The 122057-nt window shown below is 48.1% G+C and overlaps 8 protein-coding genes, 1 long non-coding RNA gene and 2 other non-coding genes across 13 annotated transcripts; 7 read left to right on the forward strand and 4 right to left on the reverse strand.

The window, feature by feature from the left end:
* The first annotated feature begins 2704 nt into the window (after window positions 1-2704).
* On the forward strand, window positions 2705-12960 carry LOC135815396 (uncharacterized). Its single transcript, XM_065328687.1, has 7 exons — window positions 2705-2871; window positions 3039-3096; window positions 5485-6342; window positions 6992-7433; window positions 8005-8834; window positions 9272-9852; window positions 11887-12960. The coding sequence occupies exons 3-7, from the start codon at window positions 5545-5547 to the stop codon at window positions 12011-12013; spliced, it is 2778 nt and encodes a 925-aa protein (XP_065184759.1). The 5' UTR covers window positions 2705-2871; window positions 3039-3096; window positions 5485-5544; the 3' UTR covers window positions 12014-12960.
* An 8456-nt stretch (window positions 12961-21416) lies between these two features.
* Window positions 21417-28883, forward strand: LOC135815397 (cytoplasmic polyadenylation element-binding protein 2-like). Of its 2 annotated transcripts, XM_065328689.1 has the most exons (10): window positions 21417-21531; window positions 22058-22228; window positions 22361-22411; window positions 23106-23211; window positions 24260-24388; window positions 24788-24877; window positions 25544-25662; window positions 26572-26773; window positions 27362-27456; window positions 27986-28883. In XM_065328689.1, exons 2-10 carry the CDS (start codon window positions 22094-22096, stop codon window positions 28085-28087), a joined length of 1029 nt encoding a protein of 342 aa, XP_065184761.1. In that variant the 5' UTR covers window positions 21417-21531; window positions 22058-22093; the 3' UTR covers window positions 28088-28883. The 2 variants fall into 2 exon arrangements, with proteins under 2 accessions (XP_065184761.1, XP_065184760.1); XM_065328688.1 differs by having other exon boundaries at window positions 22058-22411.
* Window positions 28884-31122: 2239 nt separating this feature from the next.
* On the forward strand, window positions 31123-43333 carry LOC135815399 (uncharacterized). The gene is made up of 6 exons (XM_065328690.1): window positions 31123-31795; window positions 34183-34306; window positions 36049-36299; window positions 36625-36855; window positions 37205-37380; window positions 42420-43333. The coding sequence occupies exons 1-6, from the start codon at window positions 31680-31682 to the stop codon at window positions 42668-42670; spliced, it is 1149 nt and encodes a 382-aa protein (XP_065184762.1). The 5' UTR covers window positions 31123-31679; the 3' UTR covers window positions 42671-43333.
* A 2618-nt stretch (window positions 43334-45951) lies between these two features.
* Window positions 45952-52722, forward strand: LOC135815400 (uncharacterized). The gene is made up of 5 exons (XM_065328691.1): window positions 45952-46530; window positions 48025-48148; window positions 49871-50127; window positions 51268-51674; window positions 52116-52722. Exons 1-5 carry the CDS (start codon window positions 46415-46417, stop codon window positions 52364-52366), a joined length of 1155 nt encoding a protein of 384 aa, XP_065184763.1. The 5' UTR covers window positions 45952-46414; the 3' UTR covers window positions 52367-52722.
* A 3661-nt stretch (window positions 52723-56383) lies between these two features.
* Window positions 56384-57975, forward strand: LOC135813682 (uncharacterized). Its single transcript, XR_010553082.1, has 2 exons — window positions 56384-56651; window positions 56735-57975. It is a non-coding gene; the product is annotated as an uncharacterized LOC135813682 (long non-coding RNA).
* A 2762-nt stretch (window positions 57976-60737) lies between these two features.
* Window positions 60738-89625, reverse strand: LOC135815401 (cytoplasmic dynein 2 intermediate chain 1-like). Of its 2 annotated transcripts, none has more exons than XM_065328693.1 (30): window positions 89292-89625; window positions 86749-86805; window positions 85417-86313; window positions 84697-84734; window positions 84451-84505; window positions 83336-83398; window positions 82687-82830; window positions 81998-82060; window positions 81744-81767; window positions 80921-80996; window positions 80524-80642; window positions 79063-79176; window positions 77193-77304; window positions 76578-76720; window positions 75917-76043; window positions 75488-75564; window positions 74963-75036; window positions 74530-74608; window positions 73342-73453; window positions 73023-73089; window positions 71735-71757; window positions 71444-71505; window positions 70978-71029; window positions 70242-70399; window positions 69406-69531; window positions 68675-68720; window positions 62906-63029; window positions 61989-62048; window positions 61213-61276; window positions 60738-60899 (listed from the first exon to the last, which is right to left on the reverse strand). In XM_065328693.1, exons 1-30 carry the CDS (start codon window positions 89307-89309, stop codon window positions 60786-60788), a joined length of 3288 nt encoding a protein of 1095 aa, XP_065184765.1. In that variant the 5' UTR covers window positions 89310-89625; the 3' UTR covers window positions 60738-60785. The 2 variants fall into 2 exon arrangements, with proteins under 2 accessions (XP_065184765.1, XP_065184764.1); XM_065328692.1 differs by having other exon boundaries at window positions 83336-83401.
* Window positions 77878-77951, reverse strand: Trnat-agu (transfer RNA threonine (anticodon AGU)). The gene has a single exon. It is a non-coding gene; the product is annotated as a tRNA-Thr (tRNA).
* Window positions 78387-78460, reverse strand: Trnat-agu (transfer RNA threonine (anticodon AGU)). The gene has a single exon. It is a non-coding gene; the product is annotated as a tRNA-Thr (tRNA).
* Window positions 89626-89893: 268 nt separating the features above from the next.
* Window positions 89894-96365, forward strand: LOC135815403 (exosome complex component RRP46-like). The gene is made up of 7 exons (XM_065328694.1): window positions 89894-90081; window positions 92901-93014; window positions 93269-93390; window positions 93919-94059; window positions 94593-94682; window positions 95505-95591; window positions 95738-96365. The coding sequence occupies exons 1-7, from the start codon at window positions 89979-89981 to the stop codon at window positions 95747-95749; spliced, it is 669 nt and encodes a 222-aa protein (XP_065184766.1). The 5' UTR covers window positions 89894-89978; the 3' UTR covers window positions 95750-96365.
* Window positions 96366-98477: 2112 nt separating this feature from the next.
* LOC135815404 (uncharacterized) lies at window positions 98478-105793 on the forward strand. Its single transcript, XM_065328695.1, has 4 exons — window positions 98478-99350; window positions 100774-101793; window positions 102083-102370; window positions 102800-105793. The coding sequence occupies exons 1-4, from the start codon at window positions 98672-98674 to the stop codon at window positions 105292-105294; spliced, it is 4482 nt and encodes a 1493-aa protein (XP_065184767.1). The 5' UTR covers window positions 98478-98671; the 3' UTR covers window positions 105295-105793.
* A 1103-nt stretch (window positions 105794-106896) lies between these two features.
* Window positions 106897-120252, reverse strand: LOC135815405 (macoilin-2-like). Its single transcript, XM_065328697.1, has 13 exons — window positions 119925-120252; window positions 119583-119724; window positions 116590-116716; window positions 116218-116335; window positions 114957-115023; window positions 114340-114451; window positions 113286-114007; window positions 111984-112069; window positions 111730-111769; window positions 110268-110407; window positions 109794-110085; window positions 108089-108280; window positions 106897-107850 (listed from the first exon to the last, which is right to left on the reverse strand). The coding sequence occupies exons 1-13, from the start codon at window positions 119999-120001 to the stop codon at window positions 107659-107661; spliced, it is 2307 nt and encodes a 768-aa protein (XP_065184769.1). The 5' UTR covers window positions 120002-120252; the 3' UTR covers window positions 106897-107658.
* Between the last annotated feature and the right edge of the window lie 1805 nt (window positions 120253-122057).

Consider the following 122057-nt stretch of genomic DNA (forward strand, 5'->3'; position numbering starts at 1 on the left):
TCGCAGCCTTTTCGGACCAAAACCAGTCGACTCAGCGTCCAAAAGACTACAACATATGGGCCAATCGCGGTCAGCCGTGCTTTTATAAGAACGAAATGGCGCTTTTAGTGACATTTTGCATACAAATCCCCATCTCGTAGGGCGCAGTCACCCAGTTTCGGTGGAAGTGCGCGAGTTCGATTGGGATTCAAGTAGGAAGGGAGCGTCTCAGCTTTCTCGGACCACGACCATTCGACTCAGCACCCCGAAGACTACAACTGGTGAAGTTTTAATTTTTGCCTTAACTTCCCCTTTAACTATCAGAGTGATCTGTTCACAAAAAGATCATCAAAAGGAAAGTGACATAGGGGAAGAGCGCTTCCTCCAAAAACTACTGTCACTCACACAGTTAATGAATGTACAACATATTACAAAGTCACCGTGGCTATCATTAGTCATCACTGCTGCTGGAGTCGTCATCGCTGCTCGAGCCATCACTGCTGCTGGAGACTTTTCACCACGCGGTACATGTGCTTTCACAGTTTTCAGCCTTTTTTTTGGAGTGCAAACTGCAATGAAAAGATCGCCGCACCCCGCCGGACGCGCGTTACGAACTCAACGAAAATTTGTCGCACTAGCCTGGTCGCGCGTTACGCCGCACCCCCCTGCGTTACGCGTTACGCGGCAACATATATTGCCAGTACGGTATTCAAAGTGGATTATGCGACTGTGACACTTTTGGCTGGTTTGCATGATTTGCGTGCTGCAGGCCATGCTGATGTCTACGCGAACATGTACAATAATAATAATAGAAGATAGCAGAGTACGATAATGAATTGTGTCACATGGTCCTCTGGAGCTGCTCCCGGCCTTGTGCTATGCTGTCATCATTATAGTTTATACCTTGTCACAGTAAAAATAATAATAATTGTGTACAATAGTCATGTAGATCCGAGTACATTATTCGATTGTACTGATGCGGATCCCGCAAATATTATACGACCTACTTCTTGCGTAGGGATGAATAATTATTAGGGCTGAAACAATTATACCGATAACTCGCATATCGATCGTTAAGAGTGCGATCGATAATCGTTAGTGTTCAAAACGAGTACTAACGATTTTTTATGCATGCATATCAGTGACAGTATTCTAGCCCTTGCACTCCATCCGATAGTGAATACGAGTACAATCATGTACTTTCAAGACTTTCAAGGGCAGTAAAATCGACTTGTGGCTTTGAAAGAGATTGGGAGAGAAAACTTTGTCTTTTTGGTTTATTTGTGCGAGAAGTTGGAGATGAGAGCAGTTGCCAGAGGGTGATGACAAGATTCTTCGCTCTAGAAACAACATGAAATTCTCTACTTGAGTAGTTCATGCTGATAAAACCAGCCAGATATCTACAGATGTCAACAAATTTCTAGCGTAGCAAAGGCATCATAAAATTTCTTTATCAACTGGTGTTTGATAGAGCCAACAAGAATCGATAAAAAATATATATCGATCGTTAATGATACTGGTTGATCGTTAGGAGTTATTGAATGATCGTTTTAGCCCTAATAGTTATCCTATCCACGATGGGAATTAACCGTATTGCGTGACTGATCCTTTCAATGTTCTTATCTTTCAAGTGACTTTTCCTTTTCTACCTGGACTTCTCCTTGGTTTCCCTTTTCTCTCTAGCTCTTCCAGTCTTGTACCTTCTTGCTATTATTCACCTAAATGTGGGGCTTTGAATAAAACAAGTGGAAATACATGATTGTAATGGTCTGTATAAGAGCACAACTAAAATATTTATAACTATAAAATATTGACTAGTTTGAGGGAAAGAAATAATACTAATACTTACTTTATACTGGTAAGTCTACAAGTACTTGTGCAGTGCTGTTTAGTTGTGATAGGTCTGCGTGGGTGGTTGTGTCGTGTTGTTGGCTCGAGGTGGCAGTAACTCAGTCGATCCGGGGCCCCTGCCCCAGGGTGACCATGGTCACTCTTGGAGTCTTGCTGCTGCCTGTGCTGCACTGGGTCGGCTGGTCTCATAATGCTAGCTGATGCTACCACGCTATCGCTGGTACTGTGGTAGTGCCAAGCAGGGTAGGGGGTATGGTGTCCCGCACCACATGTGACATGCCTGGTTGAATGTCACCAAAAAAACAAAGCGACGACGCCATCGACGTGTGGTAACACCAACTGACCAAGTTAGTGAAGAAGAGTAGACGGCCTGGGCATGGGGGGTTAGGGACGAGTCTTGGTAACACGGATATACTGTATACATGAATCATACGTACTACGGTAGTCTGTAGTACTCCAGACCAATATCATTCTACGTGGAGTATTTTACTTTTTAGAGTAAAAATGTGCACTGTTCTCGTCTTGTACTTGTGCGTGTCGCGTGAGGTCCTTACTGTTCCAAGATGATGAGTAAAGAGAAGAAGTGAGTGAGGGCTGATCCCAAGCAGTCAACATGATCCGTGCATGGCCGGTAGATCTGCGACGTAGTGCCTGGATCTGGACTGGATCGAGTGTCTGCTCCGTGTGTGTCTGTGTGCTGTACAGCCAAATCGCCAACACGACAAGAGCATCCACTGTCATCATTAGTGCACTGCATCGTCTGCATGCACGCACTGAGCTCATGAGTCAGTTGCGCGCTTGTGCTATCCATTTCACGGCATGACGCGCGCTAGCGTAGCTCGTGCATGCTAATATCAAGCGGCGTGCATGCATTTTCTTCCCTTCATTTCGGTGTCCCTCCATCCAGCGGGAGGGTGTTGTTGGCGAGATAGTTGATCTAGTTAGGCCAGAGACCGAGAGCGGCGCTTGCTGGCATACAGCGCTAGTTCTCTTAGGTCATGGCCGTCTTGTGATCAGTTGTCCAGACGCTGCTGGGTGTAGGTAAGTAGCGTGCTCCGAATCTTTGATCTCGCTGCCGAGCACTCCAACACCACCATGGAAGTTTCTGTATTTTTGAGAATACTAGTAGTACGCCCTGAATGACATAACCATGATCTGGTGGGTTGTTGTTATCGTCTGCAACGTTCTGTGTGTGTGTGTGTGTGCAGGATTGCTTGTAGTTTCTCAGTCGTCGTGAGCTGTGAACTGGGGCGTTCCGTCACTGTGGTAAGGCAATGTTCCTGACGATCGTGGCCGAGATCGATTGTGAAATCCTACTTGTTTGTTTGTTGGACGGGTGCGAACGTTGCGAAGTCGACCCTTTGATTGCGCGCTCAATCCATTGCTGTTGCTTTTCTGTTCTTTTTCTACTCTGATTGGGTGCGCTGTGGGTGTTAGTCGCAACGACGACCTATCACAAACCCTTCTGTCCTATTGACGGTTGTAGTATGCGTGCTCCAGCGATACAATAGCTATCACTATTCACTAGTATAACTGGCACGGACGAGTGGTTTGTTCTCGCAGCTCCAGGAATATTTCATGTGCAGAGTAATAGAGTGCTCCTTGCTGACGGGTATCTCGAAAGTAATCGTTCAAGTCCCACGCAAAATGTTGGATCAACCCCCCCCCCCCCCCCCCCCAAGGATAATTTGAGTGCTGTGCCCGTGGTGGAGAGTTCGTGCGCACCTGATATACAATCATGTAGAGGCTGCTGCAACGATTACGCTGCTGGGTATCCCAAACTCCTTACTACATGTAGACTCAGTCAGTCAGTATTCTCCCTCTTCACTCTTGTGTCGTTCTGCGCGCCCATAATATTTCGTGGGAAGATGTCATCAGCTAGCGGTATCTGCACAGGACTCCACCGCTGCTTTGGTTACTTCGATATCACTTCTGTAGTCAGCCAACTATGCTCTCTGCGTTTCGTGCTGTCTGTGTGCGTGCGTACGCACGTACATGTGTGTGCACATGCCTGTTGTTTTCCTCCACTGAAAGTTTTGCTATTGCCAGTATTCATTGCAATGGTATTGCCAGTATTCATTGCAATGGTATTGCGGGCGCAGGGCAGTACTTGTAAGCGCATGTGGAACATAGTGAATGTATGCCCAGTACATTATTATTAGGAGGAATTTATGCAGGGAGCGTTGTTCTGTTATTGCTGCTTGAGAAATTGCTCATTGTCACTGTATGTGTGTGTGTGTGTGTGTGTGTGTGTCTGTGTCTGTGTCTGTGTCTGAGGTGTGTGCGCGTACGTGTGTGTGTGTGTGTGTGTGTGTGTGGTACATGGTGTGTGGTACATGGTGTGTCTGTGTCTGAGGTGTGCGCGCATACGTGTGTGTGTGCGCGTGCGTACCTGTGTACATGTCGGTGTGTCTGTGTGTTGGGGGGGGGGGGGGGGCACTAATAATTGTAAATTCAGTGAACTGAACTGAATCCCTGGTTTTAGTATTCCCATTCCCCTATCTCCTGAATCCCTCATAATTTTCCTCTGTGAGGTAGCATGGCAGGTAACATAGCTGTTCAATGGTGACCATGGTAACATAGCTGTTCAATGGTGACCATGGTAACATAGCTGTTCAATGGTGACAGCACAAAGGACTTGACTGTATTGTACTTAAGGGTGTCAATGAGATTTCCCTTTGGATGTGAAGTATATGTATGTGGTAGGAGGTGGAAGTGTGAAACACACATCGGTTTGGGTACTGTGGCATAGTGTGGGATCTGCATAGGCTAGGTGCCAAGTCACTGCTTGGACTCCCTAGTACACTACACAAAAACCTTGCCATGAAGAATGAATGGCACTACACTGTTCTACTCTCTTTTATTTGTCACAGTGCCGAATTCAACAGTGCTGCCTCCTAGATAGTCATGTTGAGTTGTTGCCTGCGAAACATTGCCTTTCTTCCCAAATCTGTGCTCGGCATGCACGCATGCCCTCACTCCACTGCTCACACGGTATTGCAAGTTATCTGGACCTGAAGAACGCTTACAGTTGACTACCTCGGTAGTAGTGATGCAGCTGCATGGTGTTATGGAGTCCATCTACCCCTTAGTGGTAGCGGCTTGAAGCTTAGATTGTCGCGCAGTTGGCTCTTTCCCCTGCGCGGTGACAGGAAAGGAAAGAAACAAATATGGGAAAAGTACTCACCAACAATTGCATGCCACGAACATATTGAATCGGTGTGTTCCCTTCTGCTTTGGCATCGAAGTCTGTGAAATGATTGTTTTCATTCAGGCCAAATCAGCACTGCATTGTATACCATGTTATGACGTGTGTGTGTGTGGGGGGGGGGGGGGATTAATCTTACAGCCACTTGCACTAGTGGCCAACCCCTTTTGTCGCATCCATAACACTCTCCTGCGAGGTAGAGCTAGGCTTGATAGAAAACAGACTTTTCCTGGCTTGATCCATATTGATTATTGTGCGTGTATGGCCACGCCCGTGCGCAGCCTGTGGCTGCGCACGGGTTTGTACATGCATGTAAGTGATCTCCAGCCTTGCTTTTCAGCACCTTGTGTTTCTTATCTGTTTCCTTGGTAAATGGGTGTTGTCATCCTGTGTGTGTGTGCGTGTGTGCACGCGCGTTTGTGTGTTTGAATTGTTATCATCTGCAGGGCAGCTTGTCTATACATTGGCAGTGGCAGAACGGTGTTACTGTGTCATTGTTACCTACCATGTCGCTGCGGACGGCGCCGACAACACCAACCACTCCGAGCGGCAGCGATATCTCGCTGCAGACGCCCGCCAAGCGTCGATCACGCAAACAAGACATCAAGAACGAGGTAAACCCGGACTCGCACTTCCAGGTACAGCTGACAAGCAGCAGCGGAAGCAGTCCAACAGCGTCTGCAATGCCTTCATTTCCAACTCCAGCACACCCTCCACTCCAGCAGCAAACTCTGAATGAGGTTGGAAATTCTCGGCGAAAATCCACGGGTGGTAGCATCCCGAATTCTAAAGATCGCCCCAAAACCAAACGACAAGTGGCAAGCCGGAAACGCAAGAGTCTCCCTGCGGACTCTGACAATGATGGCTCGAGTATGAGCGCCTTGGAAGAATTGCAGAGCAAAGAGAATCAGGTGTACCTGGAAAAGTACATTCTTCATCGCTGCTCCCCATCAGATGAGCCGCTTAGATACCGTGCAGTGGAAATCCAGCCAAACCGGGAGCAGCTGCAGGAATTGTTTGCTGCAGCAACTGATGCAGCTGCAGTGCAGCACCACGCTGAACACGCGCGGTACGAATGGATTGCTGACCAGCCACCAGTCATAGACCAGTCATTGGTTGGCAAGAAGTTCCTGGCCAGGACCAAGCCTTGGCAAGAGGAAATTTATGGTGTAGCTGAGGTCATCAGCCTGACGGATTCCGGGTCGGCGAAGATACGCTTTCTGAATGAAGAAGGTGTCGGGACTCAGCAAAGCAGAGTTCCTGCGCACTGTCTCAGACTCTATGTTCCTATTCCCCTGATAGAGGTGAGTGTGTTAATGGAACACTTAGAGACCCCGTCGGAGTTGACTAGTATAATATACTGATTGCTATACTGATTACTGAGTGGAAAATAGGTACACTGTACTGTACATTGCATTCAGCGACGGCTTGTTACACCAGGGCTCGAGCGCTCTCGTATAAGAATAATAAGAGTGTAGACATACTCTCGTAATTATGCATTTGACTGCGTGTATGGGCGTATTCCGATGTTGCCTGGCATCGGTGCATAAGCGACTGTTTGCAGGTAGGATATAAGCCTAAAGCTGTCACGGTTCACAACTGGCGCGTGTACGCGTTTCGTGCGTGTTTTTGCTGGCTCTTGGGGATGTCATACGTATCGAAACGCTCCGAAAGGCCAACGTGTTGTAATTTTCAGTGCGTATCAGGCACGCACAGGCGTACATGTCAGTCACTTTGACTGACTCGCGGGGTCATAAATTAATACTCCAAGGCGTCGCACGCTCTAAATACGACAGCCTGAAATTGCTGTGTTTTGTGAAAGCCTGAACGCCCGTTTGGGCACACATGAACCCCAAGCGCACCGCACCTACACGCCAGTTGTGAGCACAGCTTTAAAAGGCCAAGTGCTTGTATATTGACGCTGGGTCTGTTTGGCTATTGTGCCCCTCACAGCTTCGTATGATACTGGAGGCCAAGTGCAATCAGCCTGATGTACGTCGTCAGAACGGTGATAGTGATGGCAATGACGATGAGGTTGCCGACATCACAGAACGCGCTCAACGTGCTAACATGCCTCTGAACAGCGTGGCCTCTCGCACACTTCCGAATGCCAGCAGCAGCGCCCAGGGGTTCAATCGAGACCGGGAAACGAGAACGCCGAATCGAATATTTCGCACGCCGAGCATCCGCACGCCGGGCCCCAGCTATCCAGATCGGAGTCAGCAGTTTGTCAAGGGCGACATTCTCTGCCTGGGCAACATGTCGCGCAAGCGTTACAACGGCTCCCAGTGGCGTTCACTGTGCCAGCACAGCGAAGGGTGTGACAGAGAGTCTCAGAGAGGCGGCAGCTGCTCTCTGCACAGCAAGGGCGATGCGTCCAGAAAGTCATCTACAGGTAATCAGTTGTAAACAGTACACTGAATAGCATACGCCCATCATCATATTTGAGCCATGATCAGCCAAAGCAGACCCACAGGCCAGAAACATTCAAAATTGACTTTACCTGAAAATTGTTTGTTTGCATTTGGTGGTCGTTCAAGGCAGATTGGACAAGGGTGGGTCAGCGTCAAATGTGGGGCTAATTTTGCTCCCCCGCCGTATCACGGATCGAATAATATGCATGAAAGGTCCCGGCAACATAAGTGCATGATTGTACTTCTGTGTGGGGAAAGTCGTGCCCCCCCCCCCCCCCCCCTTTGATCACTATCCTGGCTACGCCCCTGCACTGTACTCGGGTATCATAATATGGGAATCTTCCAATGGTGCCATCGTGCTCATGAGGTCCGCTGTTGCAGACATTTGTAATGTCATAGATACATTGTAGGTTTTTTGGAGATAGAAAAAGGAGTTGGCAGCCCCCTTTTCTTTCATAATGCAGTTGCGTGATGTCCACAACTTTCTTAGTATTTTTTGGAGATAGCTGCTGAAAATCGCTTCACTGCATTACTCCATCGTGTTTACTGTAGGAGAATATGCTCCATTCCCGACTCCAAGCACAGCGAATGGATCCTTCAGTCAACAGGTCACACCTTCAAAAGAGTTCAACGCCTTACGGCCGGAAAGCGCTCGTGAAGAAGCAGCCCATGGCCTGCTTGAGCTCTCCGCAGGCGGTAAGGACAAGCAGCAACGTTCGTTGGCATCCAGCTGTTCCACGCAGGACGCGTCGCCCATGACGAGCATCGCCAAGCCGCTGCTGTTCACCACCAACGTGTCTCCGCCAAGCGGCGCCGCACAGCCGGCGGTTACGATAGGTCACGCGGCGCCGTGCAGCCTGGTCAACAGCAGTGTGATCAACATGGTGCCGACAAGCGGGGTACAGGTGATGCCCATGATGCCCATGCAGTACGGACGCTACCAGCCGCCGCCGCAGTTCTTCATGCAGCCCGATGGTCCCGGCGTCATGGCGCGTCAGTCCCCACGTGTCATGCTGTACCCGGGAACTTCGCCAGCACTCGGTACCCTATCGACACCTGGTGGACTTCTACAAGTGCAACCTCAGCCACCGCCACCCCCGCCGGGTAGCTTCATGCAGTTCCCGGGAGTACACGCACCGGCAGCATTGCAGCCAGCGCCCGCAGGCCCAATGCCACCGCAGTACATGCATCCCGGCCTCATGCAGCACACCGGCAGCGGCGGAGAGTACTGCTTGCCCACGTCACTCATGTCCAGTACTGGTACGCCTACTCTCCCCGCGGTGGGCAAAGTGGATAGTCTTCCAACTCCCATGACCGCATCACTGTTCAACACGACTGGAGGTATTGGTGGTGTTTCAACTATAACGCCACAGCCGAATCAGGTAAGGGATCATCCGTAAATACAATCTTTTTTTCAAAACCAAATCTGTTATTGGCAGGGGGGGGGGTGAAGTGATATATTGTAAAAAGATTGACACGATGGTACATGTGTATCCTTTTTTGGTTATCAGGGGCTAGGAGAGACAGACAAACAGACAGGCAGACAGACAGAGACAGAGAGAGGGGGAAGGAAACAGAGAAAGAGAGACAGAGACAGAGAAAGAGAAAGAGAGAGAGAGAGAGAGAGAGAGAGAGAGAGAGAGAGAGAGGAGGGAGGGAGGGAGGGGGGGGGGGGGGGAGGGGAGGGGAGGGAGGGACAGAGAGAGAGAGAAAGAGTGCGTATCAGTCTGGACTTCACCTGCTACAGTGGTGCACGTTTTGTGTTGTGAATGGGCCCTGTGCTGTGCTGATGTCATCCTCATTATCTGGATTGTTTCAGCTGTACAACCAAGCAGTGGCTAGCAGTGGAGAGCCAACTAGCCAGGCTACCACCACCATCCCTCAGAGTAGTGAGAGTCGTGTGCCCTTCTATCGAGTGGGAATATCAACTTCAGCTCCACGTCAACCGGCCAAGTCCGATGGAGCTGGTACACAGACTGCTCTGGGAACGTGTTCTGCAAGCAGCTCCTCGCAGACACCACCAAAAACTCCTGAAAACTGTGAGGGAAACAAGCCTTCCGTGCTAGAAACAGTGAATGAGAACCAGGAACTGGGACCAGCCCCCAACACAATGCGTAGTGCTAGGCGCTCGCTCTTTCCTGACAACACTGGACAACCGGTCTTGCAAGCGCGCATCGCCAACCCATCACCGTCCTCTCAGCTTGGCGATGTGTGGTCGACTGTGCTGCCAGAAGCGAAAGGCCCTGGCTATGTCCATGCTGCCACTGTGGCCGCCCCGATTGCCAATGCTGTCCCCACGGCTATGGCAAGCAGTGCCGCACATGACACAGGAGTACATCGAGATGTAGCCGATGCTGCTGATGAATCCGGTGACCAATCTTCACAACTGTCGAATAGAAGGTAAGCTACTTGCCGAACAATGTGAATATCTGAGTGATTTTTCAAGCATTGTGAGGGCCTGAGTTTGGGACTGGTTTCCTTCCAGTAGCAATAGGTGCTAGGTAACGCAAGAATTGCACCTATGCATAAAACAAGGCTTCAGCCCTTTTGCAGAGCAGCTTGTCCCATATTTGGCAGGTACATCCAGCTTTAGTGCACTTGTGAGTATGACTGTATGCAGTTGATGACCTTTTTTGCTAGGGAATCTCTCGATTTTGATTGCATGTAGCAGTTTGGGAAGGGGACTTCCTGCCCAACATACACTAGACAAGTGTGCTGTACTATACCATGGAATGGCAAGCATTTATCATGCTCGCTTCAGGCATAGTGCACTGTATCATGGTGTGCACAATTGTGATATAAATGGCAGATGTACAGCTCAAGTTCCCACTGCTCCGCAATGGTTTCACTCTAGACGCCAAAGTTGAATAGCAATCTGTGCTAGGGGTGAAACGATTAAGGGATATTCCTTAACGGTTAATCCAAAACTTATCGATTATTATCCATTAACCCTTTGTGACCCCACTGAAAGTACGACAATTTACTCACCTTCAAATAACATGAACTTTCGCTTGTATCTCTGCCAAACATTCACTGATTTTTACAAACTTGCCACCGCTGGAAAGGTATTTCCAAGACGAAGCGACTAATACCACACTCAAGCCAGCTACCTGCACGGCTTCTGCTCTGCGTGGCCTAGAATGCCGCTCAAAACAGCAGCCGTGCGCGAACAGCTCCAGCAAAGTTCAAACAGCCGCCATTCAATTCTCCTTCATCAGATCGACTTCAAACAAACTACAGCGGAAAGCTCGTTTCAAGCGCAAAATTGTGGTGTGCTGCATGCTTGAGTATGACGTAGCACGCCGGGGAAAACCCCTGCCAAGTACAGTGTGAAATTTTGAATTTTTCGATCGGAGTGAATTTTTCAGTTTTCCTCTAACCTCGAGTCTCACCACGGCGGCATCGTACCTCGTAGAGACTTCGGATAACTTCGACGTGATAGCCAAGGTTCCTCTCGAAACGTAGATGCTTTGTGTATGAAAATCGGTGAAGGAACACCAGAGATATAATTTTTTAGTGCCACTGTATACCAATTGATCACATATCGATCGATGGGGTCACAAAGGGTTAAGCACCACTGACGACAAAACTCACCATTTTGCATCAACTACAATCAATTTTGCGGAAACTTCAAAGAGAACAAAAATAATGGAAACATCGACTGTCGCACAGGCACAAACTGATTCTGAAGGCTACTTGTCCAGAACAGTGAGTTCCGTGAAGCAACCGGAACGAAAGTTCGCGGATACGAATCAGTGCGCGGTGCAGAGAAAAGAGCCGCGTGTCATACAATAGATCTAGAGTACATCAGGTAGATCTACCGGGTACGCGTGTAGTGTGTATACAGAGCATGTGCAACTCATTGTGCGTGCTGCACGCGTTGATTGGCACCTCCGTGCACACGCGCATCGACTCGTACTCTGGTACATGTGTTGCACGCAGTAAAGTCATGTAGACACACTGCACCTGCCGGATATTTCGTCGTACCGTATAGTATGTCGTACGAAAATGCTGTAGCGAATAGAAAAATCGTAATCGACTAGATTTTTTCGACTAATTAATCGACTAAACCACATAATCCTTTCACCCCTAATCTGTGCTGATTGATTTGCAAACGGCAGTAAGATTGCAGACCACTAATTCCCTGCCATGGATGCAGTGCTGCAGTATATAGAGTGAGAATACTTGCATTGTCACGTATGGTATTTTCGTGGAACTGAGGCCAAGGGAATTCAAATTCGGAATGCCTGCGTGTTTAATCAACTTGTGTGTGTGTGTGTGTGTGTGTGTGCGCGTGGGTGTGCGTGGGTGTGTGTGTGGGTGTGTATGCGTGCGTGTGGGTGTGGGTGTGGGTGTGTATGAAATATTTCTACCAACCTGCTTACTTGTATTGTGAATTGGCTATGATTGTGTTATGCACTGCTGTTTATCCAGCTGCCGATCTCGATTCAACGATAAAGATGATTGGTGCGCCAACTGCGTCACAAAGAAAAATGGCTGTAGCCGATACAAACCTGAGCACAAATTGGCACGCGCCCGTAGCCGACGTGGCAAAGCCTGATATTCATGCGCATGGTTGCTTCCTTTTCTCTACCCTTCTGCTCATTTTGTTTTTAAAACTTGAGGACACTTTTGCATTAATATTTTTTTACAATGGCATGTGTGCTGCATCGTTGACGTGTTTTGTGTTTGTTTAGCACGTTGCACATCCTATCATCTTATTAACATTGACACACTATTAGAACAGTAGAGAATTGAGGACTATGGCTGTTCGCCGCATCCGTTTACTAACAAGCATCTCCTTGAGAAACACAGTGGTGGCTTGAGATACACGTCCATTTTTTATATCATTTATTGTGTGTTAACCGTTCACTGTGGAGATGCACGCGTCTTCTCTCTGCTTTTCAACTTGTGTGTGCTAGTCGGTGGAGTCCTTGTCCGCAACTCGGCTTTGGCACTGTTGTCATCATTGTCGTCAGTTTTGTTTTGTTGTTGCTACTGCTCAGTGCCTGCTGTCACATCCTTACCTTAGTTTGCTGTTTCAGTCACTGCACTGTAACATCATCAGGCTAGTTGTTGATGGTGGTGTCACGCGGCTTGGCGGTTGTTCTTACTGCTAGCTTCACAGCGCCATTCGATCCGTGTGCGTGTGTGTGTGTCCGCGCGCGTGCGTGTGTGTGTGTGCGTATGTGTGTGCGTATGAACGTGCGTATGTGTGTGTGTGTATGTGTGTGTGTATGTGCCCATGCACTGGATTGACTTGTGCACATACACCCACATACTGCACAGGTGTGCTTCAAGTCTGGCTGCTGGCTACTCCTCTGCTATTTTTCGTCTAGTGAAGATCTGGTTTCTGCTTTGCATGCATACAGTTTACTTTGTGTGATGGTGATGGTGATCACGGAAGAACTCTATTCTATCTAAAGTTATGATTTGTGGCTTGTCGCTTTTCCACGCTCTATTCTCCATTGTTACCTCTATTATCAGAGCCAAATGGGCTCATCATCAGTTTAGACGTTGGACTGCTGAGCACTGGTCTGTGGTTTGCGCGATCGAGACCTATTTGTGACGATGTAGGCTGGTGCGCAAAACGTCCTATTTCTTGGGCACTGGTAGGTCTACATGCAAGCGTACAATCATACTACTAGTACTGGAACCTGGGGTGACTCTTGCCGTCTTGGTGAGTGCGTTCGATTACGCACTTGAGTCGATTCATGAATCCATTCGCATGCATTCAAGTCGTTCGATTTCATGTCAGGAGCCCTGGATCATGGAATCGATTCGGAATCCATTCCCTCACATGTGGTGATGATGTGAATAGCGCGAATCGATTCGCGTGCATAATCGAACGCACTCACTGAGTGCGTTCGATTATGCACGCGAATCGGTTCACGAATCGATTCATGAATCGATTCGCGCTATTCACATCACCCCATGTGAATAGGGTGAACGGATTCCGAATCGATTCCAGGGCTCTTGACGTGAAATCGAACGACTTGAATGCATGCGAATGGATTCATGAATCGATTCAAAGTGCATAATCGAACGCAGCCACTGTTACATGATTGGACATGTATGTAGTAGAGTGTATGTAGATAGATGAACTCTCGGATCCCGTCTCATGAGCTCAGCCATTGACTAGCAGCTGCTGTTCAAATTCATGGCTTCTTGGACCACGCTGCCACGGTAGGGTCGAGCGAAATGCGCGTGGACAGCAAGACTCGAGGAGGAGTATAACAATTGTCGTTGTCTCTCCCGTTGCATGGTTACTGCATTGTTCGCCCCTTCAAGCTGATCACGCACAACGCTTCACTCAGGACAGCAGACGTAAATTGACGGTAAAAACTAAAAAAAAAAAAAAGGACCAAGGAACTACAATTAGTTACGCTATTGTCCACAACACCACCAGTTACTAACAAACAAAAAAAGTTACTTCTTACTTGTAAGTTGTCGGTTACTGATAGTAGTAGCCAGAGTAGGCAACCTGGGGATATGCACTATTGGTGGTAGCAGTAGATGATGGACCTGCTTCATACTTGTATTATTTTTGAAGGATTCTCGGCAAGTAAATGGGCGTTCGCTGGAGGGGTCAGTGCAATGGATGTGGGATGGAAGCGCAGAGCTGAGTACATGAGTGAGAAAGACTTGACCAGAAATGAGAAGAGTGTTTCGCGGACAGCAAAATAAGCCAAATATCGAAAGTTTACTCGATCATCGAATCGTTGCTGTCTAGAAAAAAAGCCGAAACTGTGTCACAACCCGTCCGCGATTATGTAGACTACCGCGGTGCCGGTAGATCTACACTGATGCATTTGGGCGCCTGACAGACACTGCGACAGACCGAGAGTGTAGTTCACCCACGGCTTTCACAGCAAAACCAGCTTGACCAGGTCTGAAGAGTAGGACGAATACCTCACAAGAAGTAAGTACAGTCATGTAGTTAGTTAGTTGTTACCAGGATCATCTTGGTAACACGGGTACGGAATCGCATGCCACTGTCACTGTGTCAGCGTCCTCGAAGAAAAACCGCGGCATTTATTTCAAGACCCTTGATACAGTCATGGCTACACTAGCCTACAGTCTGTACAAAGCTAGAAACTGACCCTAAGCCTAAGGGCTAGTAAGGCTTGGCGGCTTGGGCACGATGGGTTCAGGACTTGAGACACATTGATGGTAACCATGATAACAGACCATGTTTAGACAGCAACCCGCAAAACAATCAATTCGTGCTTACCCGACGCAATGCACAAGTCGGCATTTACTATTATATCTTATGCTTTCGACGAATATCAGTAACTGTTCAACGTGTTGAGTCGGTCTTCCGGGATCCCCCACATGCACAGGCTGCTGACGTGACGGCTGACGCAACATCTACAGCACTTGCGCGTTACATACTTGTTTAGCCTTTAATTAAGCTATAATATGCGCAGTTTGGGTAAGTCGAGTATGGCCAAGTATGGCCCCTAGACATGTGTTCGGTAAAATCTACGGACTGTTGAAATCAGGCCATTCCATTTCCGTAAAATACTACAAAAAAAACATGGCAAAAGACTAATCCTTACAATGTATGGTTAAACTTCACCTAGGGTTCCCAGTAAAAAGGCACTAGCCTGTTGGGACTAGGCCTTGACAGATTATGCTAATATTTTCGTGAAATTATGCTTTTCGCATTGCTGAAAAAATTGCAGAATTATGCTATTTTTATGCTAAAACTTATCAAATTATGCTCCATTATGCTCACATATGCTGCTAATGTACAGGTACAGTGTATATGATGGTTCTGTGCATGCAAAATGACAGGGGAATTTTTTTGTAGAGGGCGTTGTACTGTAGTAGCAAAAGTTCGTCGGGGTCAACGCACCGTCCGACCAAGCTACGACCGTCACTGATTGTAGTGGATGGGACATGTTATCAAAGGAGTCGTAAACCTACGACTTCCTGGTGCATCTAGTATGATCTACTTGTACCGGTACTTGTACCAAGAGTACATAACGTTATGTACTCTTGCTTGTACTTGTAGAACATGTACAACTGTATGGAATTTGATGCGAACAGGCGGATTATTCCAATTTATGCAATTTGCCTCGAATTATGCGATTATTCGATTTTGGTAGGAATTATGCGAAAAATTATGCTAGCATAATCTGTCAAGGCCTAGTTAGGACTCCCCTAGTAAAATAATAAAAACTACTACCAAGAGTTATCTACTCTTGCTACTACTACTAACTACTATCCTAGCCTAGAATAGCATGTACTCCCGTACCGTCTGGTTTGGTTTGGATGGGTTTGGTTTCTATTATTATTTTCAGTTCGTTGCCTCAACAGTATACAAAGTACAAATATCAAGAGGGACGTACATGTATGAAAAGAGAAAGTACAGTAGGTATCGGTTATAGCGTGGGTGTTTGAAAAACGACTTTCTATTCTTATTTCCGATATTTCTTACACACGATATACATGTACATCAAGTGTGACATATCATAATGCATGTGCGCAGGGGCGGGAAGATCATCGTGGACCTACATGTACATGTACATGACATGTACGTACATGTACATGCAACGTATTGTGCATGCGACTGGTCATAGTCCCACACGGGGCCATAGGCTTACCATTATGTGGCTATCCAACATAAGTTTAATAAAATACATGACCACAACAGTTGAACCTGCAGCACTACGACGCAACGCGAGTCAGATCAGAACTGCATGGGACAGATGTTATTACTACAGGCGATACACTTTGTACTAATCTGGCATGTTTTGCTACACAAAGTCCATTCTTGACCGATATACTAGTATTCTACTACGCGATAAAATTGCTTGTAAGAATAATTGCACTTGAAACCCGTGTTATGATTATGAAAACATGAGAGTTCATTCTTGTAGGCGGTATATTCTTTTACACGACCACGCTTTAATTAACCGATACGCACTGTACATGTACATGTAAACAAAGCAGAAAGGAAGATTCAACTGAAAGGAAAGAAAAACGTCTAGACCACGGATGATTGATGCCTGGATGCTAGACTGGGGACAGTGGGGTAGGCGCGCTAGCCGCTAGGCATGTAGCCATGCACAATAGGCCCAGACAGATCCTGCCGGCAATTCTTTCGGCAAAATATCGAAGAATTGAAAGAGCGGAAATTGCCGGCAAAATCGGAGCAAAATATCGAGATGTTGGGTAAAATCGATGCCTGAGGCTTGGATTTCCTTGTTTCTAACCCGTTCAGCTAGGATACACTGCCCAGGACGAGATTATGTCACCGAAATGTCTCTGGCCCAGTCTGGGATTAACTGTGGATCGACTTGATTTTGGAAGAACTCAGGGACACGTGCGTTGAAACTTGTGTTGAGAAACCGACCCTGCGATTTTTATGAAACGTTGTACGGGACTGTACGGGAAGTGGATATAATACACGTTTTTCCGGAGCAAAATGGAGTAAAATATCGAGTTTTTGTGCCAGGCTCGGCAAAATATCGAAGATTTCGCAGCAACATTTTGCCGCAAAATATCGAGGGGACCGGAGCAGAATCTGTCTGGGCCTAATGCACAATCACATGTCAGCTGACTGATGCCGAGTGATGGCATCGGCGCCGCGCGGTACATACATGTACATGAAATATGTTGACATGGGCGAATGCATCGAATGGGGGTACTTTAATAAAAGTCTTTGTAAATAAGTGTAGTGTCTACTGACTACTGTGATCTGATCTACATGATCTATTCGATCGTGCCGGTACTTGTACAGTGACCAAGGTGACTAAGGCCTTAGGGCGCGTTCGAATTGTCACTCTTTGACTTTTCGAGGAGTTTCCTTTTTCTGAAGAGGTGGCCTTATTGGCCTCTTCAGAAAAACGAAGCTCCTCGAAACTCCACAACCTCATCCGATGGGAGAGGTGGATTAGGGCACGTTCGAATTGTCTTCATCAACTGTTCTAACAAATTTTATAAAGAGATCAGTTGAAGACTTGAAGTGTCCCATTAGATCGATTTCTATCATTTTAGAGTTTTTCAGTGGAATTTTCATGGCGATGATGACGTCCGATCAGATCGACCATCTCCACGTACTACGTGACGTACATGTAGCTATTCCAAACTCTTCGAAACTAATCCACCTTCCCATCGGATGAGTTTCAAGGAGTTTCGAGGAGCTTCGTTTTTCTGAAGAGGCCAATAAGGCCACCTCTTCAGAAAAACGAAACTCCTCGAAAAGTCAAAGAGTGACAATTCGAACGCGCCCCTAGTTTCGAAGAGTTTGGATTAGCTACGTCACGTAGTGCGTGGAGATGGTCCATCTGATCGGACGTCATCAGGTTGAGCATCTATCTGTTTTTGTTTCGCTCTGTAAAGAGCACTTAGGGTTCCCTGTAACAAGACGGCAACGTCTGTAGCGCCTTCCCTATCAAAATAATAAATTCTACTACTACTACTACTATCATCGCCATGACAATTCCACTGAAAAACTCTAAAAATTAATGATAGAAACCGTGCTACCGGTAAGTAATGGGACGCTTGAACTAATCTCTTTATAAAAATTATTGTTTGAACAGTTGATGAAGACTAGGCATCGGCGGCTAATGCTCGTTTTTTCACAGTATAATGCTTTTGGCAGTGCTCGATATTTCACGGCATAATGCCTGTTATAATGCTCCATTTACACTATAATGCTAGAGTGATATGTACATTTTCGAGCTATCTTGGGCAAATATGCACATGGAAAAGAAATGTATCCACAATTGGCTCATACTGAGATAAGGCAGTGTATTTGTATATGCATGACCACACTAGACAGATACATCTTACATGTACCTGCTGCATGTCCAAAAAGAAGAATGTAGAACGCAAGAGCAGCATGGCAGCTGATAAGGAAGACAGTCCAATTGCCAGAAGTGCAGCAGCCATCATGAATGACCTAGCAAAGTACATGGTGGAGTAATATAGCCACTGCATACCAAAACCACTCACAGTTCCAAACTCATGCGACCGCGGTTGTACTGTAGCATCAGCTGTAGTTCAATATGATCCTCCAGGGTGCGCTCTTGCTGTGACGTCATGGCTGCTTGTAAAAGGGAGAAGACTCGTTCAGCCGAAGCGGAAGACGGTGGCACCGTCAAAAGAACTTTGGCAGCCTTGCTCCACTGCGAAAGTTCAGCGTGCTCTCTCCACCAGGCCAAATCGTCGTCATTAGCGATGTCAGCTTCTGCAGCAGCAACCTTGTAGGGCGCAAGCTCCAGCTTCAAGTCGTTGATGAGCTGATCGTCGTCTAACACCGGGAGTACACGTAGGGTATCGACCTCAGCTGGTGCAGGATTGGTCCTCGCAACGTACTTGGGGCATGCAAGGCGTGCTGCTTTGTACATTGCCACAACAGCATGAAGAGGAGACTCGACGTGGTTAAACTTGCGCAGGAAGTAGCATATGGCTGGCTGAACACAAGCTGTGGCATGAGCTGTCAGCTCCTTCTGTAGCTGTCGGTTGTCATGTGCGATCTTCTTCACCACAGCAGCAACATTGGGGTAGTAAGCATCTTGAGCTGCTGTAGCAACTTCTTGCAAGTGCTGGTAGGCATTGGTGCTGAGTGGTCCATCCCCCTCCAGGATGTATGTTTTCTTTACGAATGGCTCACCTGCATCAATTGTGACGGCAAGCTCAACTTGGAACAAATCGGCACTGTTTTCTGCAGTCTCGTTGTGCAGGATAGCTAGACAGTGCCTGCGTGCTGCTGGACTCCACTCACAGTTTGTCAAGAATGGCTCCACATCTCCAAAGTAGCGTAGGACCTGCGCCAGGACTTCATAAAGACTCCACCATCTGGTGTTACTGTGTGACTTCGGTGATACACCGGTTCTCGTTTTCCAGGCCAGTCGTGCCGCTGGGCTCTTTGCAAATAGGCTCACCCACCAGGTTGCGAACTCAGCCAGGACAGGTGTTGCAAAGCGGCGGCCAACATTGTCCAGGGCATGGGAGGCGCAAAGGACGTCCATAGCTCTGGGAAAGAAGAGGTTCTTCACCTGGTCCACAGCAACACCGTTCACTGCTGCTCCATCTCGAACAAATGCAACAAGTTTGCCATCTGCCAGTTGGAAAGTTGTGCTGAGGCAAGTTGCAAGCTCGCGTGCTAGCTCCAAACCAGTCATGGACTTAGCCAGCACATGCAAACGCACTAAACGTTGCTGCACTCGCCAGTCGTCATCCAGGAAACGCACTAGAATGGCAAAGGCCTCTCCAAGGTATGTTGTTCCGTCAAAAATGACAGCAATGTGCTGGGCCATCTTCACTTCTTCCTTCAGTTTAGCTTTCTCTGTTTCCAACAAGAAAGGTATAATTTGCGCCAGATGGGTGCTGAACGTCAACTTGGCGTTGTTGGCCTCTAGAAGGGGTCGAAGGTAGTCCACCTTCGCTAGTGCTATGCCAGCCTTCAACATCGCTTCCACAACGTTCGTGCGTCTCATGATGGTGGAGTCATCCATAGCCGTACTGAGGCCGGTGCCCTTCAACTTCTCCTCGTGCTTTTCCTGGTACTTCTTCCAGGAAGTTGTCAAAGTTGCCTGGTGAGCAGCCGCCTTTTTCCTTTGATCCTTGGCTCGACGATGGCGATCCGTTGAAATGTGGCCCTTTACGATGCTCTTCTTTGGCATCACAACAGTGTGACAAGCGTCACAGAACAGCTGTCCGGCTGATATACACAAGTGCTCCCCTGGGAACTCTTCAATCCGTTTGGCGGAGTTGACGCGAGACACCGTCGTAGATGCCCCTCCTCGCACTCTTGTTCTGTTTTTTTTTGGTTTGGAAGACCGTTCAAATGACCTGGGCCGGGATATTGCTGCATCCTTTGCTTTGGGCAGCTCACATTCCTCTTCCTCTGTTTCCTCATCAGAGTCATCACTTAACTCCATTGTATCTTCATAGTCACTGTCCATGGTCGCTGCAAAACAGCAGCAGCTAAAAATTAAAAAAAAGGTAAACATCCAACGCGACAACACGACACTCAACAGATGCAAGAGAGCCGTTTTCTTTTTAGCTTTGTAGTTTGTGCAGCTCTCTGCTCTGCGCCGAAAGAGCACATGCACACCGAGATCTCGAGAAACCTGTTTGCGCCAGGTCAAAGTGCATACGCGAGCACAAAACGGACACAGGATACCGATATACCCACACATACACGGTACTACTAGACTGTGTACAGTTCGAGTACACTACCGCTAGTCTGTACTAGACTGTAGTCAGTACTATACATCATTGTACAGTCCTGGCAGATGAAATCCGAAGCGTCACAGTCTGTACAGTCATGTACAAGCCTAGGGCTAGGGCTAGCTTTTGTCATGTGAAAAGACGTGTAAAAACTAAAAAGTCTTGTATTGTACCAAAATAGAACTGATAATGCTTTCTCCAGCCAAAAACATGCCACCTAATGCCGAGCACTGCTACTTCTTCAAAACACCCATATAATGCTAGTTATAATGCTAGCATTAGCCGCCGATGCCTAATGAAGACAATTCGAACGCGCCCTAAGAGTATGAGTCTGAATATCGAATGACTGAGCTGAGCTATGGTAGACTGAAGGGCGCAGGGCGCAGGAATGTCATGAACTGATGAAGGCAGGAGTCAAGCGCGAACCGGTCATATTATATCATCCATCCGGGTCGGGGACAACGTCTACCATGGTCTAGCGAGCAGCGCAGCGGACTGATATCAGCTAGAGATATCAGGTCAACCCATACTCGACTCGCATTTCCCAAATCATGGCAAATGTAGACGCGACGGTCGACGTTGACAGACAGACCCCCATGCCCCGCCCGCGCCCCGGGGGCCCCATACACTTGTTTTAGATCTTGGATATCATGGCCACATGGGAGGCGATAATGGGCATGAACGCAGCGGCTCCAACGATCCGTTGCAGCTGGTCCGAGTGCGCCTTTTGCTTGCACCTGACAGTAGGCATGGTAAGTGACATAGGTAGATGCCTCACCAATCACTTCATTCAACGTGCCGAGAAGTACGAATGCAGAAAGTTGAGCTCCGACCGCAGAACAAGAACTCTCTTCTCTTTCCTTTCCGCACCATCATCAGTCCTCTAAGGTAAGTTTTCCAAGATAAGTAAAGTTAGTTGTTGTTCCACCAACTGTCTTCTCCCGACATTATATTCATGAGGGTACCCTGTAAAAAGACCCTAGGCCTGTGGGACTGCCCTATTCAAAATTTTATAATAATGTGTTCAGTGGTAGACGAGGTATGCGCTGAAAGCAGATACATGTACATGTAGGCCCAACCCGTTTTGATACTGAAACTAGCAAGCGACAACTGGTGTTGCCCTGAGGCGATTCTTCCTATCAATACGCAAAAAAGCATACACTGACTTAGTAACCGCTACCTATTTTTCATCCCAACCTCAAACTGGAATGTTAGGTTTCGAAAGCAAGCCTCACATTGCACAGGTGTGATTCTAGCACGCTGCTGACACCTTGTTCTTTCCAAACAACTGGCTCCCAACGGTTCTACGATGACGTGTGGTGGCACCCTCCAGTGCAGCTCTTGCGTGACTTCATTGTTTGTAATACTCACTTGGCGATATTTCTATTCTGTGCTTGATATTGCATGCATGCAGGGGAAGAAACGTCTCTGCACTCTAGTGCAAATAACAATGTTCTCTCAAACAGCAGACATCTACGATCCCGTCAACCCGGACGCAGGATCTCAGCACAGCCGAGCAGCCAGCTTCCTGGCCGCACAGCAGTACAATACCAGCGCTGCGGAAGCTATGGATATGAGTGACCCAGTAAGAAGCACTGTCGGTTCTGCTTCGGCCAGTGACTACGCGGCCGCGCGCGCCTCGTTGCCTCCGGCCCGTCCGGGTATGATCTCTGTTCCTCCGTCGTTTTCTCTGCCATATTCTCCTGTCTGCCCGCAGCCAGTCTGTATGCGCGACTTCTCACCACTCAGTCGAGTACCCAGCTCTCAGGTAGGTTGTTTTAGTGTGTTGCCCCCCCCCCCCTCCCCATTTTAGACGACAGTTATAGTTTTCCCTTGTTTGGTTTACACGCGCTCAGTCTACGCGGGATGATCCTCCTCTCTCGACCCTTCTAACCGCGAAGAAGCAGTTTGCATTCAGTTCGATGGGGTTTTTTCAAACTCGACCTCGACTCCTCTCTGTCTCGTCTCCTCTTGTACTGAACTGAACATAGCAGACATTTCAGCTGTGTACGTGTGAGGTCATTATAGTCTACCAAGGACGAAATGGGGTCATTCAGTAAAGGTCTCGAGTGCCCATAACTGACACTTTCGCTCGTCCCGTAAACATGGTTATGGAATTCCTGGTAGTGGTACACGCATCGTGAAGTGTTGTAATTCTCATATTCCCGCGAAGTCCAGTCTACCACGTCTACAGTAGGTCAGTAGAAAACTCTCCCATAGACCAGGGAATCGTAGTAATTCGTACACCACCGCCCCGAGGTTGCTGTAGACTAAAAAAATTGAACTACTTGGTTTCAAACTCAGACTGCGTGAAGTCTACTACCCTTGCGGTGATGAGTGATCGCCGTTCGGTGATGGCTTTTCTTGTGTTTCTACTACTAGTAGATCTACATAATTGCTCACAATACCTGGGTGATCATGTACGGTATGCTGTTGGTCTATTCGCGTTTCTTTTTTCGTAGACTAGTGAACAAGACAGAGCAAGGGCGCTTTTTCTCAACAGCGCTAGCAAGTTGAACGACGTCCAGTTCCGAGCAACGCCAGTCCCTCTCAAAATGAAGCTACAAGGTGAGACATCTGTGGTGAAGTAACCAGTTTAGTTGGCCGTTTTGGTCACTTCAGGCGAGAAGCAGTTGACAAACATTCTCCGTCGAATAAACGTCATGCAATTCAAGGTCACACTCGTAGGTGAATCATCGGTTCCTACTTCCTTTCTTCGCTACCACACTGTAACATCCACATGTACAATGTACATATCAGTAGATCTACTCGTATGATGGTTCGTGACCCCATCATAGCAGGAACCATTCGCCATTCTCTATCGTGCAGTGGTCTGCCAGAGATCTTCGAAATGAGAAAGTAGTTTGGCAGCTTCGTGTTCGTTCGGGGCCAGGAAGTTAGTTGTCCGAACTGACCTGAGCAAAAAAATGTTACGTGTAGAGAGTAATGCCAAACACCAACACGGTCATAAAATACCTGCACGAGACATTTCTGACACAGCAACGCACTAACTGTTATCACTGGCTTTGTCCACAACAGGACATCGAGCACGATGCAGCTTGAGGAGTTTAGACACCCGAGCTGTGGAGATTACAGGAGACATTTAGATACTAATATGTAGTGTAGTGAATTATGTAGTGAATCATGGGTAGTAGATCTACAGTGTACAAATACCGGTAGGTAGATCTATAAAGTAGGGAGAGAGGGAACACTGTTGTTGTTGTTGTTGAGTGTTGCAACTCTGAGTTTCACGCTCTGGGCGACCTCCAGTCCAGTATACGCATGAGGCCGCTACAATAAGACTTCGTGTTGTGGTTGTTTCTGCGTGACCGCTTCTTCTGCGGCTAGTTCAAGTAAAGTTCATGGTTGGCGCGGTGTTATTTTTCTTCACCTGTTTGCCTAGGCCCTTGTTGCCGAGATCACACTGGCCTGTGATGTGGAGACGTTCTAGCATTATTGGGATACTACTGTAGTACACGATTATTCGACTCTTGAGACTGTCGATTTGAGTCCCAATCGTGAAATTTATCAAGGACAGTTTCAGCCCACGATTATAGTCACTATCATAGTTTGGAAAAGAGACTAGAGATGTCTTACTTTCTTGGCTGGCATACAGAATCTCTCGCACACAACAGAAGTGGACTGGTTGCAAGCTTCGGCAGTGCCTTCAGTAGGGTGGCTGAGGAATCGGGTCTCTTCTCGAAAAAGGTCTTCGTTGGTGGTCTTCCTCCGGACATCGATGAAGGTGAGTCTGTGACAGTGTACAGTAGAGTTGACCCCGTTATGTATGCGTGCGTGTGTGTGTGTGTGTGTGTGTGTGTGTGTGTGTGTGTGTGTGTGTGTGGTGCGTGTCCGTGTCTGTGCACAATCATGTTAATCTCTAATAGTAATCTGTAATACGTTCATACGTTCATCCATTTCATTTAGACATGACGTCAAACAGACACAATTCTCTAACAGACCCCTTCTGCAACAGCGAATAGAATGAGGCGAGGGGAGTGTGTGTCGTGTACGTATATGCGTGTGAACATCATGTATGGAAATGCGGATCGCAAAAACAGTGCTTGGTTTCGTTTCTAAAGCCTCCTATGGTATTGCCGCTCAACATTGCTTTGACTGGCTATGTTTGCTTGTTGATGTGCAGAGGAGATCAGCCGCTCCTTCTGGAGGTTTGGACCGCTGACAGTGGACTGGCCAACTAAAGGCCAAACCCGACACATCTTCCCACCAAAGGGTGAGTTGTGTGCTGCATGGTAAAGGGGCCAACGTTCTGATGTAACTTCAGTGATACTTCCATACTCCATCTCATACATTATTTTATTCAACCCGTGGTCTCAACACTGTCACTTCTCGACAGTACTGGCTGGTTCAAAAATGCCATTACACGCTACGTTCACATATCGAGCCTTTGCATGATGCTATCAGCTTCAGCCTAAGCGGCCGTCCGTAAACTTTCTTTTCCACTCAGCCCCTCCCTCCCCTCAGAACGAAAAAATGTTGGCCTAAACATGCAAAATTGCAAATACAATAAAAGTCGCGAGTGTGTGACTGCTCATACTTCCATGTACATGTACTAGTACATGTATCAATGTTTTCTGAAACGAAATTGGTCAAGCCCTCCCACCCATAACGAAATTATTTCGTTTTGTGGAAAAAAAGTTCGATATTTATGGACGACCCCTTTTCAGGCTGAACCTTCTTTGAAATGATGCTATCTGTGCCGCATGATGAAGAAATGTGTTCAGAGATCCAGTCCATGATGTAGCTGTGCAGTATAACTGTTACGTTGCCTTGATGAGGGTAAATGCCAGCCCAGCCCCGTGTCTCCAAGCTCATGCCCGGATTGCGGTAGCAATAACCGGTACAATATTCATTTGATGTTGCATCTGCCACTGTGCAGGTTACGTGTTCCTCATCTTCCACTACTCCAAGTCGGTGGAGAAGCTTGTTGACGAGTGCTACTGTGAGGGTGACGACTACTTCTACGTGTTGTCTAGCGCGTCGCAGAAGAACAAAATTGTAAGAAGCTGCTGCAGGTGCTTGACTTGGCATTGTTGACAGATGCGTCAACCCTGCGCCTGCCTGACAGGTTCAAGGAAGATGTGAACTGTGTGTATTACTATCAGGAATGCTCCTGTATGATGTAGTCGATTTCCTCTCCTAGATTGGATTTAGCCAAATTCTCTTATGAACTGGAACTGCTCCTGGCAGTTCTTTGCAGACTGCCCTACACCAGCAGACAGCATATCGTTATCTACAATCTTGTAATGGGGGGGGGGGGGGGGTCTTTGGAAGGGGACCCGTGTGGTTTGGGGGGGGGGGGGGGCGACGTGTGGCTACACTATGTCAATAGGGAGGTTTCGCTCTACGTAATTACGTATGAAAATCCGTATGTCGTACGCGCCGGGGAGCGAGGGCAACTTTCATACGTAAATCTCTCTACGGATTTCCGTAGGACTTTTTGAAATATGTTTTCGCATTTTCCGCATTTGTCCATGGCAACGTTCAAGCCGCGTGAAACACAAGGTACACACACCGTACACCACGTGCAAAATAAAATGGAAAATGCTGTTTCGGTTCACGGTGCATGCGGTGGGCGCATGCAGCCAACGCGTCTCCAAAGCAACAACGCATGTTTAGCAGTCGTGGAGAAATCACGTAGAGCGAAACCCAACAGCTCTGAGTTTTACGTATGAAAATGCCGTGCAGTTCCTACGTTATTTTCATACGGAATTCCGTAGAGCGAAACCTCCCAAATGACTCAGGCCGGTGTTGGAATCGTGCACCAGCCAATGGCAGCCATGCATTCCCTGCTTTTCCTCACTATCCTCTGTTCACCTGCCTGCAGTCTTCTCCAGCAGCTCTGCTCTGATGCGTATCCTTGCTGTTGTCTTGAAATTGGGATATGCTTTTGCTTACCTATTGCAGGTACAGGTCCGTGCATGGCGTATATCTGATGGCGAGTGCCATTTTGACAAGTCGAAGGAAGTCGATAGTCGGCTGACGGCATTTGTTGGTGGCGTACCAAGACCTCTCCGCGCTGACCAGCTAGCGAAGATCATGAACGACCATTTTGGCAATGTTTGCCATGCCGTTATCTCAGTTGACGAGACTATGGATTATCCAAGAGGTGAGTGCTGAGCCGTTGTATCTTCATAGCACCATTACTATTAGTGGTGCCGCTTAGGTGTGGTTTTCCATGCACTGTGCACAACCCTTCAATATGTCTCCGTACTGCTAACACCAAGAGTACATAACCCCCCAGAGTGTGCAACTCCACTATGGGTGCTGTCCCGACAGAATTTCAAGTTGACGTCATTTTGATGATGCAATGCGCGCACTGTACACGGATTATCAGACAAATCCAGAACCTGTGGTTGACCGAAGCCGATCGATCCTGTACAAATTATTGGAAAGAAAAACGTGTGATGCGTTGACACCCGTACACATGTTGTAAATCACTGGTGCAAGGAGCATTGCGTCATAAATAATGACGTCAACTTGAAATTCTGTCGGGACAGTAGGGTATGTAGGAGTTGCACACTCTGGGGGATTATGTACTATTGCTAACATTGATACCTTGCTTGGACCTTCTCTCACATTGCTGGCTAAGACATCCCAGTCGTCCTGAAAAGTTACTCGGTTACTATGGCAAGGACGATGTGAGTGTCAACCCCTTCTGATGGTATACTTTTTCTGCCATGCCGTTGTCCAACAGGTGCGGGCAAAGTAACGTTCAGTAGTCAAGACAGTTACATCAACGCCATACAAACACGCTACGTTGAAGTCAAGCTGGGCGAACTTCAGAAGAAAGTAAGTCAAGGCATTTGCAGGCACTTTCAGATCTAGGCAATAACTGCCAAGGCCTAGAATGCCTCTTCTTGAGGATCATATGGGGACTATGGTGATAGAGTGAAAAAGAACCCCAGCTAAAGGATAAACACACCACTGTATGACAACATGACATGAAGCACATTGGGAAATTGTTGAAATACAAGTCCTATGTGTTTGCACATGCGTGCATGCCATTTCATTTCCTTTTTACGATACATGCGGTACATGCTGCTAAGAGCATAGTTTTGCACTTGGACAATGGCGTGGCGCAAAGCCTCTTCTGCCTTGCGGATGCTTCTGTTGTATTGTTGAGGGATATGTGGGAGACTTCCGCGGTGGCTCTTTGTGACACTCGTGGACATGTCAGAACCTTACACCATTCAGGCTGCCGTCGGCACAAGCTGTTACTATGTGATTCAGTTGGGTACACGCCGAGCCTTTCTTGCACTGCTTCCAAGCATTTGATTTGATGTTTTTGTGTTGGTTCTGTTGTTGATGTGCATTATAGGTCGAGCTGAAACCGTACGAGGACACCGTGTACGAGCGCCAGCGACCGCGCGAGACCCACCGACAGAGCCACCGGAGGGCAACGTTCATGCCGCATATGTAAATGCCGCCTTTGCCGGCACTTGAGTTTCAGCCTGCTCCTGCATTTTGCCTGCATGCCATGGTTTGGCTTGCGAAAGTGTTGGGGGCATTCGTTCTGTTGTTTCTTTCTCTTTCGCAGCTTGCATTTACAAGTAGTACCATGTGTTTTTAGCATGCTATTTCACAGTTGTTCTTTACCATCTCCACCGTGTTTGGTGGTGGTTGACTTCTGTCACATTATAAGAGCTTGGTAGCCGGTTATCTGCTATCACCCAGTGCTTTTTTTTTGTTTCTCCGTTTCTGTTCCCCTTTGGTATCTTAGGTTGAAAACTAAGTAAATTTGGTCATGTTTAGACTAACTCGAAGGATTTCCTGCTCATCATAACTTTCCCCATGAATCTTATCTCTTTTAGGATGATAAATTTGGCTGCATGCACTCAGTTTTGACCTCGTGTGTTTTCGGCTTTTGGAGTGAGATTTAGCCTTTAGAGTATATTTGAGTTTTCGTATACTGATTTAGTCTTGCTTTGCCTTTTCACGTGATTTAGAGTTCTAGGCGATGGGGTGATGCACTCTTCTTCTGGAACTTCAGTTCTTTTCTCTTCCTTTTGTCCTTACTAGCTCCAACATAGTATTCTTTCTGCTGTGCTTCTAATAATGTTCACTGCCTTCTTTAACATTGACTCGAAATAGCCTTCATTCAGTTTGATATTATACCCAATTTCAGATTTTCTCTTCTTTCTTGACACTATGAAAAAGGATACAATAGTTACTTTTACCACTGAACGAATAAAACTGGCCCGGCTGGCGGAAAATTACCATTGGCTTCTATCATTATTACAGTATGCATACATCAGGGAATTTTCTAGAACCGCCCCAACCGGTTTTCGACCGGTTGAAATTGTTGGCGACCGTTTGAAAAGTTACAAATCAGTTCCAACCGCCCGTACTTTTCTGTGGGTGAATGGAGCTGCTTATATCTTTGCTACACTCCAGCACCAAAAAATCTGTTAAATTGCTGTCGAGTGCCATATTTGGGTTGTATTTTGAAAAAATTTTCCGGGGGGGACCCCTCGACCCCCGACTCTTCATTGGACCGTAACCGGTTGGAAATTCGTCCTAGTGTACATGTACGAACACCGGGGTAGAGTGCTTGGAGGTAGGACGGCCAAGAGGGCCACTACTATGCCACCGAGCTGGGTGTGAAACTGCCCGAGTGTCAGTAAACAAAGCTAGCTGGTTATTGCATGGTTTGTCTCGAGGCAATGCCGGTGAGTCCGGTCCACATTGCTCCTTTCTTCATGAGATTACCAAGATGACATAATGAACAAATAATTAATTTGCCAACTGGGGGAGGGGGAGGTTGGGTGAGATAGCATAGATCATTATTAATTTCAGAGCTACAGTACAGTCGACTCCATTTATTACACACTTGCATATACTTTGAAGTAGGGAATTTCGTGTATGAGAACCATTGTCCACATCTCTGAACCCATACACAATTGACCCTTTGCAGCGAACTGTTTTCGTAACAAAATGGACCCTTTTAAAAAAGCCAACTGTTTTCGAACCATATCTTGTAGGGCCGCATGTACATGTAAACCGAGTGCACTCATAGCAAGAGTACATAACCCCCCTGTACTCTTGCTCATAGGCATGCGCCGGATGCCGGTCACGACGTGTACGGGATGTTGCTTGTATAGTGTGAATGCATTTCTGTTATAAAGAACTAATTCTGCACAATGGCATACCTATCAAGTACTGAGAGTGCTTTTTCTGGACCACCAGGGCAAAATCCCGGGATTTGCCTTGATTTTTCGGGATATGCCATATAAAGTTCCTTTTTTAAACTTTCTTTAAAAGTTTAAATGATGACACCAATATTTTGTGACATTATTGATAGATGATCGGGTGATGATATACATAGCATTTTACACATGTTGAAGATTCAAGAGAGGTTTTTCGGGGACTATTCATGGAAGGAGTACTAGAAAATCCACTGGTACTACAGCTATGACGGTGCAGAATCAACAAGGACAGCTAGACAAGTCACTTGATGTGCTCCAACTCCAAGAACAATATCAAGACTTGTTTCTTGTGACAGTGATTTTTGGGAGAATCGACAGGAATTTCGGGGTCACGGGAGTTAATCCAAAAGTGAGGGATAATCCCCAAAAATCGGGATACTCGCCAATTATGCAATGGTGTTCGAGTTATCAGGAGTCGACTGTATTCAGTGTGATGCTGCTGTCTGTGATCTAGGAGATCCAGAACTACAGTACATTACGCAGAGGTGAATAATAACATGTTCCATACGAGTACTGGTACAATGTAGTATGTAACCAGTCATACAGCAGGGAGCCCTACACATACGTGTATGTGTAGGGCTCCCTGGTCATACAGTGTTTTTGATGGGCCACTCATTTGGCCAAGTGCACCAACCACCGTTTAGCAACTAGGCTACCACATGTTTACTCTTGCGGGAGTGAGTTGTGGCAGCTGGAGAGAGGAGACTCTGAGCGCTCCAGCAGGACACACATGGTGCACTTGGGACAGGCATGTTGCAGAGCCTTGGTACACGAAGCCATGCAGGGCAAAGGCGGCTTGAAACTGTCTTGCTAGCATGCTGTGACTCTGTGTTTCAAGCACAGACAGCTCAGTAGCGCATGTCTAAGTGCTCAATACACTGTACATGACAATAGTGTGCCACTCATCTCAGGCTCCAGCACATGACGTGCATGTTATCAGGTTATACATGTACTTAGTAACTTATCCAGCAATATTATTTTTACTGTACAGTGTATGTCTACAGTAATAATTATTATTATTGTTTACTTTATGCCATGCATGTACCATTGTGTACTGACTGTGCATGTGTAGCATGCATGCTGCCTTTGCTGCTGGGGCCAGATGACCTCGTGATGACAATCACGTGAGTTACATGCATGCACGTACATGAGACATACTGCAAGCTCTCGGACAAGACAGTGCAAGTGTCACTGTTCCCTCACCATCATACCACCGACACAGGTACCAGAGTCAGTGACTCAATGACTATTATGTTTGCTGCCAGAGTGTAGTCTAGAGCTAGACTCACCTAGACTAGAGCCGAGGTCGATTGGAGTATGGAGAACGACCAAAGATAGGGAGAAAGAGAGGTAGAGAAGCGCTTTCGCGATCGAATGAACTCGGCAAGGTTTCACACTGTGATTTACGTTAGCCGCCATAGCCACTGGTTCAAGGTGGATACTAAAAATAATACTGTTTCTCCACAAACTGTACATCTACTTGAACGTTTGCTTGCTATATCTAGCTCAGTAGTAGCTGTCTACATCAATCAGTCATAATGGTTACGAGTAATTATCCCTGGACTGGAACTAGCACGCTCTTCCTGCAAATATCACTACGCTTGTAGTACTGTACCTCAAATCGTCCCAATCCTTTTAATTTTCACAGTCGTCTGAGTGGGTCCAGCCCGCCAGCAACGCTTGCTGTAATCCTGGACGCCGAGCACTTATCTTTCCTACTCACCCAGTGTTACCTACCTACAGTACAACGGTGGTGCACTATCCTGACTGATTCCTGAGCAGTAGATCTAAGCGCCCGACCTGGCCATGGCTGACCTGCTGCTGTCATCTCTCCTGCAAACGTCCAGGGCCACGGCGTGTGGACTGGGAATTCACGCCGGGTCGTCCATCGTCTCTTCAATCCTCTCCGGAAAAATAACCAAGTGAGAAAGCAATGTTTAGAGTGTTCACAGCAAAGAGTAGAGTAAATCAACCACTCTCTGGGCTGGCTCACGCACGGTCTACAGTCCATTCAGAAAAAAATGAACTTCTAGCTTTTGGCCATAAATGGGTCAAACGTTGAGTTTTTTTAGAATTTTTTTCTGCAATCCCATATGGAATCCTCTTCCAATTATGTTTCTGAAGTTTTTTTGTCCAAAAAGCAAGCCATAGCAAGAATAGGATTTCGGCCAGGTTTTGCCCCAAAAGAACTGAATTGGGAAAAACCATCAAAATCCAGGCCGTTTGACCCCGCCTGCAACAGTGCATTCTGTGGTTCGAACCCCAGTTCAGGCACCCTTTTTGGACCCTTTTCAAATTTCAAAGTTCGCAGCACTGCACTGTGTACGATGAAATCACGAAAAATCGCCAAATACGGGAGCTCGCCAGAGCCAGGACCCATTTTTTTATGAATGGACTGTAGATTGCGCTCCGAAAATAGTAAACTCTGACAAAACTTTTTCAGAATGTTCCAGATTTGTTCATACCGCGTACCGGTAATCATGATAAACATTACCTACAAGTTGTAGTACTACATGGTTGTAGTACATCCACTGAGAAATTCAAATTTGGTGTGTGTGATTTCCTAGACTTCTCTGTTCTCTTCGGCTGGGACTTGGCTCGGGTACTTTCCCCAATTTTTCTAGGACATGGGAAATCGTCATTGAAGCTTCAATGCCGGCGGGAGCGTATCCTGGATATTAATGGGAAATCGTAGTACCCAATTATTTTCGTGGCACCTGATCAATTAGAACCGTCATAGCAGAAAAGAAAGAAAGCAATTGTATGCATACATCGAGTGTAGATAGTTGGCGGGAAATGTCGGACACCTCAAAGAAGGAGCCCTTGAAATGCATCTCAACAATAAACATGCTGAAGCAATGCAAAACAATATGAACGGTCGCTGCTAGGATGACGACTACACCATACAGGGGCGTCACACACGGTACGGTACGACCAGTACCACTTCTCGTCCGGGTTGGTCCGCCCAGAGCGCCTTTTGGGTGCTAAAATGTGCCCTGTTGGCCGAAAAATCCGATCCCCCCCCCCCCCCACAGGACCCCCACGGGACACCCCCCCCCCCCCCCCCCCCCACGGGGACACCCCCAACCCCCGGTCGGACCACTCCCCACTGCCTTATGACGCCCTGCTATAGTGGTAGAGCATTGTTGGCCATGAGCGATGGTCCCTGGTTCGAGTCTTGGTGGCGGCAGTCAATTTGTTTTCTTCAGACTTTTCCCATTAAACTTATGACTACACCGGTCATATGAATGGAATTACAGTCCAATACAAGAGAGAGAGAGAGAGAGAGAGAGAGAGAGAGAGAGAGAGAGAGAGAGAGAGAGAGAGAGAGAGAGAGAGAGAGAGAGAGAGAGAGAGAGAGAGAGAGAGAGAGAGAGAGAGAGAGAGAGAGAGAGAGAGAGAGAGAGAGAGAGAGAGAGAGAGAGAGAGAGAGAGAGAGAGAGAGAGAGACAAACGGGAAAAGTCTGAAGAAAAGTTGACTATCACCACCAAGACTCGAACCAGGCACCCTCGCTTATGGCCAGCGATGCTCTACGACTAAGTTGTATGGTGTACACTACTACTGTAGTAGTCGTCATCCAAGCAGCGACCGTTCAACATTTTCAGTCAAGCCCGTGAATAGCAACCTCAGTGGTATAACAAACTACGTGCGAATAGCTACACAATCTGCACAGACCTAGTGACCATTTGACTGCATACATTCAACAACTCACGAATAACAGCAACTCGTGAATAACAGCAACTCACGAATAACAGCAACTCGTGAATAATAACACTTTTCTCATGCACAATCACCAGTCGTTATTCGCAAGGTTGACTGGAAAACGATAATGGTGAAGATGAATGCGGCAATCAATTGGCGAAAAAAACGTTCCCAATGTCTCTACTAAAGCGAAATTGTGGTAGCGACCTCGGCGATAAATTTAATATAAGGAAGTCGGTTGCGCCCACACTGGAGCTCACGCTTTCCCCACCAACCGTCCTATTCTTCTCCTCTCATTTCACACCAAGGTGGTGTTAGTCTTCGCAGTGTTTGGATGTTGTCACGACACGTGTAGTTCCGTAAATACCTATGCACTGGACCTTTGCTGTTCCTATCTTCACCCTGACGATGGGCCAGGAAAAAAATTGTGGAAATGTAAAGGTATTCGCAGTGAAAAGACCGTTTTGGAGTTGGAGAAATGAAGAGTTATACATATCTGGTACTTCGAAGTACTATTTCTAATTTGAACTGAACACTAGGCCACGATGATTATTGACACAAACTTGGAACTTGCACTCAATTCCATTACGTTGTGCTCATCTGCAGGAGCTTCCGGGAATGGAACCCGGCCACCGTCAACTGCCTCAGGTTTGGCGCATTCCTGGGCGGCTTTGCTGGCATCTACCGCATAATACGTGAGCTGCTCCAGCAGCACGGAGAGAAGTTACTGGTCAGTGACCAATCTGATTAGATTGTTGTTAGTGTTGGTGGTGGTGGTGGTGGTGGTGGTGGTGGTGGTGGTGGTGGTGGTGGTGGTGGTGGTGGTGGTGGTGGTGGTGGTGGTGGTGGTGGTGGTGGTGGTGGTGGTGGTGGTGGTGGTGGTGGTGGTGGGTGGGTGGGTGGGTGGGTGGGTGGGTGGGTGGGTGGGTGGGTGGGTGGGTGGGTGGGTGGGTGGGTGGGTGGGTGGGTGGGTGGGTGGGTGGGTGGGTGGGTGGGTGGGTGGGTGGGTGGGTGGGTGGGTGGGTGGGTGGGTGGGTGGGTGGGTGGGTGGGTGGGTGGGTGGGTGGGTGGGTGGGTGGGTGGGTGGGTGGGTGGGTGGGTGGGTGGGTGGGTGGGTGGGTGGGTGGGTGGGTGGGTGGGTGGGTGGGTGGGTGGGTGGGTGGGTGGGTGGGTGGGTGGGTGGGTGGGTGGGTGGGTCAATCTTTTGAGAAGTATGATGCGTTTGACATTTGTCTCAGCAGCGCATCAGCAGTCGGCAGCTTAAGTCCTCGCTGCTCAATTGACTTGTTGACCTGACAGAGGGCAGTCGGCAGCTTAAGTCCTCGCTGCTCAATTGACTTGTTGACCTGACAGAGGTCCACACACCAGCGATAGGTGCGATCAGGCTTTGGGACCGCCACCAACAGGGACACAAACCGCCTTCATCCACCCGGTAGGCTGGCTCCACGATTCCCTGCTGTACCCAGACATCAATTTGAGCACGCAACTACGGCATGAGTGCAGGTATTACTCGGCGAGACGTTTGTTGTACCGGCTCGGCATCTTTATTCATGTAGGCGTTCACTGGTGTCTTCATTGGGGGAAGACTGTCCATCTCCTTGGTTGGTGAGCACCTGCATAGTCCATCGCGGTCATCATTAATTAACAGCCTCGCTGGCTCAGTACCAGGCTGGCTCGTTCTCCAATGAGAGCTGGTAGATAGTGTTCCGAATCGCCGTCTATGGTCTCTTTTACTTCCAGGTCCTGGTTGCTCAATAACCCCTTAAACATGCCGGGGGAGAGGGGATAGAGAGGGGGGGGGGGGGTGGAGCGAGAGCGCGCGCACGAGAGAGAGAGAGAGAGAGAGAGAGAGAGAGAGAGAGAGAGGGGGGGGGGGGGAAGAACTCTGGATATTTGCTCAAACATTCATTAATGGCAGAACCTTTGTGGAGAAACAAACCCCTCCGACAACTTACACTAATGAATTACAATAATTGTCATAAGAGAACGAAGCATGGTGGCCAGTCTGATAGGCGTACACGTAAAGAAACCCTCTTGTCACATGCTATGCTGTCCTCTCTATCATACTGAGACAGAAAAAAACCTGTCTTTAGCTGTCACCCTGTGGTGCATTGAAGACGGGTCTTCAAAGGCAGATGGTCTTTCAGCACAGGTTGCAATGCAGGTTTATGTATGGCCTGGGTCCGAGGCGAGCGGTCTCTCAAGGCAGGTGGTCTCTCTACTACTGGGTCTAAGTGGATGTACATTTTTGTTGTCCGGAATTCTTTTCGCCTTTTCGGACAGTGTGGACCCCGGACCGTTTCAGCTTGTGTTTGGTCATGGAAAGGTTTGTGAAACGTTTTGTAAAAGTTCTTGAATTTGGTGGTGATTTTCCTGTGCAAACCTGCAGTCTAGGCAGATGGTCTCTCAAGGCAGGCCCTGTCTCTTAACACAGGTTTTACTGTTCATGTATTTGTCTTGCCTATCGCGCAGGGTAACCGTCAAGTACTAGTGGCCGCAGGCATTGCCAGCCTCGTATCACGGATACAGCCGTCGGCCCGTCGCCATGTCATCACATTGTTCTTGGGTGGAAGAGCGCTCAGTGCCGTGGTGAGGCAGTGGGAGAAGCGTACCGGGACGACCATCCCGCGCAGTCTATTCCTGGCCGTGTTCTTGATGAACACCACCGCATTGATACACGCCGGCGTTCTGTGCCCCGACGTTTTGCCAGCTTCTTATTATCGGTGAGTGTGTGCGCGCGCGTGTGTGTGTGTGTGTGTGTGTGTGTGTGTGTGTGTGTGTGTGCGTGCGTGTGTGTGTGTGTGTATTTTCATGTGGATGTGTGTGTGTGTGTGTGTGTGTGAGTCTGTGTGCCTGTCTGTGTCTGTGTCTGGTCTGTGGAACCTGAGGATTTGGGCAGATGGGCACATGTAGTTTATGCAGAAAACGATTCTTCACTTGCATACAAGGACCCTGAATGGTTTTTGACCGGAAGCTTGTGCTACTGGATAGTGTAACGTTATAGCATTTCTGTTGTCATTGCACGCTGTTCTCCCTCACTATCTTCAGGTCGCTCTTGCGCTGGTCTTGTCGATTCAATGACACTCAGCTTGCACAGCTCTTTCGGCCATTGCCCAGTGGACTGGAGCGACTGACATGCCACGAGATCATACATCCGGGCCAGACGTGCTTTCACACCAACGTCTTGTCGTTCCTGACGGCCTGGCGGTTCTCCTTGAAGCTGTACGCAGTGCTGTGCACCGTTCCACTGCTCTTTCGCTACAAGCAGCTACTCAAGAGGTACTAGTAGTAGTAGTAGTGTGTTCATTCCTGTGCAGAAACACATGTACTGTATGTGGAATGTGGTGGGACTGTAAAGGATTGGTGTTGCACAATAGTTGCCATGGTGGGTGAGTAGCAAGAACACAGAATAAAGCTTGCACGTCCGCGTTACCACCGGTTATACAATTATGTTTATAAACGCAACCGGCTGCCGTGTCACTGATGATTGATGCCTTGTTAGATCGGTGCAGCAGTGGATCAACTAACTTACTTCTGTGTCGTACTTTCGTTACATGTACAATGGGTGTGTGTGTGTGTGTGTGTGTGTGTGTGTGTGTGTGTTTGCATGTGCGTGTGTTGTGCCTAGGCCTGTTCCTATGTTTGTGCAAGCAATAAAGACGACGGCGCGTTCCGGCCTCTTCCTGGCCCTGTGCGCCCTGGGGGCCTTCATCACGACGTGCTCGTTTTCTCGCAACGACTACATCCGCCATCTCTTCAACACGCCACAGCATGGCCTGTCGCACATCTTCGGCCTTTGCATAGGTGGGTGCTCTGCTAACTGTTGTGTTGTGATATTGTTGCACTATAGCAGTTACACACTCGCAGGCCATAGGCATGCCATAGTCTGAACCAGGATAGATCTACCGGCAAATCTCCTCCCACCAGGTCTGCACTACTCCTTTCAGCTGTGTTACTGATGCGTTCTCATTGAAATCCGTCGGCACTCCCAAGGCCGACCCACCACTGGTGCCTATCCACGCTCAAAGTCGTCACAAGCACGGCCTTCAGGTATCTTATTGCCTGTGGCCGGAATTCAGCTGGGAGGACATTGGTAGTACCACTGCCTCGCATAACCCAGTGTAAGGCCACCCTTTGTTAATTCATTGTTTAACGTCCTTTTTTTCGCGAAAAGGTACGCGGGAGGCCGGAAAAAAAACAAAAGCCCATTCCAAAAACTGGAAACCCGAATCAAACATATTGACCAGTAAAGCATGTAATATATACAATTATCCATATAAAACCGCTCTGTGAGCGGTTCTGAAAAACCTGTACTGGTACTGCCCCGTCGTAAAAGTAAGAAATTAGAACTGGCCCATTGTCCCCCCAAATGCGAACTGATTCACCTAAATCGCGAATGACGGGACCCGAACGCACCAGTAGCACGAGGTCGGGAGGGCACAGGACAGCAATTATCATAGGGTAACACCACCTACCGCTAGTACAGTACATGGCCTATAGTCCGGACCAACGTCCCCATCTGCATCCACAGGTAGGAACCTCGTGCTACTGGTGCGTTCGGGTCCCGTCATTCGCGATTTAGGTGAATCAGTTCGCATTTGGGGGACAATGGGCCAGTTCTAATTTCTTACTTTTACGACGGGGCAGTACCAGTACAGGTTTTTCAGAACCGCTCACAGAGCGGTTTTATATGGATAATTCCAGTTCTTTTTCCGTTCCCTCCCCACCCCAACCCCGAAGGTAAACATGATGACCACGCGCGCAATGTATTGTATGTAGCCATGAGACTGCAATAACACATTGATACATACCAGCCCTCCCCGCCTCGCTACCCCGCACACAGATACCGTGACAAACATGTGTATGCAAACGGCACACACACGTGGCCACGCACATGCACACGACACAAACAGGAAATTCTTCATATATAATGCCATGCAAAGCAGTGGCCACCGTACTTGAGGAAGTCAGTTGTGAAACAAAAATAATTCAACTACAGCGTGTAGACAAGCCTGCTGCTGAGCTGACGGCCAAAGCACAACATAGCAAACATGACATTTGCCCAAGGATTGCAGTTTGCAGACCACGCCATGGAAGCAGCGAATACAGAATGTAATATCATACAAAGTGACAAGCAAGGAAGTGGCCATCATACACCAGAAACTTGCAGAAAGTCACACATCCAACAGATAGAGAAGTGAACAGCAATCTGATACAGCCCACACAGGACAAAGCTGACCTGATACTCGTCCCAGGATCGCAAGTGGCAAATCCTTTTCAATGCATAACATGCAGGTGTACGTTAGACACATGGACAACATCTGACCGTGTCGCCAGCATACAATGTCATCACATGTTTACCCCACAAGTTACACACATGCACAGTAGAAGCACAATGAAAGCAATGGAAAAGTACGATGTGGTTGCTGAAGCATCTTCACACTTCAAATTCAGACTTCAATGTGGTCGTCACGGGATGATACACCTGCAAGATACAAGTGATGAAGAAAGAAAGCAGAAGGTCGTGAGGTAGGCTATGAGTAGCCCTTTCCCAAAGGTGCCATAGTTTTTCGCAACTTATGCTTTTCGCAACCGTGCCAAAACAAGTGCTAGTTGCTGAAATCGCATCCATATTTTCAGAAAAAGCTCAAAAGTTGCCAATATCGCAACTCAAAATTGGAGAGTTCTTGTGCAAAACCTACAAAGCAGGGAGCAGAAATAGCAGAAATGCAGCGATGCTGCGACAGCAAACTCGTACAACCCTTCCTGCTGTGAACCACCACTTTACACATTGCCAGTAGCCTGTTGCATGTATCCTTCATGTACATGTACATCATTACAGTGAACGTAAAAGGGAATGCACATAATTATCATAACTACCGTTGATCTACTGTTTCTCAGAAATGAGCCTAAAGGCAGGCGAGAAATGAGCGAGCACGAGTATGTATTTGTCCAACAATGCAACATGTAGCCGGTGACTTGACCTTTTGACCCCATGCCATGGGCCAATTGCGCCAAGGTTGGGGAGAAGTTGCGAAATATGAGACACCACAAACGGGTCACCTACATGTATGTTCAGGGCTAGTGCACTCACACGCAGAATTGTCATAATCGAGCATTTCCCAAACTGAGAAGTGCAATGAAATCCACCTGCATGCACAGGAGCAATTTTGCAATAATTATTATGATGCGCAATTCGACACGATCTGCGATGCTGCGTGCGATGTGCCCTGCTGTCATGATGGTGACAGTCACCGCGGTATGTTTTGTCAATGTCGCCCATGCACTCTTCTGTCAAGTCCAAAGTGCTCACATACTTGGCAATGTCTTTGCAGTGATTAACTTTTATCCTAGTTATGTCACGGGTAACTTTAATGAAGTACCCGCAGGCCGTGTCGATCCGCACATCGTCCACTCTCTCATGTACTTGGCCTGCTTTGTCTGTGTATCCATTTCATGTGCGATCCACAACATCGACTAGACAGTGGGTGCAATACCCTCTCTATCTGAAGACGTTCTTCTGGCGACATCTCGCCATGTACTTGGCCTGCTTTGTCTGTGTATCCATTTTCATGTGCGGTCAACAAAATCTCAATGCACTACAGAGACTAGACAGTGGGTGCAATACGCTCTCTATCTGAAGACGTGAACCATTAAATTTTTTGGAAAAGTTATAACTGTTACGTACACCTGAAACGTAATGAAGTACAGGAATAGAGAGAGTGACTACAATGCGCTCTCGACCTGATATAGTGATAACGTGTTAGATTTAGAAGGTAACAGGTCTACAGTCCCACCGTACCCTTCCGACACGACTGTAGACCATTACATTTTTTTGAGAAATTATACGTACACCTTAAACGTAATGAAGTACAGGAATAGAGAGAGTGACTGCAATACGCTCTCGACCTGATAACGTGAGTACAAGACACTCTCCACCTGATAACGTGTTAGTAGAAGGTAACTGGCAACATATCAATGGGTTGCCTTACCGTGGTCTAGAGGAGACGTCTTCGCAGCAATATTTTCCCTCCTGCGCATTCAGTCGCCGACGCGACAGCGTTTACTGGGCCGTTCCAGTTGCGGAAGACATTCGATTCATCGGGCCAATTCAGCAACAGGGCCGTGGACACACAGGGGGCAGAGGAGAGACATTGTTAGTGGACAAGAAATATGCAGTGGCAAGTGGCGAGTGCCGCATGGATGTCAAGTTGTCATGCACAATTCAGCTATTACTTACGGTCCAGCTAGTCCTGCCATTGCTCGCTCGTCCTGGTTCCTCCTCGTTCGTCTTCCTGCACGTCTGCACTTCTCCTTCCCCACCGTTGGCTTTGCGGTACGGGGGTGCCGGAAGGAATTCCCACCATGTATCCATGTACATGAAGTCCCACCATGTCTCCATGTACATGTCCACGGCCACGTCAGCAGTTTATAGTACCGGAAGGAGTTCCCACGATGTCTCCAAAGGCCTAGAGCGGACGTCTTTTTTTTTTTCTTTTTTTTTTTGCAGCAATTCTTTTCACCAAGCACATTCACTCCGCCGACACGACAGCGTTTACGGGGCCGTTCCAGGTGCAAAAAGGCCACGTCAGCAGTTCTCAACTAATTCGCGTACGGGATAGTCGCCGCGACAGCGTTTAAGGGGGCGTTCCAGGTACAAAAGGCATCCATCGATGGCACTTTGCAGTACGGGGTACGGAAAGGGGCCTCCTCGTTCGACTTCGTCGACTTCTGCAGTTCTCCTTCCCGTCAGGGGTACCGAAAGGGGCCTCCTCGCAGTTGTCCTTGCCGTCAGGTCCACGTCATGCAATTCTCAACTATTTCGCGTACGGGATAGTCGTCTTTGTCGTACGCGACATCGGCACAAAGCAGACCGTTGACGGGGTCACGTGTCAAAAAAGTATCAACGTGTCGACTACGTGTCGACCACGTGTATAGCGGTACACTCAGCGGTACACTAATTCTCGTGCCATTCTCGTGTCACAAAACTGGAACATCGAGTACCAGTATGGAAAGGCTTCAGACAGGAAGCCTTTCCAATATTTCTGGGTCTAACGGCACTTGCAGGCATAGAACAACACTCTTTGATGGTACATTGGAGCACATGCCTGATGAATCCAACAAAACAGGTACATAGCATGGAGTTAGCATGTCATGAATTCATTACAGTCATCTGGATTTTTAAAAGGACACACACCGTACGATATTTAAAAACCAACAAAAAAAGAAAAAGAACACAAGACAAAGGCATGCCCGGGAGGCAAGATTATAAGTTTAAGGTCATGATCGGCACACTGTGAAACTACACAATCATGTATTTACAACTTCGCATATTATTGGTACTACTACTTTCTTGTTTTTTTTTCCAGTCTGAGGCAAAAAGGTACGCGGGCGCGGACGTTAAACAACGAAAAAAGAAAGGGTGGCCTAATGCAGATGCTTCTGATTTTTCTTGGAAAGTAGTTTTTTAAAACCATTTTGTGACTTTGGTCTTGTCAAGGGGTCTAAGTGAAACATTTTGTTAGTACAAGTACTGTACTAGGACGGTCTCAATTTTAAAATGAATTAACTATAATTACTTTTCTGACGCAAACACCCTTACCTCCCCTGAAAATGGCTGTCCGTACATGGTGAGTGATATGGCTTTCATTTAGGCATACACTTCAGCATGATGTGCCCGGCTGGAAAGCAAAGTGGAAGCTGTAGGGATACCGATTGTACACTCTACTTGACAAGTACAAGTACATACACTACTGTCCTTGCTCACGGGTCCCAGCACACCCTCAACTGCACACTGTGTGTACTGTGCATGTGCTTGTTGTATTTGCCCCGTCCCTGCGCAGGATTTGCGGGTGCATTGCCGGTGATAATTGAGCCATCGTCGCGTTGGTACGAGCTCTGTATGTACACAACACCCATCACCATTCACATGATCTTCCGACACCTGCAGCTCAACAAGTTCATTCCCACGACGGAAAACTTCTCCGTCTTCTTCTTCGCCACATCTATGATGGTGATCATGCGGGCTTACGAGCTTCAGCGTGACATAATTCCGCCGTGGATGGTGTCCTTCTTGAACATCCTGCTGAGGTAATACTCGTGTGTTTATACATCTAGCGAAAATCTGGAAGTTCTGTGACGTTTATGCCGGCGGACCAATGTCTTTTGAGTCGATTACTTCTATAATTTTACTTTATGAAATTGAGTTTTGACCTGAACAGGGCCGAGCCTAGGAATCAAAATGGAGTGGAACATATACATTTGTTGATACTGTGTGCTGTGTAGGTTGATTGTTTCTATGTTTTATTGGTAGTACTTCATAGTATAGTAGTCATGTACAGGATTTGAATATTTCCTAACGCTGGTCGCTGGTCATCCTTCTTATCATGCTTTTTAATATCATCTGTGAAAATTTGCCGTCCGTATACTCGGCTTGAATATCCCCTTTACTCCTGCCACGCTTCCTTTCCTCTTTGCACAAGAGACAACTGCCTATATGACTGTGGATGCAGAGCACAGATTTATTTACCTGCCCACGGCGGCGGCGAGTGCGGATTACGCAGCGCCGCCTACCTGTCACATCGAGTCTATTTACCGATCATGCGATTTATGAAATATTAATTAGCCATATCACCACGTCCCTTGGTTGTCTGTTCGAGCTGAGATCCATGGCATGGCAGTTATCCACATGTGTGTGCTCCGTCACGGTTGTCGTAATTGATTGTCTAGGTGGAGATAGCAAGCATACCGGGAATAATTGATCTACTACTCTGTACCGTGAGTCGTGTGACTCGTGTGCAACTTTACATCCTTACAAGGGAACACTTTTTGTAGCTCTGGTAGTCTGGATTGGTGGGAGTCAAACTCTCCCCCCCCCCCCCCCTTCGAATGTGCGTGTATAACCACAAATCTGCGCGTACTGGATGCGAGCCGGGGTTACAACCAAGGAGTAGTAATATACCGTATGTTTACTACTCCCTGGTTGCAACAAAAAACGTTCCGAAACGGTTTGTACGGTGGAGCAGACCCTACCGAGCCCCACCAGCTGCGGGTGGGAACATGAACTCACCATCCTTCACTAACCATCCTTCACAGTGGGTGCGTCCTCCATCGTACCATGTGACTCGTCTTCATACATTCAGTGGACAAAAAGCGTGAATGCAAGGGAAATCTGGACAAATGTATCATTATTTTTGTTGTAAAAAATCCGGCAGGTGATTGGGTAGATCATATATAGACCTATCTCGCATTATTATTGTGACCAAAAGAGTACATAACACCCCTCCCCACCCACACACAGACACACTAGCTTGTACTTGCTCACTGCCAAAACTGGTCACGTGGGTCTCCCCGGGAGAGGAGAGACAGAGACTCAAAAGGAATCTTGGAAAGATTACTCGGCCCAATGGCTGACACCCCCTGAAATCCCCAAACGATGGGTGGACTTGAAAAGGACCTCACTTATGGGCTCACCACACCTTAAGTGGGTGGGGACAAGATGCAGAAAAAGTATTGACGGCATCAGGGTATCCGTCCCGGGATCCAACAATATAATTATTATATTTGTGCTGCTAACGCATTTAATAGGTACTTTTTAATATTGAGTTTTTTTTAACAACTGTTGTTGAGATCAGTTTTAACCAGCACTACTGCCGCTGTGGCCACCATCGTCACCGTGGCAGCACCAGCACGACCCGGCACAGTACAATCATACACACTTAGATGAAGTGAATTGCAGCAGTCGATATGTACAGTGAGAGAGGCGTTCCACTTGATGGTGTGATCAGGCTTCGCTTGCCATACTACTAGTGTTTTCCAGGACTTGAATAATTCTATGAACTATTGCTGGTCCTCCGCATCTGTGTCACCAAGAGTACATACATGTACACAGTCTGAGTCTAGCCTGGAGTGGAGGCCCTGCTCTTGGTGATACTCATCACAATCATACCGTTGGCCTTTGGAGAATTCTTCAAAAGTAATGAATGCCATGAATGCCACGAATATCGTGTGAGTGTAGATGGCGTATTCGTACTTTCTTTAGTTTATCATTTTTCAGAGAGGAATTTAGAACTTTAGTTATTGTGGATATCATCAAGAGTACATGAAAACCAGAGTGTGCAGCTTGGGGCCTTTTCTACTATGGGTGTCTGTCACGGCGGAATTCCGTGATTACATCATATTTGTCGCAGATCTGAGGCGGGAAATGGCGTATTGCGTACAACTGAGCTGCAGTTGTGCAGAAAGAGACCTGCTTGAATCATGCTTCAACGGTACGCACAACATCACTAAAATGATGTAATCACGGAAGTCCGCCGTGACAGCAACCCATCCGAGCTGCACACTCTGGTTTTCATGTACTCTTGATACCATCATCCATGCATCATCGACTACGCCATGCACAACCGGATCGATGGTGGTGAGAGAATGAGCACTCTACTGTCTAAGTCTTTGCTAGACATTGTGCAAGCAGGCATGCATTTACCAGGGAGTAGTACAATAATGGTATTGTACTCAGACTCCCTGGTATTTACCCCCAGCGCCATTTCGCCAGGTGTGGCTTCATTTACACAACTACTGTAGAACGGGTAATTAGAGCGACTATTAATTTTAGCGTTTTCCCATTGTCAACCGGTTAGCGACGTTTTATTTTAGCGATTTGCAGCGATTTTACTCACGGATCACCAGTGTACTACGGTGTACTACTGTCTCAACGGATTAGCGACTTGAAACTTTAGCGAAAATGAGTAGATCGCTAAATTCGCTGGGGTTTTTACGTCGCTAAAATTACCCGTTCTACAGTATTCACTGTACTTCAGAAGTAAATATGATGAGTTGGGAATCATGCGGCAATGATATTCACTGTACTACCAAGAGTACATAAACCCAAGAGTATGCAGCTCTGTATACATGTACTTGTGCACTTACAAGAGTACATAAGCTCCGCTTATTTTACTCTTGTTGCCACTATGGGGCTGTTATTTTAATCTGCTGTAATACTTGTACGAAATACTTAGTAACCAGTGATAACCATGTGGTCGTGACACAATAGCTCCCATTGTCATGTTTTGGGATGCTTGCCTGTCACTCGCACGTCGACTGTAGTTTGCAGTGTAGAATAGTCACTGTAGCAAGTGGCAAGTGAAACTATGTGCCAACCGAACATGACCACTGGAGTTAAATGTCACGAAACAGACTTGCATAGTTTGCGACCCGACAGCAGGCAGTGTAGCACGGAGTCATCAACTGCCAAGACCTAGGCCTTTCAAGTTTGTATAGGGAGTTGCAGACCCGGCCATCGATAACCCCAACACAATGGCATGATTATGCAGCAGGCATAGTTCCGCACGAAGTCACGTCAAAAGCACGTCGGACCCGGATTTGATGACCCGCGGCTTGTCCATTTCTGGAGAAGGCACTTTTGCACTCTAGTCTAGCCAACAAGGCACGGACAGAGATGGTGCGAGCCCGAAGTTGCCAATCGATTCAGTCGGGTGGATACTGACTACTGTTGAGTCGCTCCTGCAGTTCTGGCCTTGGCTTCACACGGTATCTTCAGCTTTTTTTTCGCCTGCGACTGTTCAAACATCTGCGCTTTGCTTGCGCGGATAGAATCAGTACTCTCAGTGCGCAACAGACTGGCTTTTCAAGCACTCTTGATAATGTGGGCTTCGCGGTCACAGTCAGCCTGAGTTTGAGAAACGAAGGTGAAGACTGCAGAAGCCAGTTACCAATGCAGTAGTCGATAAGTCTAGCAGCTCCAGCTCTGACCAAGTACTTACCGGTAGCAATTACAGTCTTGTTTTATCACGGTTCTTGCTGCATCTTTCTTCTAAAAGCAATGTCGGACATTCTGCTGTCATCGGTGGTTCAGGGCTCGCGAGCCTGCGTTTGCGGACTGGGCATCCACGCCAGCTTGTCGCTGGCCAGCACCATTCTCTCTGGGAGGATCTCCAAGTAAGGCCAGTTAGCTAAGCGGCTTACTTCTCAACTGCTCATTTATCCTGATTTCTCAAACACAAGAAGGATTTTTGAAACACTCCACCACTCCACATATGTACCCCCACCCTGCGCTCTTGCCCCACATTGGCCCACAAAAAATTCAAAAAATTCGCATGGCCAAGTACCTCGCAGTTTCGATGTTACAAGGAGGGATTTTGAAACACCAGGGTAAATGCGTACCTGGGACCGGGAGTCGTACCACACATACATGTAGGTTGACGACATGGGCAATTTGAACGTGACATGGTGTGGGTTTCGCTTTTGGGGCACCTGTTCCAGGCACCCTTGGGGCAGGGCATACTCACAGGGCGCTCACACAAGGCTGGCATCACGGATCACGTCGACCCTCCAAAATCTAGGGTCGGGCGAACTCCGGAGTGCTAGATAGTCCAAAAGAGTGTGTGACTTTGCATGTGGCCCTGTGGGGTCTGTGACGGCGAAACTTGTGACTCACATCACGTGTTCCGAGCAGAAAGTACTAAAGTATTATTATTTTATTACTCCCTGGTTCCTAGTACAGTGCGGCTCAATGAGATCCGATCTAGTCACTCAAGTGCGTGCCGGGCGTTGCGCAGCCCTAGTAGAGACCTGCGAACACTGGGCTGCGAAATGGTGCAAGCGCGTCCTTGAGTGACGCGACCGGATTTCATTGAGCAGCACTGTACCGATGCTGTATGTTTCATACTGACTACAACGCCACACTCGGCCACTGCGGCACACCTCCTGTCCTGCCGGAGTCCCACCTAGTCCAGCTACTCACCGAAGCCTGCTTCAGCTCGCACACAGCCTCATTCAAGGGGATCTACCCACCCCGGCGAGGTGTGAACGCATGGGTCAGCACCAGACATGCTAAATGAACTGCCCATAGTCGGAGCTGAACCGTCCGTTGGATCAGCTCGGAGACTGCAAACGCAATTGCACTGACGCTCCAAGGGTACTCTCGGTGATCTTTCAGCAGGCCCGACAGACCCTGAACAGCTGCGGAAAGGGCAGAAACAAGCGAAGTACTCCCACCCAGCGCTAAACGGTAGCAATTTAAAATGTGTCGAACAAACCGAGGACTTGAAAACCAAACCTATCTAGGGCTCAGTGGAAATAGGAAGGCAATGATCCTGGGGTGGGCCTGTATTTTTGGTCTGGGTTCGATGAAATGACCGATGTCACAGGCAACACACTGTTGCATCTCACTTCCGCTCCTCACACAACTCCTACTTGGTTAATGGTTAAACATGTGCATGTGTGTCTTTGTCTGTGCATGTGGTGTGTGTGTGTGTGTGTGTCCATGTGTGGCGTGTCTGTCTCTATGTATGTGTGTGTATGTGTATCTATGTGTGTATGTGTGTATGTGTGTGTGTGTGTGTGTGGTGTACGTGTGTGTGTGTGTGTGTGTGTACGGTGTACGTGTGCGTGTGTGTGCATCTGTCTGTATCTGTCTGTACGCTCACATAGAGTGCTTAAGTACAATCCAGTCAATCCTAATTGCCTCAAGTTTGGAGCGTTCCTTGGCGGTTTCGCCGGTGTGTATCGGCTTGCCAGGGATCTTTTACAGCGATACCAGATTCTCTATGGGCAGGTAAAGAGGCTGATTGTGCGATAACTTATAAAATATTGACAGTGGTGCAGTCAACTACTTCACCACAGTCAATTGCATTGCCGATGGGATGTATCTTCCGCTGTAGCTCACACACTTCCTATGGCATTGCAAAGGCTTATGGGATACATCCTCCGCTGTAGCTTACACACTTCCCATGGCATTGCTATGGCTTATGGGATGTATCCTCCGCTGTAGCTCACGCACTTCACGTGCACCCGTTCCTATTCATGTATGGTTGTATACAGGTCGTCCCTCGTTAATACATAATCTCTGGGACCTGACAAATGTTATGTATTAACGGGGTTTATGTACTAAACGAAAGTGTACATAACTTGCTTGTGTACCAGAATTTTTCACTTTTTTCAACTTTTCTGAGTGTTTCTTGCTACCATGACCAGGGAGCGAGATATTCTTGATTCCCTCAATATAACATAAAAATTATGTTATAACGGTCACAGTCAGCGACGATTCTACAGATTCCCTCAATATAACATAATATAATTATAATACAATTACATAACAATTTGAAACTCGGATGTTGAGCCATAAATAAATGTAGAAAGGAAAAGGACATAAGGATACGAGTTAAGAGTTTGCTGCTTCGAATTGTAGTTAGACCGCTTTGTCAAATATCGTACTGGTCTCGTCATCGTCCAGTAACAAGCGACATTCTTTGTTCCGTTGGGACTGTAGCTTTTGCTCGTTTTCGTTGCGCTTGCCTTCCCCTCTTTGGTCTTTCCATAACCTTGAACCTTCCAAGTTGGAAGGCTGTCGGTTAGCGCTACGGAGATGTGTTGAAGCTAGGTGTCAGGACGTCGAATGTCTCAGTACTCTTGTCAGTTGTGTGCCCAGTTATTGCACTTTCTGACTGTATATAGTATCCAGTTACAGTGATGGAGAGTTACTCTTAACTCGTATCCTTATGTCCTTTTCCTTTCTACAATTACATAACAATTATGTTATAACGGTCACAGTCAGCGAAGATTCTACAGTTTACATGATAGCATGCCAGCCGCGCCTGTACAGTCACTCGGAAAAAACAGAGCTTTCTCGCCTTGTGATGTGCGCTCTGATTTCTGAGCTAATTGCGTCCACAAGTAGAAACTAGAACACAATGTGCCTCCACTGGAAGGCCGAAAGACCAACAAATTATGTATTATTGAGGTAGGTGGCATGCGGGTACGGAGAAATGTTATGTACTAACGGGGTTTATGTACTAACGAATTATGCACTAACCGACAAAATTTGTATGGAAGTGACCACGTTTCGTCCGGGACTTGAGATTTCTTATGTACTAACCGGACTCGTATTAACGGGGGACGACCTGTACATAGAAGTTTGCGCTTGGAAGTAACTTTCATTTATTTCGTTTAGCATCCTGAGTGAACGAAAATCAGTTCTATATAAATACAGCTCTGTTACACGTAGCACAGGAGTGGGAGCCCACAGTTGTTCTGAGTGAATGAAACACGCTAAATTAAATGGATATGTATGACTTTGACGAAAAGTGGTCGCGACCAAAACTTATTCCACAGCATCTCCGACTAAGGCCGGATCACAAATAATGGCAGGTGATGCGTTTGTGCTTCAATGCACCAAATTACAGCATAGCACCATCTACACGGCATTATGTGGTTGTGCATGCAGCACATCTTTTTCTGCCTGTTCCGTTTTCACTGCTCACTTTCCGCGTGACTGCAGGGCAAAAACAGTAGCTACATAGCGCTGGCAGCGGCACTAGCCGGCCTGACCTCTGCCATCCAGCCGGCCCATACTCGTCACACCATCATGCTACTCCTGGCCAGTCGTGCTCTCGCCTCACTGCTAAAACGCTGGCAAGCAGCCACTGGACTGCGCATTCCCAGTGCTGTGTTTCTTGCTATGGTCATCGTCAACTCTACCATCCTTGTTCAAACTTCCCTGCAGCATCCCGACGCGCTGCCGCCATCCTATTACAAGTAAGAGGAATGGTGTGACATGCGATGGCGCTGTAACAAGTCGAGGGGCCCCCACTGTGAAGAGCAATGCTCCTTACTACAATCTAGACTGGTTGCTACAGTCCATTTCAAAACTATAGACGCGTACCTAGGCAAAAACCGTTATGCCAGCATCTATACCACATAAAATCTGTGATCACTTTGTGCATAATTTTTTCCAAATTGGGCGTCTGTTATCCAATCCTTTAGAAACTATATGAGAGTAATTGTGGAGCGATCCTGAGCAATATTCCGAAAACTATTCTCAAAAAGTTCCAGCCAAATTTGAAATATTTCAAAAACCCTACGCGTCTATAGTTTTGAAATGCACTGTAGGGCCTTGGTCTATAGGACCATGTGAGCCATTAGGACACCTTTGTCACGTTCCTGTCTTATGCCACACCATGTACATAGTCATTGACAGACAGGTCGTGCATTCTAACCACAACTGAGAACAATGTAGAGAGCCCTGTGACGGTAAGCAACTCTGCTTGTAGAGCAGTGGAGTGTCCTAGCTAGTACTTCGCTAGTAAGCAAAGGTTTTGCTCATCACTAAAAAAAAAACCTTAGCAATGGTCATTTGTCTATCCATAATGGATAGCATCTAGGCAGCTTGACAAATGACCGTTCAACAATGACTCAGGCATTCAAACTAATCGCTTCACCTCTCTTAGAGACCCTATCAGTCACAGTCTATTGGGCAGTGGACCGTCTCCTGCTAGGCACTTGTATATTGCTTCTGTGTGTCAAACACAGATTGAAGGAGCCTTGGCGAAGGGCCTAGCGGAGTCCTTTGAGCTTCCTTGCAGCATTCTTCATGATCTCTGTGCGAGCATCAAGCACGTGCAGAGACCGATGTTCTGAAACATTCCTTTGTAGAACCAGGCAACAGCCGGTGGAATACCCTCATTCCAGAATGTACCAGTACATAGATCATGATGCAGGCTTTAGCTCACCAGGAAGAGGCGAGTGACCCGTGCCTAGTAGGTTTGGCAGTGCCTAAGAATACGGTGAGATCATCCCTATCTGAGACGTGTTGCTTCATCATTCTGTTGTGGCTCTTCTTTGTTCTCTCTCTCTCTCTCTCTCTCTCTCTATTTCCACTCTGCTGCAACCCGGAAGGTCTATACAGCGATGGTCGTGTGTATACAACGACACTAACATTACGCAGATATTCCGTCCGTGTCCTGACCAGTTGGAGCGACTCACGTGCCACGAGGTCATTCACCCGGGGCAGTCGTGCCTTCAATTTAGCCTGCTGTCAACCGCCATGGCCTGGAAGCATGCATTGAAGCTATACATGACACTGTCAGCTATTCCACTAGTGTTCCGAGCCAAGCAGTTGCTCAAAACACCCGCTCCAATGCTGGCACGTTTGGCGAAAACAGTAGCTCGCTCCACAGCTTATCTGGGTGTGTCTTGCACGATTGGTTTCTCAACGATATGTGCAGCATCACGGAACAAGTATATTCGGCAGAACTTCAACACACCACAAGGCAGGCTGCCAGATTTAGTTGGCCTTCTGATAGGTATGTTTCTTGTTTTGAAACGAACCGTCTTGGTACTTGTGAGCCCCTGCCAAGCCACCCTCTCTGCAGGAGCTGCAAACAGAATTTGGAGAGATTGATATTTGAATATTGCTGGAAGGGAATATGCTGGTCCTTGAGTGTTGACTTTGTAGATACATTTATGTTATGATGGGATAACTCCCAATTCTTCTCGAACCGTCTTGGTACTTGTGAGCCCCTGCCAAGCCACCCTCTCTGCAGGAGCTGCAAACAGAATTTGGAGAGATTGATATTTGAATATTGCTGGAAGGGAATATGCTGGTCCTTGAGTGTTGACTTTGTAGATACATTTATGTTATGGTGGGATAACTCCCAATTCTTCTCCTGTGGTTGAACATGTACAAATACTTGAAGAATTTGATGCATTTGCGCGTCTTGCTTTCTGCTTGGTTTTTCTTTTAGGGCTCGCTATGAGCATCCCAGCTGCAATAGAGCCAGCATCCCGTTGGTATGAACTAGCTATGTACACCACGCCACTCACTTTGCACGTCATCATCAGGCACATGCAGCTCAACCATCTGATCCCGACCACGCGCAATTCCTCCGTGTTTTTCTTCGCTGCAGCAATGGCCGTCATCATGCAGGCCTACGAACGCCAACAAAAGACTATTCCAACATGGCTGGCGTCCTTCCTGCGCTATCTAGTTCACTAGTCAGGTTTTTTTAAACTGAGGTTAGCCGTGTTACATCCTGCTGGCCAGGGAACACATTTCCAAGTAGTAAATTGGTAGTCAGTTTAAATGATGGTAGTAGATTTGTTCGCACTTCTGACTGATGATTTATTGTGTTGAACACGCCTTTGGTTGAAGTAACTCCACCTTTTTTTCACGGTTGTATTGCAAACTATCTCTGCTATTAGATAAGTAGTCCAAAGGAACGAAACAGATAGGCTGTAGGGTGAGGTACCTGTGTGGCAAGCAACTATTTTTGTGACTAAAGTGACTGGTTTCGTGTCACTTGTGTTCAGGTACATTGTAGGCGCGTAGCGTTGTTTGAGGTCGATCTGGGTTTGAGGTCGATCTGGGGATAAGGGTTTCATTTCATGTTTATCATTATTTATTTTTTGCTTTATTGTTTTATCTACTCTCCGCATAATCATGGCTGCACAGATTCATTGTTACCAATCAGATCTGAATCATGTGAATTCAGCTGGACATCAATAAAATTAATGCTTCAACAACCGCTATTTACCAATGTGCTACCCGTTAGGCGTTACCTGCTTGCTTGGTCCTCATGTAAGACAAGACTTGAAGAACACAAGTTGAACTACCGTATTTTCCCCACACGTCTCCAATACTGTAGTACGTCTCCAATTGTAGTACATGTTGAGAGTGGATCAAAAATATAAAAAGACACGTCTTTATTAAAGACTCTTTAATAATAGTACATGCCAGAATGATTGTAATGGGCAATACTGGGGTACAGGTACCAGGGTTCACCTTACTTCGTTTTTTTTACCCGTTCATCATCTTAGTGTCTTTCTACACTGTTCCTTACCATGGTTGGATGTATTTACAGCCTTACAGTATCATTATCACGAGTTGTTTGCCACCCAACCCAGACAATTAATCTTTCTGGAAACAATAAAAGTAAACGTCTCCAATACCAGTACAGTCTCCTATAGTACTGTAAGTACTACAGGTCTGACCACCTTTGATGACAAAATACAAGTACTGCCTGTAGACTACGTTAATTTTATTGCGGGAAAATACGTTAATACGGTACATGTAATGCCTAGCCTGTGCATTGTACTAAAATCGAGCTTTAGTGCTCCCTGACCTCATTTCGAGATCCCCTGACCCCAGTGCAAACAGCACCTCCCATCGCACTGCAACAGGCCTGCGACTAAGGGGCCGTCCGTAAATATCGATGTTTTTTTAGAGACGATATTGGTGCGTCTGGGGGGGAGGGGGTTTGAGCCATGTGCGTCTTTTCGAGCATCAGAAAAATATCGATGTAAATATCTGAAGTTTCGCCGATCCCTAGGCCCTGCACGCGGACGTCTAAATGGCTATACAAGAAATGTGAAACCAGCTTCCGTTCGCGGAGCTAAAACTCGCGACACAAGAACAAAATCAAAAATTGGAAGCTGTACGCCCACGGCGAATTTCAAGAGCAAAAGAATGAGCTATTGATTGTGGAAATCGGCCGAACGATGCCTGCAGGAGACCTTTTTCAAGACGTAGAGGCAGTGCGAACAAACACGGACTCCACAAGAGTTTCCAGTCTTCACTATCTAAACAAGGATTTGAAAAAATTCAAGCCAGAGCGTAGCCGCTTTGGCTACACCAGTACACGATGGCTGTGAGCACTGCATGCAGCGCCAACCCGGTTCGCTCCCCCCAGGCGATGCAGCTATTGCGTGAGTGCGGCGGGATTTTCACGCCTACACCGGACCCTCAACATCCTGGGCACTTCATGAGCATCCAAAAAATTAATATTGATTCCATGATCTAGATGTACATGTGCGTCTTCTGGGGGGAGGGAGGGGGGTCAAGGGAGAGAAGCACCAATATCGTCTCTAAAAAAACATCGATATTTACGGACGGCCCCTAAGTGCTTGAAAGCAGCTACTGCAAGCCCCTTGGCTTTATGTTGGCTTTCTGCTACCGCACCGAGCAGAATCATGATATTGATAGTTCTAAAAGATAATGCACCGTGGCAAGAAATTACAAAGGCAGAAGAGAACAGAGACAACCGGCTATCTCTGTTCTCTTCTGCCTTTGTGGTATTGCTCCATCCTTGTGGTGTTGAGCACTCTATAGGCAATCTGGAATTCTCGCGCTATTGTGTGGCAAGAAATTACATTGATTGATTGGTAACAGGGAGTCGTATAGACCCTCCCTAGTAAGAATCGAGGTGTAGCTCTGCCCTAGGCTGTAGTGTAGATACTAGACCTTGTAATGCTGTAGATCTACCGGGCCTGGTCCGAACTGGCGATAGTTCATGTAGATCTACCAGCAGGCGGATCCTCTATTAGCTACAGTGTAGATCTACAAATCAATAGATCTACAATCTACATGAATGGTAGATCTACAGCCAGTAGTTCCTAAGCGTCCTCGAAGCAAATGCGGCCTTCCTCACGCTAAATCAGACGGGCGTCGTTTGACCACTTGTTGTTTTCTTTATTTTGAATTCGCTAAAACCAAACGGACAGAACTGTCCAGTGACACGGGAGCGAATGATGAGCGTCATAATCACTACGCATCAAAACATCTCAGGGGAAAATGAGACAGACTATAATAAAGGAGGGTTTGCACAACACTTGTACATAAAGGGGAGTACGAGAACAAAGGCGCGGCAGAAGTCGAAGCAGGAAAGCAATCAACGCCAGAGATGTTTATGTCCACCAAAAACAGAGAGAGAGAGAGCGAGCGAGAGATCCGAGAGAGAGAGACTTCCTGGTAGATCTACACCGTGGTAGGCACAAGCTAGTTAGTAGTCAGTGAGCACATTTTCGTCTGCTAGATAGTCGACATGGTTGTATTATCACTACAATCATGTATCACACCTTTCGCACTCCTCCGAGACGAAACGAGTATGACTACCGGTATCCGTATCATGTCACTGCTAGACGAATCCCACTCGACCAATCGATGCCGCTGTAGCTTGTCTGGTATGTAGTCTAGTGTTAGTTCGTGAGAAAGTTTTAAAAGTGCGAAAGGGTTAGCGCTATGGCAGTGCCAGTACGGCAGTAGTCTACGGCGTAGACCTATCACCATGATCACCCGGGATTCGCAGGACTCCCTGCCTAGCGCCTATCACATCGCCCGATAGCCGTGGCGGACGTCGACGACTACTCGTAGATCCACCTTGCTTTCGACATTACTTGCACCCAGGCAGCGCAGAGCAAGTCAGTTCAGGTGGACAGTACTGCAGTGGAGGCTGTTTAGTTGCTTCAAAGAATCACAGATGAGAGCGACGAGGTCAGTGCATTATGTGCGCCCTTCCTCTTCCTCTTGAGCAGCCTTTGGGCAGTTTCGAGTTATCGTCTTCTCCGCAAAGCTCTTCCCGACAGTGCAGTACCGGTATAACTTATAACGTGTGCTTTGTTCGAAGCCCGGGCCGAGGCAGACCAACTGGAGACGCAGCGACCTACATGTACCTCACCGTCGGACCTCTGTCATGACTATGGCCAAGGTACAGCAGCACTGAAGACTCGCCCTAACTGCTACTGAGCGGACGACCTACTACTAGTAGATCTACGCCCGTACTTCCAAAGCTGAAGCCGTTCGCAGACCTGTGCTGCTGCGGGGATAACGACGCGGGAGTGCCGCATGGAACGGGGTAAGGCTTCACTGCCATTACCTAGGCTGGAATGTACTGTAGTAGTAGACTACAACCAGGGAGTCGTAAAAGCCAGGTCGCATTCACTTTGTTTCACGATTCCCTGACTCACCCATGTAGATCTACCAGAAGAGCCCATAACCACAGGAGAGTGCCGATTATCATGGGCCGCACCCCGAGGGGTGCGGACTGTCTCCAGGTGCTTCGGATGAGAAGAATGTTTGGATAAGGGAGCAGTAACACATCTATCTAGACATGCATATTTTGGCGTAGTGGTCTTTGGGACAGGTGGTCGCCTTATCCGAGTGGTCACCTTGACAGGTTTTACTGTATAATACAGTTCAGTCACGTGACAGCACGGTAAAAATCTTCGTCACGCGTCATGCATGCATTTATGACGTGAGCATGGCACAAAAATGTGCCACGTGGAAATATTGATTTTTTTTTAGACTTGTAGTTTGTTGAAGAAGGAGATGACAGCCATTTGACAGAGGAGATTTTTAGCTTTCGTTTGGTGTCTCACTCGAGGTCACAGTCGTGAGATGGGACTTCCCACGTCTTGCCGTAAAACTTTGAACGCGATTTTGATGTTGTTCCTTTGAGCGTTGACGGACGGTGATTCTTCCATCGTGTTCCTCGTCCCAAAATTAGGTAAGAACGATCGTCTTTCTTCATCTAGTTTGCAGCGGTTCCAGGCGGTAAGGAATATTTGTCTGCTCTGTATTTCTCTACAGCGAGAATTTGAATATTTGAATTCTTCATGGCCGATGAGGAGGAGAATAGCCCTGGACCTGCATGTCGGAGGCTTGGTATTTATTCAAGCAAACTGAGAAATGCGTTGAAATCAGACGAAGCTCTTACCTGTTTGAAGACGAGTGATTTTCCTGTCACCAACGATGTCGTTCTGGAGCTACTTACATTCAAAAATGCTTCGAAGTTTTCGTTCAACGATATGTTGAAATGGACTGGTTCTCTGATAGGTTCCAGTACCAAAGATATTGCTGTTGGCACGTTTGCCTCTAGAGTCCGTTCTCTGCAGCAACGTCGAGCAAGGCTGCTGAAGGACAAAGCCAGCGATCAGATTGCTGTCCTACTGGCTGAGCCCTTTATACTACCCTCTCCATCATCCGGCCAGTCGGAGTCAGGTGAGCGTCAGGAAGCAACTCCGCTTGACCCAACCGGCCACACCAGCAGCTCGGCTCATGTTGCAGGCAGTCAGCACGCAACTCCCCTGGAGCCAACCACTTACACCACCAGTCCGGCTGATGTGGACAGTCAGCGAGCAGCTTCGTCAGAGCCAGCCGCCAACACCACCACCTCGGCTGACAATGTAGATTGCGAGCTGGAGCCAACAGCAAAACGGCTCCGCGTTGAAAATGAATAATTTTATTGTCCAAAGACATGGTCAAAGACATGGTCAAGACAAGTTTGTGGTTATTGTGTTGACTGTTTTTATTGTCTTTTTTGTGTCTTCCCGTCTTCCAACTGTTCTCTTCACTTTTTTCCTGTTCCGTTGCTATGGTAACAATGCTAGAATTTCCCGTTAACACTGTTAACCTACATTCCATTTTTGTTTTACCACGCTTGTGCAACGTTTTCACTCCATATTGTCATCATTGATATGTTTCGTTGCGTTTCTGCAATGTTGCTAGGGGTTGCCATGGAAACAATACACGGCGACGTGCCGTCAGGTAGTTGTTGTACATAGAAATGTTTGTACATTATTGCTTATCATATAGGCCTGTCATTTGGGCTCTTTTCAGCGAACTTTTTGTTTTTGTCACTATGTCCCCTGGTCAACTTCCCCTGGGTCCGTTTGTCAGTTTGTGCCATGCGTGCTATACACGTTTACATACAATTCAACACAATTCTATGATGATTGGCACCACAATTGAAATGACTGTATCTCAGGTTTGCTTTGAGATTTTCACATGAAATTTTCTGTGTGCTCTTGAAAGACGTGCTTATTCGATTTCCAACAGAATTTTCCTGGGAATTCTGAATTTGATTTTTTTGCCTGAACTCCCTGGGCGGCGGTGAGTAGACATGCATATTTTGGCGTAGTGGTCTTTGGGACAGGTGGTCGCCTTATCCGAGTGGTCACCTTGACAGGTTTTACTGTATAATACAGTGTGTACGGTAAAGTCCTGGATAAAGGCCGGGATTATTCCTGCCACAAAAACCGATGACTTTGTGTGTGTAGAGAATGCTTGTATTCAAACTTGGTATTTCTATTCTTGATATTGTCAACACAAAAACCACCGCGACGCTCACAAGGCAAAAAAAGTTCATTTCAGTTCAACACTTGCAGTTTGGCCAATCGCACGGCCATCACCGTATGCATTGTGCTCAGCACTTCCGGTGTGCTGAATGAAGTGTGAATCGAGCTTTATGCACCGAAGGTCTACCTTGAACAACATCAGGCCGCTTGTATAACTATAAGCCTTATGCACATTATACAGATGTACGAACTACCGTAGACATGGTTAAGCGTAGAATGTGCAGGCGGGACCGTGGCCTACCGGTATGCTTATGCCAGTAGTTATGGTGTTTACTGCTGTTCCCACTACCAAACGTGCTCTGAATGCATTTCACACGAACAAAAATTCGACCAAAGATCTAGCTAGTCATTAGCTCTATTCAAAGTGATGAAACTGGAGAAGTGATCGCCTTCAATTGATTTAATATTGGGCGAAATCGGTCAAATGTGCATGACTTTGTATAGCACACAATGAACACCCAATCGGGCATGTACACGTTACAGGATTTCGTACATCTGTACAACGTGCATAAGGACCATTGATAACAGGCATGAGCCGGTCTTTTAACAAGACTGTACGGTACAGTGCCGGGTAGAGCCACACAGTCGCTTTGGCTACAGCCCTAGTTGGCAAAATATGTGCTTCAAAGTACCTCCTTGCAGGAGGGAAAAGTGGTCGACCTTCGCTGTTACGTGTGTTGCTTTGCATTGAACCATACTTGCTGGGTCCAATATCTGTCCCCACGGAAAAAAACCTTTGAAAGTTGTGCAAATCTTGCGGTGGTTATTGAGCTGAATTTGCCGCAAAATATGTGGTAAGGAGCTGAATTTGTAGTAGAATATAACGGAGCTTGCGGTTGATTTATCGAAATCATTATATTTTCCTCAAGATTCGCGGCGATTCAGCAAAATCATCACCACGGTGAGCATGACATGCACTGATGTGGAAGGCTGCATGCATGCCGCACTACACGCGCCAGTCAGTCGATCATATGAGCAGGCGGCTTTCTCGTACACTCGATACGATACCATGTACTTCGAAGTACTATTAGTCGGTAGATCTACATGCCCTCATCCTAGGAGTTTTAAAAGCTCCCAAGCCAAGGGCAAGAGTGTGCAGCTCTGTATGGAGAACACTCATATCACGTGTTCCAAGTACGTTTTGTACTACATGCAATGAACTCAAGCATGCGCAAACAGTCCAAATATCTGCCCGCATGCCATGATCATGTTGATGACTCGCATAAGCTGAGCAGGTTTTTGTCGGGAGTGCTACGTTTTACTACTCCTGGGATTGCTAAAAAAACGAGCTGGGAATGTGCAATGTGAACACTGCACCACGTGATGTGAGGAGTTTTAGCCGTTCGGCGCACCCCATCGAAAGGCTATCCGGAGTTGCACACTCTTCGGAGCTTATGCACTCTTGCGAATACTGGTAGCTCCATGTGTTACTGGTGATCCTTGCGATACTGACTATTAAAGAGCGTTGATAAAACAGTTGGTGAGTCTACATGGGTTTTGCAAAAAAGATGAGTGACGGCATCACCATCAGTATGGCCGACATACTGCTATTGTTGGCGACGCAAAGTTCACACAGCCTGAAGGCATCAAGTTTCAGTGGTTCATCGGCCAGTATATCTGTGGTAGACGTTTGCACAAAGGACCATCAGTGTACTGAAGTGATAACTTGCTGGGTCTCCTGGGCAAAGAAATCCTACGTCCCACCGGTCCCCTCCAACACAAGGGGAGGTTGTGTGTAATGGGCGTTACGAGAACGAGCGTGAGCATGGGTTTGTGACAGCGTAGCGTTGGGCATAGTCCCAAATACTGGGTTCTCTCTATTACCCATACATGTATTTCAAGTAGTATCCCTCTATGTCCTCATTCAGCTGCAGCCTATGCTTGTGGACTGGCTTCCAAGTACAATGTGTACATGTGTGCTGTCAACTTGTTAGCCATCAGATGTTTCAATTCAGCCACCCTTCCAAGATTTCTCTCCCCACTCCCAAGTGCTTGGGGAGCCGACGCACATGACCAGTCCCTGGCACAACACGTCTCATTTTTAGTCTGTTTCGTCGAATGGTGCTGTGCCATCCTTCTTGTCACTGATATTCAGAGAGTTTAGGCACAACGTGAGATTAGTTTGTTGAATGATGAAAAACAATGACTGGTACATGGATGCTCGACTTGCATCAAAACTTTATCAAAAGGCTTTATAAATTTCGCACTAAGACTACTCAACAAGATAAATTAACACCAAAATTCATCTCCACAACATGGTGCGAAAAGTGATGAATCATTCCAGTGACACTATGACAGGAGAGGAAGCTAAGGAATAATATACCACTGGGCATAGCATCCACACGGCGGCACAGTTGGGTCATTTTACTTTCCTCCCTGTGTGTGTTTGGTACTTTCTGAAGCCGTTGCCCTAAAGAAGTTACCAGACAAGCAGTTGTGTGATGCGTAAAAAACGAAAAGGGTTCCAAAGTGGAATTGTCAATCAGCTAACATAATCAATTGTATCATGCTACACTGTTCAAGTACTGTAGAAATGTTTCCTCTTCGTTGCTGTTCGCAACGGTGTATTTAGAAGTGAGGCTGTGAAGTGCTGTCTGGCCATTCTCAAATGACACCACCTGCAGTGGTGCAGTAGACGAAGACGCACATGCACACACACACACACGTACACACGCACGCATGTGTGCACCACATACACATGCACACTCACACACGCATGTAACACACACGCATGCACATACATACACACAAGATGCACCAAAATAGAAGTAGAGAGTGGTGAGAAATTTATTCAACAGACTCTCTTTCTGAAGAAGACCAGCATGGTCGAAACGTCCACGCAGTCGTGATCACTCCTGTGCAATAATGGTCCAGTCACTTTTTCCACAAGAATCTACTACAAGTACCAGTTTACAGCAGAAAAGAACTTACTACTTGTGCTGGACGGCTTGTATTGACATTCTCTTCATACAAGGAGACACTCATTGAGGTGATCCTGCAGAGTGTAGAAGCAGATACGCGGCATTGCAGCAGCAGCAGCAGCATTACTATACAGAACATGTACTGCACCCAGATCAAGCCACACTGTTGATAGCCCAACCTGACTCTCCGCCAAAGCTTCAACACTACTATCTCGTAGCACATGGAAGAACTAACCTGCGAGTTAAAGAGGACATTTCCGACAGACCCAACCGAGCAGTCAAAGCCCCAAAGATCGTCATATGGGAGGCAACGACCGAAATTCTATGACTACGACGTGCATGCAACAGCCAGGGCTAAAGCAACCACATATCAATCCAGTCTAAGACACGCACGCACACCTGGACCGTTGAATGTGTGTGACAGAAAGGGGAACAAACGGATCATTACACGTGCCGGTATGGGTTGGGTGCTAACTAGAGAAGGACCTCCTTCAGCTTGCACTCCTAAGCAAAATGCACTTGCTGTCGGAATAATGTAAAACCGGAAAGTTAACGGCCAAAAAGTTCAACGTTTTTGTAATTTTGGCATGATAACGAGCAGAAAGTTTAACGATGGCTACCTGGCCACCCATCTGTATGCGCATCTTTACGCAGACATCTCAAACCGGGTTCGCGGTAATGTTTCTTCAAATAACGAAAAACAATTGGTCGTTAAGACATTAGACTTTCCGGTTATACAGTAGTCTACACTCTGTAAAAAGTACTAAAAAGTTGTAAAAAACTTACCTTCCGAAAGAGGACAGGTCATCCTTGAAGCTTGGTGCGGTGTCTGTATCAGATAAATCCCTATCAAACCAACACAAAAGACATTTCCACATAGAAATCAGCACTTGTAATATTTTTGAATATAACTTTTAGTTGTTATTAGTTTCCACAGTAGTTTGAAGAAGGGCTGAGGCTTCCTGCAGCTTCATCTGTGAAAAGAATTCGGGTGGACACACCCATTCCCATAGCGCTGCACATCACATCCGAACCAGTTCCGTTATGCAGTAGTGACACTGTATTTACAGCAGGGTGCAGCCTTCTCTCAGGGTTCACCATCACTCCTGATTTGAAGGCTTCGCAAGACAGAACTCAATCAACTGGCCCATCGACAGCAGCCACATGTTGCCATATGCATAGCCAGGTCATGTTTTGTTTAGATTCAAAAGTCTGACTAGTGGCATGCATTAGTGCAGCACAATTGATGTTGGACAACTCACATATGGTGGCACAGTCTGGCTTGGTGATTGCCATTGATTGCTGAGTGTGTAACATACCTATGCTAGATTCAAGTACAGCTCCACACTACACGCATAAAGAAATACTTCTGCACTCTGTGCATTGAGCGCTTTCCCGGCAGTTGCCACACACATCCCCTGCATGTGTTCCACAATACACTGATAGGCTGCAGTTGTTAACTTGCTACATGAACAAACAGGCCAGGCCGAGAGAAGTCAAAATAATTCTTTCTACCCGTGAAGTAAAACTGGGCTCCAGCACGGCTTTCACAAGACCTACTGCAGCTTCTACGAGGCATTACCATCATCATGATCATCACAATCCGATCACCATCATCATGATCATCACAATCCGATCACCATCATCACAATCCGATCACCATCATCACAATCCGATCACCATCATCACATTGTAATGCTCACCATGTGAGTAGCCGTGATGACCGGTCCACCACCATGAAGACGCAGGGCCGATACGGCAACCAGCGTACGCATACCACACCGGTGCAACTGCTGACGAACTGAGGCCATGTCACAAGTGGCTCGGCTGCAGGATACAAAGACAAAGAAAGACAAAATGGAGAATGCAACACACAGCAAAACTACCAAGATCAATCAAAAGACAAATGAACGCCCATTGAGCCAACTGAGATAAGCGAGACAAGACCCATGCTACTCCCGCAAAGGATAGTAGCAGCACAATGGGGAATGGAAACAGTTCGAAAGACACTTATGAAACATACTGGTGACTGCCACGGTGCTTTTCCCGTAGGCACATTGACAACCTTTACACCAGAGCACCATGCATCAGGAAACTTAACACAAATCGACATACGCCACCAAAGGAAAGAGTGCTGCCTGCCAGCAACTCCGCAAGATTACTGCAAGTTTTGCGTAGCTAAAGTATGTTAACGCGGTGACGTAATGTTTTCACTGTATGCTGATGTCTATCACGCGCGTGTTCGCGCCAGCTCACGGATGCGCCGTTGTGCGCATGCGCAAACTCTCCCAGCAGCTCGCTTTGCATACGTACACCCTTCAGCAGCCGTCGTGCCTGGCTCTCTTTGTTAGTTGCATTGGCTCGCATGACTCTTGCTCCGTGTTTTCAGTTTTCAACTCCGGAGTTCTTCAGTTCTGTTCAGACTTCCTTGTACAAGGTGACATCGTCGTTTCGGTCTCTTGTTGCCTAGTTGTGGTGTCCAGTCCCTGGGCGGGCTGGAATTCTGAGTGCTGTATCCGCGGAGTGGTTTACTCAAATTTTCTCAAATTTTCCCACGCTGAGGCAAGAGATGTCGCGCAGGTCCGCCAGGTCATCTTCTAGCCCCTACGCTAGAGCAACATCCTCCTCTGCTCCTGGAACCACCCAGGCCGGAGCCCCGGCCCAGAACCCCGCGCCGCCTCGTGCTCCTCGTGCTCCGGCTCTACCTGGCCAAGTGCCTCCGTCTCAGTCAATGCCGGCCGGCCAACCACCCCAGCCCACGCTGGCGAGCCAGATCTCCGCCGCCGTGGCGGTTGCTATTCAGCCTCTGGCCGACAAGGTTACCCTGCTGGAGCAGGCTGGCGCGGCCCAACTCGCCGGCCCAGGAACTGGCGTCAACTCGGGACTCGCTCATGTTCCGACGTTCAGCGGGGCCTCGCTTTGTGCTGCCGGATCAATCGCCACTGCAGCGCCGGTTTTACCAGCATCAGTACCGGCTGCCAGCCACCCGCCACAACAGTGGCCGTCATCTGGAGATCTCCCCGTGGTGCCGCCTCGCCTTCGAGACCGGATTGTGCGAGGTGAGTTCACAGAATTGAGTGATTTGCTGCCTGAATCCCTGGGTTTCGAGGGGGATCATGATGTGATGCAACTCGACGTGGGCGCGGGCCGATCTGTGCAGCTCGTCCCCAAATCTTCCCACCGGCAACCCGCCAAACGACACATCTATGATCTTGCCACATGGGTGGAAGCGTTCACCACCTACTCGAGGGTGCTGGCCGACGCCTCACCACAGCTGGCAGGTGATCTCTGGGCGTATCAGGCCATCATTGTCGATGCCAACGTCCGGTTCCACAATGATGCCTGGCTGTCCTACGACCGCAAATTCCGTATGGCCAAGGCGTCCCTCCCTCACCGCTATTCCTGGTCCGTCATTGACCCGAACCTGTGGCAGTCTTGTCTCACGGGCCGTGGGCGGCCTCCGTGCCAGCGTTGCTCCATGGTCCATCCAAGTCAGCCCAGCAGCTGCCCCTTTCGTGGGGGGCTCCCAGCCCCAACAGCGCCTACTGGGAGCCAGTTCTCGCACCAGCCTCGCTTTGACGGCAAAGCCATCTGTCGTAATTTCAACTTCGGCAGCTGCTTGCTCTCCCCCTGCTCCAGAGCACACGTCTGCATGCAGTGCCGCGGCCGTCACCCCGCACGCCAATGCTCCAAGTCTGGTGACTCGACCAAGAAATAACTCTCACCCCAGTGGTGACGCTGCTTTACAGGTGCCCACTAGCACGCCTGTTCATGTTCGGCGCTTTATCAATCTTCTCTCTCCTCATCCAAATGCAGTATTTCGCTCTTATGTTTCACAAGGCATGCAGTATGGCTTTCGTATTGGCAGCTCTCGCCCCATTGCATCTTCTGTTATGTCTCCTAATCACCCTTCGGCTTGTGCTTGCCCTGCTGAGGTTACTACTCATCTGCTTACCTGTTGTGACCGCGGAGAAACTGCGGGCCCATTTGCATCTCCGCCATTCCCTCACATGCATATTTCTGGTTTGGGTGCTATCCCGAAGTCTAATGGCAAACTGCGTATCATCCACGACCTCTCGTCCCCTGCCGGCTTGAGTGTGAATGACGGTATATCTCGGGATGAATTCAGCCTGCAGTACGAAACTGTCGATACAGCTATCTCTCTGATAATGCAGGCAGGGCGTGGCGCTCTTTTGACGAAGGTCGACATCAGGAATGCATTCCGTCTCTGTCCTGTTGCCCCCTGTGACTGGCCCTATCTAGGCATCTTCTGGCAGGGACAATTCTATCATGACAAAGTGCTACCATTTGGATTGCGTTCTGCACCATACATATTCGATAAATTCGCCACAGCAGTCCAGTTTATTCTCGAGGATGCATGCCACCTAAGCCAATTACTCCACTACCTGGACGACTTTCTGAACGTTAGTCCGCCCCACCTGCCCGTTGCGGAACATCATCGCTCACTTATCTTAGACATGCTCCGCTATTTGCAGATACCGGTGGCCTCTGAGAAAGTCGAAGGCCCATCCACATGTCTCACCTTCCTCGGCCTGGAGCTGGATTCGCTGACGTTTGAGATCCGGCTACCGTCCGCCAAACATGGGGCGTATCTCGGCAAAGTCAACGGCCTCCTTCAATCAGGCATGGCGTCCCGGCGCGAACTCGCCTCCGTGTTGGGCAATCTCTCGTTCGCGGCCCGGGCTATTCCTGCCGGTCGTACCTTCCTGAGGCGCCTGTACGACCTTGACCGTGCAACAAGCAACCTTCCAAAGCACAAGGTTCTCACCCTGTCAGCCGGAGCAGTGAACGACCTCAAATGGTGGCAGCGTACCCTATCAGTCTGGCCAGGGAAGTCGTTCTTCCTCCTGGACAAATGGACAAAGGCGCCCAACTTGCAATTGCAGACTGATGCCAGCGGTAACCAGGGCTATGGAGCGTACTTCCAGGGACGATGGATCCGTGGAGCATGGTTGCCCCACCAGCATTCAGAGTCCATACAGTATAAAGAACTGTACGCTATTGTCATCGCAACCAGTACATGGGCGTCAGAGTGGAAGTCCCTCCGTATTGAGTTTCAGTGCGACAACTCAGCTGTTGTAGACTGCATCAAATCCGGCACCAGCAGATCGCCACCCATGATGTCTCTAGTTAGGTGTCTGTATCACCTTTGCGTTGCTCACGATTGCCTGATTTCAGCAGTGCACATCCCTGGTGTTACTAATACCATTGCCGATGCTCTTTCCCGGAATCTGTTGCAGGAATTCCGCTGCCTGGCACCCACGGCACAGCTTCATCCGGACATGCCGATCTTGCCCACACCGGACTGACCGAAGACGTGGCCAGGCTGGCGTCCCTGGCAATAGCACCGTCATCCAGGAGGACATACTCAGCTTCAGAGCGGCGGTACCTGGATTTCTGTCAGCAGCATGGCGTCGTGGCCCTGCCTGGAAGCGACGTTACGCTGTGCTACTACGCAGCCCTCCTCATGCGCACACTGCGGCCGGCCTCGGTTCGCACATATATGTCAGCCATCCGGAACTTACACGTCGAAATGGGCCTCGAGTACCCGAATCAGCCGACGTCCCTGCTGTCACGAGTGTTAAGAGGCATAGCCCGTTCGTCGGGACCTGGCCGCCCTCGTTTGCCTATCACAACACCCATCCTCCGGCAACTCTGCCAACGCCTCCAAGTTTCCTCCATGCGGCACCCAGTTGACCAGGCAATGCTGCAGTGCGCCTTCACCCTGGCCTTTTATGGCTTCCTGCGCTGTGGTGAGCTCACCTCGTTGACGTTTGGCAACGTGGCCCTGGACCAACAATCATTTCGTATCACCATCACGCTGCTGCAATCAAAGACGGACCCGGACGGTAGGGGCACGGTAGTCCACGTGGGCGGCTGTACCGATGTCATCAGCTGCCCTGTTACGGCGATGGTGCGGTACCTGACGGCAGTGTCAGCGGAGTCCCAATCTCCTAGAGATCAGCTGCTCGTCTACCACAATGGCCAGCCTCTGACACGAGCGGACGTGACGAGGGAGGTGCGGACCCTCCTACCGCTTTGTGGGATTACAGATCCGTCCAGCTATGCCAGCCACTCATTCCGGATCGGAGCAGCCACGTCTGCAGCTATCGCAGGCGTACCAGAGCACGTGATCCGCCATATGGGGCGATGGCGCAGCGACGCCGTGCTGCGCTATATCCGTGTTGAGCCATTCGAGGTGCGGCTAGTATCAGAGAAGCTGGCCACAGTGAGTGACTGACCAGTAGCGCTGCACCTTGACGAATGTCTCCTCCGGTATACATACCAACTCTCAGTACCGCTATCGGTACCTAGATTTCTCGACTGCTAGCAGCTCCTGCTATACTCCTCGTTCAATGCTCGCGTTATTTCTGAGCACTGACTTATTTGGTTGGCCAACCAGGGTAACTAGCTTGGGCACTGAACTCTCAGTAGCTGGCAGCATTCTCTCTACTCTCCCGAATCACTCTATTCGGTTACTGCCCTTGGCAGGTCAGCCGCCATTTCGGTCTCACTCTCGGTCCCCGCCTCTGTCGGGTCGGCCGCCTCCATGGTTGCACACTGCCAGCTCCTTCGCCCAGTTACCCTGTGGTGCCAACCAACTACTGCTGTGTCTGTGTGTGGGTCGTGTATGCCTCCGCGTACGGAGCATGCGTTAATGCAAGTTTTGCGTAGCTAAAGTATGTTAACGCGGTGACGTAATGTTTTCACTGTATGCTGATGTCTATCACGCGCGTGTTCGCGCCAGCTCACGGATGCGCCGTTGTGCGCATGCGCAAACTCTCCCAGCAGCTCGCTTTGCATACGTACACCCTTCAGCAGCCGTCGTGCCTGGCTCTCTTTGTTAGTTGCATTGGCTCGCATGACTCTTGCTCCGTGTTTTCACCCACCCACCCACACCGACTTCATTGTGTTACAATTCTCATTCTGTAGCACCCCGCTTATACTACTAACCTCATTCGTCTTCCAAACTCACTCTGCTAAACAAAAACAAGCAGGGATTGGGCACTGAACTCTCAGTAGCTGGCAGCATTCTCTCTACTCTCCCGAATCACTCTATTCGGTTACTGCCCTTGGCAGGTCAGCCGCCATTTCGGTCTCACTCTCGGTCCCCGCCTCTGTCGGGTCGGCCGCCTCCATGGTTACACACTGCCAGCTCCTTCGCCCAGTTACCCTGTGGTGCCAACCAACTACTGCTGTGTCTGTGTGTGGGTCGTGTATGCCTCCGCGTACGGAGCATGCGTTAACGGAAAGTTTGAGTCTTTGCCAAGTGTACTGGCCATGCAATGTACATGGCATACTAGAACTCGCTGAGCAATCAACTACAACAGGTTCTAGGGCATGTAAAGGAGAACCGTGAAATTATTCAGCCATGCCCCATGCTGGACAACAATGTACATGTACAACACAAACAAAGCTGTGCTCTCTGATCACCACTCGGTTTGCCCTACCTTCGCTGATGTGATGCAGTCTCACAGAGCCATCACTGCACCCAGCCTGCAAGCAGTGTAGCCAGAGAGCACACAAGAACAACACTCTCCTGCAGGCTGCAATGAACTAAAGATGTGAAGATTCAGGAGGAGGCCAGGAGCCCTATGCTCAGGATCAATTAAACCTTTCTTCCCCGGCAGCCCAGGAACAGGATGCAGGGTCTGAGGAAGCAAATTATTTTGACGTCATAGAATCCAGCTTGCTGGTTCTGTCAGTGGTACCGGGGAAAGGAGACCCGAGAATGCGGCTGTGGCTCACTATAGCAATGGAAGTGAAGGATTTGTCGCTAGGATAAAGCTATAGCATAGCATGTCAGCTATTATAGATAGCCAAGGCGCATGCAGCACACACATGAAATAACAATACAGGTAGCGAGGCTGTGAGTCTAGAGTGTTTGACGCATACGGTATTCAAGAGTCTGAGTGACATTTGAGCACCACCACTGAAGACTCAGCGGCAACTTGAGAGGATATTACCAGGATCGTACTCTACCGAACAGGTCTGCGTATTCCCCCCAGTGGCAGCATTCACAGCACTGGGTATTCCCCCAGGCAGTGGCAGCATTCACAGCACCAGGCTTGGAAGCATGCACCGGTACATGTGGTGTGTATTGCGCAACACACTACTACACTCTACACTACAACAACATACTACTACTACACTCTGACAAGACACAGCACAGGTATCTTACCAAGAAATAGTCTGGCTGCCACGGTGAGAAATCCACGCTGGTGACATCGTTCACGGCGGGGATGTCTGCCGTGTACTGATGCGGAATGGGGCGCGTCTTGGAACGTAGGCCGTGAAGAACAGAACCCTAGCGTGTAGAATCCAGTGAGAGCAAACAGGAATGCGTTAGAAGAATGGCAAAACCATGCCAACACACTACACTCAGACTTAGCATGAGAACTTGATAGCTGAGAGCACGAGTTGAGGTTCAAAGGCATGCATTACATCAGAAAGGGTTAAGTTGCCTATCAATATAAACTGTGTTTGGTACAGAGTGAGGGGGGGGGGGGTGCTGTCTGATGCTAGAAATATGCAAGGCAGTTGACGGTGGCCTCCCCACATGTACAGTCAGTGCTGCTCAATGAAATCCCATCATGCACGTCAATACCACCCCGGGCGCTGTGCAACCCCTGAGCTGCGAACACCGGGGTATGCTCTGGTGCAGGGCTATAGAGGTTATGCGAAGGATTTAGCTGCGGATTTTCAAATGAGCACTAAGTGTACAACGGGAGTCAGCGGATTTTCTAATGGCCGCTATGTATGCACCTTAAGTATTAGTTGCTTGTCCAAGTGCAGCGCTGTGCCGCGAGTTTGCAACTTCGCCAAAGCATCTCAACTGATGGTGTAATCGCATAACCTCTATAGCTAAACTCGCGCAATCGAATTTCATCGAGCAGCACATGTATATCAAATTACTACAACTTAGCCATGCTACTTCCATCTCCTATTCCTGCCCATTGCGCAAGATGATAGCGCACAGCTATGTTAGATATAGCAACTTGTGCTGGGCATGCTCACCGCATCACTGCCAACGAGGAAGCGATTAGCGTTGGCCGGCTGGAAACGGATCACGTGTGACCTGACGGCGACTTGTGTGCGTGGGTCCAGCGCGGACGGTATCGTCATGGTAATCATGGCGCCGAACACCACACACACATTACTGCCAAGCGACAGGCCTGCAACCGGGCGAGACAGCATGACATCATTATTTACATCATTGCTCAACGCCGTACAATTAGGAGTAGGGATCGTTATATCGTTAGTGACAGCGAACGATAATCGAACCTTTCTTAGCGATCAGCAAACAGTTAATCGATCATATTGTTTCGGCGCTACATGCAATACATGTACTGAAAGAGGTGAACGTCCTTGCCGCAAGATTTGAGAGATGGCTTCTTGAGAGCTGGGTTTGGAAACTGGGCAGATGTGACTGATGCAAGGGTATCGGGAGCTTTGAGCAAGATGTGTAAAAGAAGCACATACCATTGTGTTGCCCTCAAGGCTTCATCATAGAGTGAATACGTGTGAGTCAGAGACAGAGCGGTAGCCGTGATGGTGATGCGATTCAACATTGGAGATACACATTCAAACAGGTATGCGTGTGTGTGTGTGTGTGTGTGTGTGTGTGTGTGTGTGTGTGTGTGTGTGTGTGTGTGTGTGTGTGTGTGTGTGTGTGTGTGTGTGTGTGTGTGTGTGTGTGTGTGTGTGTGTGTGTGTGTGTGCATTATAGGTGCTAGTCAGTGTGTGGACTTACCTATCTCCGATTGAGATTCCTGTTCTGATCGGTTGTGCGACTCAACGGCAACCTACACAAATACACAAATATACCAGTCACATAGCATTACTTTGATTAGTTCATGTGAAATGTCAGTACATGTGGCGTCAGAGCGTACAATACACGTAGTGAGGAGAGAGAACGTCCTAGAAAGCCTGCCGCCGGCAAACAAACAGCAGCAGCAACAAACAAACAAACAACAACAACAACAACAACAACAACAACAACAACAACAACAACAACAACAACAACAACAACAACAACAACAACAACAACAACAACAACACGGGCAGAACATGATGTTTGAAGTTATTGATCACGAGCAATGTTTCCGTGTTGGTCGAATGCCACAGATGTGTCACAGTGACACACACTGCGGATCACAGCTGTCACAGACGGGCCAAAGCAATGATTCTGTGACTCCACACAGCCATCATGGTCTTACCCAGATTCTGACGGTGCCCCACTCATCCAAGCTGGCGAGTTGAAACGACACTGTGCTACTGCCTGATGGAAACAAAGAAAAATCAGTATAGACAAGAGTCACAAAATAACACCTACACTACAGCTCCTTATCCACATCCATAATATGCATGCGAACCCAAACACCTTTGTGTTTACCAGAATTAGTCAACGGTTTGGCCATAGAGACAGTGAGCATCATCTGAAAATGGGCAAACAATTTTAAATGTGTACAATGTACATGAAGTAGGCAGATCTCAACATGACAACTTACTATCCAGACCAACAGATGGGGAACTGCAGAAAGATGTGCACAGGAAGGCAAAAGAAGAAAGAAAACAGAAAACAGAGTCACAACCATGTGTACACTGGACGAAAGGAAAAAAGATCAATATCTTTCATACGAAGAGGTTCCCTTTTCGTGAACAGAGAGGTTCCGGAGTACGATTTTTCGTGCCAAAATCCGTAGAGGCCCTACAGATTTTTTATACGTCGTTTTCGAGCAGTGAAATATTCCGGAGTACGGAACTTATGTCTTTGCCGTCATTGCCTAGGTTACGATCGCAAACACGTCATATTCCCCGCGCTATGCCTTTTTATTTCGAAAATTTGTACCGAAATCAAAACTTCCCGCGGAAAATCGTATGGAGCACACCTCGAAAAAATCCGTAGCGCCCATACGGATTTTTGCACGGAAAATCGTACCCCGGAACCTCTCTAATATCTATTATAACGTGTTTCGAGCAGGGAGTGATGCTTTCTTGCAGGTTTGCCGAGTGGAAGGTTCGATGCGCTCCTCGTATGATCCTGTTTTGCAGTCGTTAGTCAGTCAAGCGTGGTTGTAAGTCGACCCCGCTTATAAGTTGACCTCCAAACGCGGGGCCTCGATTTACCGGTTTAAGGGCAGTTATAAAAAAAAGAAGAAAAAAAAGAAACAAGAAGCAATGTTCTGTCGAACTTCGAATATTCGCGATGCTTGTTTCATGTGTACCGTAAAGTACCGCCAGAGCGCCCCATGTTGCTCTCAATGGCGAGCGAGGCACGGCCACTGAAGTCTGTGATGGCAATGGTGTTTGTTTTCTCCCCGAAGTAGACTTTTTGGCAGTATCTAGCACTGAAAAATTGTGTTCGTTTCAGCACCCAAATTTCTAGGTCATTAAAGGTCGACTTATTACCGGTAAAATACAGTAGCCCACATTGGAGCGGCCAACTTTGTCAATTATTTCTGCCAAATTCGATACTTTCCTAAGCAGTGAGGTACCCTAAATTTGATACTCCTAAGTTTATGTCTTTCAAAGATCAAACAAGCAGCGTGTGACAGCGTGTGCAGCGTGTGGCAGCGTGTGCAGCGTGTGGCAGATGATCTGAAGTCAGTACCACATCACTGCAAGAAACACACCAGTGTCAAGTTTCAACTTTGCTTACGGCAACGGCATTGAACACCTGCAAAAAGGTGGCCTCAGCTGTTCCACAATGGCACTGTTGTCATAGCGACAGAGCTGTTCGAAGCACTGGCAAAGACGAAAATGAACAGACAATGATTGAGGTGCAGAGACACTTACTTGGTAGCTTCTATGGCAACCAGATCCACAATAGCAGAGCAATGGACGTTCGACACACTTGTACCGTCTGTAAGGTAACCAGGAATAAGTGAAAAAATTCAGTCTAACCACAAACAACTCCCCCCCCCCCCCCCCACACACACACACGCACACACAATAGCAACACGAAACAGGCATCATTTCACTTCAGAGAGACACACGCGACAGTAATCAAAGCCCACTAAAATGCAAGTAGCTGACAATGCCGTGTAGATTGCTCCGGTCTTGCCAGGATGGATCATTGAACCGGACAACAAACTCACAACTGTACACGCCATACCTGTCGAGAACGTAGGCCGCTGGCATACGCACCAGCTATCCCCGGCCATCTGCAGGAGTCGGTGCGACGATGCTGACTCGCGTAGATCCCACAGGGCAATGGCACCGTCGCTCTGCATGCAGTCCAGGCACATATGCAAGTCACGGACAGTCACACACAACATGTGCATGGACACCTGCTTAACCTAACACGCCAACAAAACCAGTTGTGACGGCTAGACCTAAAAAAGAAGGAAGAGGCCTTGGGGCGCCGGAAGGATCACTTCGTTTTGAACGAATTAAACCGAACAAATAAAAAACAGTCTCGCTGGCCATATCTTTCGTTTGGCCCCAACTGCTCCTCCACAGCTGGCAGTGGATATGTGTCTTCGCTTGGCCAAAGACGAGGACACTGAACGTTTCAGGGGTCGACCTCGGACAACTTTGGTAACGGTCTTGCAGACGGAATTGTCATCATGACATGGACTTACCCTCCACCAGCCGCTAGATGCTGACGCAGTCCGCACAATGGCAGCGGGCCGACAGGTATGGTGTGGTGCCCGCCCCACCTAACAGGACTGATTCTTGTGATTCACGTGATTCCGCCAGACATGTCGTATGTATATTGTTTTCCATTAGTCCGATTGGTATTGTTGCTAACGGCTTCTGTTGACGTCATTTCTGTCATTTCATTGTATAGTATTACTCTTCAGACGTCAATCCTGAATGGCATAAGCGAAAGTGGCACCCCCGCCACCTACGCGGACACGCTTTTAATAATAATAATAATAAAATAAATAACACTGCATAGTGGAGAGAGATCAGTGGTTAGAGCATCGCTGGCCTCAAGTGAAGGTCCCTGGTTTGAGTTCTGGTGGTGACAGTCAATTTTTTCTTCAAACGTTTTCCTTTTCCATTCCCTCAATTAGTGAACATAATGGAGATCTTACACTTTTCAATGTGTGAAGTGCAACAAATATTGGTACACAATCAACATCGAAAACAAACAGAAAATCAAATCCAAATGATCCATCCGTATGCGACTAAATTCAGGAATTGCTTCCACTACAGCATATTCATGCACATTCACTGCAGCACATTCACACACATGTTCATGCATATAGACAAAACATGCACATACACACACTTCTCGCGACTAAAACAACACAACACAACACATACAAGTAGCTGTCAGGTCAGTGAGGCTTACCGTTCCAGCCGCAATAACAGCCGGTTTTCCAGGACTGAAGCAGCAACATGTAACCTCCCGTGTTATACATGTCAGTAGTCTGCATGTACAGTAAGTACGCACCACAGCAGGTAGCATTCTAAACACCTTGCATCAGCACTGAAGCAAGCCCATTCTTCAAGGTGAATGCCATTCTGCATCCCGGTCAAGGCTAGAGTACTTCATGGCGTACATGTACACGTTAGTTGTCTGGTGATACGGATTCCGGGGATTCTCTGTCTCTGTCCCGGTCTCTCTCCATACCAGTCTACCAGTGGTGCCTGATAAGTAAGTTAGTTATAACTGCCTCCCACGAATCAACTGATACAGATACAAGTCCCACATCATTGAAATCACAGTAACATCGGTGAGTCAGTGACATCATTGCATCAATGTTTGATTTGAGTTCACATACCTGCGTGGAGTTGACAGGTCACTGAGGTGCCATACAGCTAGTAAACCGGAGTCACCGAGCACGCTTTCAGAGCTCTGCACAGCCAGAAGTTTAGAACATGCACCAGATAAATGCCACAGGAAAGGTGTAAAACACCCAACGTTCCCGAAAGCAATTATTCAACAAAAAATGTGGATCGACAGCTGCATAAGTTGCCATTGCAAGTCACCCAACACTTTCAGACTCTTTTCAACTTTAATAGGTACTTTGGCTCACTCTAACTACTCCCTATACTCTCTTCTTGTCCAACTTGAACAGAACAGAAACACTTTGTGAAAGTTCAAAAAATCGTCATTGTTTTGATCATTGCTGCTATCAATGACAAATTAAAATAATAAGAGGACGAAAAAGTGTTTTTACTCCGCGTTTCACGCACTAAGCGATCATCAGAAAACAGAAATTATTAAGGTCTGTTTCAATTCCCATACAAGGTAGGTGCACGCAAACAAGCCCATATTGGCCACACTGAAAGGCGGTACAACTCACAGCAGGTGCTGGACTGTAGGCAGTGAGCAGTTGATGGTCTTGCTGACTGGTGAGCTGTGTGCAGACCACATGACGTTCTGTATCATGGGACAGTGGGCATACACACACACATACACACATACACACACATACACACACATACACACACACACACACGCACACACATATACACACATACACACATACACACACACACACACACACACACACACACACACACACACACACACACACACACACACACACGCACGCATACACACATAGTACTAAAGGCACATACATGGATATATGCACGCGCGTGCGCGCACACACAGACACACAGACACACACAGACACACGCACATGCTAGCACGCACAACCCAACCATAGAAGCAGGACCAGGCAACGGGAAACACCACACGGTCAAATGATGTCATCAACCACGCTCACCGGAAATATCCTTCCATGTACATGACATGGTCACATAACCAGAAGAGACATCAGACTGTGACCTGCAAGGCTGCAGCTGAGTTGATGATTCCACGGCCGCCTTCTCATCCAGCAAGATGTTAACCACCTGAAGTGACAGAAGAAAAGACAGATTATTCATTTTGCTGTTGCTCACGGCGACCAAAACACTGCTCATGTGCATCGGGAGAGTAAAACTAAGACAAGAACTAGCGTGCTGTACCAAGCAACGGTCACCAACATGAAATTTTGTAAAATGTACAGGGATTGTCAAACACCGTACCATGCTCCAAGTGTGCAGCACTTGCCTCACGCGCGACCAGCAAATCTCGAAAATCCAACCCAGCCAACAGACCACGAAGCGTAGAATATGCATTGAGTTACTGTTTGATTAGCTCACGGACTGCTGTAGGCTTGTTTCATTCTTCATTCACGTACTTAATTTTGTTGCAGAACACTGCGAAAATATTATGAACAGCAGTGGAAATTGAAACGCAGCACCATGTGAAATCTAGCCTCATGAATCCAGCCCCATGAATACACACAGCACTCCGGTACTATGCGTGCATACACGGGTACACATACTGTGCTGTTGTGCAAAGACTGCAGCTCGCCAGTATTCACTTGGAGGGATTTCACGTACCTGCCCAGCATTCTGCAGGAAGGCGGTGAGTTTCTTGGATGTGTCTGCCGTGAACGTCATGGTCAGATCCATGGCATCATCCTCGTCAGCTCTTTGAGCATCGGCACCAGCAGAAGCGGGTTGAGCGGAAGAGCCTGTTCCAACTGTACACAATACACAGCAATACAGCACAGCACTGTTCCAACTGTACATAATACACAGCAATACAACACAGCAGGGTGATGAACAGAAGCACCAAGGCATCGCCATCAATAGAGATGCTGCGATGACTAGCAAAGCATACGTTCTGTTTATTAACACACACACTAGTACACATACAACACAATGATGGTGGTGGACGCATGATGGCAGCGGAATGGCATGGCAGCTTTGGGGTGCAGTTGACAGTAATGCATGGCTAGGGCACCCAGGCTTGCTCACAGGCACCAGCCTACTGTTCTGACTAATCAGTCCTCAAACAAAAGAAAATGAGCAATGAGCTAAACTTCTCGTTTCTTCTACTTGATCATGCACGAGAGGCTCACTGATTGAGCGGTGTTCCCTTCATAAGCCCCGTTTCTCTTGCAGGCCCCAGGGTAAGGCTACACGCAGCGTGGTCGGTGAGTATGCTCGCACCTCCTTTGCCACGCAAGTCCGCGGCGGGGCACTGGATCCATTTGTCCTCCGTCACGATGTCATCCGTCTGGATCTCCTCGTCAATGACATCGTCATTGCACTGAATGGCAACCTGCAGTGACCGGGGGCAAGTGGATGACATGCGAAATGGCAAAAAGTGATAGAGGTGTCATGTTACAACACTGTGACAGCATGTACATGTGTGACTCCACACAACATCATCACTCTTATGCATGTATCACAGTACTACCAAGAGTATATAACCCCCCAAGAGTGTGCAACTCCTGATACCCTTTCTATGGGGTACGCCGACGGCGAAAACTCACATCACGTGGTGCAGTGTCGCAGTTGTACGTTTCCAGCCCGTTTTTAGCGAGCAGCGGAGTACTAAAAAAAGCACTCTCTGACAGAAACTCACTGCACGTATGCAAATCCCCAGCATGATCACGGCAGATTTTCGGATTGTGCGCAAGCTATCCTACGTTTGTACGTAGTACAAAGGTATCTGAGACACGTGATGTGAGTTTTCGCCGTGGGAGACCCCATATGCAGAGTTGCACACTCTTGGGGGGTTATATACTCTTGCTACTACCATAGTGCATAACACACTTGCACACAACACTGGTGTACGATCGATCGAGTGGTCAGGCGGGGTACAAGGAAGCCGGAGACGGAAAAAAAATACAGCCACCACCCGGATTCGAACCGGGGATCTCCTGTTTACTAGACAGGCGCTTTAACCAACTAAGCCATGGCGGCAGCTGACAACGCCCCAAATCCAGGGAATGGTATTTATTACTCTCTCGTGAGAGTGACTTGCATACAAAACAATGCCTGCTGTGGCGCAAGGCATAAACCCACGGGAGTTCCTGTGGCCCACACGCGGCCAAGACATAATACTAGAGAGGTTCTGCTATACGTGAAACATAGAGAAATCACGTAGAGAGCAGGCGTCTAGGTTAGAGTCTACGGCTTCGTGTGTTTTGGGTCCAGATTTCTACGCATAGATGAAGTTCTCTACGTTGTGCCACACGCAAAGAAAATGACTATGTACTCGTGCTTCGCATGCGCAAAGACTGCATCATAGCATCATGAAAACCATGCATGAAAATACATGCAAAACGTGACAGCATGAAACGATAAAAGAGCGTGAAGGGCTGAAGGAAAGAGGCGTGAACGAAAAAGAAAAAAACCAGCCACCACCCGGATTCGAACCGGGGATCTCCTGTTTACTAGACAGGCGCTTTAACCAACTAAGCCATGGCGGCAGCTGACGACCAATAAGATTTACATACTACACTTTATAGTCTAAATAGTCAACTGTTGACAACATTGAACCACAAATGCGTATAATATTATCAAGAGTACATAACCCCCCAGAGTGTGCAACGCCTGATCCAGCTCTGCATAGGGTCTTGGTCGAGCGGAATCGGATCTTTGCGTCATAATACCGTACACATCTGGGGGGGAACCCGGGGAGTCGCGGGTACTCTTGGATCAAAAACAATGGTGCCCTGCCTCGAGACCGGCCTTGCGCTGGTGTGAAGTGTACGCATGACATCAGAAGATCCGATTCCGCTCGACCAAGACCCTACACAGAGCTGGATTGGCGTTGCACACTCTGGGGGGTTATGTACTCTTGATATTATGTTCCACAGTGCTGCCGAAAAAAGCCCGGGCTTGTGAATAAGCAAGTGCTCTGCAGCAGTGCACAGCCCAGTGTTTGCAGGCCTGGGGCTGCACAGTACCTCAGTGCTTGCTAACTCAGCCCGACCAGGCTTCATTGAGCAACACTGTACTTGCACTCAGTACGGTTATTGAGGATATGCAGAAGTAATTAGTTCACACTGCAGGCAATCATCGCACATACCTGGGTGGTGTTGGACTTCCCAAAGCGTTTCATGTAAAGCTCATACTCTGACTGCGGGGCTAGCTCGAACAGGTCGAATCCCACTGAGTCAAGCTCAATCAGCTGAGCCAAGTCCTGCACCGCAACAGGAATACAATAGAAACTTATTCCCGTAGCTATGCAGAAGACGTTACTTCAGTAACGTCTGGCGCTAGCCAGGGTCCACACAGCTTTGATTTGGTGTTTGTTTGTGTGTTTGTGTCACGCCTGGCGCTATCCCGTATCTGTCCCGTACCGTACCGTACCATCAAACACAGCTGGCCACACACAGCTTGCCGCACTATTCAAATAGGGCTTTCAAACGCAAGATCATAACGTGAAGCAACTTGGTAGAATGAGTATGAATGCGAAGTGTATGGGGGAATGCATGTAGGGCGATAGTGCGGGTTCGAATCCCAGGTAATGCCTAAAAAAAATCGGAAAATTGAAAAATTTATAACATCCCTATTCTTTTTTTGCCGTCATCAAGGCGGTAGACGGTGTCGTATTACCCTCGACCGTACCTGTCCCGTACCTATCCCGTACCTCTCCCGTACCGTACCGTATAATCAAAGACGGCTGGCCACAATACATATTCAAATAGGGCTTTCAAATACAAGATCATAACGTGAAGCAACTTGGAATAATTGGTACATGTATGTATGCGAAGTGTATCGGGGGATGCATGCAGGGCGATAGGGCGGGTTCGAATCCCAGGTTATGTCTAAAAACAAAAGTAGAAATTTATAAGAATTTAAGAACATCCCTATGCTTTTTTTGTCTAGGTCATCAAGGCAAAAAAAGCATAGCGCAGGGCCCTGAGCTTCCAAGCTCTCTCGTTAGAAAGATACGCATGCACGCACGAAACACACACACACACACACACACACACACACAGACACACACACACACACTTGTTTGTTTGTTTGACCTTGTTTTGACCACCTGCCGTTTCAATTTTCCCTTCGCTCTCAACAAGGGATTGAACAGTCCAGGATCCGACGCGGACCAGGCAGCGTCTCCTCCTCTCTCTCCGTGCTGGGGCAGATTTGTTGAAGCGCTGATCATAGCCTCTGTCCACTCGGGGGTTTGACAATCCGCCGTGAGTGGGAGATTCAGGCGCAACAAAAAATGGTGCCATCGTTCAACACCCCGTCTTCTTGTTGCGCTGCCCCCGAATCTCTTGCGCTGGGAACTACATGTCCTGGGACGGCCCCGGTGGACCAGAGCCGCCCCAGAAGACTCGTGTAACTAACTTTCGACAACCAGGAAGGGAGGTCGAAAACTTCAAACTGACCCCAAAAGGAACAAAAAAATTACCCATCCCTCGTAGCCCAGCCAGACCGAGGATGAGTACAATGTACAGGACACGAGCGTATAAATAGATCGGCACCCCCCCCGTAGGTAGGTACTCTGTTCCATACTTGGTAACGTGTTCTTTACCTCACCGCGTCGGCGTGTTCTCTGTGCCACGGCCGCATTCACCTGCTTCTTCTGCGCCGCCGCAAAGTCCATGAATTTGCCACCAGCACGATGACGAGCAGCAGCACGATTACTGGATACTGTAACATAGAGAGAAGAAGAATCGAAGGAAATCTCACGTGAAGTGACAGCTGGAAGTTTCAACATTTCAACACCATGTAGTCTAAGTATGATGTATAATTGAGACTGAGTGCTGATGTTCGCACCTTGCAAGATTCTAACGCACAAATATATCCCAGCTGGAGTGTGAAGCCTGAGTGGTGCTAGTGGTGAAAGACAGCAGCATGTTCATGATTCAAGGCGAGAACAACAAGGGGAAAGCTATGGCGTACACGTGCATGCACAGCAGTCTCCGTACCAGCAGTGCTGTCCACCTTGCTCTTTGTACGGCTGTCCAGGATGCGCTGGTTCTCGGCCTGCATGGCTCGGGAGATCTGGATTACCGTGAGCACAGACACAGACAGCATGACATAGTGATACAGCCAGCAAATGCCTGTAGAGAAATACGGTGGTACCCACACATCAAGAGCAGATGAATACAGAGAGCAAACAAGGCTATAGTACAGGGTTTGCCCAGTTTGCTTCAAATCCGACCTTATCAATAAAGCAGCATGGTGCTCAAGCGGAGAGTATATTGGTAGTGTTTGTACCGCAAGGGCTGTGCAGTGCATCTGGTGCATAGAGCTATTTCACTCATGGCGTCGAGTATCACTGGTCAGTACATGTACTTTCGATCTGGGTACTGCACAACAAAGTAAAAACTGTCTTTAACACAAGAAGAGAGTCACCAGTCAGCCATGCAACTGAGCAGGAATAAGGAAACAAACTGCGACGGGTCCGGTGCGACGCCTGCTGTGTTAACTTGTTTTCGCGCACTCGCAATGATTCATTTATCAACCACCGCCATTAGAGACCACCTGTCTCCAGGGACCGGTAATCTCACACACCTGGTCACCATACCTGAACATTTCGACTGCACAAGGACCAGCTGTCCACTAGTACTTGGACGGAGTCGCTATGCACCATGTGGTCACACAAGAGAACTTTCACTACTTCAAAGTACAAACACCACCCCACCGGCGCATGCTAGTGTTAGCAGTCGTGTTAGAAATGAGAAGTGAGCAAGTTGACATGCTGTGGTGCACAGGAAAATCTCAATTTCAAACAGTTAAGAGTCTCACCTCGAGAACTTCCTGACTTGGAGTCTGTATGCATGACAAAGAGGACACAGCATGCGACAAAGACACGGCACACAAAATCAGTGACTTTGCCTGCCGGAATACAAGTTAGCTAGACTGCTCATGACATTACATGTATTCTTTATTCCACGCTGGCTTTTGGCCAAAACTAAAGACATCTACCGACAAAGTAATGTTCACAATTAGAGGGGAAGAAGAACAACAACAGCCACGCATTAATCTGGAGAGAAGCTCACCACATCGATCTCTTCTTCTTCTTCAGCGGGCTCCACGTACGGCTCAAAATCTTCATCATAGTCCTATACAATAGAATTCAACATGTAAGCAGCGAATGTGCGTGAAAACAAAATGGAACACAACCGAAAAATATTCCATTCCTTGTCAGCATCAGGGCAAAGCCGATATTGAATTGAAGACATGGATCAGGGCTAAGCATAGTAAGCAAACATTGGACTGAAGATGTGGTGGTCCCGGGGGGGGGGGGGGGGGGGGGTAGAGGGGCTGGGTTACGCCTGTTCAGTGTTCATGGCTGTGCAAACCTGTATTGCTGTTTTGTTTTTGTTTTTTATCACACTGCACATACCTACTGTACACATGGAGTACGCGTGACAATGTAGGCCCAGCGTCATTCTTTAGTCCACCGTTTTCACTGAACCAGAACGTTGGTTTACTCCTCAGTGACTACCATACATGCTTGCCATGTATCGTGGATAAGGACAGTGGTGGTTGTGTATTCAATATTGAAGGGGGGGGGGGGGGAGGGGCATGGTACCACACTTCGTCGGTTTGCCTAAAACCCTGAGCATGCGATCGGCGTGTACAAAAGTCATGTGCAATGGGTAGCAGAAGTACGTGTACTGAGTACACACTTCCTCAAACCAATCCAGAATCAGAGGCACAGGCGCAGGCTGCAAAGAAACAGTACCTCAAAGTCGTCATCATACTGGTATTCATCCTCGATCTCGTCCTCATCCTCGTCGTCCTTTGCCTCCTCGACATCAGAGTCCATGGACGGTGCCACTGGAATGCGCGGGCGTGTTTCGTCCGCGAGCATGTCCTCGTCCGAATCCTGCAAACACACATGCCAGCATTGAAAACAGATTGACGAATAGAACACACAGGCCAGGATAGAAAACAGATTGATGAATGGGAGCATGCTGGTAGCGGCTACCAGGAACGCCCAGCTCAATAGCATTGCGGTCACGGGCCAACGATCCACATTGTTCTAAAGAAAGCTCAGCACCAAAACAGCGCAGCGGTCATTCTGATCAGATTTTTGCCAAGTTGAAGTTTTTTTCACGAGGAAATCTGAAATGTTCGCCAATCAACTACTTCATGGCAACGAGCCTTTATTCGAGCTGATCCGATAATTTTCAGCATAGACATGAAGTACCGGTAATTCTACGCCATCCACAGGTGCTCTGACATTCTGAAAGGCGCACCATGGACTTGCCCAAAACATGAAATAGGTAACGTTTTTGGACATACTGAAATGAAGGGCTCGCAAAGTAAAAATGCTTTAAAAAAAACAGTGCCGTCAAAGAGACTAAGCCACGATCTCCCCATTCTCGTACCTCTGCTTCCTGGCGATGCTTTTTCCGGGACTTCTCCTTCTCCTGCTTTTTCTCCTCTGCCTGCTGCTGAGTAATACAAGCCCAGCAAGAACAAAAGCAGTGAAATCATTGAACACTATCACCTGGCACAACATGGCATGAGAGCAGGTGCAGTTGGGAATACCAGCTACTTATACTGTTCAAATTCGTTGACAATGCTGGACGGCCCCTTACTCCCAAGCAATCACGGATTAGATTCTGTGACAACGAAAAGAGCTACGGCAAGCAGTCTGGAGTCCGGATGACCGCGATTGGCCCATATGTTGTAGTCTTTTGGACGCTGAGTCGACTGGTTTTGGTCCGAAAAGGCTGCGATGCAGCGTTCCTCCTTTATTCCCAATCGAACATGGTTGAACAAGCGGTCACGTGCTCCTGCGTACACCAGTCACCTGGTCACCGTGCCTGCAGGGTACAACTTACTAGCCTGTTTGACCTTTTTTGGGTGCAGTCCTGTCACTCGAGTTGAACCTTGGTGTGAAAGTTGTCGCCTGCTGGCGCGGTGACCAGGTGATTTGGGCACCCAGGAGCACGTGACCGCTTGTTCAACCATGTTCGATTGGGAATAAAGGAGGAACGCTGCATCGCAGCCTTTTCGGACCAAAACCAGTCGACTCAGCGTCCAAAAGACTACAACATATGGGCCAATCGCGGTCATCCGTGCTTTTATAAGAACGAAATGGCGCTTTTAGTGACATTTTGCATACAAATCCCCATCTAGTAGGGCGCAGTCACCCAGTTTCGGTGGAAGTGCGCGAGTTCGATTGGGATTCAAGTAGGAAGGGAGCGTCGCAGCTTCCTCGGACCAAGACCATTCGACTCAGCACCTCGAAGACTACAACTGGTGAAAATTTGATTTCAGGGTATACTTCCCCTTTAATGAACATAATCTGATCTCATGATGTGGAAACTGATCTGTCCAAGGAGTGCTGTCATAACTGCGACAACCCGAAACTTGGGCTGAAAGTGGTATCTCCCATAATAAATGTCTCGATTGGTTGATCGTGTGTAGTTTTAGCTCCATGTCGCCATACAGCACTACCGACGTCACACAACACTACCGATGTCATGCAACTCACCGCCTCAGCAAGCTTGGCCATCAGCTCTGCTTCCCGTTGCTTCGCCTTCTTCTCACTGCATTTGATCACAGCACACAGTCCACATAGCTTAGTAGAAGTCAAGTAAAACTGTTCGGTTTATAGAATAATGGATATAATACAATGGTAGCCCATAGTCAATTCTGACCGTAAGGATGCGCTCAATAGAATTCTCCTACACTTAGTCTGAGTCATCCTAATCACACAAGCCCCCACACCCTCCCCTACCTTTCTGAGTCCTTCTCGTGCCCAGCGGCTGCTGCTTTCTGCGAGAGGTAAGAATGCACGCGCACGTATGCACACAAACACGCGCATGCACACAGACACAGACACACAGACACAGACAAACAACCATGTGCAAGCACAGAGCATACAATCGACATCTTCAACAAGAGTTGTGATGATACTAAAAGCAGCTACGAGGAACGAGATCTCAGTCTAATGTCACTCACACACGAGTCACTAGGGGCTACACCATTAGCTGTATGAATGTTAGGCCACGCCGTTTTTTTCTATGTTTCGCGTCACCTTATTCGATGAAATCAATGAGGGAGGGCGAAAAAAATAAAAAGCCATCCAAAAAAAATGTACGTGCATTGCATTTGTGTACAGTGAAGCGACGCGGCACTGTTCATGTACAGACATGTTCAATGTACGTGTACATGAATACATGAGTGTATCCCCTCTGCCATGCTTGTGGTCCAAACACAGGCAGCATGATGATTGTGTGACTTGCGGTCCAGCTTATTGCACACACATGTACAATGTACCAGGTACATGTGTGTGAGCTGAGTTACATTTTCCGGTTTTCTGGGTTTGCATTAAATTTGTATTGCATTTTCAAAAAAAAAAAATTTTTGTTCCGTTTTTTTTTTTTTTTGAACTCCGGCTGTGAAATACATGCGCGCGGGGGACGCGAAACAGAGATAAAAAACGGTGTGGCCTTACCTCTTCTTCACGTTTTTTCCTTCTCTCTCTGCGCTCCTCTTTCTTCCGGCGTTCTTCCTCCTCCAGAGTTAGGCCATGATCACTTGCAGTAGCTGCAGCTGCTGCCTCACTGCCCTCCTCCTTCGGTTTTCGCGAGCGATGCTTCCTCTCCTTGTCATCGTCTTTGCCACCATGTTTAGATTCCCTGTCCTTGTGGCGATCCGAGCGTTTCTCTTCAGACCGCTTGCTAGTATCCCGGCTGCTTTCGTCCTTGTCACGGCGCCGCTCTCGCTCTTTGCCCTTGCTCTCGTCCGCAGCAGCCCTATCCTTGTCACGGCGACGGTGTTCTTTAGAATCGCTGGTGCCTGTTTCTTTGGGCTTCTCATCACGATGGCGGCGACGTTCCTTGTCCTCACCGGATCGGTCTTTCTTGTCGTCGTCTCGGTGCCGACGCTCTGCTTTCGCTGGGTCTTCCTCTGTGCGCTTCGGAGCCCGATCCTTGCGGTCGCTCCGCTCCTCGCCTTCTTCGCGACGCCTCCGATGGCGCTCCTCCTTCGCCTTGTCCCGTTCGTCCTTGCCACGATGCTCCCTCTTGTCACCGCCACCGCCATCAGTTGTTTCGCGTTTGGACGCCTCGTCCCGGTGTTTTCTGTCTCGATCCTTACTCCGGTGTTTGTCTTCGCTGGCCTTGGCGGGTACGGTGGAAGAGAGCGATGCCCCTCCAGCGCCACTCGCCAGCGCACTGGCAGCTGCAGCGGCAGAGTCCGAGGCAGCCTTGTCCCGTGACGGCTTCTTGCTACCACTACCGCTGCCGCTGTCCTTGCTTCTGCTTGGCTTCCCCCCACCGGCCGCTGCAGCGGCCGCAGCCCCGGTACCACCTGCAGGACGCTTGCTTGTGCCCGGACTACTTTCTGCACCCTGCAACACCCAACACACATGTACAGTAGAACACAGAGAAAAGCAGTCAACCGATGCAAACAGGCCACACATGGACGGTACTTTGCCCATTGCTACAAACAAAGTACCGGCAATACCGTGAAACAGCTCAGTACTTCAGTACTCTCCGGATAAAGCACACGATGGGCTACTAGTTTTGAGGACCCTGCAAACGCTATACAAGTCCGCTGACGTTGGATACACATTTACCTCAGCTATAAAGTACAGTGTTGCAAGGCGCCTTGAAGTTTAACTGTAATTTTAAAGTTTTAAAAGACAAGCGCACTTGCCATATTTCATGCCACACAAACACCCCACTGGGTCCAGCATCCACACAAACACACAATGATGACTGGCCCGACGTCAACTAAGTTCCTCGGCTGGAAAAGAGCTCTTGAGTCGGTGCTCCTGTCCTACCTTCGGTTTGAGATGTGCTGCCAGTTCTGCCGGCTTCCACGTGTCCTCCTTGGACTTCTGTCAAAGCACACAAAACATAACCGGAATACTGTACAATGAAAGAGGAGAGTGCCTCCACATTACACTTTTCAAACTCAAGAAAAGAACAAATGTCAGGCTCCTCACAACTAACATGATTCAAAAACCTTTCCACTACATGTAGTACTTTCACTACCTTCTCATCAGGTGGTATACAGGCAAAAAGAAACTGAACAAGGAACGATGAATAATACACAGTAGAAATGTGATAGAAACAGCGCGGAGAAGAGTAGCCAGAAACAACACGGTAAAAAGCGTGACCTCGTACATTTAGAAGGAATGACAGAAAGGTGCGAGTGCGAAGAAGCCAACCAAGTGTGAAATGTATGGCGACAACTATAGACATCCTATGGACAAAACTAGAGTTGTTTACGACCTACCAAATAATCTAAGTATGAATTTAATTTGTTTTTGTTTGCAGAGGCTCGGCTTCCTAGTGTGAATAAAAATAGCTTCAACAGCATTCGATAATCTAGCACTGCGTACACGTGACAAAATAAAAAACAACCATCTGAATGCACAGGCATTCAGGATGCTCAGACAAAATGACTAGCAATGGACGACTCGTGTTTATCAGAACTACACTCATACCTCGAGTTTTTGAGCCCTTTTTGGTAGGGCACGCAATCGATCTACAGGCGCTCTGCACTGGTACTGCATGCATATGCGCGCGGTGTATTACATCAAGAGCACATGGACCCCAGAGTGTGCAGCTTCTGACTTTTTCTGCATGCGTGTCTGTCACAGTGAAATTCCGTGATTTACATCATATTATTTGGTGCAGATCTGAGGCGGGAAGTGGTGTGGTGCGTACAACTGAGCTGCAGTTGTGCAGATAGAGACCTGCTTGAATCCTGCTTGTACGGCGGCATATTGCTGCATACAAGCCATTTGCTGAGCTCCTGCCAGCCGTCATTGCCATTGCCGTATTTGAGGGGATTGCAACGGGCCAAGGATGGAACTCGGAGTCCACATGAAAAGCCAATAGCCTCTTGGCCGCTATTCGGAAGTTCCTGTTTATCCATGCCTTTGTTGTCATCAAGCACGGTCTGACATTTGTCAAGGGTTTCATGACATCCCTGGCTTGTAGCCCCTTTGCCAGAAACAGTGAAAAAATGCTTTCGAATTTCGTGCTGATGTTGAGGCCGGCGAGCGTCCTTCTCTTTTATACTAGCTATTCCAGCTGAAGTTCATCACTTCAGTCTGTTTGATTCCGGCCCCTTGATGTTTGCTTGGCAGAGGTCTTTCGAGTGGGTGTCAGACACGTTGATGTAAAAAAGAATGGCTCTGCTGTGGGAAAGATGCTGACACAGCGCTAAACAGACATAAGCTATTTCTCTGCAATGCGTGCGAGGAACGCGAGGCGTCCCTCCGTAGTCTAAGCAATTTCGGTCCTTATTTTTGTAGATAGGTTTTCAGGAATCACTCTCAACAAGGACGATGTGGTAACTACCCAACTTTGGAAGAAAAAACGCTAATCAAAAATCAAAGACTGCTACACAATTGACATTTTGTATAGCATAGCAAAAATTGCTATGCAAAATGACAGTAAATTCATCCTTGTCATACGTGTACCGGTACTACCCAAAACGATGTGGATTTTGACCCCGGACTTGGAAGTCCTACGTGATCCGTGGTCTATGCAACCCGCGATCGTGGCTGACCTGCTGACCCCGAGCACGGTCCAGACAAGCGATGCTGTATGCGAGCATGGATAGGTCAGCCCTGCCCCAAAGGCGACTGTAGCCGGCAGCCTGGAAGCCAAACCCACATCACTTGGCGTTACAGTCACCTGTGTGGTCTCCCCTGTACGCTATGATTCCCTGGTGTACACTACACTGCTAAACAGATTCCGAGCCTATGCGCCAAAATGGCTAGTTTCCGTGCTAAGCTGCCCAGCTAGCAACGCAATTTCTCCCTGCATACATGCAGTTGGTCAGGTTATCTCTGGACCAAAGTTTTGGCCACCAGGACATGTTTACTACTGTGGAGTGCATGTGTACCCGCCATATCATACACAAACTGGCATGTGCACCCGCCATATCATACGCAAACTGTATGAAAGGCAATGATACTACCGGGCCAATCAAAAAACTGCTTTCGACGGTCCTGATGTAAGGCCAGGCACCCTGGTCCGGGCTAGACTGCACTTTCTAATTACAGTAAAACCTGCAACTAAAAACCACCGTGACTAGCGACCAGCCTGGTACTACAGACCACTTTGCCAGGCACGGACGGTCTCACATTCATAAATTATATTATTATGGTGCTGCGGTGAAAAACCTCTTATCTAACTAAGGACCACCTGCCACTAAAGACCGCTTTCTCTGGCCCCAAGGGGTGGTCGTTAGTCACAGGTTTTACTGTATTTAGCAAGCCCTTCTGAATTTTAAAGCGAACTAAAACGAGCTCAACTTCGTACCCCCCCCCCCCCCCCCCAAAAACTCTTTGAAAAGGCCACTCACCGGCTTTGGAGGAGGCATTGTGGGACACGGAGGCTGCAAATATCACATCGTGTGTGGATAATTCAAACAAACTTCTTATTCACAGCAGCACTTGTCGTCTTTCATTCATGTGCTGCGGACTTCCAAGCTAACTGCGGCCGTGCGGGTGCAATCACGCATCAAATACCACTCCAGTGCAGACTGAACAGACCCGTCTCTTGTTCCGTTCTCCACTTTATGAATTCAAGAACAAAGTGGTAGCGCTGTGAATCACACACGGTTATTGATTTTGAGCTCGTTTTGTCACTTTCCGGGAGCAAATACCATGAGTATTGTATTGTACTGCTGCAGTACAGTGGAGATCGAGAAGTAAAAATTTAGTTGTCGGGAAGAAGTTTTTGTTGCGTCTCATTTGCGCGTGCAGACGCCTTCCCGCTTTTGCCGTGGCAACAGTGAATTGTCGCAATTATTTTGTCGGTGCCGCGCGGTACGCGGTGCAGGTACGTGCGCTCACCGGTGCACGGCGCCGGCGCGCGCCCGGGTGAGCTGACGTCATATTTAGTTAAACTGCTTTCTTTTTTTCAAACGATCCATTCACAGATTCAGCCAGGTTCGGGAAAATTAGTACGTTTCAATAATTCTTGACTAGTTCAATAATTATTATAATTATCAGTCTTGCTCAAGTGAATCCTAGACAGAGAGGTGACGATGGATGTGACAACTACAGAGAGTGAGAAAGCTAGCCTTCGCCACTGTGTGTGCGACCAAGGTCTATTGACGCGCTGTGATGGATCTGCTCGTCTGAAACAAGGTGAAGATCTGTTTTTTTTGGTGTTCTGTAAATCGTTTATTGATATGATTGTAAATTTACTGACTTACCACTAATTTATGACTCAATGTATCCATCTAGCTAAGCTGCTTTCATCATTAGCAGTTTGTCTCCAGGTGATGCAGTGTGTCAGTAAACATGTTAATATACGACCCTGGGATTCTACATCCTCAACCCGTCACCACCATGCGCTCTTAGCAGAACCAATGCACAGAACATAAACATGCTAGCAAAGCAAAGACACTTCTGTTGACATTATCATCATTAATATCTGATTCATTATCATCCTCTACTGATGAGCTCGAAGGAGCGAAACAGCTGTCTGGAGTCGTAAACATTATCTGTCAACGGAAGTGTTTTTGCTGTGCTAGTGTGTTCATGCATTGGTTCGGCTAAGAGCACATGGTGGTGACAGGTTGAGGATGTAGTAAAGTGGAGTACAGTGGAGGCGCGCGCTGAAGAACGTGGAGCCCAAGAACGTCTAGCCTGAAATTCTAAGAACGCCATAGCCTAAAGCTAAGAACGTTGGTGTTTTTTTCTTGCATCTTGTGGGATACAGATGATCCAGTACGGATTGTTTCTAAGAACGTGCTATAAGAACGCAGCCAGATTGCTGAGAAATCAGAACGTCCCAGGCTAACCCTTTAGAAATAACGTTCTTGGGCGCCCGACTCTACTGTATGGCCGGAAGTTTTGTCGCAACATGTTATTGTGATCATGGGATAGAGCACAGTATTCAATAACATGGGCGTCCATACGAACATACATGTACGCAACTATCTGAAATAATTAAACCTTACATGTGTACAGCATGTGAGATGATAGTTTTGTTTAAATTTCGTCGCACTTTCTAAGACAAATTGAGGTTTTGAGGGAGTTTGCAAAAGGAAACAAAATCGAAGGTATGTGGAGATTTGTACAGTACAATAAGACCCAGTTCAATCGAAAACCAAATTCGCGAGTTTTGCATAGAACGCTAGTTTTTCTAAACCGGGAAGATGTGAGAAACAACCTGTGAAAATTTGTGAACCCAAAATTCCAAGGCAATCTAGAGTTATAGTCGATTGAAGGTCGGAAAATGGGGGTGAACACAGTCACGGAAGTAAATGCAAGTGTGTATGTGGGCCATGTGGTTTTCGTCCAGCACTCCACTGTCCCCTTGGAAAAACGCGATTCCGCAGCCGCGGCAAATTTCGCAGAAATTCTCATCAACCGCGGAAATCACAGAATCCACACTTTTGCCCGCGGAATCTCAATTTTTAGGGTAAATTAGTAAAATTACTACAAGCAGCAGGAAGACTACTTTGCGATCTGTTTGAGCACATTGCTCTTACCAGTATAGGTGAGTGCAGGTCTCTCTAAGATTCTTCACTCTCTTTCACGGTTTGTGACTGCAAAGGATAGTGTGGAAAGTGCTCCTTCGTGCAACTAGTTGTCATATCCTCTACAAAAATACAAAAAAACCTTTTTCCCGCGGAATTTGCCGTGGAAATTTGAATTCTCTGCCGCGTTTTTCCAAAGGGACAGACTCCACTATCTAGTGCATACATGGCGATACAGGATGTGTGCATACATGCAGTGTGCACACATGCCGTGTACGCCTACTTGCACAAGTCATACGTTTTCACCGTCGCCGCTTCTACGGTGTGCGCGCAGTTCACTCGATTTTTCGTCAACCACCAGGAAATCACCGTAGGCTGGTTTCTGTGATCATTTTCCTTCTACCGCTTTTTCGCGATAAAGCGCGAGACAAAGTGCTAAAAAATGTTCTAGAATCCTCTTGTTTTAGACTAATTCGAGGCCACTGAACACGAAAATCCGGGTGTTCCTCTCGGGGCTGAGTGCGCATCTGGTAGAAATTAGTACTTCGAAGTGCATCCGCGCAAAGCGCGGAGGCATTATTTTTGGACGCATGGCATGTGTGGCACCATTGGAAAGGTATTGACCTCAGCTACCTAAAAATAGCATCGACAAGGCCAAAAAGGCCACGGGGGAAGATACTTGGGCCTTGAACTGCATCCCAAACTGCTGCCACGAGGCGCCCATTCACTTTGTACAGGCGAGCTGTGACTGCATTTTTCGCTTTTCAGCGACCGGAACTGAACTCCCTAGCCTGGGGTTTACCACCTGCCGCTGAACATATGCGCAATTGCTTGGAAATGGAAGTGATGAAAGGCAGGAACCTGGAAGAGAAAGTACGAAACAGCAATGACATGAAGAGAGAGAGACAGGGACAGAGAGAGACAGACAGACAGGAGGGGTAGGGGGTAATTGCACAGATCATTGAAGTGGGTGCCTCGCTAAATTCTCCAGGGCTATGAATTGATTACCAAAAGGTCCCAGGATTGCAAGATCCTATTTGGCCGATGCTGCCAGTCCCATTCGAGTAACATTGTCTTTCTGTAGAGTGGCCCATTTCTGCATATCGACCTACTAGTATCTATGAGCTTTTCCAGAGCAGGTAACTCGACTTGATGCCCACACAAAGCTCTTATTCAGGTCAATTCTACTAGCAGGGTACCATAGTAGCAAGCGAACTTATCATCTCTGTGCAGTACTAGATCTACAATGTAGATAGAGAAGCATGTATTGACAGCGGTCATAGTCCTGTACTGTAGTGCAGCTTGATGGTTCCAGCAGGCTAAGACTACAAGTATAGTGGATCATGTCACCATGTTAACTGCCCTTCCTTGACTGTTTAAGTGTGCATGCCATACTGGCTGGGTCTGGCTCCTCTATTATACTGTAATTTCCTTTGTAATGGGTTTTTCTATCTATCATCTTGCTGTGCGCCGTGTCAGGAAACACGTCCGTCCTGGTTGGCGTCCGTGGCCCCACCGAGGTACGCATGAACAAAGAGATAGCTAACCGTGCCACTGTCGAAGTCACCTACAAACCCAAAGTCGGGATGCCAGGTAAGAATAATTATTGTAGAGCTGCTGTTTTTTTTGTACATTTGGCTGAAACAATGAAAGGGTGTGGAAGCAGAGCATTTACGAGTACTATTTAGTCCCGTCTGAAATAACCATCATACGACATATACGTTGCCAACATGCTTCTTTTGAAGTACACCAAATAAGCACATACATAGGTGATGGGTTACAACAATGGCGTGTTTACATTGTACTGTATGTGTTTGTGTTTATGTTTATTTGGTGTGTGCACACAGTGGTGAAGCATCATGCACTGGAGCAGCTGATTCGCAGCACGTGTGAGCAGTGCATCCTTACGACGCTGTTTCCGCGATCACTAATTTCAATTATCGTTCAGGAAGAGCACGATGATGGCAGTGTATCCTACCCCGTACGTTATGTACGACTGGGACAATAGAATGTGTTTGTTTGTGTGTCTGTGTGCGTGGTCGCATGTATTCTATTTTATTTTTTACTGGTATGTGTGTGTCTGTGTGCGTGAGAGAGAGAGAGAGAGAGAGAGAGAGAGAGAGAGAGAGAGAGAGAGAGAGAGAGAGAGAGAGAGAGAGAGAGAGAGAGAGAGAGAGAGAGAGAGAGAGAGAGAGAGAGAGAGAGAGAGAGAGAGAGAGAGAGCATGTATGTATGTATTGTGTATGTATGTGTACTAGTATTGGTTATTCGTCAGCGTGTAGTGTTGAGTTGTATTTTTTTTTGTGGCATGAACTCTGCAACACGTCTTTTTCAGTTATCATTTCGATATGGCTGTGCTCTTGAGTATGGTGATTTTAATGCAGCCACCAAACTAAACATTTGAATGTAACCACCAAGTCAAACATCTGGATGCAATCACCAAGCCAAACAGTGCCATTATTACAGACTGTTCCTTGACCTGATTCGGTTCTCGTAGTTTCTCTCCTGCACGTTGAATGCAATCTGTCTTGCCCTAATGGATGCTGGCGTCGCAATGGCCTACCCGATGGCGGCCGTCTCGTGTGCATTAATGGAGGATGAAGAGCTTGTCTTCGACCCAACAGCAGATCAGGAGAAGGTATAGCCAGTCTCATTTAGGACACATTGTTATGGGACAATCTTGTTTTCTTTCATCAATGGAAACCACTACAGTCTATCTTATAAGAATGTGAATGCCAAACATTCACCTGCCGGATTCCCTGCGGTGTAAGGCACACTGTGCTTGAAATGTGCTCTGCGCCTGATACCCGAACTTGCATTATTTTAGTATCCTCTAATGTACGATGCACCAAAGCAAACTTTCCGCGGGATGCATTAAATTTTGAAACGGCGCTGAATGCAAAGCAGTGTTAAAGATGGAATGGAAACTTGCCACTTTTCTCTGGCCGTGACAATTAGTGAGTATGTACGGTGAAACCAATACAATCCTGAATAAAATGACAGCTTGCCTCCAAGAGGGATACGGTTTATGCCCTTGAATATATGCTGGATGCCACTAATTTGCTTCTAGCTCACCACTTTTCCAATAAATAGTCCTGCTCAAGCTAAACTCTTGTTTCTTATGGAATGCCGTATTGCGCAATGTCTTATGGTGTGCTGTGTGCATTGCAGGAGGCTAAAGCAACTGTGGTGACCGTGTTCGACAGGACCTGCTCCGATATAGTCAGCTGTCAGACGACCGGGGTGTTCACGCTTCCCCAGGTAGGGTTCAACTTACTTCCCGCATCGCCCCCATACAGGGTCACGTTGCTGCTTGTGACCAGGTGTACACCAGCTAGTGTGTATACTGTAAATATACCAAAAAAATTCGGCTATATTCGGCACCGGCCCAAAACGCCGAAATTAAAACGCTGATGGAATTTTTCACATCAACTTGCAGGTTTGCCGAGTCGAAGGTTCGATGGACTTCTCGTGTGCTCTGGATGGCAGTCGTGAGTCAGTCAAGTATCAAGTAAAGTCGGCGGAATAGCGCGGGCTCCGGTGTGGGGAGCAAACCTTTCTTACAAATCAACGCCGAAGTCGCAACCACTACTTCGAACTTAAAAGTGATTAGCTTTATTGATGTACTAGTGTCACCCTGTACCGAAAATAAATCGCTGCCGAAATGTCAAAAATCGTGCATTACCGAAATTTGTATATTTACAGTACGTGTCTATTATTGACTGCGTAATCGGTCTACAAGGTGAAATATTTTTCGATTTTGACAGCATGTTACAAGGCGAGATATGTAGTACTGCTCAATCAAATGCGATCAAGCGAGTGAATGCCATGCCACTCCGGACACCGTGCAGCCCTAGACCTGCTGCCAACACTGGTATGGTGTGCTGGTGCAGGACGCAAACTTGAGTGATGCGATCGGATTTCATTGAGCAGCACTCTGAGAGAGAGAGAGAGAGAGAGAGAGAGAGAGAGAGAGAGAGAGAGAGAGAGAGAGAGAGAGAGAGAGAGAGAGAGAGAACAGTGTGGTGTTAGTGTTATATTATTCATAGGTTATGGTTTCCCTGTTACTTCTGCATGCTGTAGCTGGATCGATGTATGGATGCCTCCAAGATTGCAGCGAAGTCAATACAACAGTTCTATCGTTCGAGCATGGAGACGAAGCTATCAAAGGTGAGAATGGGGTTCTCTCATGTGCCCCGACAGCAGCAGTAGTAGGATTTTTTTGGGTCTTCATTCACAACTTCCCATGATGAGGCTAGTGAGAAAATTGTCCGGTCACGTTTGTCTTTTCGCTGTTTCTCTTTTCTCATTGCCAGGAAGCCAACTAGTTGTCAAGCGTAACTTCAAGAGGGCAAGAAGTCCGCTGCGACAGCATAGATTTGCTCCAGAAATTCAGCTAAGGCCTGTTCTCCTATGTGTGCTATGCTCTAAGACGGGATGGTGCTGATGACTATTGACTGCTGATTGACTGTGCTGCCGCGATGCATATTTTTTCGGTCATGCTGTCTACCACTGGGAGTTCTCCACTGTCTGCACGTAGGACTGTGTGTCCATACGCCTCTTCCCGACAAAGCTCTAAGCCTCAAGTGTATTTGCCCATGTGCTGGCATCCCTCATGTTGCCAACACGCCCACCACACACCCCCGCACAAGTTGAGTCAGACACATCAGCTGAGAATCCTGGAATCCCGCCTAGCACACTGGTTGGGCTTGAATTCCTTTTCGCCACGCATTTGCAGCCAATCAACGTCATTGCCACCATTCCTCTTGACCGCTCACACATTCCGCCAGCATTGTTTTTGCTTCCTCAAAACATCTTGGTGTTGTCGTGATTGTAAGACATCGCCGTCTCTACTTTCACCAGTGACAAGTGATATGTGCTGCCTTATTTTATTTTATAAGTTGCTGCACGGCAGGGTAGTACGCATTGGACTCGTATACCTTATTTCTGTGCTGTGTTTTTGGGTTGTGTGAAGAGAAGGTTGAAGTAAATTAAACTCTGGGTTCTTGTTGTGACTGCATTCTTGTTGATAGCTTAGGGAGGTACATGGCCCGTACTATTGGGGGGGGGGGGGGGGCTAGGGAGCCCCTTTTCGGTACCAAGAGTAGATAAACAAGAGTGTGCAACTCCGGATCTCTTCTGCACAATCTGCAGATACCCCCGCCCACGGCGGAATTTTTTGTTGACGTCACCTTTTTTCAGGGAAACGCGGACTTTGCCGCAGAGCAGTGTGAGAGCACGTGCTGGGCACCGACCTTGTAGTGTAAAGCCCCGCTAAGTGCACGAGGGAAACCTCTCCAAAAGGCTCGCAGCGCGTGCGTCGTCGAAAAGATTACGTCAACAAAAAATTCCGCCGTGGGCCAACCCATCCGCGAGTTGCACACTCTTGTTTATCTACTCTTGTCGGTACCTATAGTGAATTTGCTTCATGCATGACTTGCACCAGCTGACGTTGACCATTGCAACAACTGCTGCCTGTCGTGTCGTTCGAATGGTTTTAACTTTTATAATAGTTTACAGCTCGCCCCAGCCTTTCCGGCGGGCCCTAACGTCCCATATCGTCAGCATTACGTCAAGGGTGAACTAGGCTTAGCCTGAGAACTAACCTCCATACCATGCTCTAGTAGGGATGCTAAGGATGATAGGCAGAGTTTTAGATGTTTGCCATTGACTGTTCTATTCCATACACTCAAATTATTCTGCTCATCATCATCAGCCATTTCGCGTTGCCATTAGGCTAGTTGACATCGCCAAGCAAGCGGCACAGAAGCTATAGCACTGTATTCCCCCAAATCTAAGTCACACCGTTTTCTATGACTGTGGTGGCTACATGAATACAGTCTAGTCATGGTGCAATGACTACCGGTATGTAGTTGCAGCCACTGTGCTGGGAGTTATGAAACCTTTCACGACTCCCTGGCACCATGCATCATGGTTGAGGTTAAAAATGGGATCATGTCGGTGACCAGTGTGCTGGAGTAACTGTTTACAAGTCACATTTCACGATGCATCGATGATTGTACATCACATTTGTACATGTATATATAAAAAGTTTGCACCTAAAAGTCTTTGTACAAGTCATGACTCACTAGTCGTATGGCCATCTTTGTACAAAATACCAAGAGTATAACTTATATTACCGATAATAATTATAGTTTAGGGGCCGTCCGTAAATATCGATGTTTTTTTAGAGACGATATTGGTGCGTCTGGGGGGGAGGGGGTTTGAGCCATGTGCGTCTTTTCGAGCATCAGAAAAATATCGATGTAAATATCTGAAGTTTCGCCGATCCCTAGGCCCTGCACGCGGACGTCTAAATGGCTATACAAGAAATGTGAAACCAGCTTCCGTTCGCGGAGCTAAAACTCGCGACACAAGAACAAAATCAAAAATTGGAAGCTGTACGCCCACGGCGAATTTCAAGAGCAAAAGAATGAGCTATTGATTGTGGAAATCGGCCGAACGATGCCTGCAGGAGACCTTTTTCAAGACGTAGAGGCAGTGCGAACAAACACGGACTCCACAAGAGTTTCCAGTCTTCACTATCTAAACAAGGATTTGAAAAAATTCAAGCCAGAGCGTAGCCGCTTTGGCTACACCAGTACACGATGGCTGTGAGCACTGCATGCAGCGCCAACCCGGTTCGCTCCCCCCAGGCGATGCAGCTATTGCGTGAGTGCGGCGGGATTTTCACGCCTACACCGGACCCTCAACATCCTGGGCACTTCATGAGCATCCAAAAAATTAATATTGATTCCATGATCTAGATGTACATGTGCGTCTTCTGGGGGGAGGGAGGGGGGTCAAGGGAGAGAAGCACCAATATCGTCTCTAAAAAAACATCGATATTTACGGACGGCCCCTTAATTTATACTCTTGAAAATACTAGTAAAATCTTGGGATTTCATTGATATGACGTGAGCAGCTCTGACAAAAATAATGACGCACAATTACAAGCTTGCAAGGCCAAGCATGCTCGCGCTCGGTCAAGCTTGACCACTGTAGACTGTATGGTTATTGTCCTTCCTTCTGCATCATTATCATTAAAAAAAATTGTCGCTTTTCTTTCAGAAGATCGTGCTTGCACGCGGCGTGAGTACGTCTGGGATCCCGGGAGTAGAGCAGTACAGTCGGCTAGGTGAGCGTCGAGTTTTATCATGGTGTCCTGATGACTGTTTGTCGCTGGTAGCGCAAGGCCGGAAGGTTTGTAGTGCGTGCTTCAGTCGCAGCAGCGACAACTTCAGCCCAGGATGGATCGAGTGAACACCTGGGTGAAGTCGGTATCGCGGGAGGGATACGGCGAGGAAGACAATCGGGGCAGAGTGGCGGAACGGTCGGAATCGTCCGGATTCGCGGAACGCTCGTCCTTATCGTCGTTATCGCGACCAAAAGGAGGACGGTACAGAGAGCCCGAGCAACCCCGACATGGCCATCAGCATCGGCGACAGAAATCTACGTCCGACCGCTTTCCACTGGCTGCTGGTAGTCAATTGTACGATAGTGCCGAGCCAAGAGCAAAACCACCGCGTCCGAGTCAGCATCAACAGCTGCAGCACCATGATCGTGATCGGCAGTATCACCGTCACCCGCACAAGCATGGCCGTGACGAGCGCCATCGCCATCACGCACATCACGTAGCCCCAGCCAGCCGCAGCAGTGTACAAAAAGCCGCCGACGGACCACGTCGATCTAGCGGTAGCAGTAGCTCGTACACCACGACCGCCAGCAAGTACCTGGCTCAAGACAGCCGTGCTCGGTCTCACCGGCATGACCCACCCATCGCCCCCGCTGCTGCTGCGAAGGTGCCGGCGGCGTCCGCTAGTGCGCGGAGTGTGAAGTCTTCGCGGAGTAGTACTGCTGCTGCTGGCACGGGCAAGCGGCTAGACTTGGCGCAAGAGAAGGTGCGAAAACATCGTCAGCCCAAGCAAGGTGAGATAGACCGGGGATAGATCGACAAAATATCATGCATGTGTAACAGTTACCACAAAGTCTACATGCATTTTGTTTTTGATGGAAAATGTGCACCTGTTACAATCATAATTATTACACTCATGAGCTCTAATAGGTTTTTCATTTGACCCGACGAGACCACACGATGCTTGCAGACGTGCTGTGGTCTGCAAGCGTCGTGTGGTCTCGTCGGGTCAAATGAAAAACCTATTACTACTATTTGACGGACCTATTGAAGATGGCCCAAAGACTCATGAGTTCATTGAGACCCTGCGGCATGCATGTGCCAATACAGTGTCGCTCTGCGCATCTCTCCAAACTTCTCCTGCTTTCGATCATGGAGCGGACAAACACGACCGGCTCGTGTGGTTTATCGGCAAAGCACAGCCTTTCCGCTTTCTAACCATGCATGACCGAGCTTGCTTGGCGATGTCAACGCGAAAAGGCTGATAGTACCGTAAAATCCCGCCAGAGCGCCCCGTCTCTCCCATCCGCCCCTCCCTGACTTCTTGTCAGGGACGTGATTGATTGTATCCTCGTATGACTCTGTCGCAGTCTGTGGTGCCGTACTGCACTGCAGACGCGTGCTCGACCCCGTTGGAAATGTACGCAACAGTGCCCACCCTCCTGACCAGGGAGTGTGGTATTGTACTACTCCCTGTCCTGACCAGGGATCGCACAAACCCTGCGTTTTCACGGTCGGGTCTGTACGACTCCTGGCTCTTGACCTTTGGTCGGTGTACGAGATGCACGAACAGTTTTCGTAGGGTGAGTACTTTTTCATGTAGCACTGAATGCGGCAAGTAAGGACTCGCCCATCCGCCCCTCCCCACCTGAAGCGTCGAGGAGGTAGGGGCGCTCTGGCGGGATTTTACGGTAATAATAACAACCGTGCATAGGCACGGCGTGAAGTTGCTCATGTGTGTGTGCGTGTGTGTGTGTGTGTGTGTGTGTGTGTGTGTGTGTGTGTGGTGTGTGCGAACACCGGGCTGCAGATGTAGGACTGTACGGCGAAACACCTCCTTATATTATCGGCACCTTGAATGGCAAGGGCGATTTGGTGCCAATATCTTCATAGCTCAGCCTTTGTTAGAGAGGACTGAACCTACAGTGCAGTCGCTCAATGAAATCCAGTCGCGTCACTCAAGTTTGCGCCTTGCACCTTTTCGCAGCCCAGTGCGTGTCTCGGGCTGCACAACGCCCGGCTCGGACTTGAGCTACGCGACTGGATTTCATTGAGCAACACTGTACTTCTGTAGCTCTTTGTTAAACTACATGTAGTGTATGTTTGTGTGTGTGTGTGTTTGTGTGTGTATGTGTGTGTGTGTGTGTGTGTGTGTGTGTGTGTGTGTGTGTGGGTGTGGGTGTGGGTGTGGGTGTGGGTGTGTTTGTGTGTGCTCAGACTATGCTGTTCCATACTATGAAGACGATGACAGCATCGATCCGAGATCAGTTCGTGGACTGCCTCCGGCAAAGAAGAGGGGGAAGTGGATGCCAAGACCAGCACCATCGGCATCACCATCACCACCACCACCGCCAATCCATTCGCAGAAACGCCATCACCACCACCGCCACCACCACCGCCAATACCACCCACAGCCATCACCGGTGCCAGCACCCATGACAGCGGCTCCTGACTCCAAGTCCAAGGCAAAGAGCAGCAAGAGAAGCGACGATGCAAGGAAACGGCATCGTTACCATGACAGCCATGATATCTACTACCATCCGAAAGGGAGTACTGGTGCTGGTAGCGCGCGGAAGGGGAAAATCCCTGCGCACTTCAGACCTGTCCAGGCCTCTCGCAGAGATCATATTGAATACATAGATATAGATAGCGACTACGCGCACAGTCATGGTGGAAGTATGGAGGGTTACTATCAAGGTGATTCTACTGACGGCAGCAGTGGCAGCTGCAGCTCAGAGGCGAGCAGCGCTCAGACGCCTGTACACCGTTTAGACGAGGGTGGCACAGCGAGTGCGAGCCAGCACACAACCGACAGTGATTGCAGCCAGCGCTCGTCGTCGACGTCACTATCATCGGATGCCTGGGCGCAGGGCATGACCAAGCAGCACTCATCAGCATCCGGCTCTAGCTCTGGGGCATCCATTAACAGCAACAGGGCAGTGGCAGACGCTAGCGACCATGTACAACATGTAGTCAGTGGTAGCCGCAACTCACACCATGCTGAAGAGGAGGAGGACAGCTGTGAGGAGGATAGCTTCTCTTCTGGTGATGGTGGTGCGGAGGAGAGGCGATACTATTGCTATGATCCCAACCATCGCTCTTCTAGCAGCAGTATTCTCAAGCAAGAGGTTAGCTCGTCATCGTCCGACGACAAGCTGTGGACGCCAGGAGCCAAGCCCATCGCACCCAGCATGCGTCTAAGGAGGGGAAAGCGCAAGCGCATGTACAAAGTGAAACGTAAGCATATGCGTGTGTGGGGGGGGGGGGGAGTGTGTGATGTGCGTGCGCGTGTGTCTGTGTGCATGCCTCCATTGTTTGTGTTTATGTCAGCTTTCAATGGCCAACCAGCACACTGTGATATGGAATAGCGCGGATCATCACTCGTACAGATCCACATTATGCATGCTTTGTGATACACATGTACATGTATATTATGCTATCATCCCCAGCAGTCACACACGCACACACACGTCACTCACTTCCTTTGTGTTTCTACTGTGGTTGCCATGTGTGCAAACACCACTAGGAAAGCCACGCTGGGTATACTACTACCGAGAAGGTACTGGGCCAGCTTACGGGGAGAAGGCCCCAGACAGCGCGAACGAGAACGACGTTGACGATGGCGGTGAAGCACCACCCAAGAAGAAGGTGAAGAGACAGCCATACGCAACCAGAGACATGACGCGCGTTGGCAAGGAGCATATGAAGCATTGCGGCAGCGTTCAGTACTATAGCGTGCTGTGTCCAATTTGCAATGCGTACGTAGAGCGGCACTTCAACCTGCCCAAGCACCTACAAAAGCACCTGAACCAGAGTAAGTCGTTTGCGCGGCTGCTTGTAAATGCTAGTCGTACTACTAGCCATATTTCAGCTGGGCGTCGTGGAAATACTCGCAGCATCGTGCACACTCTGTGCGTAATGTTTGGATACTACTTCAAGTACTTCAACTATGCTGTTACAGTTCTGGATGGCTCTTCTGGGTCTTCTCGTGCGCTGAAATCCTGCCTTGATAACATTGTTGCCTCGATTTAGTTGTACATCTGACAGTTCAGTATTCCACTGAAGAGCTGAACGTGGAAATCGATTCTGGAATTTGGATAACACATGGCAACTCTACGAACTGTTGCGGTCTGTGGTGATATCTGCAACAGTGATACTAAGTACTCATTGCCCTTCACTTGCTCACCCATTGTCTCTCTTTCTGTCCCTCTCTCTGTTTTGCACGTTGCCTGTGCATGCTCAGTCGCCGAGGTACAAGACACTGAGGAGATCAAAGCCATCCGGCGTCAAATCGAGGATCTAATTGCCAAGTGCTACAAGGAAGGTCCTATCAAGAAGATGTACGCTGGGCTAGTGGTGAAGACAAAGTGCACCATCTGTAACCGGCCGTATAACGACACCCTCGGTGCACGGGAGCAGCACATGAGGCGCTGTCACCCATCTGAGTGTGGTGACATGAGTCTGTTCAAGAGAGAACGCTGCTACGTGTGCATGCTGGAATTCCCACCGCAGGAGATCGACGCACACTTCAGGAGCCACATGGGCGATGCCGGCCGCACGCACATCTACTGCTACCGTTGCATCCGCAACAACTCTGTGCCGGCGCCGTTCCAGGAGCACGCCGAAATGAAGAAGCATTTCCAGGAGCAGCATCCAGAGACCCACATCAGCGCAAGGAGCGTGTTTCGCCACACCGCTCCCCACGTGGCTATCCATTGCCTAATGTGCAGATGCTTCTTCTCGGGTTTTCGTTGCTACAAGCAACATATCGTGCCAAATCACCAGCTGCTTCATCCGATGCCTGAATTGCCGGCTGAGTGTTCGCTGAAGGTGGAGCTGGCGAAAGACAAGTTCTATCCGCTGGACAATGGCGTGTGGCCCGATATGCACATGGACCAGGACGGTCGCCTGCGGTGCGTGCCATGCGAGCAGTCGTTCAAGATGTTCACGTCATTCCGCCGCCACACACGTATCGTTCACTCGCACACGAAGCAGCTGACATGCGAGCACTGCCACAGGAACTTTGAGACGCCCGGCGGCCTGAACAAGCACCGCAACTCGTTCTGCCCAGAGCTGGGTGGCCGTGCTGGTGCTGGTAAAGGTAAAGGTAAGAAAGGTATGCTGTCGACCTGGCTGGAGGGAGCAGCAAGTCAGGCTGCGGCCAGCTTTGCAGCTTCAACTGGCGCCGCACAGTCATCGCTTTCTCAGAATCAAGCAACTCAATCTGAACATGACACACCACAACAGACAACACACTCAACTGCAGAGCAACCACCTCCGCAAGCCGAACAGGAGCAGCATCTGCAGCAGGAGAAACAGCAGCCACAGCAGCCTCAGCAGGAGAAACTGCTACAGGAGCAGCAGCTGAAGGAGCAGCAGCTGAAGGAGCAGCAGCTGAAGGAGCAGCAGCTGAAGGAGCAGCAGCTGAAGGAGCAGCAGCTGAAGGAGCAGCAGCTGAAGGAGCAGCAGCTGAAGGAGCAGCAGCTGGAGGAGCAGCAGCTGGAGGAGCAGCAGCTGGAGGAGCAGCAGCTGGAGGAGCAGCAGCTGGAAGAGCAGCACTCTGTTGAAGAAAACCAGTCCACATCATCAGAATCCTACATGGAGGACAGCTCCAATCTTCACAGTGGATACTTCAATGGAGAGCTGGCCCAGGAAGATGATGAGGGAGGATTTCACTGTGCTACAGACAGTCCACACACAGACACTGATACGGAGAGCACCCCCGGTGGAAATGGTGACTACCAGCATAGCTACTCTGAGAGCAGCTATGATTCTGAGCAAGACGAGTATATTAGTCGTGATGAACGTGAGGATGGCAATAATGAGCATGATGCTGGTGGTAGTGGTGGTGGTCACACGGGTAATATCGCAGTAAGTGATGGCAGATCGGACAACCATTCAGTCAATATTTGGAGCAGATTCAAGCACAGGGAAAGTAGACAGAGTAATCCAGAGCACACCAATCCGCCATTACGGCACCGGCCTGACATCAAGTCAGAATCACCCAGTGACCCCGGTAAGGCAAGGCCATTGACTGCCTCTATACCCCACCGCGGTGGTGGTGGTGGTGGTGACGTTGGTAATGATGACCATGCTGCTGCTCAAGCACGCGCTTCAAGACCGCGCGCAGCACAGCGACCTGGCACATGGTCCAATTCCAGTGGGTCAGGACACGATGCAGAGCTCAGCCGCCAGTGCTATGTGCAGAAAAGACACACGAACAGGACTCTGAAGCCGAAAGGAGTTCCCCAGCAGACGGCATGGAAACCTCGCCATGGCACAGCTCCCAATCTCCGTGACCTGGCATCATGCAGCACGGCAAGAAAGCTTACCACCAGCCGCTCTGATTCTTCCTCGTCACGCTTGGCCGGGCAAACTCGCTCTTATTTCTCCTCGTCACAATTGGTCGGGCAAACACAGCACTACATGCCAGATGTTCCATCGCCATTTCAGCACTCCGCAGATGAATCAACAAGCGGACGCTCGTCTCCGCTCTCCGAGGTGCACTGGCCTCCCAATACGAAAGGCATGAAGGGCGTATCAAATGCACGTGTTGATAACGTTAGAAATAATCAGCCTAGATCTCCAGCCGGTGGAGGACGCCAATCAGGGACACACCATGGCAGTTTGTCGCGTAGCCAACGGGGCCGCGATCGAAAAGTTGATCTCGTGATCAGCATCGATAAGCTTTCAGCTGCTCGGAAGATGTGGGGTGTTGCTGACGAGCAAGAGAAATGAGAATGTTGTGGCAAACATTGGTTGCCAGTGTGTGTGTGTGTGACGGTGTGTGTGTGTGTGTGTACGTGTGTGTGCGTGCGTGTGTGTGTGTGCGTGTGTGTGTTCCATGTTAGCCTCACTCTCTGCATGTTTCCCGACCATCATACTAAGTATATCCGACAAAGGTTGCACGCATTCCAAGGAACATTTCTTTTTTTTCATATTTTAAAAATCACTATGAAGCAAAATAATGTATGGATGGAGGAGTCTTGGAGCAGCCACGAATTACCGTACAGTATCACTGTCAATGTGGCAGATAGGTTTCGAAATCCACCGACAATTCTATTTTTGATGATTCCAAAATTTCGAACCCAGAGTTCCGCCTAGGATGTCAGTAAACTGGTTTTTATAGGTATCTAATGCCAAACAGTTTTTTTGCTTTTCTTGTTGTTGAGAAACTTGAATTACTGCTGATGCGGCTACTGCTGCCATCCGGCCAGCACATCATTGTCAACTTCAATGCCATTAGTAGTGTTTGGTTGTGGTGTTGCGACTGTTGCCCCAGGTGTCAGCAGTCCACGACTTGCATACAGGCTTCGTTTCCTATCCACTGACATGTTTTGACCTAAGAAGGATCAGATCTGAATGGGACAGGGCCTATTGGGGGTTTATTAATTATTATGCTTGCGTCAATATAATAATATTATGGGGGGGGGGGGGGGGATTTATGGCACATACCGGGTAACCCAAAGTTACAAACCTTGCCTCCAGGGACTCACGGAATGTATGTCAGTGAAAGCAGTGAGTGGGATCTTTGGTCCTTGACCAATTCTACCTTTTCTTTGGACACTGACTGGAAAGTAGTGCTAGTGCTAGTGCATGCACTGTCACAGAGTGATTTCCTAATGTGGATGTCATGTACATGTACATGCACGACTTGTGCATGTACATGCATGACTTGTGCATGTACATGCACGACTTGTGCATGTACATGCACAAGTCGTGCATGTACATGCATGACTTGTGCATGTACATGCACGACTTGTACATGTACAGGGCTTGTTGGCTGACAGCATGTAACAAGGTGGAGGACACCGTGTTCAGAAACAGTGACCTTACTACTAGTACCATCCACGGTTGGTAGAGCCCCGGTCCGTTGGGACCATCTGAACCATATGGGTGTTGAACCCGGTTCTGACCCTCATTATGCTAGGGGAGTTTTTAGACTTCTCCTAACGTCAGTCGTTCCAACGGACCCAGGCTCTACCAACCGTGGATGGTTGTAGTAAGGTCACTGTTTCCGAACACGGTGTCCTCCACCTTGTTTCATGCTGTCAAACCAACAACATGTGTGAAGTATAACAAGGCTTATCTAATACTAGTACTGTACATGTACTAGTATTGGGTTGTCTAATACCATGTACTGGGCTGTAAACAGTGCTGAGTCTGTTGTCAGCATAGTACAGTCACGTCACGTACTGAGAAGGTTCTTTAAGCTTGAGTCACAAGCAGTCTTATTCTTGCAGGCTTGACGGAAAATGTGGTGTTCTGTTACCATGGCTACACCTGTGAACAACATGGCGTAACTCTGAAACGAGTGCTGATGGAGGTTTATCATGGAGCTGCACATGCAGGGACGCTACGTCGTCCTGACATGTTATCCACATTCCAGCTGGACGGTACCACTGGACAGGGGTTACATCTTAAAACTCGCCATTGCCAGCCACTGGCTATGCAACTGTGTTGTTGTTGTTTGCTGTGTTGTACGGGCGGAGTACAAAGACGGGGTTACATCTTAAAACTAAAACTCGCGGTATATTGCCAGGAGAAAGGTGTTGAATCGAACCTAGGCCGACGGAATAGGATTTTTTATAAAAATAATAATAAAACAAATACGTACCATGTGCCGACCGTGGTATTGGTCTGCGCGGTCCTTACTGGCCTGCAGTGGGATAGTGTGTTATAGGAATTTACCGTAAAGAAACAGGCTAGTTTGAGGTTGGTCTGAGACGCTTGGAACATCGCTCTGCGCGATACTAGACATTTCGGGAAAGGGCTAAGTGCCCGCGCACACCTGCAAAGCAGGCAGGCACGGGGATGACAAAGGCAACGTTACTGAGTTAGAGCATGCCACTAGTAGGATGGGAGCATCAAGACATGGAAAGACATTAACGATGGCACAATACTGAACGGCGGCCGTGATATCCAATGTGCGCACTGTGACAGGCCACAGTCATGGTCATCACAAGCTATGCTGCCTGCTCAGGCAGATGTTGATGCTGGCTACAACAAGACAACTATTGCAGTGGGAGGAATGGACGATGACCTGCCGTTAGCGGCCACTGCAAAGACATGAGTGGAGCACGGATGATGACATTTGTCGCTCTATTTTCCGTCTTGTCCGTCTGGTAGCGCCGGTGGGGCAGCTGAAAGTTGGCGCTGCTTCAAGGGAGACAGATCCAGGGGCGTTCCACCATCTTCATCCCCCTCTCCGCTGCCAACCATCATGGAGCCAAACTTTGCCCAGGAGTCCTCCATGCTACCAAGAAAGGATGACGATGTTCTGCCACCAGATCTCTGCAGACAAACAAAGGCAAAGAATACTTGATGTGAAGCAGTCCACTAGGTGTGCTAGTAGTGCTTGCACTTGTATGCCTATCAGGCAGGCAAATGGCAACAATGCACAGCTCCATCTTCATCAATCATCACGATCCACACACCCACACCAAAACACCCACCCACACACACACACACACACACACACACACACACAGAAATACCCGTGTGCTCGCCCGGCAAAACACTCCCGACTTACATCTCCCGAGCCTTCAGCCATGAACGATTGAATGGGCATCACCGCCAGTGCTTCTGTAACTTGTTGCTCCAGACGCCTGCACTCATTCCTCTTTTCATCGAGCTCCTTACGCAGGTCACGATTGGTGCTCACCACTGCCATTTTCTCCCGGTGTTCATTGCTCAGCTTCCGCTCGATCTTCACACATTCCGCCTTTGAACAGATGGAAACAAAACAGTGTCAGATAGGGTTTGTGCGAGCACCACCACTCCACTTCATTGCTTGCAAGTCGCGGCTTCGGTGCTTCAACTATAAAAAGCACGGTTCAGACTTGTAACCATGCCTGTTCAGACTTGTAACCATGCCTGTTCAGACTTGTAACCATGCCTGTTCAGACTTGTAACCATGCCTGTTCAGATTTGTAACCATGCCTGTTCAGACTTGTAACCATGCCTGTTCAGACTTGTAACCATGCCTGTTCAGACTTGTAACCATGCCTGTTCAGACTTGTAACCATGCCTGTTCAGACTTGTAATAGGCGATTCACACGACAGGCAAATCCATGTTCGTCATGTGCCCGCAGGAAGTGAAACGTGAGGCTGCAGTTCACACGGCCGCGGGTGGCGGCCAGAGCTCCCGCGAGTATCCGGTGAGTATACGACGTTACTGTGGTGATTTGGAATGAGTAGCCAAAAACAAAGGCCAAACAACCAGGGTTCAAGACTACCGTACTATAGTACGACCTTACAGCCTCATAACTGTAAAAGTGCCGGCAGATGAGGGCATCCGCGGGCAAAAAGCCCATGGACACTTTTGATTCCCGCGGACAAATTTTGGTCGCCCGCAGGAATATCTCCATGGTGATTCTCCTGTAAACGTGGACTTGCCTGTCGTGTGAATCGCCTATAACCATGCCTGTTCGGACTTGTAACCATGCCTGTTCAGACTTGTAACCATGCCTGTTCAGACTTGTAACCATGCCTGTTCAGACTTGTAACCATGCCTGTTCAGACTTGTAACCATGCCTGTTCAGACTTGTAACCATGCCTGTTCAGACTTGTAACCATGCCTGTTCAGACTTGTAACCATGCCTGTTCAGACTTGTAACCATGCCTGTTCAGACTTGTAACCATGCCTGTTCAGACTTGTAACCATGCCTGTTCAGACTTGTAACCATGCCTGTTCAGACTTGTAACCATGCCTGTTCAGGACCTAGTGAACATGACCAGGCAAACAGTGTGTAGCATAGGGCTGACCCGAATTTGCCAGCTGAATCTCGATATTTTGCGGCATAATTTTGCTCGTGCATCGTCGAAATTTTGCTTTCATTTTGCTAGGCCACTCGATATTTTGCTCCCTTTTTGCTCCAAAATTTGTGTCACGTGTGAGAAAACTGACCGAAAGTGGGTTACGTGTTGGCAAAAATGAGAAAAAGTGAGTCACGTGTTGGTAAAACTGTGCCGAAATGAGTCATGTGCACCGTATATGTGTAAAATCTCCCAATTCCCAGCCAACACACCGATATTTTGCTCCATTTTGCCAGCAAATTCCCTTTCAAAATTCTTCGATATTTTGCTAGAAGAATTGCTAGCAAATTCGGGTCTGCCCTAGTGTAGCAAAGCAGTGATAACAGCACACCAACAGACTGCATTACACACTTGATACACTCACTAACCCCCAGTGACTTGATACACACACTAACCCCCAGTGTACGAGGCTAACTAACCTTCAGCTTCTCCGCGTCCAGCATGACCAGCTGACTGCGACCCTTCTCTGCGGCCAGCAGCTGTTCAAGGTGGCGTATGGTGCGCGTCTGTGCCTCGCACTCGCGCTGCAGGCTCTGCTGTGTGCCGTGGCATGCTTGGTGAATACTGCTGCTGTCGGCGGCCACCTTGCGCGTGAAGTCTCTCAGGGCGTTCTCGGCCGTGTCGTGGGCCTGCCGAGCAGCCGCCACCTGGTCCGCTTTGGCCTCGCATTCCTTCTGTAGTGTGCTGTTGGTCTGGCTGGATAGATTCAGTCTGTACGTACACACACACACAAACACATGTGCGCACATACAGATGCACGTGCACACACACACACACACACACACACACACACACACACACGGCTGTGATGCAACGTGACTATGCTGGAACGACTCTTCCTCTGGCTACACAGCAGTGTGAGGAGTATGAGGAGTGTGGAAAAAGGAACTCACTGTCGGCGCACACGCTCCGCTTCGTCACGCGATTCCTTGAGCTCCTGCTGGGTCTCCTTCAGCTCAGACTGGATCTTGCGCATGCCATCACGCAGATCGTCCACCTGATCATTAAGACGTTCTTCACGCTGCTGGCTGGCCTGCACAGTGCACCGTGCGCATACAGCAGGGAAGAAAGGCAGTGCGGTATGAGAGGTAAGTTGGGCCAGAACTATAGAAGCATCACGTGTCCTACACCTGCCATGCATGCAGTTTGCACATAGACCAGGAGGTGAATGGACAGTGGTGACAACCCAAGCAGATTGTCATGGACCATATTTCACTACAAGATCTGTAAATGAAGACTAAAAAAAAAAAATCGACGGGTTCGCGTACCGGGCAGGTCAAGAACAAGGAGTCGTTCAACTCCCTGGTCAAGAACCACCTTCCCGCTTCCGTGGGGCGCCACCACCCCATGATCAGGCGTCAGATGCGGCTCCTAAACGGTGGGGGAGGAAAGATCAGATCCACGAACCAGAGGCCAAAGGCCTAAATCCCATTTGCCACATCCATGTGTTTACTCATGTGAATGAAGACTATGTACATATAAACGATGTGGCGATGGTATAATTATAATAATAATAATAATAATACCACAGCACGCGTAATAATATAATTATGTGGGTATAATTATACGTTCCGCTTCTGTCCTATCTCCTATGATCAAATTCCATTATCAAGGTAATTATTAACACGGCGCACTGATGACCTGTGACGCCAGATCATTAAGTATAATTATAACATTACTATAATTTTGTAGTTGACGCTACTGCGATGAACGCTGAGAGTAGGCTATGGTGCTCCAGTGCGCTGGATCTATGACAGTCTCTACCTCGCCCTGCGCTAAGCCATCCTGTCAAGCTTCGTTCTAATCAGCAGCTGCTCAAGCTGAGTCCGAGACATGCAGCTGTAGCAGATACGGAGGCTATCTACTCATAATGTAGACACACCACCAGCATAGTACGTCTTCCTCGAACTCCTTGTCCTCTACTGTGTGACTGCTCCACTCTGAGTGTGTATTTCTACACATCGAGAACTGTCAGAATGATGCATTGTACTCCGGTGAGGTTCTTCCTCTACCAGTGGGCTGTGCATAAGCTTGCTCAAAGTGGTCTTGTGTGTACATGTACACTACCCGTGACATCAACCTACTTTTAAGTCATTCGTACCGATCAGCCGACATGTACAAATGTGTCCCAGCCTGTCATACTAAATTGTAGTGTGACTGGCGAAGACACCATGATTTGTATACAATACACCACTGTCAGTGTCACCCTTTCTTGTTTCTAAGTGCTGGAAGCATTACGTCGGTACACTTTGAAGTACACCTGTTATCACCACTGCTACATCCTATAGATCATCTCAGATCCCCCATTACTGAGACGGAGCAGAATCCCCGCGAGGCCCTGCTGGGAGCACTAACCGTGAATTTTGCCTTGACCTGGCTCAGATCCTGCTGAAGTCTGAGAAAAAAACATACAAACACATACAATGACGTTAGAATGATTGTTATAGGATACTAGTACCTCCCACTCGTATCACTCCGTTGCCTATTCTCAGAATCATTGCAAGCCAAAGACATGACTACAAATAGAATGCCTAATGCAGGACACACACACATACACGGCATGCACACCATTAATAAGCACCCAAGAAGCGCAACGTTTAGCACTGCACCTGGACTCTTTCCTGGAGGCAGGCTGCTGATGCACGTGAGTTGAAGCAACAGGTGCTACAGTAGCAACCGGCGATGGTGACGGCGCCTGTGCAGTAAAATATTGGTGTAAAAATCAGATACGCACCATACACTATCTAGTTAGTCATGACAGCAGTGGAAATTCTACATTTCAACTAGGGCTGAGTCGGGTAGCATTTTCTTCGGGTATCGGGTCCGGGTAGTTTTCCACGGGTAGCACGGGTACCCGATCGGGTAATGTTTCCATGGTAAGACCACAATGCACACCGGCCCCTTCCCTTGCGCATTGGGTAGACATGCGGGAATTATTTGTACACGTGCACTGTACATGATGTCATCTGCGACCTCGGGTTTTCGGGTACTATTCGGTACCCGACTACCCGAGGTCCTCACGGGTAGCACGGGTACCCGACTACCCGTGCACACCACTAATTTCAACACACACACACACCATGCAACACATACACACACACACACACCATGCAACACATACACACACACACACACACACACACACACACACACACACACCATGCAACACATACAAACACACACACACCATGCAACACATACACACACACACCATGCAACACATACACACACACACACACACACACACACACACACACACACACACACCATGCAAAACATACAGCATTTTTGTTAAGGGTGCAAGATCATGTACATGCGCGGCTCAATGAGTAGTATAGAACAGGGACGAAACACATGCATAGACACATGCAAGGACACACCCATACACACACACGTACGCACACACACGTACGCACACACACAGGCACGGCCGGCGGAGCTCTCCAGACCTCACCCTCACCCCCTACCACCACCACTACCACCACCACGGCTCATGTCTGCATGTTTCTACTGCTGCACTTCATGATTGGTCAAGTAGTCTGAAACATGCACATGCACACACACACACACACACACACACACACACACACACACACACACACACACACACACACACACACACACACACACACACACATACACACACATACACACACACACACACACACACACATATACACACACACATACACACACGGACACACACAGACATACACACACACACGGACATGTACACACACACATACACACACACGAACATGCACACACACACACACACACACACACACACACACACACGCACGCACGCACGCACGCACGCACGCACGCATGCACGCACGCACGCACACACACACACACACACACGGACATGCACACATGCAGGCATATGGGCACACTCAGGCAGTTCTCACCGATTTCTTGGCATTTACCACATTGCCAACAGTCCTTGGATGCAAACTGCGATCCTCGGAAATCGTCACCAAGCCTTCTGGTCGGTTTCCAGTAACTCCAGAATGTTCTGAGCAGGATCCAATTGAACCCAGCCTGCCACCACCATCACTACTATAAGCAGCTGATTCCGATGGTGAAGATGCCTGCAAAGTAGCTGCATCGATATGCTCAGAATGAGCGGCTGCTTTTGACTGTTTGCCATGACTCTGAGCACCAGAGTGCGCTCCAACTGCATTTGACGCTGGTCTGTTGTCATGACGGCGACGATGTGTCTGTACAATACTGTCTGTATTGGAAGAGCTCCCAGCAGCACTGCTTGCGTGCACGCCGGCAGATGCATCCCGTGCTGCAGGCACGTGTGAAGCACCACTACCACCGTGACTGCCACTACCAGAAACAGTACTGCTACTACTACTACTACTAGCACCAATGTCTTTAAGAGGGTTTTGTCCATCACCACTACTAGCTGCAGTGCTGTTACTACCGACATTACTGCCGTCAGCAGTAGTTTTATCACCGCCGCTGCCAGCACTCTCGAGCCAGCTCGAGACGTGCCGGAATATAAAGCGGAGCAGCCACAGAATGAACCCACTGTGGGTTTGACTGTGCACTTCCATGTCCTGCGCCGTGGCCAGGCTGATCGTTTTACTGCCGCTAGCGCTGCTAGCACTGCGCTGGTCACCTGGTGACAGAACAAAAACAAGCGGCATCACAACATTCAATGATGCACAATACAGTACTACACACGCACACAGTGATGCCAGTGCATTCAAATCCCAATCAATCAAGGTAGCGTGCAGCACGTGAAGAAATAGACGGCGACAGCGATTCTCTTTTCCCGGTATTTGTACAATCACGAACTTATCTACATCGTACAAACTACTACAAAAGATGTTGTTTTGCACAATGAGTTCAGTGGTTGCAAACTCATCTAATGTAGATCTGCCTGTGGTGGTCACTAACACCGACATAGATTCAATGTGCCCAGAAGGCATGGAACCAGACCAGAAGTACCTTTACTGGACTCGGCGTAGTCGTTACATTGAATTCTGAGAGGCGCCGGTAAAGAGCCTTCCACCAGATGTAGGTGGTAACGATTGTCAGACTCGACCTCTTTTCTCCGACGCTACAAAACACATGTGCAAGAAAAGACAGTACTGATGATCAGCAGCACTCTTGTGTCTGGCACAGTTGATCCCGGCGAGGCATGGCCGCGACCTACACATCTATTACAGGCATGTAGCACCCGCCGTTGGAGGTGGTCTGGCCGGAGGGTGTCCCCCGGGAAAAATATTGAAATTAGGGTGCAAAATCCTGCATTCTCGTGGCACTTCTGGGCAAAAACGTGGTCTGGCCAAAGCCGTACTGGCCAGACCGGCTGCTACGCCCCTGTATTAAAACTGACAGAGACAGGTGCCAGGATGAAACATTGTCATTAACTGACTTGGCTCCTTGTGAATTACTACGGGGTTTAATACACACCCGAGTAGGCTCATCTTTGTCCTATTTCACAAGTGCACGACATCATAGCATACAGTGAAATCATTGCTCCATGCTATCCGGGAGTCTGGGTGCCTATTTCACAGCTCTCGCATCCTCAGTATGTTCATCCTGTCACTGAACATGCCTACCTTTCTGAGATGAAATTTTAGTAGCTCTTTGACATCCAATACAAGCATTATGAGCGGCGAGCCGGTACTGCAAAAGAAAACATTGGTAAGCGGTGGTCGGTTGTTTTAGAACCTTATCAAACCCTATGGCTAACAGGGCATCAAATGCAGATCCGTGTAAAGACGTTGAGTTTTACGCGGCATGAACAGCTAATGAACCGGCAGTGCTATGCACTGTACATCTCTGTCATTGAGGCGCTTCTATACAGGAGATAACCGGCCCATATACTGATACTAGTATAGCTAGCTGTATTGACTTCTCTTTGGCACTTCCCAGGCAGACATGGTCACAGTCCAGTGACCACAGTGCACGGAACAAGCAGCTTGCGGCCATCTGCTCTGCTGAGACAATCCACACGTGGATAGGAATGGTTGCCACTGAGTGCTCATCCATCCCTACTATGACTGGTTATACAGTTGAACATCGATTATCCGCACATCGACTATCCGACCATTCGATTATCCGTAACAGTTTTTTTGGGCGCACGTGCCGTAGAGTACGCACTGTGCATGTAGTGAGCCATTCAAAAAATACGAAAATTTTGAAAAGTAGCACTCTATTCTATTTACAACGTACATGTACATGTATTTACAGTGTGTTTTCTTATCCGGAACATTTGCCTTATCTGAACACCGCCTGACAGTTGTCTGCCCAGAGGTGGTCGGATAATCGATGTTCAACTGTATAGGAAGTTCACAGCTGCTGTGAGTGGGATACTTCTAACAAGTACATACTAGTTGATTACGGAACATTCTAATCGGCCCTGCTGCCGTTCTGCCAAGATTCAGCAGCAATGAATGGGAAATAGGAACAATGTGGCTTCCTGCCTTCCGACCACTTCACTACGGCAGCTATAGCAGCAGGACAGGCACGAGAATACATGTATAGGAAGTCAGCAAGGCGACCGTGTGACTACTCTCAGCAACCAGACTCATCAGCCATGAGAATGAAATGCAAACTGCAGCATATACATGTTTCTTTCCACCGCCAGCCTTATTGATCAACACGCACTTGGCCTACTGTGCCACTCTCCCATAGCCTATAAAACTCCTGAATAAAATGATGCAAATTTTGGTGAGTATTTATTACCAATTCCGGCGCCAGATGTGTTTCAACCACCACTTCTCTGCTAGCCACTAAAAAAATGGTTTCCGGCAAAAATTCGATCACTGCGTGCCATCCCCCGCAGGATTGTTATATTCAGGCCACGAGTGTACTTACCAGTGTGCCGCCAGCAGCCTGTATACGTTTATAATAGGCAAGGTGTGGAGGCGTATGGTTGCCTCCACGTATACAAAACACACAAATAGAAGTATTGTCGCCACATACAGGTCGCTGTCTGCAAGGACGACAGGAGATGGAGCAGAAGAGCAACAAAGATGTAGATTAGAAGGAGGAGTGGCAATAATTCGGCAATGCTCGGTGCGGAACTCAATCATACACGTACCTTGGTGAGCCATCGACTACATGTCCTAGTGGTAATATTGCTGGGTGATAACCAAACCCATTGGGTTCGAGTGTTTCGAGCAGTAGTGTTGTATAGTGCAGAATGTAGGATCCCTTATCAAGCCCATACAGGATCCGGCACCTCACCTGCCTGCCACAGCATCTGGACCCATATATGGACGCTGCCGATAAAGAACAGCCAGTGTATGGGGACACACCATAGGCACATCCAGTCCACAAGCAGACTAACGCCGAGAAAGAGGCCAATCATCACCTGCACAATTGCATTTTAGAGAACAAAATAACAGAAACAAAACTTAGACTCGCATGGAGAGCCAAGGATTAAAATAGAAAAGAGAGGAACAAAGGTACACGTTATCCATTGTTAGTGTTGGACACAAACAACGGATGACTTGTAGACCTCTGGTCCTCTCTTTTTTGTAACAAAAACTTTTTCAAATTAAAATCTGATGAAAGTTCGCAGAGCTCTGCATGCAAAGCCAACGTTGGGATACAAAACTCTGGTCCCTATGAAGTGCAGAACAGAGTGGGTAACTCATGAGTAGGCAACCTAGAATACTAGTAGTCACTACATGTCACTGTGGGCAAGTTAGTGCTAGCAGCTCGGCTGCCGCATTGACCACTTCATTTTTTTAACCTCCATAGCTGCACTGGTGGAACACATGCCAGGAGGGCCCGCACGCTGTGGTGCATGGAGTCTCTTGGCGCACAACACAGGGGATGTTGGTTGGGTGTAGTCCAATCACCATCGGCGTATCGATATCTCTAACTTCCCGCAATGCATGTCGCTCTCATTGTTCAAGGGGGGGGGGGGGAGGGGCATTGGCAATAGGGCTTGAAAGTGCTACGTCACAGCATAGCAACAATTTCAAAAATTCAAAAACTGGATCCACTTGGATCCAGTTTTTGTATGGATCCAAGCACATTTCAAGCGGTCTTACCCACAGCATGGTGATGTAGCCAGTGAAACTGACTGATTTGGCTACTGGGGGCGGGGTTACAACTGGTGGCGAAATAAAAGTCACACCTGCATGCGACATGAGTGGGTTGCTATGCACCCACATACTTAGGCAATAGCAAAGTCACACCTTAGTGGATCCAAAAATAGAAATCTGATGTCAACTTACTACTCCCTGCCCGTTTTGACGTCATCACTTTCAAGCCCTATAGAATAGACACAGTTAGCTTGGCACGTGCACGCTAGCTCTGGCAGTCTACAGATAACACAGATGTGACCAGCTGCCCCTGTTGGTTGCGCTTGACCTAGCACACGTCCCACTCAAGTCACACGTACTGAAGTTATCCCTGACATGTACATATACATGACGCAGCTGTAAACTACCTGTTCAGTTCAATGCTGTAAGCCTTGTGTTAATGCCTTGTACATGCACACACATTTCAGGATCGTTCATGCTACAGTAAAACCTGTCAAGGCGACCACCTGTCCAAGAGGACCACTACAACCAGGACCAAGGGATGCTATTCTCAGTCAAATAACCCTGGATAAGGAGGCCACCTGGTTACAAAGACCACGTTTCGAAGGTCTCTTGAGCGGTCGTCTTAGACAGGTTTCACTGTGTGTTCGTCCCAGTATCTACAGGCCCGGTTTCAAGCATCACAAGTATTATTTATATAATTATTTTATTAATAGCCAGGGTTTCTTGACTCTCCATGAATGAACAGTTCACACACACTGCACACAGATCAGGTGCGTAGCCCGTGAGGGGCACAGGGGGAATGTGCACCCCTCCCCCCCCCCCCCCTTTCCCCCAAAAGTCTTTCGACCTTCGCTCAGCATGTGTTTGTTCGGATCCTAGGGATCACTGCCCAGTGCTTGCTGTCAAGCCAGTGCATGCCCCTCTAGAGGGTGAATCAACTACAGCACTGCAGATTACGAACACGATATGTGCACACGACAAAACACATGATCCACTGGTATACTGGCGATCCCGGCAGCCACCAACTACATTATACCCGCGCACGTCAAAGGACTTGGTGTGGATGCTGCTGCCGCTCATTGCCTCCATCTCTCTGCGAGCCTTCTGTGTCAATTCCAGTCTACGTAACAGTATGGCCCTTCTCATCCTGGCCGTCTAATACCGAACTCCACACTGGATTCAGGTCCTACCATTGGCGCTGAGACATATCTCCGAGATTCCCCAAATTAACAAAACACTCTTGTCCAAATTACGTCACAAGTCGCAAATACATCATGTATCAATCCCGGCACTCTGGACACTGGGCCGCCATGTGGACTGGTTGTCCTGAAAGTCTGACCCATGAGATTCTACTCAAGGATGTTCTTTGCACAACAAACTAAGCAGGAGCTAAACATAGTAAATAGTACTAAATACGTACACATGTACCGTGGCAAGCGAGAATACAAGCACTTGTCTCTCGCTGACAAACAGAGTTTTTCACATACCGGGTGCATGTACATGTATGCCCACCACATTACGATAACATGCTGGAAGACCGTCGCATTGCGCTGACATTTCATGTGACAGGTTTCCTGATGAAAGTCCTCCTTGACTTGTGGACACCTCGGCCAGGCGTTTAGACATCTACATACACAATACAAGACTAGGCTTACATTACAGAAGGCTCCAGAGCAGTATATTGGTGGGCCTAAATCACTGTGCCTTGGCACTGCACTGCATTACAACGGGCTCGAAAAGACTGTCCGACTGGAAAGTTGCAAATAGTTTCTGCCATACATGCTAAGTGGTCTTGTGTGCCATGCCATGGGTTATGCGTTACGGTAGGCGGGGAGGGAGAGACAGAGGGGGGGGGGGATAGAAATTTCATGTCCATCTTTATCCGTGCGGGCGCCATTGTGTGCAAACTGACTGCTAAGATTTGCCAAAATCGATCATGGACAGAGTATTTACAGCCATGAAGCACACAGTGCATGGCATTCGACACTGGATACATGTGCAGTGGCTAAACTTTATAATTATAAATTATCACAATTATCACAAATTGTCCATTTTTTGTATGCACCTGTCTAATACAGCGTGAAACGCTGCCTATTCCACAGATCAAATGGAATGCTTCGTTAATTCGCTAAAGGTGATGCGTTACAGGACAAACAGTGCAGTGGTAATGCTCAGTTTTACCGCTCCATCGACGCGATGAAGGTAGAGGACGGATCGCCAGAGGGAGTAGAGTGGAATCAGCAACTCCAGGCGCTGCTCAAACAAGTGGTCAAGCAGCAGTAGAGCGGCCCAGGCAGCGAACACCTTCACATACTGGGCGAACCTGGAGAAAAATCCGAACACGTACACCTACACATTTTCTCCACGCCACTTACCACTCGCAACCTTGGGTTCATCCACTTATTCCAATTGGCTAAACGCATGCAGCGGTCGAACAAAACCTTCAATTATCAAGCTGTGATGAGTGCGGAGCGTAAACTATCTGCATTGTGACTCAAATGAAAACGTTCAGTTCACGCTTACCCTGGTCCTTGCTCTGTAGGACGTTTCACAATTGGCCTCTTCGGTGGCCGACTCGCGTCCGCTTGTCTACGTCTCATTTTCAGCAACCATTCGATGTTTGTTTGCTCGCTGGCGTCCCCGAGCTATAGCTAACGTTACTAAAATGTGAAAGAAACTCACTACTTTCTCTCTGCTTGTACCTGGAATTTTGCAGTGTTGTCGACCGTCAGTCGGTACTGGACGGTATGTCTACAATGGTCTAGGCAGCCCTGAGCTGATCTGCTGAGAAGCTTTGCACTGAACTGTCTGAAGCCTGTGAAGGCTATCAGCCTATCACCCGTCGGCCGTCACTGACTTGCCAGTGTTACTGATTTGTGCTCATCGCACAGGCATGGCATGGGCACGGCAAGTGGCATGTCGCATGATGAAGGACAGACTCAGTGCATTGGTGCAGTGCACATCTGGCCTGGTAGATCTACTGGTAGCCTAGGCCACGGCTGCTATGCTGCGGATTGCTGGTACTACCAGTGGTAGTGGTAACCGTATGGGGATAGCCAAGGCCTAGTATCGCCTTCGCCTTCGGTCAGACTCCGTGAGTCAGTGACCATGACACACAGTCAGCTGCACCCGGACCGGGCCCCCCCATGGAATGGATAATGATTATGAGTGACCAGCACTATTGTTACATGAATGATGAAAATAATATTAATTAGATTTGAAGAAGAGGTTGGTGGGCCATGGGACTTCGGCGATACTTGGGGTGTGTTGCGATTTTTTTCTACAGGTACATCTACCTGTGCACGTGTATTGCCTATTGGTGTCCCTGATAAGGGTGCCTTTCGCGAGTTTCGGCGGTGGAGGTGGTGGTGGTACCTTGGGTGGCTGTATTTTAATAGGTAGAGGGATCAACGGTGAGCAACGCCAACGGTCACCAACCTCAAGTCAAGACCAGTAACACTGTCCTCACCACAGTAGATATCTGTACTCGTCACTTATCAGTACCGGTATTAGCAAGGGAAGGCTGCACTTTGTGGGTTATGTTCGATAGTCTCTGGGTGCTACAGCCTACAAGTACAAGACTTAGTACAACTACAAGTGCACCCAAGCATGCATCTACAACCCATTGTTGCAATCACTTGTGTGACTATCACAATAATATTATGCTTCAACAAAGTTCAAAGCATCATAAAAAATATTACAATGACTGTATTGTTCCCAGCGGGGACCATATTTTGACCACTCCCTGGTCGCCACTGGGACAAATATCCTCGAGTGTCACAAAGACTTTCACTGGATGCCACTGAAGATGAAGATAAACTGGCGTGTTTACAATGCGTTGTATCCACCGTTCCACGCAGGTCTCCCTAGGCTACCCTAGGTAGGTAGGTAGGTACATTTTTATTTGAATTCGCAGAACCAAACGGGCGGTGTCGCCCAGTTACATGGAAGCGAATGGAAACAATAAAATATTGTAGGAAATAGCCTAACATGATACCAGCAGGGTGTAGTACAAAGCAAAGAACGCTCAGTCAATGAATAACGTTAACGTTAGCTACTACCATTCTATGATACATGTAGTAGCAAAGGAACCATGCATGAATGGTCAGCAACACACAGTCAGTACACTGATTCTAAAACTACAAATCAATGTCAACACTCAGACTCATACTGACAGCACAGACATAGTGGTCGCACTCATACTCATAGGCGCTGCTAGTGCTGACAGGAATAAAAAGAGGAAATGCTAGGGTATGCTTGAAAAACGCTGTACTTGCATAATGCATGCACCACAGGCATACTGCTGGGCGTTGGAGAACAACGGGACCAGCTAGTGAGTGTTGTCCTTCAAAAAGTCTAGGCTGTAAGTGTTCCTACACAGTAATGCTATGAAGATGGTGTTAGTCACGGAGATCCGTAATCTGTTGGGCCATAAACCTTGTGCCATAAATGTTCTGGCATCGAACTTCTTCATGTCTGATGCTTCATACAAGTAAAAGTTCCACTAACTCTCTGTCTGTTGGTCTGTATTTCTATCTGTCTCTCTGTCCCTTTCTCTCTCTTTCTTTACCTCCGAGTCCCCCTCCCTTTCTCTCGCTCCCTCCCTCCCCCCCCCTCTCTCTCCGGCTCTCTCCCTCTCTCTCCCTCACTCTCGCT

This window comes from Sycon ciliatum, chromosome 4 (assembly GCF_964019385.1).
Source record: "Sycon ciliatum chromosome 4, ocSycCili1.1, whole genome shotgun sequence".
In the NCBI taxonomy this organism is placed as follows: domain Eukaryota; kingdom Metazoa; phylum Porifera; class Calcarea; order Leucosolenida; family Sycettidae; genus Sycon; species Sycon ciliatum.

Excerpts from the sequence above, each read along its gene's own strand:
- LOC135815405 (XM_065328697.1), bottom strand. The coding sequence starts at position 120,001 with ATGAGACGTAGACAAGCGGACGCGAGTCGGCCACCGAAGAGGCCAATT. Across the intron at positions 115,024-116,217 it reads AGGCTGCTGGCGGCACACTG|TACCGGCTCGCCGCTCATAA; the intron begins GTAAGTACACTC and ends TTTCTTTTGCAG. Across the intron at positions 114,008-114,339 it reads CTACGCCGAGTCCAGTAAAG|GTGACCAGCGCAGTGCTAGC; the intron begins GTACTTCTGGTC and ends TTCTGTCACCAG.
- LOC135815397 (XM_065328688.1), top strand. The coding sequence starts at position 22,094 with ATGTTCTCTCAAACAGCAGACATCTACGATCCCGTCAACCCGGACGCA. Across the intron at positions 24,389-24,787 it reads TCCTCCGGACATCGATGAAG|AGGAGATCAGCCGCTCCTTC; the intron begins GTGAGTCTGTGA and ends GTTGATGTGCAG. Across the intron at positions 27,457-27,985 it reads TGGGCGAACTTCAGAAGAAA|GTCGAGCTGAAACCGTACGA; the intron begins GTAAGTCAAGGC and ends TGTGCATTATAG.
- LOC135815399 (XM_065328690.1), top strand. The coding sequence starts at position 31,680 with ATGGCTGACCTGCTGCTGTCATCTCTCCTGCAAACGTCCAGGGCCACG. Across the intron at positions 34,307-36,048 it reads AGCACGGAGAGAAGTTACTG|GGTAACCGTCAAGTACTAGT; the intron begins GTCAGTGACCAA and ends CCTATCGCGCAG. Across the intron at positions 36,856-37,204 it reads TACAAGCAGCTACTCAAGAG|GCCTGTTCCTATGTTTGTGC; the intron begins GTACTAGTAGTA and ends TGTTGTGCCTAG.
- LOC135815403 (XM_065328694.1), top strand. The coding sequence starts at position 89,979 with ATGGATGTGACAACTACAGAGAGTGAGAAAGCTAGCCTTCGCCACTGT. Across the intron at positions 94,060-94,592 it reads CAACAGCAGATCAGGAGAAG|GAGGCTAAAGCAACTGTGGT; the intron begins GTATAGCCAGTC and ends TGTGCATTGCAG. Across the intron at positions 94,683-95,504 it reads GGGTGTTCACGCTTCCCCAG|CTGGATCGATGTATGGATGC; the intron begins GTAGGGTTCAAC and ends TGCATGCTGTAG.
- LOC135815401 (XM_065328692.1), bottom strand. Across the intron at positions 82,831-83,335 it reads AGCATCGCCAGGAAGCAGAG|GATTCGGACGAGGACATGCT; the intron begins GTACGAGAATGG and ends GTGTGTTTGCAG. Across the intron at positions 70,400-70,977 it reads GGAATCTCAATCGGAGATAG|GCCTGTCGCTTGGCAGTAAT; the intron begins GTAAGTCCACAC and ends GCCCGGTTGCAG.
- LOC135815404 (XM_065328695.1), top strand. The coding sequence starts at position 98,672 with ATGGATCGAGTGAACACCTGGGTGAAGTCGGTATCGCGGGAGGGATAC. Across the intron at positions 99,351-100,773 it reads ACATCGTCAGCCCAAGCAAG|ACTATGCTGTTCCATACTAT; the intron begins GTGAGATAGACC and ends GTGTGTGCTCAG. Across the intron at positions 101,794-102,082 it reads GCGCATGTACAAAGTGAAAC|GAAAGCCACGCTGGGTATAC; the intron begins GTAAGCATATGC and ends AAACACCACTAG.
- LOC135815400 (XM_065328691.1), top strand. The coding sequence starts at position 46,415 with ATGTCGGACATTCTGCTGTCATCGGTGGTTCAGGGCTCGCGAGCCTGC. Across the intron at positions 46,531-48,024 it reads CTCTCTGGGAGGATCTCCAA|AGTGCTTAAGTACAATCCAG; the intron begins GTAAGGCCAGTT and ends ACGCTCACATAG. Across the intron at positions 51,675-52,115 it reads TTTAGTTGGCCTTCTGATAG|GGCTCGCTATGAGCATCCCA; the intron begins GTATGTTTCTTG and ends TTTTTCTTTTAG.
- LOC135815396 (XM_065328687.1), top strand. The coding sequence starts at position 5,545 with ATGTCGCTGCGGACGGCGCCGACAACACCAACCACTCCGAGCGGCAGC. Across the intron at positions 6,343-6,991 it reads TTCCTATTCCCCTGATAGAG|CTTCGTATGATACTGGAGGC; the intron begins GTGAGTGTGTTA and ends TGCCCCTCACAG. Across the intron at positions 9,853-11,886 it reads TCACAACTGTCGAATAGAAG|CTGCCGATCTCGATTCAACG; the intron begins GTAAGCTACTTG and ends CTGTTTATCCAG.